The following is a 135397-nucleotide window of genomic DNA, read 5'->3' on the forward strand; positions in this document are numbered from 1 at the left end:
CAAAATACAGAAAGATGTCCTAATGAGCAAAGCACACACAAAAACCTCCTGCTGCCTAGTAAAGCTCTGACTTATGCCAACAAGTCACTTCGGAGGCAGAAGGTTTTGGCCTGCCTAGCCTGACACAGACACAGGGCCCGACACTGAGGGTGGCAGTGTGCTGCTGGGAATGCCCTTTACTTGAAAACTCCAAGAGCTTCAAGGAAGACTTAACTGTAAAAGGCACAAGTTCCCTGCTCGCATCCTAGCTCAATGCCAGGTCTCCCAAAAGCCCTCTTCACTACCCAAAACAACAAAAAACCCCCCCACCAGCTGATAGATGGCACTACTTGGCAAGGAAATTTCTATCCTGCAGCGTGGCTGGATTAAGGTGATGGCCTCAAGGTTCCAAAGCAAATTTCCTTTGGACTTCTGTGCAACTTGCTCTTACACGAGACAACTCTGGAATTAAAAGCTCAAAATACTAAGACAGGACATGATTTAAGGTGTAGCTAAAAACCTCACTCCAGAGATCCATTCCTCATGCTGGATGGACACCCCACCGCTGGAAATGTTCAAGGCCAGGTTGGATGGGGCTTTGAGCAGTCTGGTCTAGAGGAAGGTGTCCCTGCCTACGGCAGAGGGGATCGAACGAGATAATCTTTAAGATCCCTTCTAACCCAAACCATTCTGTGATTCCTTAAGAGCTGACATGAATCCAGTAAAATGAACCAAGTTACACTGGTGGAATAGTGTCAAGCCATCACGTGACAGAGCAATTCACAGAAGTTAAAGGTTATTCAGCTCTCAGTCTCTCTTTGAAATTAAAATCCCTACAAATTAGGTCTCCAAGACATGCTGTGTGCACAGATCATCATCTGGTGTGTGAGAAAAAAACGGATACAGTCCAGCCTGTGAACTGCACACTACCATAGCACAAGGACATAACAGTGTCACTGCCACTGGGGGAGCTGGAAATGTCCTGGATTTCAGTGACCCAGGTCCAGGACAAGTGGCCCTTCCCACCACAGAGATGCACAAACTGCAGCCTGGCCACAGTCCAGCCGAGTTTCCAGCCCTGTGCCATGCCTGGCCTAAGAAGAGAGGTGGGAAGCTGGCATGGAGATTTCCTCGTGCCTCCTCACTGAGCCATGGGGCAGCTCTGCTGAAGCTCAGCTACAAGTCCATACCTCCCTGCCCCAAAGGTGGCCACAAGTTGAAAAACTGAGCCAAACACTTTCTCATTCCATGCTATTTAACAGAAACATCAGCCATATCAATACAATTATCATGCCTTGTGTCTGTCTTTTATTTAAAAACAATATAATTTTTCTTATTAGACAAAGAGTAAGAAGAGGTCACACAAACCATTACAGAGCCTAAAAGCCAGACACTAATTTTAAAAGACTGTAATAGCTTTGTGATCCGTGCAAAAAAAAAAAAAAAATCATCATTATTCCAGATGATGTCTTATATGCACTGGCTTCTTTGCAAAATGAATTTACCTTTTCATTACTATTTACTGACGGTGCTTGTATTTCATTTGTATGGATTTTATCCAGCAAAAAAGAGCCTCAGAAAAATTTAATAAAAAATGGAGACAGTGAACAATTATTGGAGTCCGTATCTTGACTCTTGAGGTTACAGTTCTGTTAATTTCAGAGAAACAAAAACCTTTTTTGATGGGAACAAATCAGGATTGGTAATTGCATGGACACATTCTTCAGGCACAGCAGTGCCCAAAAACATGTCTGTGACAAAACCAAAGAATTCACACCCTCACTGTTAGGCCTGAGCAGCCAGTTCGTCCCACAAATAAATATTAAGAATCCCCAAGACTTTTAGCAGCTCTCTAGTCCAGCTGCATATCCTCACACAGCGCTGAGTCAAGCTCTGTTCTGCAGCACATACTGGCCTACATCATGCCCCAGTGGTGTCCCTCAGAGTTAATACTGGGACCAGCATTAACTTTATCCATGACAGACTGGGAACTAGTGCCCCCTCAGCACATTTGCAGATGACACCAAGCTGAGTGGTGCTGTTGACACACCTGGAGGACAGGATACATCCAGAGGGACCTGGACAAGTTCGAAAAGTGGCCCAGGGAGACCCTGTGTTGGGTCTTCAGTATTTGTAGGAGGCTTACATGAAAGATGAGGACAGACTTTTTAGTAGGGTACAGGACAAGGGGCAATGGTTTTACACTATAAGGTAGATTTAGACAGATATAAGGACTAATTTTTATACAATGAGGGTAGAAAAATGCTGACACGGGTTGCCCAGAGAGGTGGCAGAGGCCCCATCTCTGGAAATACTTGATGTCAGGTTGGACAAGGCTCTGAGCAACAGGGTCTAGTTGAAGATGTCCCTATTCACGGCAGGGGGGTTGGACTGGATGGCCTTGAAAGGTCCCTTCCAACCCAAACCATTCTGTGATAACACTGTATTGCACCACAGCTTCAACTAGAGCTTGCAGTGTAAGTTGAGGCACAATTGCATATAAAACCAGGCTTCCTTAGTGCTAGTACTGATAAATATTTGTGTTGATCCAACAGCTACTTTGTGTCCACCATCCACAAAAAAAATCAGAACTAGGAAGCTCCTTCCTGAGCATTAGTACTCTGTGCTTGGAGAAGGCTTCACAGCCAAAGCCTGCTCTTATCTTAGTTGTGTCTCTTGGGGCTTTCTTTGGCCCTTTCCTTAAATATCTCAGTACTGTCTGAAATCATTTCCATTCCTCAAGCAAGAATTTGCAGCCTGGATAATATCAGGACTGTCCAATGCCTGAGAATAAGGAAGAGCAGGAATACATCACATTTGCCAATCTGACACTTGAAGTCTCCTGGGAATTAGACCAGATAAATACTGGGGAAGACCTAAATATTAACTAGAAAACTTTTTATCAATCTGTTCAGTAATGGGTAGGACAAGGACATTTTTAAGTACCTTAAATCTCAGGACTGGCCCAGGAGCTTCCAGAGTCAACACCGAGATTTTTATAAAAAGTTTCCAAGGACTCTCAATTGGATTTTTTTTTCATTAGCCTCCTTCAAGTCAATTAGGAGCAGTCTATAATGACAGCCTGCCTACGTTTAACGTATTAGAGGCAGAGCAGCTTAACAGGACACAAAGGGAACCCTTGACTATATCCACTGTGCTCAAGGTAGAAATAATAGATCTCAGCAGCAGAAAAATAATTTTTAACATTTGAATTGGATTCCATCACCATCTTTAAAACCACCTACCTGTCCAAGGCTTGTAGAGTTTCATCAGAGCTTGAAAGGGGCCAACCCTTCTCTAAACTCAAAGGTCTTTCTCTAAATCCAAACAAAAATATGTACTTAGGTCCTAAAATAAGAATCAGTGCTCTATGTGCCTGGCACTAGAAATTAGAACTTTCAGTTCAATCACTGATTTCTTGAGCTATCTCTACTCATTCAAACCAATAGAGCTGCAGTATTTCCCAGGTGTCTCAGGGGAAAAGGAAAAAAATGTACAAGAAACTTTCCTAAAGGCAGTAGAGAGCGGCCTAACTGGCACTGAGTCAAGTTAACACCTTCTACGTACTGGCCTTCTGCTATTAGTCATCGTGGTGTACATTGCTGCCCTATAAAAATACTCCTCCAAAGTAAAAATTAAACCACCCCAAGAATGTGGATCTCACGTCTGTAACAAATCTGGGATGCAGTCCTGAACGACCTATTAGCTATCACCACTGCCCACACAGCCTCTCTGAATACATTTTCGGAGCTAAGTGAGAAGTCTGGGGATACACCAAAAACCCACCAAGAGTCAAAGAATACACAGGACTTTGCGCTTCATAAAGATATACAAGCTGCTGCAGTTCAAGAAACCTCAGCTTATTCATTCACCTACATATTTTCAATTAAGAACTGACAGCATGATGCCTCTTCTCATGGCCCATGCCACTCATATAGCTAAATCTACACACTTCCTTGATAAATCCCCTCCAAAATAAGGCAGATTTTCTTAAACAGTTCAGTGGAAACTATTTGTAATTAAGTCACAGAATTCCATTGTGCTTGTCAGACAACATTTCATTACAGTGTCATTGTATTACCTTGTCATTATCCTTCAACTTAGCAGGGCTTTTTGCCTTAAAATTCAGTTTTGCCCTAAGCAAGATGCAAACTGCAGCCTTGGGCACTTTTGCCAAAGCTCACAATCCTGTTGCTGTAAACACATGCACCTAACAGAGCATCCCAAAGAGTACAGTCAAGATTCCAAAGCATCACTGCAGTTCAGTTACTGATGATCAACTCCAAGAGCAGGAAGAAAACAAAGGCCCCATAAACTGACTGTGAAGGTTCTCTTAGGAATCATATATTTAAACCTTCAATCAAAACAATTCTTGTTCCATCTACAGAGAAATACATCACAATCTACACCTTAAAAGAAATATTTTATATATATACATACCCCAATATTTAGAGTAGATTTTTAAATGTGTTACCTAAGCTGTATTTTATGTGTGTATGCATATAAGAGGCAGGCATATTTTTTAAAAAGTTGTCCTTACAAAGCTTCCTATTGTGAGTGCAATCCAGGAAAGCTCAAGCTCACAGCTAATATCCATAAATTATGACAAACACATTCATTAACCCAAAGCTTGCATGACCAGTTCATCTTAACAGTAATAACATAACTCAGACCACAGTTGCTCTAGGTTCACCTTAAGCAAAAAGTCTTTGCTGTGTCTCACTTGTCTTACCACTGTAACCCTTTTAACATAAACAATTTCCTTCTTAAATGCCTGCCATGCTAAATCTGAAAACACTTCCCTATGTATTTGTCCTTGTGTAAGTGCATAATGGGAAACAGGAACTGTTTTTCTGGGAGACTACATTCTAACAAGATTTAAGTTTTTGATTTATAGAACAGTAATTTTTTTTCAGCATTAAATTTAATTTCTCCTTGCTGAAAGGAAAAGACTACTTAGAAATGAACTCGGTTAAAAAATCAGGAGCTCAGTTGTTTTCCAGTTAATTACAGATTCACTAATTGAGTCTCCCTGATAAGACTTCATGTTGTACTTTCAAGATGAGCCTGCATGATGAGTCACTCCTACCCTAGAAAGGATAAACACCAAGCCATCTATCTGTCCTAAAGTACAAGGAGAGGATAAAAAAAGGAAAGAAAACCAGGTTAGAAATCTGTAGAACTCAGCTACAATTGGTCCTTTATGTCGGAGACTGGAGTTTCCATGATTCCAACATTAAGTTCTCAGGAAGTATAACTGTTTTAATTACATACATTTAGAGAACAGTAGTAATGCCACATAAGACCCATTAGAAATATAGAATTTATTTCTCATTACATTCAGACAGCAATACACTGCAGATTTGGACATGCCATGTCTCATATCACAGCTGACTTACAGATCCTATGTTTATAGTTGTGATAGCTATTGCTGGCCCAGAAAACACAAAATGTGTTACTGGAGTAGCTCTCTTGAGAACTTCAAGCCATTAGCAATAATTTTTGCAGATGGGTACTCTTGACAATCCACAAAAATTCATCAGTCACAGCCTACATTATCCAACCTTTACTGTACCTTACCTCTACAGCTCCAGAGCTCAAGAAAGCAATTTCAACAACAGCAGTGGACAGGGAAAGTAAGGACTTGCCCCTTGTCTTCCCTCAGGCAGCAGTTCTCAATAAAGGCAATACCATGTTATAAGGCCACCAAATTCCTCATGATCCATGATCTGTGCTTTTGGCAGGGCAGCTCCTTTCCCATCCTATAGGCTCTGTGCAGCCCTTGCTTCCATTCCCTCCTTGCACATCCAGGTGCAAGCTAACAAAAAGAGTCAATCTTACAGTCCTGACAACATCCTAAAACATGTTATTTAAGTCATCTACAACAAAAAGCCTGTGAGCAACAGGAAAAAAACCCGACAAAATTGTGTTATGTTTAAACCTTTCAAGTACCATGAACAAGAGGTATCTTCACAACCAGTGTCCTGACAGCATCTGTTCAGTGTACTTCCCTTCATCCTCACAAATACAGAAAAACTGGGGTGGTTTTTTTCATCTTCTAACTCTGCAGGCATTCAGCTTGAGAATACCAGGAGCTGCAGTGCATCATCACGTGAAGAGGGAGAGGGGCAGGAGAGTGAAAGAGTGAACAGGGAGGAACACAGACACTGCCCTTGGCAGGCTCTGCACCAGCCACACACAGAGAATATGCATACACGCAATGAAGGATTTTGTTTTCTTGCTCTATTTTTTGCCAGGTTGGTTTTTTTTTTTAATTATAAAAACCACATTATTCCTGCTAAGGCTGGTTGTGCAAAGTTAGTTTTCAAGAACCACCACTCAGTCTGACTCAGTTCCTGCAGACAAGCTTCCTATTGATCCATTTCTCACTAGCATCTTGCTGTAGTTTTTCTGCTGTTCTTCTTTGAAAGTATCTTTGACTTTCGCTCGTTTCAGACCTCCATCCCTGGAACAGAGAAAGAGGGAACAGTAAACCATCAGGACTGTTATGGCTATTGCTATCAAACTGTGCATTACAATAACTATCTCAATCAACTGTAGAGTTTTAATCTAAATTATTATCATTAAAGGCTTTTCTTCAGAACTTCTTCAACATCCAATTTTAAGCACACTTACTAAAACCTTTACCTTAAGCCACAATACTTACGCAGTCCAAATTTTAAATTCAGCCCATTAAAACAGCCTATTCATGTTGGGAGCAGGCTGTATCTACAACACAAATCTCTGGCAATCTGGGATGCTACTTCCCCCGATTGTAGAGGCAGCCAATCTTCTGCAACACTACAGTCCTACCTTGCCTTGTATTTTTCAGAGCTGGGTCTCATAGTTAAATCTATTTGCCCATTCTCTTCATCTGAATTTTGCTCTCGAGTCTCTGTCATATGAAATCTAGGCATTATCCTGCTATTTACCGAGGAAGGACATGAGAAAGTCAAAACAATGCTTGAGGCTTTCTGCTCTATTTTTTGTTGTCCATCAGATTTGTCAAGTAACTTCACTTTTGCTACTTAACCACAGCAGAAGTCTCAACATAAGAAATATGAGTGGACCTTCTTCAAAAGCATCAAACCTTTACATGACACACACTGCATGCTACATGCTCCAAAGGCTTTATACATCTTTATTTTTACTTTGACATATGTGCACATGGAGTTACTCCATTGTTTTCTCTGAGTGGAATAAAGTGCTGTTGAATGATATCTGTCACAAAGTAAAGGAGGGAAAGCACCTCTCAGTCAAACTAACCACAAATACCCCATGAATTCTAACAAGGATGTCATCACTCACCAGGGGAGTTCAGTCAGTCCTCCTTGGCGAGCAATGGCTGACCTCACTCTGTTGGCAAACTGAACAGCATCTTCATCTTCCTTCAAGGGTCATAAATCCAACATAATCAAAGCAGAGAGAAGTCAATTGAAGCAGGCTTTCATAATGTTTTTTATCTGCTGCCTCATCAAATTAGCTTACTGCCAAACAAACCATCCCTTATCATGCCAACATCACAATCTGATGTTCCCATGTGATAATAACTCATTTTTCCCCTAGAGTGTTGAAATTAGGAGAAAATTTTGCTTCAACAGGATGGAACATTAACACTACTGCTACTGTGAACAGTACTGCATTTACTGCTATCCTTTGCATATTTGATGCACTGCTGACAGCACCAAGCGGCATCAGGAAAAGCCAAGTCCAATCATACATCAGCCAGCACTGACAAAAATCCAGTATAAAACTCGGATTTGGAGACATGGGGTGGGTAGAGGTTTTGGGGAGGGAAAAAAAGAGTAAAAGCACACTTGCAGACACAGTCAAGCTCTTAAACAGCAATCAAACAGATGCTGGATTACCTTTCTAACCATTGGCGGCAAGTACCACACGTTGCAAACAATGGCCCAGCTGGTCATTATTCGCAGCAGATAGCTCACGATGTTGTATTTGCTGCTGTTCCAGAAGGCATCTCCAAACTGAGGATCATACTGCAAAGGATCACAAAAAAAAAATTATTAAGCCTTTTCCCAGACTATCACAGCCTCTCAGACCTGGGATTACGTGGCAGAACCAGCAGCAGATGCCACCCACTTGCCTGAACAGCCAGAAGAGTTAAGCCTGCTGTGAGCAGGATGCTTCTCTTCCCTTCAGCTCCAGGAAGGACTAGCTGGATTTCTCTTCCTTCCAGCTTTCTGGAGGAAGAAGCTGACCCCATCAGGGCCTACCATCTAGGCTCCATAGGCCGAAGGACTTCACTTTAATTTCAGCCACTTATACTCCAGGAGCCATCCACAGCATGCATACAATTGCCTGAGATACTGTGCTTTCAATAGCAGCTGTATTGAGACAACTTCCTGCCCCTCTGACAAAAACCCATCCCAAACTCCAAAATTCAGCAGCTAGCTATTTCCACTTACTTTGATTGCAACAGGATAGATTGTCCCTCCTATTTCAAAGCTCCCCTTCTTGAACATCATCACAGATGTATTGTTTATACAGGTACCTGTCCATAAGATAAAGTCATTGCTTCACACAGCCATTTCAGTACAACACACCACCAATGTAACAGGTCTTACCCATAAAGGGCCTGCATTTGCTGCTCAGTGAGTTAAGCATCTCTCCCCTGCTTACTTTTATCCTTTGTCTTGTGACTGACTCCCTGAATGAAGCCAGAAGGTGTGCAACACAAAAAGCACAATACTGAGGTTAAATCCGTAGGACAGTGAATTGATAGTCTCAGGGCAAAATAAGCAATCTTCCCGTTCTTCTGCCTGGAGAAGCAACGTCCAGGGACAGTATTGTGCTGTCTTCATATATATTCATCTTATATTAAAGATGAAAAACAAGAATGCCCTAACAAAGTTGAAGCCAGAGGTGAAGATAGATTTGAGCAGCAGAAGCCATGAAAAGAGAACAGGGATGACATCAACACTGAATGGAGATAAGTAGTTCAGCTTCTTACCTTCTGGAAAAATTAAGATCGGGAGCTTGTTTTTATCTGCCACGTGCTCCCTGAGTCTGTGGAAGCAGAAGGAAAGTTTAAAAAACAGCTCCTTTCCACTCTTCTTTCCCCAGGCAGGTGCATTAAAAATATCTTTATGTATTACATATGTTTGAAACCAAAGCCTTTTATCAGACACTAATTTGTACTTGGTTTTCTTTTCTACAAAAACTGAAGCCATCCCTTAGGCCCCTGGAGCATTACACTGAGGCAACATCCTGTTTCCTTTCCTCCGCATTATTTTACTAATGACTGTCAGAGAAGCCAACAATTTTATGCCATTAAGTCAGTCCAACTAACTCTGATCAACTCAACCTTCAAGAAATTGCTTCATAAGAAAAAAAATTATTGATGCAGTGGTCCATCCAGATTCTGTGCACTTAACAGCAGATTTCTTAAAAAGGGGACTCCTAAATGCCTACAGCTCACACTACTTGAATAACACTTGGATAACATGGCAAAGCTGTCCTGCTCTGCAGAGGCCAATAAGCCAGTGAAGAAGTTAACCTGTCAAAATTAACCTAAAAAGTTCTCTACAAATTAGGAAGAATTTTTATCCCTGTACTACAGTATTCATGGGTATGCTTTTGGTGACATTCTGCAGAAAACCACTTTTGTACAGCTTGCTCTTATAACAAGACATTTTGCCTCTCACCCAAACAAAAAAAGCTTTTTATTTCTAGTGGCTCACAATTTCCAGTGAAACTGAGACAGTTTTTGTCACAGAAAGCCCATTTTATCATCAGTATTTCTCTTCAACAGAAAGTACCAGCATTTAAGTATCTTCACATCCTTCCAAAATGCATACCAGAATTCATCAGACATTAGTTATTTTGCTGATGGCTTCTCAGCTGAGATGCTTTTTGAGAGTCTGCAATTCAGACCTCACCAGAACCTTTGGTCTGAACCATGACACCCTGTATAAACGTTTCAGGCCTTCCCTGGTGACATTTTGACCACAGTGTACTGCACCGAAGCTCACACAAGCAAGCACATTCAGGTCGTTCCGAGTGATGCAGTGTGCCGCACACCATCCCTACAACTCGCTCCCAGATCCTCTCATCTGGGTCTTTGACTGCCCGATGCCTCTCCAGGGAGGCAGCCCAGAACACACCTCACCTTTTTGTCACTAGATGGCGGTCCTTGATCTCGGAGCGCTCGAACCAGACGTGAGGACAGGCCTTGACTGTGGCTCGCTGGATAACGCCCATAAGCCCACCGTGAACCTGGCCCACCTGCAAGCCCAGCAAGACACATCAGTATCTGAGACACCTGAAGGGCAGAACTTCCTCCTCTCCACCCCTCCAAAAAAATCCAACAAACCCAAATGCACTGGGAGGCTGCAAACCAGGATTGAGCAGTGACAATAGAAGTGTTAAAATGCATTCACTTGAGAGGATCTAGACACTCACATGGAAGCCTATCTCAAGTACTTCACCAGATGAAGAGCCCGGCATTGACACTCCCAGGACAACTTCCCCAGCACATAATATAGACCAATTTCAACACAATTTACACTTTTCCCCACTGACCAGTGCTCAAGTGAATATCTCTGCTGTGAAAGTTAAGTACTGAAGTCTACAAGCCGTACCCCACAATCTTTCCCTTTCCTGGTCCCTCTCCTGTGGTCACCTTAGAGCTCCTCATACCATTGCATAGCATCCATCATTTGTCAAAATGATCGCATCTATCGGTGATGTGTGGTTGGCAACACAAATTCCTCCTTTCTGAGGTCTGTTTTCCCTGCAATTACATATTTTTTTGTTAGACTGCTAGTGCACTAAGCACCACATTACACACACAACAGTTCCATGAAGCTGTCAGGTGAGTCAGCCTCTAGTGTGACATCAATTTGCACCTCAGGAGAGCAGTCCCCATTTCTAATGGGATGCTCACACACACATACAAGCATAGACACACTTTTGCTCACTCACTTGTTATGGTAATGGATAGTACCAGACAGAGCTCTGACGAGGATGCGGGAGCATGTGAGGTGAACCACTTCACTCAGGTAGTTTTTCACACTGAAAGAAATCAGACACCTGAAGCATCCTGGAAAGCAGTTAGACACACATGCAATATTCTCCAGCCTACTCAACACAACTCAGGGCTGAAATTTTCCTGGTATTCTGGAGCACAGAGGGATATTCCCAGCTCTACCACTCACTCGCTACAGCAGCTCAGCCAAGATATGTCATACCCTTGGTGCCACTACGCTAGGCAAGACTGTCCTCTCTTTGCTGTGTGTTTTTCATCCCAACCCTATTACCTACCCTACAATGCCCCATTTGACTATCTCATGGCAGTAGGAGGAGCCCATCAGAAATCATCAACCTCAGTGCCAAGACTGGCAAGAACCCAACCTCAGCCCAAATTCAAAATGCCGCTAAAAACAAGGTCCCAAGGTCCACAAATTCGTGGGTGAAGTATCAGTAGCCTGTTATAGGTAAAATCTGTTCACTCCTAATCTTCAGCTGTTTTGACTGATGCAACTTGGCAAGTTCATCCCTCACACACAGTACCTACCTGCCATTTGGCAGCTGTCCCACCGCTGTTGTTCCCACAATCATTGACGTAATCCCGATGGCAGCGAGGGTAAAGCTACAGACAAAACAGACATTAAACCAAAATAAGTAGCTTTGCTCATTGTAATAACACTTTGCCCCTTTAAAATGGAAAGGGATTGCAGAAATTCGATTATTCATCAGATACTTGACACATGCAGTTCTCTAACCCAGCAATTCCCGGACCTATTGCTTAAAGTCATGGTGTAGCAAAGGCAGCAGATCCAGATACTCCCATGCACACAGTGTCAGGGAGACTAGAGCTTGCCCACCTTATATTTATTTTGTCAATACATGACTCAGGGGAAGCATTAGTGAAAAAGATGACCACCAGCCCTACTCTACTCTCCACAGTGAATGGGCAATATAAAAGTATTCTGAAGGGCTTCTTAACCTAAAAGAAGCCTTTAAGCAAGTTAATCTTCTGTATCTGCCAATGCTGCTTTTGGGTTAAAGAAAGCTGAGATGACATTTACCAAGAAAACAGAAATATACCCATTCCCAGACTGACAAAATCCCTCGGCACCAGAGCTTACCGTAGGGGCAGCAGGAAGCAGTACCGCACTATCACCCCAACAACCCACACCACAGTCAGCCTCACGCTGATGTAATGGAAGTTGACATTAGTCCTCGTGAGCAGATTCCAGGAGAGCAGCTCTTCTGAGGAGAATCGTTGAGTGACTTCATCTTCCACAATGGCCTCAAACCCTTTTCTGCAGAAGTAGAAAATGTGGGAGAATTCGAAGTCCGCTCGATGCAGACGGGCAATTTCTTTCTCCATAGGCGTTTCATCCCTTTCAATGATACCTTGGGAAGGAAAGGGTAACCACATGAGAAAATAATTCTGTGAAGTAACAGTCACCCTCCACACCACTTGTCACTCTGCATTACTCAAGGAGACAAATCTACTGTCAGAGCCCCTCCTAGGACTGGAGGAGAAGCTGTGCAGTTGAACACAGCATACTCTGCAGGAGGCCAGTTCCAGCTCCCCTTCCTCACACCAACACCCTGAGCAGCAATTATATCAAGTTCTGTTACCTACTGAACACGAAGAAGAAGGCTCTTTTCTTTCCCACCATCTGGCATGTTCTCAACTCAAACTTTATCCAAGATTCTCTTACACTTTCAGAAGAAATCAAGTGAGACTTTGGCCTTTCAATTCCCTTCTGTGCTCTGTGTATTTAAGAGTATTCAATCTCCTTGATGAAGGCTTCCCTATCCCCTACGCCCATCTCTTGCCTAACATTCTGGTGTCCCACAGCCACAACACAGCCAAAGCCCCAGACCACAACACTGTGCATGGATTAGCTTTGAACCAAACACACCTCCCTGCCTTCACAGCACAAATATTTTCTGTAAGTACAGGCACACCACACTATTCTTTTTATTTTACTTAAAATCCACAAAAAAACCCTCCAAAACACCACATCAAAGAAAGTTGTGCCTAGAGGAGCCTTGATTTAGTTCAGCACTAACAACTGTTTTAGTTGAACTCTGACTACATCACACCTGGAAAGAAACCTGGAGAGTTCAGAACTGCAGTGCGAACAGCAAGTATTTCTCCTCCCCCACCCTTTTCATTTTTTAAGCTCATGGTCTGATAAGCACCAATTTCTCATTAGAGCTTTCAAAGGCAAGGACAACTTGTGTAAGCTAAACAAAGCTCAAGTAGCTGCTTGCTGGTAAGCAAGTCTGGCTCCAGAAAGTGATGACCAAAGAAATCTAGAGTAACAGTTAACCAGAACAACCATCCCCTGGGACACTCAACTTGGATTACAGAGGTCCAAGTTCAGGCTGCCACTCTGTCAGACACCCTCTGATAAACTGCATAATCTCTGTGCTTGCACGCTGACATAAAAACGGGAAAGGACATAGCACCCAACTTCTTCAAGCTACTAGGAACTTTCCAAGTTGTAGGATGTATTTTTGTAGGAAATCTGCCTCCCAATGAAGTCTTGCCAGCAGAAAATCTCTCAACAAATTTCCTGTGCCAATAATTGTAACATTTAAATTACAAGTGATATGGAAAATCTTCATATCGCACTGTACCATACATATGGGATAACACAGGAAGCTCCAGGATACAAGTCCCCCAAATCACTGAGGTAAGCACTGAAGAACAGCACTGCAACAAAACCTACTGGCACCTTCAGCTTTGAACTTGACAGCCACGACTTCCAATTGTACCAGCGGGCCACCTCACCACATCATCCTATCACAAGCCTACAAACATAAATCATTAATATGGTATACCCAAAAAGCCACATGCTCTTCAGGATCTAAATTATACAAGCATGCATCACATCAACCATTTACCAAAACGGACTACGCTTATGTCATACATTAAATCCAAATCAGAAATCCAGTTTTTGATTCAATTTTTCTCGCACTTGGAAAAATCTCCAAACTGTGGAGCATCCAGGACTGTAGGCCAGTCAGTCCAACCTGTCTGCTCTGTGCTGCTGGAGACAAGGTTGTAGGCAAGAAACCAGGGGAGCGCTCCAGCACCCATCACACAAGTACCACCCTTCTCTCCAGTTCCCAGAGCTGGGAATGTTTCCTCCTTATCCAGCCCTTATTTTTCCCCCTTCTTCAGCACCAGTCAAGCAGCTGGCCCATCTGGCTCCAGCTTCTCAGCTGAACTCAGCCCAGGGCTCAAGTTTATCACACTGCTAACAAGTTGAGATAGCAGGGCTGTAATGTCTTGCCTCATCAGCCTTTGCTGTCCTTGTCACATGACATCACATACACCAGCTGTCCTGCAGCCTTGGGACAGCTACTCTGAGCCAAGATCTCAGCAGCACATGAATGTATTATGAACAGAATTAAACACACGCTGCTCTGGTGATGTACTTAGCCTTCCTGTAAACACAAGTCACATTTAACGGCCTTTAATCCCTTGGCCATAGGCAGAGATGAGCTTGCCAAAGACAGCACTATGCAGGAGTACAGCAAACATTACTCTGAACCAAAAAAAAAAAAACCCCATAGTCACTGTTTTTCTCAGTGTTGCAGTGCAAGCCCCAAGCCTTCAAGCTCACGTACTCCAGTCAACTAATTATACCAGGCTCAAATTTGACACTATCTACTTACATAGTCAGTAGATCTACTTAGTAGTATCTACTTAGTAGTATCTAGTAATAAGCTCCTTAGTAGTATCTACTTATGTAGTAAGTAGATACTACTAAGATTATTTACATAAGCTTTTCTTTTAGTGGATGTAATTTTCAAAACTTATTAGCATTTTTGTCTTTTTTAAGCCCACCACCTTGAAGCAACACAGTCAGCACCCACACAGAGCTGAGAGCTGGTCATTCAGCTGCAGTGAGACAGACACCTACCTTCCGAGTACCTGCTCAGCGAAGAGCTACCACTGGGTCCAGCACACACTGCCCTCTAACAGAGAAGGGCCTTGAAGCAACAGCACCACATAATTCCCCACATAACCACACCAGCCAACATTTCCCTTGAAACTATTCCTTATCACACCACCAACACAGGGGCACTGGCTGCCCTTTCTGCCAAGAGATGTAAAGCACACTGGATTTGGTACTGCAGAGAAAGGTGGTGTCTCCTCAATTGTGCCCACTTGTCTTTTTGCCTATTTTTTTTTTTTTTTTACTTAGGAACACAATTTCAAAGTGTTTGGGGAGGACCATTTTTGCTCTGCCAGGGAACAGGAAAACTTGCCCTTGCACATACATCTGCAGTGCTCCCTCAAATCCTGACCCACCTCCTAGTGATGGCTGGATGGTCAGGAAAGACGTAAGAAGTGGTACGTCCTTTCAGCACTTACACATAGGTGTACACACACAAAAATTTACCTTTACTCTGTTTTAAATCAACTACTCTGTAATTCATTATCAGCAGGAGTTTCTCCTCCCTCAGTAAATATTGTGTAATGTAATTGGGCCTCTCTGTCTGCTCATGTTCCGTCACCTGAGGGAATGCCAACTTACATAATGTACTGTTAGACCTACACCTGCCCTGGCCCTCAAGTACTTTCTTCCACACCCAGGAACTCTTAATCATAAGTCAGTTACTCCTACGCTTAAAAAATTCCCAAGAGCAAGATATGGAGCACAGCTTGGCACTGCAGAATTCATGTCTCCCCATACTTTCTCAAGTAAGAACAGTTAAGACTCCAGCTTCCTGCAGAAAGAGCCACCTCCAGTGGGGAAAGGTTTTAACTTTTTATTTCAGATATACAAAGGACATTAAAAAGGGCTTCAGCTACCATTGTGATTGTGTATCCCCATCCATAAGACTGCTTGAACATAGCCAGCATGTAACTATCTATATGAATTACCTCAGGCCATTTTTACTATCTCTAATGTTCCTCCAGGCAATGGAGTACACTCAATTCAGCGCAGGTTCTGAACCACTACACACCTCTCAGCTGCACAGATAAGAAATAGCTACTTGTAGCTTTTGAAAGCTCATAGGACGATCTACTAGCTAGGACCTCTCTCCCTTGATATCTCTTTACTAGAGAAGAAATAACTGTGTAAGAATGATCAGATGTCTAGGAGGACAACAGCACCTTCTGTGCAGCTAAGCTGCACAGTAGGGTCTCTTGCACTCTCACTGGCCTGTGATGTGATGGGGCACTGTCAGCCTTACAGGAAGAAAAAGGATATCTTCCTGCATCACTGACAACCTGGGAAGCAGACAATATGGCAGTGACATTGTCCGAAAGGACCTCTAACCTTGACTTTCCCCCTTTCCTCCCAAAAAACCTCACAACTTTCAGGACACTGGTGAGTGATAAAGGATGTTCTTCTTCTCAGCCACTTGAAAGTCAGCAATTAAACAAGGCAAGCTCTAACCTGTTCTCAGAGCTGCTGTGCAGTACCACTTATTACCACAGGTGCTGACAGTTGCATGTGCTGCCATGGAAGCCAGTTCCATGCCTGGCCTGCAGACAGTGAGATGCCAGTGTTCACAGTATTGATAAGGATATCCCTTTGGAGCTGAAACACGCACCCCCAGTTCGGCAATTCAGTCCCCATTGCTGGATCATGTTCACATGAGCTAATCCATAGGCTCAGGTAACAACTGACTTGTTTGCTAACTGGCAAGCTGGGCCTGCTTCCAGCTGTGCTGCTAAGGAGAGAGCACACAGAAAATGCTCACCCTGCTGCCAAATGCTGTCAAAACAGAGCAATTGAATAGCAATACTGAAACATTCAGGAACCAAGAAGAAACCAAGTGCTAGCTGCAATGTCTTGTTCAGCTTTCTCCTGTTTCCTGGGCAAACTCAGACTTCTCTCATGGCTCCAAAGTCTTAAAGCCAACTGTGACCTACTACAGCCTACCACGACTCACACAGTATGGGTTAAGATATAGCAAAAGAACTAATTTCAAAATTGGGCTAAAGGAAGAAATATGAAGCAACTTTTCAGCTGTCTTTCTACAGATAGTGAGTGTAAGAAGTTTGGCAGACACTGATATTAACTCCAGAGGGTAAAAGGTCAGTAGCAGCAGACTGAAAAAAAGACAAGTAGCCCACCACACACTTTCAACTTGCAGTCCTACCACAGAAAAAGCACTAAGTTTGGGAAAGAAAAGTGCTGTCCAACAAACACTCAAATCTCTTCAGAGAATATTTAAGTGCACTCTAATGCTGTTAGCACTGAGATAGCTGGCCAGCAACCCTGCAAGCAGCAAAGACAAATTTCAAGATGAAAATCAACCTCATATTTAAACTTGAAAATTTCCATCAGCTGAGAACAGTCTCCATCTTCAGCTCTACTTTGTTTTGTTAAACTTCATGTTGTTTCATACCCTTCATTTCCTCATGCCCTGATTTTTCAGCTACTCAGTACAAGACAGTAGAAGCAGCATTTTATTCTGCAGGAACTGTTTGCTAGCCAGCAGTATTGCAAAACAATTAGGTACATAAGTCTGCTGACTTTCACTGGGATAGAGTTACTTTTATTCACAGTGGCTGGTACTGGGGTGTGTTTTGGATTTGTGCTGAACACAGGGTTGATAATACAGAGATGTTTCTGTTATTGCCGAGCAGGATTTACAGAGCCAGGGGCTTTCCTGTTTTTTGTGTACAGCCAGGCTGGTGAGGAACTTGGGGGTGCTTGGGAGGGTGGGAAGAGACACAGCCCGGACAAGTAACCCAAAGTGACCAAAGGGATCTTCCGGACCATATGGCATCATGCTCAGGATATAAAGTAGGAAGAAGGAGGAGGAAAGCAGGACATTTGGAGTGATGACGTGTTAAAATAAGTCATCATGTTACCCATGATGGGGCCCTGCTCTCTTGGAGAAGGCTGAGCACCTGCCTGCCCATGGGAAGCAGTGAATTAATTCCTTGCTTCACTTTGCTTCTGTGTGTCGCTTTTGCTTTCCCTGTTAAACTGTCTTTATCTCAGCCCACAGGTTTTCAGGCTTTTACTCTTTGTGATTCTCTCCCCAGTCCCGCTGGGGCAGTGAGTGAGCAGCTGCCTGAGGATAAGCCATGACTTTCAGTGAGCATGTAACACCCCACCTCTTTTCCAGTTCTCTCATGCACACATCTAACTGCTTCATTTGAGAAGGCCTCAGCACTCCCAACATTAGAACATTAGTCTTATCAATGTGACTTTACCCCAAGCTCTCACCATTAGCAGTAGGAGTCTGTGGCACCTGCGGCTGCGGCTTTCTGACACCTTTTTGTAACCGGATAGTGGCCCACTGTTGAACAGAAAGAAAACATTAATTCACAAATGCAGTATTCACTTAAGAAAAAAAGTTACCAAAAAAACCAACAGTTAGTCAAAGACATGTTGTGATTTTCAAAGAATATCTTCGCCAGGTAATCATCACTCACCTTCTTCAGATGTGTCTACAAACCCAAACCTATACACAGTTCTTATGAAGAAACTCAGAGTAATTCACAGTAATTAAAAAAACCAAACCAATACAACACTCAGTGCTAGTCAGTACTTCACCACCCTGGTTTCAGTCTTCAGAGAGCCAACTCAGCACTCCACAGCTGCTTCAGTTCTAGTTCAGATACACGGCCACCAAGAGCCTGAACGGCCTCTGTCAGCCTTGCTACTGGCACAGCAACCACTGACTCCAGGCTGCATGGAAAGCCCCAGAAGCCAAGCTAGACACAGGACACACAGCACGTGTTCACAAAGCTGACAGACACATCACAACCCAGCCTGCCTTCTTTCAGAGTAGTCTCATCATACTGAAGCAAAAAAACAGAAGTCCTAACTGTGTTAAGTGAAACTCAAGCCTGCATATAGCTGATTTCACTAAAACCAAAACCAGCATTTGCAGTCATGGGAAGTTTCAACTAAATTCAAACTCAATCCAAAAAGGATTGCACCCAAGAATTTGCCAAGCTGAACAAACCTGGCATTTCCCTTGACTGTGCAACTGCTCATTTCTTGGCATCTTCACAGAATCACAGAATGGTTTGGGTTGGAAGGGATCTTAGAGGTCACCTAGTCCCAACCCACTGCCATGGACAGGAACACCTTCAACCAGATCAGGTTGCTCAGAGTCCCATCCAGCCTGGTCTTGAACACCTCCAGGGATGGAGAACCCACAGCTTTTCTGGGCAACGTGTTCCAGTTGCCTTCTCTTCTTCAGGCTGAACAGCCCCAACTCTCTCAGCTCTCACTTCGAAGCTCTGAGCAGCAGAAAAACAGGCCAAATCACCAGCTTTAGGGTGAGCTAAAGAGAGCCCCTTCTCCCCTGCCCTTGGGAAGGGCTGCCAGCTCACAGGGGCTAACCTGCTCTTTGCCAGTGGGCGGTCTGAGAGAATGAGATTGAAATAGGGAATAAAGTAAGCTTTGCTCTCCAATGAGTGTCAAAGCTTCCCAGCTGCCCTGGTTCCCGCAAAAGCCTCTGGCAGAACCACATCAGAGTCAGGAGACTTCCTCTCATTTCAAGCCCTGATGAGGCTGGAGCCAGTTTAACCTGTTCTCAGGGCAGAAGGCTTTCTTGACCTCCATCTGACTCAGTTCCAGAGAGCTTTCATATAGCCCTCTATCTCAGGCTTCATTTTTACTGAGTTAACAATTATAATACTTTTTCCACCCCAAAGCCTGTGATGTCAGAGTAGCCCTTCTGGCCTGAATCACAGCTGCCTACATGGCAGCTTTGTTAAGGGATGGAAAGCTCAGTCCATGAAGGCTGATTCGGTGGTTACCCATTATCCACATCAATTCCTCCTCCACAAAACTCCTTTCTATTTCTAGGAACATCGTTATTATGGGCATTTTCAAGACAGACAGGTGACCTGGTAGAAATGAGCTCATATCAAGAGATCAGGATATTATCCTGTTCAAATCATAATAGCTTAATCAGTATCAAAGGCATATTTTTTAAGAGCATACAGATGATGCTCAGTCTGCACAGGAAGGACCCAGCCGCATGTTAAACCACGCATTTTCCACCTTCCCCCTCCAAATGAGCTGTGGGACATAGGGAGATGCAGTTCCCTTTTGAAAGGTCAGCATCCTGACTCATGGCATTATCTCCACCAAGTAACTTCCCAGTATGAGCCAGTACTGCTTACTGTATCAGATTTTGCTGAATCACAACCTACCCTGCCAATACAGTCACTCATTTTCTCAGTTCTGCTGCTGCTAAGGCAATAGCTCTCCTAGAAATTAACTGTAGAAATAACTCAGTACTTTCTGTAGTACTCAAGTACTCTCAGTAACTTTCTGGCTACACATCAGTCTTAGCAGTACTGTGACCATAGAAGTTCTGGGAAATACCAAACCAAAACACTGCTCAAGGAAAAACCCATTCACACCACTGCCATTTTACATTTTGTCTATGAAATGGATTTGGGGGTGCACCGGGACCAGCAAATACATTTACACAGTAATTTCTGACCAGATTTGAACCACTACATTCAACGAATTAAAATCTCCACAAACAGCTAAGTCACTCAGCACACAGAAGAACAAGAACATATTTGGCTAATGGTCTCCGCCATACACACTAGCAGAAAAAATAAGTTTTCATCTTTCAAATCCTCTCAAAGGGGTAATCAAACCGTGGAATAACATTGTTTGGTGCTCAGAAAGAGCATGCAACACTCCCTTCAGAAAGCTCTTGCTACAGAAATCCTGCAGTTACTGGTTCATACTAGACTGTATCAAGGCCTGATCCTCAGCACAAACCATGAGGACACAGGTTATTGAGACATGCCTTTGTAGTGCCCAAGAGCTTGCAACACCCTCCTGTACTGCAGTATCTTTTGACATTTTGCTACGCAAAGGAAACAGTGGAATCTTCCCAAAGCAGAGAAACTGCAGGGCCATGTAACTCCAGTCAGTTTCTAATGCTCAGACACATTTATCAACCCTATTCAGAAAACCACATTCCTTCTTCCTACGTGGTCTGACCTTTGCTCCTGTTGGGGTTTTAGTTTAGTCTTAGTTTTTTTCCTGTTAAAGGAATTTTCTCCCATATGCATGTTGCTAGGGGACAAATAGCTGTACTTAAGAAAGACAAAAAGGGGAGTGGGGCGGGCCTGGCTACTCCTTTGTCTACACCTGGGTGTGGGGTCAGTTTGCTCTGAGCGTCCGGAGAGAGAAGCTGCAGAGAAAGGAGCTGCTGCTTCTTTCTTTTTGGCCGTTCTTTCTTCCTGCTGGAAACAACGCCGGGACCCCAAAAGCCGCTTTCCCTGCCCTGCTGGAGGCCGAGCTGTGGCTGCCCTGCCCCGCTGCTGCTTCGAGCTTTCGCTACGCTGTAGCCCTGCTCGCCCTGCCTGCCTGGGCCTCCGTGGGGTTCTCCCATCTGGATACATCTCGCCTGCCACCCGGGATTTGCGTCCGTCCCTGCCGTTCCAGCCTGCCGTTTCAGCCTGCTGTTCCTGAGAGCCCGGGATCGGCTGCCCAGGGGTTTGTGAAGCCTTTGTTCCATCCTTCCCGGGATCCCAGGGCACCAGAGCCGCGGGTTTCCCGAGCTCGCTCCGGAGCGCCCCCTGCAGCCGCGGGGGAACCATCGCACCTGCCCTGCTCACCGGGAGCCGCCAGCGCCCCTGCCGGCTGCGAGCGGAACTGCACCCGAGGGGAAAGGGCCTGACAGCCGAGAAGGCTGGGACTGGGTTTGTGTTTGCTGTTACTGCCAGAGTTGTTGTTGTTTTGTTTGACTGGTTATATACATATATATATATAGTAAAGAACTGTTATTCCTATTTCCCACATCTTCGCCTAAAGGCTCTTGATTTCAAAATATAATAACTTGGAGGGAAAAGGGGTTATATCTGCCACTTCAAGGGGGGCCTCTGCCTTCCTTAGCAGACACCTGTCTTTCAAAACCGAGACAGATCTTGGCGCCCAATGTGGGGCCTGAGGGCATTAAGAGATAGAGGTGAAAAAGGAATAACAGTTCCTCGATAACTTTATTTTGTGTGCTGGATATTGGAACCTTGTTAGGCAGCACTATGTGGTCTAGTTTACCCTGGTTTGGGTGGCATGTAGCCGTGGCTATATTCTTCCCCTTTGCAGCTCCTTACTTGAATATGGGTCCTCTGACTAAGGCTACCATTGCTGTTATCTAGCTTGCGTTATGGGTCAAGAAGGTGAGGAATTCATGGGTTTTTAACTTCCTCCGGAATGTGGGCACATGGATAAACAGCTATCACACACTGAGCACATGTTTTTGGGGTTATGTTAACAATGGTACCTTCTGTGAGGAAATGACACCAGGGGAAGTTTTCTCCCAACCCCTCAACCAGTTCTTTGGGCCCACCTCATCAATTTTCGAAGGGTTTAAATTCCCTCTGAATACTAACCATCTGCTGCTGATAGGCCTACTCTATTTAGCATTCAAGGATAAGTTGAGATTGGCTTGGATATCTACCCGGACACCAGCCCCAGAGACTAGAGATCCTGCCCCAGAACCTGACATGGCCCCAGAGAGTAGAGTTCCTACCCCAGAGCCTGATCCTGCCCCAGAGCCTGACACGGCCCCAGACACTAGAGATCCTACCCCAGAACCTGACACGGCCCCAGACACTAGAGATCCTACCCCAGAGCCAGAGCCTGCCACAGCCCCAGACACTAGAGATCCCGCCCCACAGACTGATACTGCCCAACAGTCCACCTCAGAAATGGACTACCCAAACTGGGTGGGGGTACTGGCAAAAGAGATGCAGGAGATGTGCCAAGAGATGGGTCAGGTGCGCCAGGGGATATGCCAGGAGATGGGCCAGGTGCGCAAGGAGATGTGCCAGGAGATGGGCCAGGTGCGCCAGGAGATAAGCCAATTGCTAAGGGAATACACCTCCTCAGCTAGTGAAAAACCCTCTCCCTGCCCCAAAGAGGGTGAGTCCGATGGTGCAGCAGTGGAACCCACGGATGTTACAACCGTCCAGGCTTCAGCTGAACCACAAGGACAACCACAGCCAGCAGCAGTCGCCTCTGTGCAAAGGAGGAAGTATAAGACCAAATCAGTACGACCAGTTAATGATGATGGGCAACCAGGGCCCTCACAACCAGCAGGAGAGCCAGAGCCAGAAGTCATCACTGAGTCCCTGTCGCACGACAGTCTCCGTGCTATGCGAAACGACATTGTGCGAAGGGGGCGTGAGCCTTATACCACCTGGCTGCTTCGGGTTTGGGACCTTATGGGCACAAGTGTGCAACTGGATAGTGGTGAGGCAAGGTATCTGGGATCGTTGACCCAGGACCCAGGTGTGGACCAGATATTTGTGAGGGAGCCAGGGCCTCTCTCTCTTTGGGAGCGGCTCTTAATGAGTGTGAGAGAAAGGTTCATTCACAAAGAAAGAATGCAGGAGTATCATCATAGAATGCAGTGGAAGACACTCGAGCAAGGGATCCAACAGCTAAGAGAGGTGGCAATATTAGAGGTACTCTTTGGGAAGGATGGACAGCATGATAATGACCCCGATAAGGTCAGGTGCACAGGACAGATGATGTGGAACCTGGCAAGGCTAGGGCCATCGCAATACACCACCTTCATTGCAACGATTGATGCTGACAATACCCGAGAAACAGTGGGCTCTGTTGCCAACAGGCTCAGGCATTATGACAGCATGATCAATGGCCCGCTGAAAGCTCATGTCTCTGCTGTGGTCCAGGACCTCAAAGAGGAGATGAAGGAGATGAGGGAGGAGATGAGGGAGGAGATGAGGGAGGAGATGAGGAGGGTCAGTGTGGCACCAGTGCGAGTCACAGGCCCCCAAGTCAGAGCCCGTCGTCCCCTTGCTAGAGAGAGAGGGTACACCCCACGAGCTGAGCTGTGGTTTTTCCTGTGTGAGCATGGGGAAGACATGAGAAGGTGGGATGGGAAACCCACCTCTGTCCTGGCAGCGTGGGTGCGTGAACTCAAGGAGGGAGGCACTAACCGAGGGGGTTCCGCTAAGGTGAAGGTAGCCTCAGCCTCCCGTGACCGAGCTGCCAGGCATTACAGAAGGGAGGATGATATGTCGGATCCCCTTGAAGGTACCTCGAGCATGTACGCCCAGGGAAAGAATGATAACCAGGGCTAGAGGGGCCCTGCCTCTAGCCAGGAAGAGGCACGGGAGAACCGAGTTTTCTGGACGGTGTGGATCCGATGGCCTGGCACATCAGAGCCACAAAAATATGATGCATTGGTTGATACTGGGGCACAGTGTACTTTAATGCCATCGGGACATATGGGGGCAGAACCTGTATCCATCGCTGGGGTGACCGGGGGATCACAGCAGTTGACCCTTTTGGAAGCTGAGGTGAGCCTGACTGGGAAGGAGTGGCAAAAGCATCCGATTGTGACCGGCCCAGAGGCCCCGTGTATTCTGGGCATAGACTTCCTCCGGAATGGCTACTACAAAGACCCAAAAGGACTCAGGTGGGCATTTGGGATTGCTGCTGTGGAGGCAGAGGGCATTAGGCAATTGAACACCCTGCCTGGACTATCTGAGAATCCTTCTGCAGTTGGGCTCCTGAAAGTGGAAGAGCAACGAGTGCCAATTGCCACCTCGACAGTGCACCGCCGGCAGTACCGGACAAATCGAGATGCTGTGATCCCCATCCACAAGATGATCCGCGAGCTGGAGAGTCAAGGGGTGGTCAGCAAGACCCACTCACCCTTCAACAGCCCCATCTGGCCTGTGCGCAAGTCTGACGGGGAATGGAGATTGACTGTGGACTATCGTGCCCTGAATGAAGTGACTCCACCGCTGAGCGCTGCCGTGCCAGACATGTTGGAGCTCCAGTACGAGCTGGAGTCCAAAGCAGCAAAGTGGTACGCCACTATTGACATTGCCAATGCATTCTTCTCCATTCCTCTGGCAGCAGAGTGCAGGCCTCAGTTTGCCTTCACCTGGAGGGGCGTGCAGTACACCTGGAACCGACTGCCCCAGGGGTGGAAGCACAGTCCCACCATCTGTCATGGACTGATCCAGACTGCACTAGAAAAGAGTGAGGCTCCAGAACATCTGCAGTACATTGATGACATCATTGTGTGGGGGAACACCGCAACAGAAGTGTTTGAGAAAGGAGAGAGAATAATTCAAATTCTCCTGCAAGCTGGTTTTGCCATCAAGAAGAGCAAGGTCAAGGGACCTGCCCGAGAGATCCAGTTCCTGGGAGTAAAGTGGCAAGATGGACGACGTCAGATTCCCACTGAGGTCATCAATAAGATCACAGCAATGTCTCCACCGACCAACAAGAAGGAAACACAAGCTTTCCTAGGCGCTATAGGTTTCTGGAGGATGCACATTCCCGAGTACAGCCAGATCGTGAGTCCTCTCTACCTGGTTACCCGCAAGAAGAATGATTTCCACTGGGGCCCTGAACAGCAGCAAGCCTTCACTCAGATCAAACAGGAAATTGCTCACGCCGTAGCCCTTGGCCCAGTCAGGACAGGACCAGAGGTGAAGAACGTGCTCTACTCTGCAGCCGGGAACAATGGTCTGTCCTGGAGCCTCTGGCAGAAGGTGCCTGGTGAGACTCGGGGCTGACCACTGGGATTCTGGAGCCGAAGCTACAGAGGATCTGAAGCCAACTACACTCCCACAGAGAAGGAAATCCTGGCAGCTTATGAAGGAGTTCAGGCTGCCTCAGAAGTAATCGGCACAGAGGCACAACTCCTCCTGGCACCCCGACTACCGGTGCTGGGGTGGATGTTCAGAGGAAAGGTTCCCTCCACGCATCACGCCACCGACGCTACTTGGAGCAAATGGATTGCCCTCATCACGCAGCGCGCCCGAATTGGAAACCCAAGTCGCCCTGGGATCTTGGAAATAATTACAAACTGGCCGGAAGGTGAGACTTTTGGGTTATCTTCTGAAGAAGAAGAGGAGCAGGTGACACGTGCCGAAGAAGCCCCACCATATAACGAGCTACCAGAGAGTGAAAGACAATACGCCCTCTTCACTGATGGTTCCTGCCGAATTGTAGGCGCTAGCCGGAAATGGAAAGCCGCTGTATGGAGCCCCACACGACAAGTTGCACAGGCCACTGAAGGAGAAGGTGGATCGAGCCAATTTGCTGAGCTCAAAGCTGTCCAATTAGCTCTGGACATAGCTGAAAGAGAGAAGTGGCCAAAGCTCTACCTCTACACTGATTCATGGATGGTAGCCAATGCTCTGTGGGGTTGGCTGGAAAGGTGGAATAAGGCAAACTGGCAGCGCAGAGGAAAACCAATCTGGGCTGCTGAAGAGTGGAAAGACATTGCCACTCGGGTAGAGAAGCTATCCGTGAAGGTCCGTCATGTAGATGCTCACATCCCCAAGAGCCGGGCTAATGAAGAACATCGTAACAACAAACAGGTAGATCAGGCTGCGAAAATAGAGGTGTCCCAGATAGACTTGGATTGGCAACATAAAGGAGAACTGTTCCTAGCTCGATGGGCCCATGATGCCTCAGGCCATCAGGGCAGAGATGCCACCTATAAGTGGGCACGAGACGGAGGGGTGGATCTAACCATGGACAGTATCTCCCAGGTGATCCATGACTGTGAGACATGCGCTGCGATCAAGCAGGCCAAGCGGGTGAAGCCTCTGTGGTATGGTGGGCGATGGTCCAAATACAAGTATGGGGAGGCCTGGCAGATTGATTACATCACACTGCCTCAAACCCGCCAAGGCAAGCGCTATGTGCTCACAATGGTAGAAGCCACCACTGGGTGGCTGGAGACCTACCCTGTGCCTCATGCTACTGCCCGGAACACCATCCTGGGCCTGGAAAAGCAAGTCCTTTGGAGGCATGGCACTCCTGAGAGAATCGAGTCTGACAATGGGACTCATTTCAAGAACAGCCTTATAAACACCTGGGCTAGAGAACATGGCATAGAGTGGGTGTACCACATCCCTTACCATGCACCAGCAGCTGGGAAGGTTGAGCGGTGTAATGGACTGCTTAAAACCACCTTGAAGGCACTGGGTGGGGGGACTTTCAAAAACTGGGAGATGCATTTAGCAAGAGCCACCTGGTTAGTTAACACTCGAGGTTCCACCAGCCGAGCAGGCCCTGCCCAATCCGAACCCCTACAAACAACAGACGGGGATAAGGTTCCAGTGGTGCACATGAGAGGTATGCTTGGAAAAACTGTTTGGGTAAAGTCTGCCTTGAGCAAAGACAAACCCATCCGTGGGGTTGTTTTTGCTCAGGGACCAGGTTGCACCTGGTGGGTGATGCAAAAGGATGGAGAGACCCGATGCTTACCTCAAGGGGACCTTGTTTTAGGGTGAACTACCCATGGCTCTGTACTTGTATCAGTATCAGCATGTATATTTGTATATAATTTGAGTAATGCATAGATTTATATGGTTAAAAAAGTTAAGTTTCATGTAACATGTTAGTATGGGAAAAAATTCGGGGTGGATAATGTTGGGGTTTTAGTTTAGTCTCAGTTTTTTTTTTCCTGTTAAAGGAATTTTCTCCCATATGCATGTTGCTAGGGGACAAATAGCTGTACTTAAGAAAGACAAAAAGGGGAGTGGGGCGGGCCTGGCTACTCCTTTGTCTACACCTGGGTGTGGGGTCAGTTTGCTCTGAGCGTCCGGAGAGAGAAGCTGCAGAGAAAGGAGCTGCTGCTTCTTTCTTTTTGGCCGTTCTTTCTTCCTGCTGGAAACAACGCCGGGACCCCAAAAGCCGCTTTCCCTGCCCTGCTGGAGGCCGAGCTGTGGCTGCCCTGCTCCGCTGCTGCTTCGAGCTTTTGCTACGCTGTAGCCCTGCTCGCCCTGCCTGCCTGGGCCTCCGTGGGGTTCTCCCATCTGGATACATCTCGCCTGCCACCCGGGATTTGCGTCCGTCCCTGCCGTTCCAGCCTGCCGTTTCAGCCTGCTGTTCCTGAGAGCCCGGGATCGGCTGCCCAGGGGTTTGTGAAGCCTTTGTTCCATCCTTCCCGGGATCCCAGGGCACCAGAGCCGCGGGTTTCCCGAGCTCGCTCCGGAGCGCCCCCTGCAGCCGCGGGGGAACCATCGCACCTGCCCTGCTCACCGGGAGCCGCCAGCGCCCCTGCCGGCTGCGAGCGGAACTGCACCCGAGGGGAAAGGGCCTGACAGCCGAGAAGGCTGGGACTGGGTTTGTGATTGCTGTTACTGCCATAGTTGTTGTTGTTTTGTTTGACTGGTTATATACATATATATATATAGTAAAGAACTGTTATTCCTATTTCCCACATCTTCGCCTAAAGGCTCTTGATTTCAAAATATAATAACTTGGAGGGAAAAGGGGTTATATCTGCCACTTCAAGGGGGGCCTCTGCCTTCCTTAGCAGACACCTGTCTTTCAAAACCGAGACAGCTCCTCAGGTCCATCTAACTCCAGAAAGGTGCAGCAGCCTGCCTGGGGGATGGGGGAACAGTGGCAAAGAGAAAGGCTGGAGAGGACAGTTCCCTTTGCCCTCTACCCGTGCCTTCCCAGGGGATGGGAGCACTGCCATGAGCCTGACATCAGCATAGCATCATGTACAAAGGTTGCACAGAGCGTTCCAAGGGACAGCTGACTTGTCACAAGTCAATGGCTGAGGCAGTTTTACATTCCATGCCAGGTCTCTCAGGGGATTTAAACACACTTAATAAAATAGGCAATGATGAAACCAGCTCTCCCTCTTGGTCAGGAACATTTGGGCATTCCTAAGGACCCACATCTACCAGATGCCACAGCAAACATTTCTTAAATTCTCCATGTGAGCTTTCTTCATACCTCAGTCCATCATATTTCCAAAAACTCTGCATGTTCCAGCAACCAAGGAGCAAGAAGTGAGAAATTTTTACTTAACATCTAATTCTTTCACGTATATTCAGGCACCTGAATTAAAGGCACTACCATCAAAGCCAGAATCTCAATTTTGACCAAGTGAAAAGCCTGTTCATATCCAGGCTGGGAAACAAAAGAGACACCACCTGCAGTAATGTGAGTAATTTCCCTTCCTTCCTGCTAGCCAGGGATATGTGCCATCCATCGCTGTTTCAGCTGAAGGACAACTTTAGGCTACAAAGAACTATCACAATGTGAGCTGATCCATCCCACAGGGGGGAACATAATGTGTTTGTGTATTAGAGATCAAAGCATGAAACAATTATAAGCCATAACCTCCATTCTACTCAGGAAATGAGCAAAAAGCAGACTGGCAAGTCTTTTGGATCTGTCAGTAACACCGGCACAAATCTAAGTAGCTTGTCCCAGCTGGTGCTGAGCTGGCAGTCCCAAGAACCTTGGTGCAGACCTATGTTTTCAGGAGGGATTCTTGAAGCAGCTTTGGAGAATAAGTATAAAACATCAGGCTCCCAAACAGATTAAAAATAGTTCTGCAGTGGGACTACCCACTGGACTGAAAATGTAAGGCCAGAAAACAGCACGATCCCAGAACTATAAACATCACCACAAGTCTGATTTTGAAACTTTAGTATCCTAACTGCTGACAAGAAAGCAGCTTGGATGCTTTAATCACACAACACAGGATCTGAAGATACCACACTTCACTAGGCAAGGAAAACATCAACTTTCCCCGGAAAAATTCTCCCTCTTTCTCCTCCTAGAAAAGGCCTCTAATTTATCAGCACCTTAAAAAAAAATCCAAAATGGCCAAAAGAACAATTTCACTTACAACATCACTAAGCAGCTGCCACACAGAGAGGACCTGTGCAGTACTTGAGAGAGATTGCTGCCTATTTGGCAACTATCTTATCTGGAATTAGGGAGGGCTTTTGATATCTCTTGTAAATAAAGTGTAATTTTTGCCTCTGAGGTCTAACTATCTCCAAAGCCAAGCCTAACATGTCGTTTCATGAAATCACATCTAGACATTCTTTTCTGGGATCAGAAATCAAGTCATTAGGAACACTTCAGAGTGTTGCCCTGTTCCCCTAAGAAATGAGGCTTAGCCTTTCACCTCATTTACCACATTTACATCACCTCTGACTTCACAATGTTTGACGATTTTTCAGAAGGGAGAGATGACTGAAATCTGCAGTCATATGGAGACAGACCACTGGTGTTCCTCTTTTCAAGGCACCGCCGGATCAGAGCCAAAAGTTTATGTGCTAGTTTAGGTGAGCACTCCTCCTTGGAATCTCTCCAAACCTCAGTAACAACAGAAAGATTGCAGAGCACCTCCCACACAACGCCACCTTGTTTAACACAGCAAAATCTGCACGCCAGTTATTGGGTTGTTTTGTGTGAGGCAAGAACACCACCACTACCACGAGGAACAATCATTTCCGAGTGAGGGCAAAAGGCCCTCTCTCACCTCCCATACACTTCTCATTCTGATGGGACACCCTTGGCACTGCCTCCAAGGACCTTCCCAAATTCTTCTGCACACAGGAATTGCATAGCAAGTCCTTCCTGGTGGACAGGTATCCAAAGAGCAACAAAGAGTCCAGCTTGACAGGATAACACCAATGGTATCAGCAAAAGGAATGCCAAGCAGCTTCTTTTACAGCAGCTTCACAAACTCTTACTTCAAGGCAAGCTCTGAATACAGCTGTGGATATTTTTTTAACAGCATTTGCTTATGAACAGTGCTCATTTGCTTGTTGTAAAATTGAGAGCGGTTTCAAACAAGAACTGTTGATCTGGAATATGGTGCATTAATTACTGATGCAACCACAGCAGAGGGCAACCCCCAGCTCTGCCGAACTTACTGATGTGCAAGGACTCTTGATTTTTAAATCTGTGGTAAACATACATAAAGGCCTTCAAAGGACTGGGGTCTATGTTAATACAGGCCAGGGATTTACTTCAAGATTCTGCACAAAAATTACTAAAATACTACTCCAAAAGTCAGTCTGAGCCCTGTAAACGAGGGTGCATCGTTCACGTTAGGCATGTCTCCAAGACATGTTTCTCATTACCATCTGAGCTGGCAGCTTTCAGAGCTGTCGGATTCTCCTCTGCCCAGCAGTCTTTGAAGGATACCAATTACATAGACAGAGGCCTTCATTGACTCTGTGCAATGACATTAGTCAGCAAAGCTTGCTGCCGAGGCCACTGAGTTACACAAGCAGCAGTCAAAGCCCACAATGATTCATCTATTTATCAGCTTCCGTATTCTCCTTTTCCCTTCCCCACCCTCATTCCTGGCACCACACACAACCCTGATGGTGACTCATGGGAAGAAGCTGCAGCCTGGCATACCTAGGACAAGAGTAACAGTCCATCCCAACTGCCCTGCACAGCCACGATCTCCAGTTTGACCAGAGGCACTGAGAGGTCCTCTCTTCCTCACATCTAGGTCCATTCATATTGCCAAGGTCATCTTGCAACACAAGGAACTTGGGCTTAACCTCCAGCTACAGAATAATATTACAATCTTGTCTAGCAAAAGTACATTCCCAGCAGGCAGCACAATAAGGTATCAGAAATTGCTTCTGTTACCAGGGGTTGCTGTTAAACCCCAATGGATCACTTACAGGATGTGAAAAACACCTACAAGTGCAGCATCTGCTGTGCATTACAGCCAGCAAAACCAACCACACAAGAAGCACCCTCTCTGCTCACTGCAAGCCCCCACAAAGAGCCTCAAGAGATTGGGGAGGGAAGTGCATTCAAAGTGCTTGCAGTCATCCTCAAACCACTAGTCCAGAAATAGACAATAATGTGATGTTAGTTAATAGCCAGGTTGCTTGTTTCCTGACACAAATGTGACCTAAAGACCTCACTTCCCTCAGGCTTTCTTATTTCTTAATATTTCACAAGTATTATACACTGCACAGTTTAAAAAAACACAAGAAATGTTTCCCATTAGAAAGGGCGAGCAGGGTAGTCTGTACAAAGTGTTGCTGACAACTCTACTGTCTCAGGCAGCAAGGCACACCCCAAAAAAAAACCCCAGCAGACTGGAAAAAAAACCCGAAAGTATTTAACATGGTGAGCTGTAATCCATCAAGCAGAGACCATCACTCAGGGGGTTCATTGCTACTGCCAAATATATAGACACCAGTCCAAACCAGTCCTCCAGATCTTCTACAATCTGATGGAAATAGAGGAACTGATCCTCTGTGACAGTGGCTGCTCTGTGGGCCTCAATGAAAGACAAAGGACTTTCTGAAAGGCTGGATTCTCCAGTGCTTGGCAAGACAGCTCCAATGGCATGTTTGCAGGGGCCACGACAGTCACAAATCAATTAAGAGTTCATAAGAGGCAATGGATTAAGACAGAGCAAAAACGAGACCAAGAGGTAAAGATGCACTAAATTTAAAATTGGAAGCTATCTGTTCATGTTGAAAAACAAACAGGGAGAAATGCAGCATGCTGCGATGACTGCAAGAGACAGTCCCCAGCATTTCAGCTGTCAGGAATATTTCTGTGGCAAGTGATGTCACAAGCATCAGGATGGCTGGTGACTAGTCCAGACTAGCTCCTCATAGGGGCAAACAGCTGCTGGAGATGTTTTTGCAGCAGTACTCCCACGTTTTAAAAAACATACCAATAAAAATCCTTCTATTAACAGTGAGAGGAAAGCCACAGGCAGAAATGAGCAATTTCCTAAAAGTTTGCTGAGTTTGGTAAGGTAATTCAGAAGCAAGATATGTACTTTCAGGAATACCCACATGATGAGGGAAGCAGGCTTTCTAGTAGCCAGTGGTCTGCCTGCTGTACTTCTTTAGCACAACTTTCTACACTTTTTCCCCTTATCGCACTGAAAAAAATACAATCACATAGGAAAAAATGTATCCATATACTCCATATAAAGCTGGTAATCCCTAGTGCAATACTTAAGGGTCAAATGCAACCCAACAGAAGCACATCCTCATCTGTACATGCTGCATTTTGCTTAGCAGCATGTGCTTGCTGAGGCAGCTTAGCAGAGAGAAAAAGCTATTGTGCACTGACTCATGTCCCTTGTCAGAAACATCAGATGGTCAAAGCACAAAACCACTTTGTTCCTAAAAGGAGCTTTCCCCTCCCTTGTCTCAGATCATGCTTGCAGCACTGGGAACAACCTTCTGCCCTCCTGAAACAAGCAGAAAAAGGTTCTTTTTTTAATTGGCAGGAAAAAATTCAAGTATAAGCCCCCTGTCATCTTCAACTTGCTCCATCCCACAGCCTACACAACTAAGCACCACAGACCCATGCTTGGATGTCTTGTTTTGTCTGACGTGACCTGAAGAGGTATCACAGCAAACTGTAGAACTGTCCCTGAACTATGGACAGACTTGGATGCTCAAAACAGATTAATAAAGCACACGTTGTTACCTGACAACACAGGCCATGTAGGAAACAAACCACCGTCCTTCCACTTCACCGATGTTTGGGATACAAACAGGCAAAGCCAGGGAGCAGCTCAGTATCAGCTAGGATGCACAGCCACCACTTTGCAGACAGTTCCTGTAATCTGGCCCATTAAAGAGGCAACAAAAGCAGCAGCATCCTGACTGAACACTCTGCAGGTCCAAGAGCTCACCCCCCTCCTGGGAAACAGGGGAAAAGGCCTGGGGAGATCCAGGGCTGGGTGGAAGAGGAAGCTTAAGGAAGCTATTAAATTAACACTCTGCTGAAAAAGGTCTCAGCCATCAGAGATTGCAGCATCCTGTGACTTTACAGAGCCAGAAAACTTGTCTCGGGAGAAAACATGCACACTCAATTCAACATCCCAGGAAATCTCACCCAGCTAGCAGCACATTTCACTGTTAACATGATTTTGGCAACATCACATATCTCTAGGTGCTCTTGCAGGCGCTGCTTGGACCTGGCTGGCAGACAATCAGCCTCTGTCAGGCTTCTAACCAAGACAGACCCGTGAGCCAAGGAAGAGGAGACATCCCACAACAAACCACTTCCTTTCAGGGATTATTCCCAAGCAAGTATTCTGAGGACAAAGAATTCACAGGCAAAGCAAGGCCAAATTGAGATAAGCAGAATACCTGGGTGGATTGAGCTTCTTCACTCTCCCACAGCAAGTCCAACTTAGCTGACTCTTCTTCTCAGAACACTTTGCAATTTTTCATTGCCTTTTCTTATATTTACAATATTTTATATCATATCTATGTCCAGTATAATTCTGTATTAATACAATTTTTAATATATAGAGTGGCATGCAATTCCAGAAAGTATTTCATGCAAAAGTAATGGCAACTCTCAAGATAAGTCATTATTTCCTCCCTTAGGCAACAGGAGAGCTCTTGCAATTAACAATCGTCAATATGCCGTCAGACACTTCTCCATAATTTTGCCCAAAACATTTTGAGTCACCTCTTGTTGCAACATTTGGTGACACTAAAAAATAACAACTAATGATCTAGGAATAAAGAATGCAAATTGTGGTTATTCACAGGTGAAGGCAAGTCATCCAAACAAGACTATCTCACTAGGCCATCTGGATTGCTCCCTCAGGCCAGGATGATCTTTAACTCCTCAGCTTCTGCTATTCAAAATCTTTTTTCCACTAACAGCTGCATCTTCTCTCCTTAACAGTTATCCTGATATCATTCACAGTCCCAAAAAGTACTTCGAGCCGATTCATTCTCACCCAAAAGCCTTAAAACATTTTGACTTGAGATGCATTTAATAGATGCTGATTTAATAGGCGAGATTTTTTTAGCCAGGCACTGAAGTACATGAACAAGGCTTGCCTGAAAACCTCGAAGAACAAGATGAAATCAGACAAAATCTACTTTCCACAGTCACACACTGATGTATATTGCATGGCCACTGACTGTGCCGTGAGTCATTTCGCTTTTCCTCCTTACAGCTGTTTCCTTGGTTTGGGTGCCCCTCCTCCTTGGAAAAAGCATAGTAAATATTTAAATCTCATCTTGTCCAGCAGCAATTTAAAAACACTCTTCCTCACCACTACCATGAGCTTCAGAGGGAAGGTTTTCACACACATATTAAATATGCCCCATGCAGAAAGCAGTTCCTCTGCGAGAAACTGGCTATCACGGAGAATTTTGGGGCAGATGGTAACTGAGGTGCTGGACATGCTCAACTTGGATGGGAGTCCGCACCTCTGAGCATCAGCACTCCTGGCACTTCCCTTCGCAGACTTCAGACCTTTACACCGTCCTAGAGCATGACCCAACATCATTTCCCCCAGGTGGGGCACAGCTGCCACCGAGCAGCGACAGCCTCGCCCAGGCCACGGTACAGCCTTAGGTAACAAGGTTTATTCCGCTCTCCTGCGGGTTCAGGGAGAGCACTCCAGAGCCTACACAACCACGAAATTAACAGAGATCTCCAGTTTTGCCCAAGGGCTTTAAGCCCGAAGCTACAGCCAGGCAATGCCAGGCAGGACGTGACCCAGCCGCTCCCCTCTACAGGAGGCGACAGATGGCACCGGAGCGGACAGACGCTTCTCGGGGATACCCACCCCCGCACACCCCCCGGCCGGAGGGAGCCGTGCCCGGCCCGCCAGCTCACCTCGGCCCTGGGGAAGCGAGCGAGGCCCAGCCCGCGGGGGACACGGCGCCGGGGACACCCCCTCCTTCCCCTGGAGCCCCCGCCTACCTCCAGCGTCTTCACTAGCACCCACATATAGGCCTCGGAGATGCCCAGCGAGATGCCCAGCGCCGAGGGCAGCACGATGAGCCCAAGCACCACCGCCATCCACACGGCGCCCACCTGCCCCACGGCCCACACGACCTCCATGGCGGGCAGGGCCGCGCGACGCCAGCGCCGGCAGCGGGGACCGGGCGGCACCGCCTCCCGCCGGCCCTAAAGGCCCGCGGCCGCCCCGGCCCGCCCCCGGCCCGCCCCGCTCCGCCCCGCCTCGGGGCCGGCGGCTGCTCCAGGAGGGCTGGCTCGGTGCAAGTTTGGAAGCTGATGAGCCTCGGGAGACGGGAGGCAGCTAAAAGCGGGTTTAGCGGACGGCACGGAAAGCTCCTGGTGCAGGGAGAAACGGCTCCAGCGGGTGCGGGCGGGAGCGCAGCGGCGCTGCCACGGCGAGCTGGGTGCCTCGAGGCGGGAGCGTGGGCTGGAAAGCCGTAAGGAGCCCGAAAAGAGCGGCTCGGGGAGCAGAAGAGAAAAGGAAACCTGGGGAAAGCTCCTGGGTCTGTGAATATCAAAGAGGACAAGGACAGCTAAAGAAAGGAAAAGGGGCAAGGTCGGCACTGTCCGCCTGTGTTGTCTCATGCCTTGAGCTGGGAAGAGGGGTTCACGAGGGTCCAGCCCCCATCCCGGCGTTAGGCCCACTCCAAGAGAAAGGAAACTTTGTGGCAAGTGCTAGAGGAGGGTTTGCCTGCCCGGGCCTGTGCACAGCCCTCCTACAGCCCTTGGCGTGACACAATCCATACCAAGAAAGCAGTGTTAGCAGAAAAAGGCTGAAGAGGGATGGCAGCCTTGACAAAGCATCCCGGGGAAAGGGAATAACATCCTCTTCCGAGAAAAAGGCAGTCAGCATATTTTCTGCATGCATCTTTCATAACTGCTTCATAGAAATGGGATGTTTAGTTTGCCTCTCCATATTTGAGAGATCAGAAATATATCTGAGAGCCAAGTGCTTAGGATCCAAGGAAAAACCTGAATTAGAGTCCAAGGCCTAAAGAACTATTTCAGGAGAGTCATGTGGATGAGGGCGTTGCTTTTTGGCTCTGGTGTCTCTCCTCCTAGTCTTTGCCTCATCTGGTTAAATAATTTCTCTGAGGCAGAGGCAGGATGATCCCTGATGAAGCCTCTAGACACAACAACCACAGTCCAGCTAGATTTGACATTGCCAAACAGCACTTCAGTGTCTTCATTCTTGTAAGTGTTCAGTTATGATCATGCCCAAAAGGCCCAGTTAGGATGAAGGCAATAACCTGTTGGTGCCGTACACATGGTAATAAAGAGTCCTTACTATTCGCACTATAAGTGATTTTTAAATATTACAAAGATATGTGGATCCAAGTCAATTAATGTTGGCCAAAGCCCAGAACAGAAACAAATCAAAAGTACATTACTTTCCAAACTGTCTGATATTTATAACACACCCATGGGTAACATATTTTAATTTTGTATTTTGTCTGTTGCTTCCCAAGCAGAAAGTGCTTTTTAGTGCTTGCTCATGAATTTTTATCTGGGGTGCAAATGGCAGAGGCCAAAGGCTTTGTTGGTTTGTTTTCATCTGGCATTGAGGAACAAAAGAACAGATGTAGCCCAAGTAGCAACAGTGGATGCTGTCTAGATCCTGGGGAAAACAGTACAGTGTTCATAGCAATGGGTCATACAGCTTTGTATCTCCCTGATGTTTCAGTACCTTCCTTTACATAGCAACATCTAAAATTGCCATCTGAAGCAAGAATTGCAATACAGGTAATCCTGTGCAAGGCAAAGTGTTGCCTTGTGTGTTAGTTGAGAAAACAAACCTTGCAAACTGAAAATAATTTGATTTAGTCCATGTGTTTGTTAATCTCTGCTTTAGTGAAATGGCACAGCGTATGTCAAATTTGATGGTGTGTGGCAAATTCCTGAGTCTCAGAGGGCTGAGATCCATCAGGGTACCTGGAGCAACAAAAGAAGGTTCTGGAGACCTCTCCTTGTAATATTCGTCACATGGAATTAAGGCACTGCTTTTTTTTTGCTGCAATAGCCTGGCTATTGGACCTGCTGGCACTGTCCTCAGGCTCCGTAAACAAAAAGTAAGAAGGAGCAGTCTCTACCAACATTTGTGTTTTAAGAGCAGGGGAGGGTGGCTGGTTTGACCCCTGCTCTTACTACACAGCAGCAGGGAAAAAACACTGGTGAAAATGTATCATGACAGGAAGCAGCTTTAGGCACAGGCAGCCATCCTGTGTGAGCTGAACAGGACCAGGACGGAGGCAAGACTCGCACGTAAACACAAACTCCTATTTATTGCATCCAGGCTTCCCCTCCGGAATTGCATGAATAATTCACAAAGCTATTAATGTTAAATGGGAAGAAAAAAATCAATTCTCTTATTGAGTTGCTTGAAAAACCACCTTCTCTGCCTGGGACAGCAGGGAGGAAACATGCCTGCTCATCCAACAGCCTCCTGGTGACAGAGCTACTGGCAAAGTCCTGTCATGACTGTGCTGAAGTTCAGCCTTTGCACAGATCTTTCACTCCTATCAAAGACTAGCTGGCTGTTAACTGCAAAAACTGTTGACTTATTTAAAAAAAACAACAAACCAACTTGCTTTCTTTACCAACTGGCCTTTGCCTTTTAAAGATAAAGCTGTTATAAACTGTTCATCACCTATCTACTGATAATTTCATTTCAAATTAATTACATCATTACATTTTATTTGTTTGTACTGTAAGCTGTGAAGACATAGAATTTCTCTGCCTCACTTTTACCAGTGAGCCTGTGTTCCTGAGAGGAGGATTTTTTTGGTTCAAGCACTAAGACCATTCTTTCATTATGGGTAAGATAGCATGATTCTGTTGAAGATATACAAAGAGTGCCAGTTCTAACAATTTTCCATGTTTTCATTTTTTCAAGACCTATTTTATGTAGAAAGGCTACAGTTAGTCATGTTTCTAATGGAGTATTTTCCAGAAAGAAACGTCCCATGAGATGTTCCTTTCCTTCCAAGTTTCTATACTTGGAAGAAAATATTTTCATATATCCTTATTTTTTAATTTATTTCACGAAGTACAGTGCATACCAAAAAAGCTTTGGTTGAAATTATATGCTTCAAGTTTACCTAAATCAGGTGCTCCAAATGGATACAAAAAGTTTTGTTGCTTTTTTTTTCTTTAACTTTGTGAGAAGTTTCCGAGATTCTTAATTTTTGCCCCATTAATACCAGCAATAATGTATTTTTATGTCTGTAGCAAGAATACATTTATTGTCCAAATAAACATGACTATGTGATGTAACACATGATTTTAATGGGGGTTGGATTGAATCAAAGACAGAGGAAAAGGATCAGTCTTACTACAATGCTTTTCTAAATTTTTTGTTGGTTTTGTTTGTTTGTTTGTTTGGCCACACTTATTTTATCCCCCCTAATTATCAGCTCCTCTCAAGTTTTGGTGGTATGAACCATGGCTGCAAACTTGTTTTCCAGGATGGGGTAAATCTTTTTAAACCAACCTGGGAAGAGAGCCTGCACCTCATGTGGCAATCCCAGTCTCCCTTTGCTAAGTTATTGCATGTGTTATTGGCTTCTGGTAGGTCAGATCTAATAAAAAGTAGCATTTCATTTGTCTCCTGTCACTGGAGCTGGGCAGCTTCAGAATATCAAACAGTTTCATCTCATGTAAATATCTGTGCTTTATTGGAAGTAAATAGGGCCAGGGTGGCTATCCTAGTGCTCCCTTTTATCTTGTGCTGTTGAGGAATGGCAGGTAGCCAGCAAACCACTCGGGGGAATTCTGCACTCTCTCATCTGCCTTCTGGCTGCAGGCAGGTCATGCTTTCTCTCTACCACTGTATTTGCCATAACTCACTGTAAAAATTGATATCTTTTATACAAGGAGTCAGATGTTTTCAGCTTCACTTTGTATCCTGAGTGGAATTTTACTGTCTGCTGTCATGACTTCCAATTCTTATTGCACTGAAAATAAATAGAAGTAGTTTGACTTCCACTCAGCCTTCGAGCCTGGCAGTGTGCACTGAGAGAGCTGCAGCCTTGTGTGTTGTCTCTAACAAGAACAAGGGCTTATAAGCTCCATGCACTTCATGAACACAGCACCCAGGCATGCCCCACCTCAAACAATTTAATTTCCATCATTTAGAAATTTAGGTTTCTAGGAATTCATCAATCCAGCTGCAATTAAAACCAACCAGCCCAGCAGATGTGCTAGAATTTGTGGCACCAATACAAGGAGCAGGCCACAAGGATGGCACCTCCTTTGGCTGTCCACCATGACCTGGCAGCCTGGATTACTACTGCATTTGGAGAGAGAAAACAGTGAAGGAAAAAATATGTAAGTATTATTCCAGAACTCCATGATCACATTAATGACTGAAACTTCCAGGGTAACTAAATTAACCACTTAAGAAGAAACTGTCTTTTTCCCTTCATGCCAGGATTTTAACGAATGACAAAACATGCTGATAGCTCGTAAATTAATTTACCTTTGCATCTTGGGTTTTTTTTTCTTGAGTGATATGAAAGCTTGCACTTCCCAAAAGAGCATTAGTAAGGTTCTAGTCCTCATGGCAGCTTAGACACACATACAGGGGTGCCACCTCCTGGTCCTGCCGCGCAGTGTAATCCTTGAGCTCGATGCACCCACCAGATCCCCGTGTCACACGGACTCTGCAACATGCAAAGAATAACTTAAAAGCCCAAATATCTTAAGACAGCATCTGGATAGAAATCAGCCTCAGCTCAAACCTAACAAGAATGTAATTTTTATATTGATCTCTCTTCTTCTAATCCCTTTTAGGTGGACTTCAGAAAATTATATTAATAAAACACAAGACAGAGTGGTCATTTGAAGTATAACATACTTCAATTATTATTTCATTGAATGCATGTACATACATCTTATTTAAAGTTATAAATTATATGAGAAAAGGAGACTGCCCATAGCCCATATATGATGAGCATTTTAGAAAAAATAATCTATTATATAATTGATAAATGCAGTACTTAATATATGAACTACATACACTAAATTAAATCACGTGATTTAATGTGTGCTTACAAAATAGGCTGTTTAACAGATGTCTGTATAAACATAAAACATAGTTATTAATAACTATCCCTTGTAAAAAGAAATACACCTTTCCAAATTATCTAATAACCTACTTCTTAGAAGTTTGATATGCAAGGATATAGTACTTTTCGCAATATTACTCTGATTAATAACCACAGTTTAGATATTCCACCTCTTTCACCACATGCATCTTTCATACTGTCAAATAGAAATGCCAGGGGATATCAACTGATGTCAATAATCTACAACAGCACACAAATCATGACTACTGATTAGTAAAGCAATTATCATATTAAAAGAGTTCAACAGGGCTCAACATACTGTAAAATTAGAAATCAGTCAATACCACTGCCATTATATAGAATAGCATTGATTGGATGTAGTAAAGGCAAGACTTGATGACAATTGATCATGATGAACTCTGCTCACAGAGGAGTCTGGTACACTAATTGAGGAGCCATCCCTAAATAGAATAATAAATAGATGAGGAGGGGAAAGGGAAAATGTCTACACAACTAAGGTTCTGCGTGTCTGTGCAACAAAACAATAAAAAAATAAAGAGCCAGGAAGGCCTCTGTCTGCTGGATGTCCACTAACTTCCAAGCCTCCTTTTCCAACACCAAATGAACCTGTGAACTCCTCACAGGTCATCTCCACAATCTATGCCACAGCTGGGAAACCTGCTCAAAGGAGTCTGAACCACACCTCAGCAGAAACATTTCCAAAAACAAATCCCACAAAGAGGCCAGAAACCCCAGAGGTCTCATCTGTGACCCCTGTGACCACTCTCCATTGGTCTGCCTGAAATCAGGCCTCAGACTGCTCATGTAACTGAAATATGTTCCTTAGAGTGAGGAGCTGCCCAGGCTGCTTTTCTTGGTTTTTTTTCAGGGCAAGCTGCACATGGAAGAATTTGAGTGAAATGCTGGGTTGTTAAATTCAACACTAACAGTTTGTAGTTCTCACTACAGCTCAAGGAAATGCATTATCCTGAAAACTTATTCTAAAAGCATCCCCAGCCCTAGATCAAGATCAAACAGAATCAAGATTCTGAAGACACTCATCCCAGCAAATGTAAATGTTGTATTGCCTCCAGGATCATCCCAGTTTTGTCACCTCTACTGAGTTTTAAAATAAAAAAAATAATAATAAAAAAAAAAGCTCAGGGGCTAGACCCCCTAGACCCCTACCTGATTTTGAATGAACTAGAAGGACAGAAGTAGTTCTGATTTTGGTTTGTGACAGGGAAGAGATGGTCTGGAGTAACTCCACACAGCACAGGCTGCTCAAACTTCAAGCAAGCACAAGTTTTGCCGGTAGTAAACCATGACGGATGTTCAAAAATCCGGTGTTCGGGGTATGCAACGTTATTTTTATGTTTTCATTGTTTCCTGGCAATGGGAGAGCAGGCTGTGCAAGGCAGTTTGCTACCAATGACTGGTCGCCAGCAGATGGCCCCCTTTGCACATCTCTTCCTAATGCTCAGCGGTACAGGCACAGGAACGCACCCTGAACAGCCAGCCAGCGGGGAAAAGTCGTAGATGAGCACTTAAATGTTCCCAAATGTAAGACACAGCAGTAGAAAAAGACATTTGGAACCAAGGGAGTAAAGGATTTTAGCTACATCAATCAGTCTTAACACGCAGGTATGTTACAGGGAAAGATTATTATAAAAATGAACACACTACCTGAGTTTTATTAAGGACATAAAGGAGGAGTTTTAAAAATATATCTGGTTTTCCATCCACAGAGCTCTTCAAACAGTGGTGTCTTCAAGAGTTAGAAGCAGCATATGTTTTGTTCTCTGCCTTACCCACATAGCGAGAAGGAGTGATTTTATTAATTCATTCCAACCTACATTTATTTTCAACTCATGGCTCATTTCCTTAGGCAGCTCAAGTTCGAGATGAATGCACCTGGGACTGCTGTGGTTGTTTCATTTTGCTGATGCATTAGTGCCACAGCAACAGGTAGCATCCCTTACATGCTTCATACATAGGTACCAGCCAGCAGCACCAAATTACAAAGCAAGGCTATGTTTTACAATGTAGGTCTTCCCTGCACTGATTCGCTGTATCATATTTAATTTGGACATGAGGTCATCCAGTCAATTCAAAGAACAAGGCTCCTTGAAGCAGAAGGGCAAATACATTAAATGGTGAACAACAGAGGAAATTTGTGCTCTGGAGGTAGACAGAGCTCACAAGCTTGTCCAAGATGATGATACATCTTGTCTATGTTGTTTGCACAGCTATCAGATAAATAAATTAAAACAAACAAACGAACAAAAAGACCACATTACTTACACTGACAGATTCTTTAATTTTTTTTTATTTGCTTTGTTTTGGGCATTGATTGCCTGATCCACCCAAATACTTCAGCCTATCATTTGGCACAAATGAGCATGAGATCATGCTGCATTTGATCCTGCAAAGGTACATGGTAAAAAGAGGAGCTCTAATACTTTAGAAGCCTCGTTCCTGCAAGACCAGTGAAAGATAAGCAAAGAGGAGGAGCAACATGTGTGCAAGATTCTTGATTGCAAAAAATAAGCTGTTTGTCAGCTTCCCACTCAACATGTTGTCATAAGAACATGTTCTTTTTTACTGTTACCAAGGCCTCCTGCTGATATATTCTGTACTTCATTTGCATTTCAAGAGAAAAGAAAGGAGGAGGTGGAAGGTGGGTTGAGAAAATAACACCAAAAATCAGAAACACTTCTTTAAAGCAGGGCAAGACAAAGTAGTCTCTATTTCAAGTCAGATTGGCATTTCTACCAGCAGCTAACAAAGCACACTTCGCTTGTCATTGACAAGTTCATGGCTTCATCACTTGCTTTACACTTCCCCATTCTGTATGTAAGGACCCACTTCACAGAGTTTGCAGCTTCTTTTGCCAAGACAGACAAAAAATGTCTGAGAGAATACTGACAATCCCACCATCCTCTCACAGATGATATGTAATGCTTACACATTCAGAGGTCTGAGCTTTACTTTTACACAACTTGGAGTCATAACCATAATGAGGGTCACACATTCCAAGGCTCCTCTTGATGAGCCAGAGAAGTGTTGCAGGACAGGGAAAAAAGGCACACCATTCTCCTAATTTCTTACAGAAGCAGAAAATTTCTCTTCCAACAGTTGTTCTTTTTATCTCCCCATATTTTTCCATGTCTGGCCCTTCTTTCTGCCTATTCAGTCTCCCATTTTACCTCTGAGCAGGAAAAAAGCACACAGTAGTGCGGGAAGGATGCTCTCAACAATTGTCTTATTGCAGTCTCTGTTCGCAACTCTCAGAAATCAGCCACACAGAAGGAAAATCTCCCAGTTTTAAAATCTGGCACACTGAAGACATTTGAGAGTTATCAGGTTTTTCAAACATTTCTTAAAATTTTTTATACCTAGAAAATAAATCAACAGCTTAAACAGCCATGGAAGCACATCTTATTACAGTTGGGAGCAAGTAGATCTGTTCCATAGCAGAAGAGCCTGAGGCAATTTTCCTTACTGCTGGCACTCTCCCTGCCTGGGTGGCTAAAAGCTGTGCAAAAGGGCAGATTCTCCTACTGCTTACCCATGACGCCAACACTTTGACTGATCCACCAAAGGAATTCACATATCTGTAGCAATACCAGGCCTGGCCACAGAAGAGGAGAGCTCAGGTCCGTGCTACCTCTGTGCCACACAGCCTCAGGGCAATTATCACTTCTGTTAGCCCCTCCCCTGGATATTGTTTTTCTAGACTTTCCAGGGCTAGGCAGAGTTGTATCTGTGCATCTGTCCCTCTGCAGGATGTATTTGTGCTCACCAAGACTGATCCTCTGTCTTCTCTGAGACTTAAGCCAGCAGACAGCTCTCATGTAAACATTATTAACTGTTCTTACCAATGTCTGTGTTAAGAGCACCTTGGCCAAAGCAGCACCTATTTGTGTGTGTTTCATTAGGGACATTCAGACTGTTAAAGAAGCTAGATCTTTCCATAGGGGGCTACTTACCAGGACAGCAAATATTTTATACCAATAAATACTATAAGAGATGGAAATATTCCCATTGCATACTCCTTAAGTATACTTGCTCTGTTCCTGGAGGATGGGCTTGTCAGAGGCTAAATCCTTAGCCTTCCCATCCAGTGGTAACACAAGCAGGGGGCTATCTAGAAATAACAGCAACAGAGGACAGTGGATGTCACATCATAGGTTTTCTTTAATTTGTGTAATGCATACAAACAGACACAGAAAGGGATCTAACAAAACCACAAGATATAATTTAAAAACACAGTATATTTTCTGTTACACCATCCTTGGCTGGTACTAATTTATCTCAGTTTCACACACCCAGGCATCAGGGACATGCTGCCCTGGACACTGTTCTGCTCTTTGTCACAGCAGAAAACTTTCTACAACGCCATCCCTGGTCTTGTGACATGGAGGAGAAAGTCAGCACCTGCTTTTTCCCTCTGACATCCAACACTTCCTCTCCAACATGCAATTCAGAAAACATATTTTGGTGAACTGCTTCATGTCTTCTGACATCAGGAGATCTATCTAGAGCAACATGGTTACTGTGGCTCACAGTAACAATGCTAGTCCGAGTCCCTGAGAGAGTCTAGGAGTACAGAGGTGTTTTATTATGAGTAACCATTTAAATCCTCAAAGTATTGTAAATATTTTTAAATTGTATTTTAATGAACATAACTAACTTTATTGTAGATTCTTTCAGCCTCAGGGAGAATTTAATTAGCATATTTTATGTTTTCCTATTTATAAAATTATAGTATTTTGCTTTAAATAAGGATATCTCTTTATGGTTTCCCTGCTGTGTCACATGCAAAATATCTTACAGGGACAGAAGGAAAACATGTTGGGTTTAATATAAAACCAGTCCATTTTCTGGTAGAGATACGTAATGGAAAAATGAGATAAAATAAATAGCATTTAACAAACATTTCCGTTTCCCACAGATCCATTTTCTATTACTATCTGACAATATTTTTTCTGTTGCTCTTCCTTGAAAGACTCTTTGACCTTTTTCCTTTTCAGTCCCCCGTCCCTGAAAGATACAGAAAAGAAACAGTCTGAAACACACTTCAGGGTCAAGGCAGGAAAACATTACTATATTTAGACTATGTAGTCAAAGCAGTTCCTACTCTTAATGTTGACTTTTGTAAGACAATGCTAAGTGATTTATTACTGCCAACTTACCACACAACAGTGTCCTTCTTTTAACTCAGCATTTGACAGGAAAGTAATTAATTTTCACCTAATACTGCCTGCTGTCTAGATCCACCTGTCAGCTGTTTCTCTCTACCTACTATATTATTCTAATTATTCTAATGGAATTATTCAAGTAATAAAGTAATATTTTCTGAATCAGAGTCAGTAAGGGTGATGGACTACAGTGCAAACAAAGCAAGTTTTAAAGGATTCCATGCTAATGTTTCAGAATACAGAACACCTAAATATGCTTTAAACCCAATTCCAGAGATGTTGCTTCTTACCAAGGAAGCACAGACATTCCTGCCCGAGCAGCGATGACAGCCTTGACTCTGTCAGCAAAGTGAACAGCATCTTCTTCTTCCTGAAAAAAAAATTAATTAATTGCTTTACAACATAGACATTTTCTCTGTGCCTCACCTAAAGAGATAGATTTTGTCAGACAGCAGGCACAGGAGTTTGTACAAGACCCACAGGCCAAATATGACCTGCAGGGCAGTTCCAGCTGATCCTGGTTTGCCACTACTTGGTGGCAAAAAGAACTAAATGGAGGCTCTTTGGTTTCTGGGGCAATCTCAAACAACACACAGCCTGAGGTCCCAGGTCTGGGCAGAGTAGGGGATGCATCCCACATAAATCCATGCTTACTTAAGACTATAGCGTTGCTTCCTGTTCTTTGTCCATTAAGTTATCAACAAAGATTCACAAACACCTTGTGCAGTAACACAGACATCCTTCCAGACACTGCACAAGCACTTTCAAAGCATACAAAAGCGTAAGAACCTCTTTGACCATTGGTGGCAGGTACCACACATTGCAGACGATAGCCCAGCTGGTCAACACATTAAAAGCATAGGTCATCATGGAATGCTTTGTGCTGTTCCAGAAGGCATCTCCAAAGCGGGGGTCATACTGGAAGACAAGAAGAATAAGCTGCCTTGGTTTAAATCACATGAGCTGCTTTTTTTTTTTAGCCACAAAGTCACAGTTCAACTTATTAAATAAGGGGCAAATCTAATCACACCTCCTGAAAGTATCAGTAAATTCAGAGTAAAGTTCCAACATTCATTACAAGTTTCTAACAGTTAACTTTTACAAGCAATGCAGGACCCTAAACTATGAAAGACCTGTTGAAACACAACTATAGCAAAAGATTTATTCAAAAGGTAAAAACTTGTCATCTACAGATACGCTGACCACAAAGGTTTCCTTGAAAATGCTCATACCAGTTTTAACAACTTCGGGCAAAGTTATAGTGCCAGAAAAAGTAACTAATGTTTCCAGATCTGGAGTGACCTGGCTGAAGGTACCAGAAAGACTTGGAAGTGCCAAGAAAACTGCCTTTATCCCCAAAGCACACAAGAGCCAGGAGCCTATGATAGAAATGACGTGTTTCCCATACTGCTTAAAACCACAAAACGTTTCTGTGTCTCAGGGCTTATTCAGTACTTTTTTCACACCGAACATACCCCTTTTCAAAGCTTACACATGAACAGCTTCTCTGACATGAGAAGCTTTTGCAAACAATCCTTCCATGTTTGGAAAACTGCAGTTACAGTACCTTGATTGCTACTGGATGGATGGTTCCTCCTACCTCAAAGCTTCCCTTCTTAAACATCATTACAGATGTGTTGTTAATGCAGGTACCTGGTCAGAATTAAAACAGGTGAAAGGCTTAATCCACTCTGAGAAAAGCATCAGGAAATGAATCCTAAACGGTCTTAAGGAGACTTAGTTGCTAAAGGAGAAAGTAAGCTTTAGTTCTGGAACATAATCCCAGAGTATGTCTTCATTATGTTATACGCTAAAGCAAATAAACTGTCATAAAACTGCTGTAAAATACTAGGACATGTCTTTTAATATCTCACCAGAGCTAATTAATTCTACAAACTAAAAACAAACACCTCACTTGTAAAGGCTGGGTATAATAAACTGCACTCAATGGCAAGAAGTGAGAAGAGCAATAAAATCAATACAGGTGTTTCCTACCTTCTGGGAAAATTAAAATGGGTAACTTGGCCTTATCTGCAATGTGTTCTCTAATTCTGTGGAGAGAAAACAAAATTTCAGTGTATACTTCATATTTATGTTTGTCTAAGAATCTAGACATCCATTACTTCTCACATAGGACAAGTAAAGCCCTTGCCCAATTGCCCTTTGCCAGTCAGTTGCCTCAGCTGGAATATCTGCTGGTTTCAGGCCTTTATCTCAGTATCTCTTGCTAATAGAAAAAGTAGGTTTTCTACAAAGTTGTATGAAGTTTCATTTTACCATTTCAACCAAAGATTACTGGTACTTGAAGCATGTGAAAATAACTTCCCAGATTCCAACTATGAATGCAGTCAAACTTTTCTTTAGACTGAAATACATTCCAAATTTCTAGTTTTCATGCCTTTTAGGTTCACAACATCAGTTTTATGTGCATCTAATGATTCTCCACATTTAATTAAGTGACAGGTCACTATCTTACTACATTTGCTGCATCACTTAAAACCACAAGTATCACCATTAAGCAGATTACTGACACCAAAATCTGTCATTTTCCAGGACAATTGTCTTTCCTACAACTCAAGAGCATGGAGCTCCTCTCCATCTGCATTAAAGAACAAAATCAAAACACCATATATCACAAAAAAAAAAAAAAAATGACAACTGATGACAAAAAATGACAACACTGAGGACAAATTACCAGACCTGACCAGACAATGAAGCAGACACCTCACTACCTTACTTTTTCCTCACCAGGTGACGGTCTTTCATTTCCGAGCGTTCAAACAAGACATGCTGAGAGGTTTGCATGCAGGATTTTTGAATAAGTCCCATAAGCCCTCCATGTACCTGGCCAACCTTGTAAGCCCAAAAGAAACTTGTTACAAAGCAAACACACATACACACTTAAATTATTAAATTCTAAATACAGATGCAACCATTTCTAAGCTTACTGACAAATTATACCAATCCCCTTGGTCATAACTGTGCACACACCTGCCTGCATCTGGTTTTTCGCAGTCCAGAATGAGAGTTTGGATGCTGTTAAATCCCAATCTTTCTAGCAGGAAGTTTATCCTCTTACCCAACACTACATCTATGGGCATCTCAACATTATGGATATTTACCACCTGTCTTGTTCATACCAAGGAATAGCATCCATCACTGGCCAGGATTAGGACATCCAATGGAGACGTGTGGTTGGCTACACAGATGCCTCCTTTCTGTGGTTTGTTTTCCCTGCAATGACAACCATAAAAGTAATTAGTTAATGTTTATCCTCCAGACTTCAGGCCCCATCAGGTGGCAAACACTGAAAAATATCTAAGCGTCTGAAGGCAGTACTACGTCACCTACACACACCCTACCAATGCACAACAGGAAACACAGTAGGCAGACAGAGTCTGGGTGATAATTGTACCACCACCAAGTACCCAGGCTGTAATGGAATAAGAACCCTGCTCCAAAACTTGAGATGTTAAATACTGCAAGAAACAAATTCCAGACTAACAAGCGCAGGGTGGCATCACTCACCTGTTATGGAAATGAACAAGGCCACTCAGACATCGGATACCCAAGGTGGCACATACCATCTGGACCTGGTTGCTCAGCCAGCCTTTAACTCTAAAAGAAATGAAGCCATAGAGAGATTCCTAGTTCTATGGAGTCATACACAGGACAATGCAATATAAACTCTCTGAATTATCCCCAACTGCTGTTACTACAAAGACCATAGTAAGGCTCACACTGCATGTCTGCTTTCAGATGCCATTGCCATGAAACTCTCTCACAGCACTCTGTAAGTTTACAGGAGAGAAAAAGTCACTCCATGACAGTCCACATCAGTCCTCTGGACTCCAGCAAAGTGTTCCAACTACTACTTCAAATGCTTAACGAAATACAGAAGAAATTGAAAGAGCCCTCAGCAAACACCTACCTGCCATTTGGAAACTGTCCCACTACTGTAGTGGCCAACACCAGCAACAGGATGCTGAAAACAGACAAGCAGATGCTGCAAAGTAAAATAATCTTAATTAAACTCCAAGAAGCAAAACTGGAGGAGTAAACAAGAAGGTATTTTTATTTGGCCCACTGATCCACTTCATAATGCTTCCTTCCAGCATTAATAGCATCTAACTAGCAACAAACCACTAGCTAAGTAGCACACAAACCACTTAATCCATCTTTGCTGGATTTTAAAAACAAATTAATTACTAATAAAACATATGGAACATGGGAAATCTACATTTTTTAAGGGATATTTGAGTTTAGATGGCTTCTTGGAAAGGTCATGCCAGGTTGTCCTTCCTGCACTAGCCAATAACATATTATTTCACAACTTCTGTAAAAAGTACCATGAAAAATGATCCCAACCAATGCTGTCTGGCTCACCGGAAAGGCAGCAGGAGGCAATACCGAAATAGGATGCCAGTGACCCACACAGCAGCCAGTTTCCAGCTGGTATGGTGCAGGTTAGCATTGGTTCTGCTGAGCAGGTTCCAGGACAGCAGCTCCTCGGAGGAGAACCGTTGAGTGACTTCATCTTCTGCAACTGCCTCACAGCCCTTCTTGGAGAAGTACATGACATCAGCAAGGCTGAAACATCCTCGGCATCGGCCAGCAACCTCCTCTTCCATGGGGGTCTCATCTCTCTGGATGATCCCTGCATGAGGAAATGAGCCTTCCTTCCACACGGTGAAATGAACAATATGGATTCCAAAGAGAGTAAAATACATGTGCTTTTTAGAAGTAGCTCTCCTCCTACTCAAGCATCATAATGGCATTGCTATGCCTCATCTATGTACTGACAGTTCATTCCACAAGTCACTTCTGTAATCCTACACCATACAACCCCCCCTAAATTGCTGAGGAAGGAGAAAAGGATTCAGATCAAGCCACAAATAAAACCTTGAGTACAACACCTACTTCATTGTTGTTTACCAAACAACAGAGGTACTCACACCTAGAAATGTCACCAATACACTGCCAAGATGGCAGATCCCTCCTGGTGCCCTGACTCAAATTCAGGCAGTGTTTGTATGATTGTTGTTCTGGCTGCTGTTGATTAGTTTTATTGTTTCCCAGCTGTAACAAACACTTTCCTCTGGCATTTTTTTCCTTGAACCTTCTATTTTCCCCCATCCCTTCTTCTTTAAGAGTCACTTCACTACCAAGAGACTTGAAGGTGCCTAGATTTCACCCCCAGACATACACAGCATTACACAGATACATTGTGCAGGAATAATGACAGCACATTCATGCTCTGCTGTTTGTAAAGTTATACCCCATAGGACAGCCACACAGCAAGTCTCACATCTTTGTTGAGGTCACTCTCAGACCAGATTCTTATCTGGCTGGTTACAGTGACTAAAGTTGTCTTGATTCATACCAGCTAACACTTGGCTTTTCTGTTTGCCACCCTGCCTTTGTTGTTGTTTTTGGGTTTGGTGTTTTTTTGGGGTTTTTTTTTGAGGGGGTGTATTGGATGACATTAAATATGCATTGTAAAAATACACTTCATTTATCTGGATCAACCTACTTCCCCCCTAATCAGAATCACAAAACTTTCCTCCATCTGCACTTCAGTAAAACCTTCAACACCCAAGAAATCATCAGACCAGAAAATTATTAGCTGACAAACCAAGCAGTCTATGTGACTAATGACTAAAAATGGCACTACAAGTAAAGGATTACTATGAGAACTTAACCCCCTCCCCTTTGGTCAAAGAAGAAAGGAAAAATAGTTGGGGGAAGAATTTATTTGGATTTTATCCTCATGCCTAGAGAAGAGTGCAAATTGTAACTGTGATCCATGGGATGCTGTAACTCTTCTACTTGAGAGACTCTGGCTTTTTTTGCATGCTAGGAGTTACAAGAAGCAAAAGATAACCATGCAGAGCCATGTCAAGCACAAAGAACACTCATTCCTCCCAATCCTGTAATGAGACAGCTGATGGAGCCACAAAGCACAAACTACTTATGCAAACAGGGACAGCTTCCCACAGGCTTATCAGCAATGTCTTTCTATACCCACACTAGTGTCTAACTCCTTTTATTCACAAGACTCAATCATTCAGAGATTCTCTTGTTTATAACATGCTTTTGTAGGTTTGTAACTTCAACAGATATTTGCCCATCAAACTCCTTTCTAAGTAAGTAATCTAAGTAAGATTGTTAAATAGTTGCCTTTTTACAAGATAAATAGTGCTGTGTCCCCTTCATCCAGAGATCTTACCAGTGGAGATTAAATTTTCAAGTGCCAGCGCCTTCTGCTTTTTTACTCCCTCCTCAATCTGCAGGGTGGCCCACTGTTCCCAAAACAAGAAAAGTAGATGTTGATGGTTTTCATTTCGTCATTTCCAGACATTCTGTAATTACCTCAGGTCTGAGCCTCTTTTACCCCTGCCAGGTCTAAGATTTCCATTTTTCAAATTCAGCCCAAAGGCTGTCCCGCACACCTCCCGTTTCATTTGTTACATGGACTACCTTTTGCCATTTCCAGGAAAAAATGGTTTGGCTCAAACTGCTTTTCAGGACACAGGCAGCTGGTTTTTTCTGCAGGTCCAACAAGTTACTGAGCTACCTATGAGACTCTAAGAGATCCAATGTGCCCAAAACTCTCTCTTCTCCAGTTAGCTTCAGGCAGTAGGATTATGCAAAATAATATCACTGACATTAGAGACATGCCAGAAAAATAGATCTAAAAAATGGATTTGAAAGAATAAAAGAGATTACCTCATTTTGAGGGCATTCAAGTGATCCCTGCTGACAGAAAACAGAGGTGGCAACATTTTGTATCTATAATATTTCAGAAAGTAGCAGCTTTGATAATGAGCTTTCACCCTTCCCTGTATTTATCTTTTTGCTCAACCAAGTTTCTCCTCCTTGTGTAGAGCATCATAAAACTCTCCATTAGCAAAATCAAGTATAACAATATGCCTAATTTTTGAAAATTTCCTAGTTTTGAATGTTTTCATCATACATCCATAGACATACACATAGTAGCTCTCCTAAGTACTAAATCTGCCTGTATTTATGTCAAGGTACCTGCCCCAACAAAGGGCACAGGACGCTTGAGCATAGGCTCTGCTCATTATTACAGGCTCAGTGACCCACTCAGTTTATGCCTTCACCTACTATTAAGGGTTCCCATATACAACAGATAAGGATAATCCATTTGCTTCATATAAACTCTTGCTAAACAGTGTATTTCCCTCTAACTGACGTGCAGCCACACAAGTCACCACAAAGCTGATCTCAAATAGTCTTCGTTCATTACAACATGTCTCATGTGCAAACACCAACCAGTTTTTTGCCACCCTTAGTTTTGCATGCTCTCTACCAGCTCTTTCAGTAGCTATTAAAGTTAATTCAGTAACGAAATGGACACTTTGCCGTGACATAATTGGGATATTTTACTTAACCTTAGCTGACCTTTTTTTTTAACCAGTCATCATAAAAGAAAAGAAAAAAGTGAAAGCAGAATAGGCTTTTATGTGGTATTTTAAACTCCATGCAAACCATCTTTGAAAACACCATAAAGCAAACAACCCCCCCAAAAAAGAAATTTAAAAACCTACACCACAGACCTTCATCTTGTCTATACTTCCCAATTATTCTCCTGAAAAGGTCAACAGGTACATCATCTCTCTCAACCTTTTGCAACACATGGAGAGTCATTCAGAATTGTGGAGCCAGGGGATGTCATGAAAACAGCAGCCCACACACTGAGAAATGAAAGAACATACAGAACAGGTACAGGAATGTTGCAAAATAGAGTAAAGGCAGACATGGCAAATTTAACCTCTTTACAAAATACTGCTGGTCCTCATGCCTTCCCCAACATCCTTTAGGATAGTTGCATGGTATGAGGGAGGAAAAAACATAAAAATTACTAAGACTGACAAATAAAGCCTTCTGCCTTAGTCTCTGCTTTTCTGTCTCCTGCCTACCACCCTTATCTTGCCTATCATTGTCCTCCTACATAAAAAAAGCACCTGTCACCTGGCCCGCACTGCCAGAAATGAGCTTGTTCATACTGTTCTGAAGGATTTGGAAAAGCTCCAGGAGGCTGGCTTTTGATTCCCACATAGAAAAAGGGTGATAATCACGGACCAAGCTGACTCCAAAAATACACGTTAGCTAATCTAAATGAGCAAGACAAGTCAAAACCAACAAAAATTTATAAAGCTTACTAGTAGATTATAAAATCTTGTCTCCTAGCACAAAAAGAGTGAGGCAAAAGTGGCAGACTGTAACTAAATAGTCAAAGCTACAAAGGCAGTGGCCAAGGAAGATGAGGAAGAGTTTTCAAAGTCTGAAGAGTTACACAAGGCTCATTAGCTTGGAAAAGAACTGGCTGAGATGGGTTAAGAGAGACATCTACAAAGCCTGGACTGGCACAGAGCAGGTGTTTAAGGAACAGTTATCCATTTCCCCTTCTACTACTAGAACTGAGATTTACCATGGGAAAGCTCTGGGCAGAGCAAGGAAAAGGCAATATATTTCCACAAACCAACGTGGGACACAAAATTCTCCTAACTTGTGGCTTGTCATGGGAGGCTGAAGCACAAGCAGTGAGGAGGGAATACAGCTGAACAGTCACCCAGGTCTTAGGCTCTCAGTCAAGCCACTGAATTGACACCTGTCAAAGCCATCTCTCTGGGTCAAACGCTGGACTAGTTAACTCTGGAGTAGCTACTGTGTTGTTCTGCATTTGGTAGCATCTGTATGTATAATTTGTTTTCAAAAATGAAATAAGGCTTCGTGATCACCTTTGTATTGCACAGTATTGAGACAGAGCTGTCACGCTGGTCTTTGTTGCAAAACAGTAATGAAAGTATGTTTTAAATACCTTACAAAAAAAACACAGATGTTGCAACTAACCCAGAATTTAAGTATTAAATGTAGCAACTTCATTCCTACATTTGCTGACCGAATGAGAACTCAGGTGTTGTGCTTTCCTCACTCCTGTTTCTGAAGTGATGAGGACACAGGAGTCCAAACATCCAACAGTTGATCCCAGCTGGAATACTGAAGACTTGACAGCATAACTCCAACAATCCATTTGTTTGAGCTTCCTGTAATTACATTCTAAACAAAATAAGGGTGCCCAATACTTCATTATATTAATTATTGTCTTCACAGGACAGGACATGAAATACAATTTGGAATGTTCATTTCTTGCAGTCTCATTTCTTGCAGGATTTTTCCTCCCTTTTCCCCTTTAAGTACAGCTCAGTACTCCATTTTTCCATATTATGCAGTAATTCAGTTTTGCCTCCCTTCCCATATTTTACTACCTCTTCTCCCATATTCTCACAAAAGGTTTTTCTAATCACTCATTACACGAACTTTTCTCAATCTTTTCCTCAAGTGTGACACAGGCTTTGAGGCAATTCTTCTACGCAAAGTCTTCCACTACAATGGCAAAGAGAAGGCTGGTAGGTTTTCAGTACAAACTAAAATCACCATCTAAGATCAAGCACTTGTGACCTCTTCATCCAACAGTCCTTTCTGCCTGGCCTCATTTCCCCTTGCCCATCACAAACATGAACCCAAATCAAACGCTGTGAGTGTTACACTCAGTGTCACACTCGGTGTCTGAGAGGATGTGACTGTCCACCCTCAGACTGTGAAAAGGACTCAAATCTCCTGGCTCCTCTGTAAGGGCTGATTAAATGGGTTGAGAAGGGCTTTTTTTGGGACAAAAGCACAGGTACACTTTGGGTTTTGATGGAGAGGCCAGCTAAGGATAACCATGTATTTAAAAGCACAGCAGTGCAATTTTTCACCAGCTGAAGTGTCTGCAACATCTGCCATACTCCAGTAGGAGTTTACGGCATATGAGCTACCTCCGCGTACAAGTGAGCTCTCAATTCAAAAGCTACTCACAATTTTTAGCTGGGTAATTTCTTCTTCTCAAGAAGCAACAATGCTCCAATTTCATACAGAAGTTCAGATCTCATAAAACTCCAGAATATTTCTTGGCAAGTAGAGCTGCAGCTATTTAACATGTTTCTTTGACTCTTCACAGGGCTGTGACAGCATGGTGTAGATTTCCTCCTAGCAAATGCATTTTCTTTTGCAACAGCTGGAATAACATCCCATGTACAGCTTTGTTACTATTCTCAACAAACCCCAGTATGGACAAAGCTCAGAGAAAAGACATTATTTACAAAAAAAAGTTCACAAGCATATGTGAAAGAACAACGCTCAAAAAACCCAAACCACATTCCCCTTTACCATTTCCAGAAATATTTGAAGGATCAGTTAAGGGTAATAATAATAATTATGGGCTAACAGATATGCAATTGAGAAATTACTGTATTGGAGATCCTTTGCTATTATATTATCCATATGTCCTCAAACCCTCCCCCCCCAAAAAAAAAAAAACCAGCCACAAAAAGTACCTTCAAACAAAAACAGTCACTCCATGTTTTCAAACCTTGAATCTTACTTTTATAAAATGATTTCTTTTCTTTCCAAAATAACAAGAACCTAGATTCCTTGACAGAAAAGCAGCAGAGGGTAAAAATTATTTCCATACATGATTACATCTTTCCCATTTGATCCATTCACAGTGCTAAAACACTTCTGTGAAGTCAAGAGAACAAAGTGACTTATCTCATCATATGCCACCATTACTCTTTGCTTAGTAATAGATCTGAAAACTTGAGTTTTAATCTAAAACACCTTTTTTGCTCCCAAAAAATTCAGTAAGGTCTACAGATGGGCTTTCTTTGAAAACACAACTTTAAAAAATAATTTTTGACTTTGAAGTCCTTGATTTTAGTCTCCACTCTTCTATTTTTCTCAAGTTGCAAAACACAGAGGAAAATAAGACATGCTTTCCCTCTGCTCAGCTGTAAGAAACTGATACAAAGTGTTCCCAGGTGAGAAGTTTTCTATTCATTTTGCTGGTCTACATAACAGACTAAATCAAATGCAACACAGCAGAGAGACCAGTCATAGTGCTCAAGGTCGGATTTTTGCTGAAGCATCAGGCAGTTGTTAGGCACTTCTATATAGTCAGTAATGTGTTAATACATGACTAAGCATCTTCAATATTTCCAGCTCAGCTATCCGGGAAGGCATCGTGTTTCACCATTCCAGATGACAACAGGAACCACGGATGGTCTCTGTGCATTATCCCATTAGCAATATCACAGGAGGACACCACCACAGCTGGAAACCAGTCAACACTTCTCCAGGCTTTCAATATCAGGTTTTTCATACCTCAAACAAGCCTGCTTTAAAGATGACTTAACCCAAGCTGCAATTTTGGCCATATTCTTGTGGATGAGCCTCAGGACGACAAAAATAGGCTCAGCAATTCCATGCTCAAGCTTTAACCCAGCATCTCCCAATCCTACCCTTTCTTCCAAAGAGCCCAGTAGGCAGCCACAACACAAGCAAAGGGGACCTAACTTTCCTTCCATCTTTTCTCCCTCCCATTTCCCCCCCAAGACAGCTCTCAGTTACTCTTGTGGCACAATGAGAAGCACTTAACAATACTTCAAAGAAAACTGTTGGAATTAATTGTAAGATGAAAACAGGGGAAACTCCTTTTTTGCCCACAGGACAATTAGGGAACAACTTTGAAAAAAAGAACAAAACGAGCCAGCCTAAACATCAGTGCATGGAGCTGTACTGTTCCTGTTATTAGCTGCTGTGGCAACAGGGAGCTAGCCACCAAAGGCTGATCACACAACAATTAACTTATCCTCCACATTGTGAGCACAGAATTATCATGCTCATAACCTGTTATGAAAACTGTGGAGAGAAAAACACTTAATGTGCTTTATGAAAGAGAAGTGCCTTCCTACATAAAACACACACTGATCAGGACAAATGTCTCTCGAACTTGGGAAATGCACAGGGAAAAAAATACAGAAATTATTTTGATGCCCACCAACTCCAGCAGCAAAGCTGTTCAAAGACAGGTTTGATATGAGAGTAGCTCTTAATTAGGGTACGAATAAGAATTTAATTAGCATACCACTGGCTGATTAAAATGTTTCACATATAAAGACCAATACTGCATTCAGCCACCACAGGCAGTCATTACCCACTGACATCAGTATCTGAAAAAAATAAGTAATCCCTAATTTTTGCAGTCATGTGCACTATGGTAAATGATGTTCATACAGCTGAAGACAGATACTGCCCAAGAGCTCTTAATTGGTATTAAAACAAATAAAACAGACAACCTCCCCCAAACCCACAATCAATCAAACAAACAAACACCCCCCAAACAACAGCAACAAAAAAGAATTATAAGAAGAATAAAAGAATTGGCAAGGTAAGATGGTCATGATATTAACTGTATCACACTGTTACATATGTTCTACTGCAAAACAGATAACTCCAACAGCTTAATAATAATAGCAACAATAATAGTAACATGTTTTCTGCCACAAGTAGAAAGTATATTCACAGAAAGCAGGTTTATGCCAGAAGCACAAAGTTAATCTACTGGAAAATGGAAATGCTTTACTGTTCAGTATGATGAATTCGCAGCACCTTCTTCTGGCTAATGATGGATATCAAAAGTCAAACTTGAAAAACTAAATGGGATTCTGGCTTATTAAAAGCCCCAGAAACCTTTTACTGATAGAAGCAGGATCAGGATCTTAGCTATGATCTGTTTATCTCTAGAAAAGTTACACTTTTAGAAGGTTGCACACAGATTCCTTTAAGTCTTGTACAGCAGAACTTGTAACTGCTGGATCCCCCAGATCAGATTTGTAAGTGGGAGAAGCAAACACACAGAATCAGTGTTCTTACCTGGAATATTAATCTCATGCAATTAAAACAATCCAAATAAAACCACTGGAACTTATATACATCTAAAATATACGTTTTTATTACTTACCAACTCCCATAAACTACAAGATCTTTTTCTTTATACTTGACTTGTCATGAGTATTCTACTTACATGAAGCATTCTAACCAGCATGAACTAGAAGAAAATATCATGGAATCTCTACTTTAACCCTGAGAAACCTCAAACCAGTAGCAGATTATAAGCCAGGACATGACTTGGTAGCATTACAGACACCCCTCAAAAGATTTTCACAAAAAGTAAAGCTGTGAACAACACATCTAAGTTAATGGATTTTTTTCTGCTTACTTTTATGGCATTTCTATCAAATATACAGATTTTAATTTTTTTATTAAACATGTCCTGTAGCAAACACATACCTTTTGAACCCACTTCTCAACTTACCTCTAACATTTTAATTACAATTTTCACATAGAAATGAGAAATCCCCAGTGACACTCGAAACATCGAAGGCAACAAAACTAATGCCACAAACAAAATCATCCAGATAGACAAAATCTTGCCTTCTGCAAGGCCATGGCCTTTTCTATTTTCTTCCATGTTTGCTCCTCCAAAATGCCAACCAGCTGCCTTTCTGAGAATATATGCTCATCTGTAGTGGAGAATCCAGCAAGCTTCAAGAGACAAAGGCAAATAAAAATTACACATTCTCAGAGCCAAAGCTGTGTCTAGGAGTAAAGGCTGTTGCTCACTGAAGACTGACACTACTGATACTTTCAATGATAAGGTGATTTCTACCCTTTGTCCCGCCCTAACTCCACCCACTTCCTTGTAATTGATAAGCATTTACTCACCAGGGGAGAAGGAAGAAAAAACATGATAAGTAATAATATATGTTAGATAATTAGATGCTGCCAATAAGGAACCCTGTCAATGTGACAACTAGTTTTCACAAGGTGTCCTGCCAATAAATTACAATACAGAACTAGGTGGGTGTGTTTTTCTGACTGCCTAAAATCTTCTCTTCTAAATCTTATTAATACACATGAAGCATTTATCCAGCTGACGTTTGCACAAATTTGTGACTTATTCAGTCAGATTTTCTATTTCATGGTGAGATAACTGTCTTGATTTGGTATTCGAACAAATGAATGAAACTCAAGCTTGAGTTGCAAGTCAGGGCTTATTTTATTTTATTTTATTTAACACATGTGAAATGAAGATGCAAGTTTCAGCAGGCAAGGATTGACAAGACAATAAACCCGCTCCCTCCACTGCTCTATCAGAAATTAGTCAAAAAGCCTGTATTATAGGGTTACAAAATACACTGCGGTGAAGTAACAAGCCACCTATTTTTGCACCTATTCAACTACAGAATTGAAATGCAATAGGTAATCTCGTTTCTCCTTCTACCCTATCAAATTTCTATAATTTAATCCAGTATTTTTTAGAAGAGACCCAGCTCAGCCCCTTGCAGCCACCTCTCTCCTGCCTTTTTGTGTGCATCACAGAAGATACAAAGGTGAGTGACTCTTATCCCTAGAACCTCAGGGGAGGCCACCAGCTTCTCGTTTACAACCTTCCCACAGAATAAGTTAACCAGCCTTGGTGGAATGAGCATTTAGGGCACAACTTCCAAGACAGTGACATGCCAGTCCACAGAAGATCTTCCCTTTGCCAATAATTACATTGGTGTGTTTGTCTGAAGCCGGGGCTGTCCTTTTGAAATATTCCCATCCCCAAGTACCGCTGCTTGGTTCGTGTTGTGAAGCAGTTGGATTCCTTAGAAATGGAAGCAGCCCCAAAGATCCCCTGTAAAATGTGCACCCAACGCTGTCCAGGCAGTAAGAGAAGCAGAGCTGTCAGAGGGGGCTGCACCACCTCTAATTTACACCACGCATCCAGGCAGCAGCATGCAGGCTCCTGACACTCACAAGCCCACGTGAATCCATGGCACGCTTCTTGTGCCACACAGTAAGTCGAATAGCTTCTGTACCTTCAGATTTGCTGCTGCACGAGATCCCTCAGGTCTTTCAAATTAACATTGCAATCTTTTCTAGCAATATAACTTTTCTTTTGCATCTTTTCATTGCTTAGCTTCTTTACCTTCTCTCCCCTTGCTGGCCTCTTTCCAAGCCTTCTGTATCCTCTACAAAACCTCACTGGTTTGTTTTTTAATTGTTTCTGCCTTCCCAATGCTCTTTCTCTCAGGAGCAACCTCAGGCCCCTCATTCTCATCACCCTGCTGCTGCCAGGTACACCATTAACCACTATTTCCCACTGGCCCTTCCAAAATGCTTCTCTAGGAACAATGCTCTGCTGTAAAACAGCTTTGCTCATCCATTTCTCTTTAGCTACCATTCCTTATTCTCATTTCTGATCTCTCCCTCAAATAGCTTGCCCAGCTAACACTCATTCCCTAGCATGGCCTGTGGTGGAGATCTGGAGGAGAGGGCATTGATCCACCTGGCAGCACCTCTGAATAGCTGCCATCAGCCTTGGCACACAGGATCGGTATGCACTTTGTCTGGGTGCTAAAAACCTCGTGGGCGGGAGGGTGGAGGTAATTTCTGGGACCTGATTTGAGGCAGCAAAGGTGGGCAAAATGAAATATTGCAAGGAACAGGAAGATTTGGTGACTTGCTTGGTGGAATGCCTCGGCAGTAAGTTTAGGCACACACAAGACAGATCATTTCTTAAAAGCATAGAGGGAAAGACGGACTTCCCCAGCCTGGATGGGAAGAAGATGGTTCCTCTCCTGGATAAGGGAGAATTGTTGTTCATCCTTGTGAAACCATACAAAGAAAGAATTGAAGAGTTGCTAGTAGCCTCTCTATTGAGGTGGTCAAACTATCCAGCCCAAAGGTACTACAAGATCCATATGGCCAAGGCTCTTCTTACATTTATTCTTTGCTTTATCCACTTTGTACCTCCTGAAATAATGAAAAACATTTCAGTATTTTTACTATACTGTTACCTTTAATGTCACATGGTTTGGAGAGAAAAACAAACAACCAAACATACAAACAACCTGCACCTAAGCCACCCAAATTGGGAATGACACCAAAATCAAGGAGATTCTGCACATCTACCTATTAACAGTATGGAATAAAAATTCTAATTCAATGGAAAATTGTCCTAAAACCCACTAAGGAAGGAACTTGATTACTGGAACTTGTCCAATCATGACCAAGAAGTGCAATCTTGTTAAATTTCTGACAAAAATGGCTGCCAAAGCTTCTAAAGCATCTTTCTGCTCTTGAGATCATGAGCATAAAAACAACTGAGACATGGTGGCCTAAGCATTGTACTTCTTAACTCCAAAGCACTTGAGACTGCTATAGAAGTGAATATGGATTTGAATTTTATCTCTGCCCTGAATGAAGGTAATGAACTTGCTCATGATATGAAGAAGAAAGGAAATTCTTTATTTCTCCAGGCAAATCATAACATAGCTTCCTATTTTTTGGTCAGAAATTTGGCATAGCTTTTCGCAGCCCCGTAACAATAACTGATTTTTTCTTACTATTATTATTTCAGAAGAGCCATGAAATGTCATGTTTGTCAAATTCCAATGTGAATAGATATGCATCCATCATTAAGCTGAGTAACTAGTTATTGATGACGCTACACAAATTTCCTCAGAACAATAATTTCTTTCAGAATTAGTTCTGCCATACACTGACTAAACAGAGCTTCTGCATGTTATTCTTCTGCCCTTTTTGTCCCTCTTACCAACAGCCAGCCTGCTTCAATCATGTCTCTTTTGAAGCTGTGAGAGAGAGACATCATCTAGAAGTGTGAAGGTATTGCAAATAATTCAAATAAACATCCAGCAACAGAATGTAGCACTCATTTGTAAGGTCCAGTAAATGGTAGCTGATGAACTGATATCAAATAACAACAAGCACTTCTTTATGATGAAGTACCCCATATGTCAGGGGTACTTTGCACAGACAATGTGCAGAACTCTCTGTCCATTTGGAAGAATGGAACCCAACTTAGAAGAAAGGGATGCTGATGACACAGGAGGAATCCAAGAGCAAAGCTTCCTCTAGTATAATGAATCTCAAATTGACACCCACAATCATAAGAAATTCACTTGAAACAATTCCTGGTCTCCTAGGGAAATGAAAAGGAGATGGACTGGGCGTCAGCTGCCTGCTCTAGGCCCTAGATCCCTTGAGGTCATTGTACTAATTTCATATTGCAAAACATTGCCTATTGCCTAACTGCCACTTGTCAGAGGGAACTGGAATTATGACCCATTTATTTTTTCAGAGATAGAAGAAGCAAACACAGCACAGACCTGTGTCTGTCTGTAGTGCCTCACACAGAAGGGTTAAATCAGGTATAAACAGCCCTTTCCTGCACCACAGGGGTTATACAGCAGTCGGCTTTCAAGCAGGTTCATATACACTGTGAACAGATAAAAAACTGCAGTGAGATGTGACGGCTTTCAAGAAGTACCGCTATGGTTTTGCCTTCCCTCTGATACACAGAGGGAACACAGCCTGGAAATAACACTTGTCGTGGTCTTCAAAAAGAAGGAATCCCACAGTCACAGAAATTTTGGGAACCACTCTTTCCAGGTGTGCTTCCTTCCTCTCCAATACCAACCATTCTAGTGACTCTGAAGGGATGTCAGGGGAGAGTTTGCAGTCTACCTTTCTTGTAACACCTTTCTTATCAGAGTGCCCGAACATCATGTCTGCAGCAGGTACTGTGCCAAAGCAGCACTGACACATCAGCTTCAGCCAGGTGGTGCTTCAGATGCTGAAGTAACATACTCCCTGAGGGTTAACAAAGAGGTATTTCTACCTGAGGCAAATGACAATGACCATGACTGTCAATCAAGGTCTTCTACCACTGATCCTTTTTATAGGAAATATACAGGGTACAATTTTTACTTGTTTGGAGTAGCACACTGTCAAAAGCTGCTTGCATTCAGTGTACAGAAACACATCCTAACATTGCCATTAGGCACATGAAGGTGTTACTATTGCTAAAGTTATTCTTCTGATTCCAGTTGTAGGGCTCCCTGGTATTTCTCTGTGAGTTTTGCCATGCTACAAAGCAGACTGATCTATTTAGACAAACCTTGTAAGTCAATGACATAGAGTCAGACAGCAAACCTGGGGTGATTTCCCAGTGTCACTTAACATCCAGGGATACCAGGATTATGTTTTGCAGGATAAGAAAGTCTTCAAACAGGACTGGCCAGAGCATTCAGCACTCCAGTAATTCTGATGCATGTACTCAGAATGAAAACTACTAAGAACACCTCTTTTTCAATTAAACTTTAACCAGCTATAACAACAGCAACAACAAGAAGTCTTTTTTAGTTCTGCTTATGTCTTCTCAATGTTTCAAACTCACATTCCTTACCTGATTACTACTCAAGGGTGAAATAATCTCTGATAGTTTTGTTTTGACATTTATCAAGACTGACGGTCATGCTTTACTTGTGGAGAATCCTCCAAAAGGCCAGAATAACCTTAGAGGTCACCTATCGCATGGTAAGCAGTGTCAGGTGCAATATTTATTTATGGAAACCACACTGTCTTCATGCACTGAAGTGCAAGTATCTGCTCCTCTGCATTCTCACTCTAACTGAGCTATGTCTGCTGTTCTTTAGGTCTCCACAGATCCCATCTATGCCACTAAAGGTGTGTGTTTATATCTGACACAGTAAGATTGTGCTAGTTACGCTTAATCTTTGGCCATCAACAGACAAATTATGAAAACACTGAAGAATTATATTTAACAACTTTATCACTCATTAGGATGACTGTAACACATTTAGCTCTGATTACAGAAGCATTATTGTTTCCACACAAGATAAATTCAACAAATACAGAAAGTTATTTATTGTATCCTGTGGCTTACAACAGGCTTGAGTCTTTGTATCTCAAGAGAGGGGAATCCACTATATGTTCTGATTACACTTGTTTGCCTCAGCAATGTATAAATACTCAGAAATGTGCAGGCATTGCACGGCTGTCAATACATATCAATACATATCAATACATATTGTCCATAAAATCTTGTATATGGTTTGTGTATCATTGACACCGAATGCAATAAATTAATTTGTCAATGTCCAACACTTATTGCATTGATTAAATGCATACAATTTTCTCCCAGCTCTGGCTTAGGAGTGACTGCAAGCACAGCACAGGGTCCTTTAGGGCAATTCCTGAAAGATGTCAGCGCTTGTGTCCACTTCCAATGTTTTTTCCACAAACAGCTAGAGACGCTTGTCATATCCATCTGTTCTTATTGCCTTTACAAGAGCAACATGGTCCATATCAGAATCATTTGTTGTAATATATCTGTTTAGATGTGTTGTTCTTGCTACCCATTGGTTTAATACCACATGGCCTGTATTGCAAGGAATGCACGGTAGCTCTTTCTCATCAACCTTGTCCATCATTCCGTACCATCCAGAGTCTTGCCATCCCCTTATTCAGAGATCTAGATCATTTATGAGTGTGTTGAGAAATAAAAGTCTTACCTGGTCCCTCTCTCCACTGTAACAACAGTTAAGAATCACAATAATTTTCCCTTCTAAATACTGGCATCATTCACATACCTTTTACGTAATGCTTAAAGAACTTTATTTAGATGTAAATATGCCAGAAATAACCATTCCCCTTCTACATCTTGCCAACAAATTTTAAGGGAAAAGAAACTGCACTGAAAATATTAATTTTATATGCAACCTAAAAAAAAAGCATGGCAATACCTCTTGAAAGACCCCAGGTCCATACATCCTATTTCAAGGCTCAGGATATTAATGCCTAAGGCTAAGAATGTGCTTACCTATAGTCCTGACAAGGGATTAAATCACACATTTGCTCTCCTGAAGTAAAGGAGTAAAACTCCTGCAGCCTTTAGACCAGATCTCTGATCACATTTCAAAGAATGTTGTCACTTTTAACTCTCTCTTCCTGAAATTGTTTTCTAGGGCTTTCTTCTGCCTAATAGGTCAGGAACATCTGCTAGAACAGGAAAAAAATTATTACTACAAGTATTAAAAAGAAGTAAAATGTGACAACTCAAAAAATACAAAACATGCATTCTGCAAACTCAGTCTATATCTGAGGAAGAAGTAGTATAATTTACTGCTGTCAGATCATTGTTTAGCATTACCATTATCATTTTATTACTTCCTTATCACATTTTATTAGGTTATTAACTCAGAAGGTTCTCCCCACAATCTCAAACAGCGCAGTGCACCTCCAGACATACTCACAGCTGCATGTCCTGTTTCGAAAGGCACAGCCTTGTTATGGACAGCTCAGCCAGTGCCATGCCTTTTGATATTGCAGCCTGGCATGACACAATCCTCCCACTCCGGAGATGGGAGTGCAGCTTGCTCCACCCACACTCCCAGAGGGACAATGTGGGCCAGGCAGCTCGGTTTAAATGCTGATGTTTTGATGAAAGTATCAAACTAAAGCTCACAGTGCAGCTCAGTGATAGTGCAGCACAGATCCTGCCCTTCAGCCCAGAGCCTGCTGGCAGGTGACTGGGAGCAACGGCTGAGGACCGGATAGCTGCATTTGTCCTTGAGACAAACCCTTGAGCTGCCCCTAAATTCTGCATTCTTTGTATCCAGTATCAACGGGAATCCTTCTTCCCAAGATTTGTTAGCCTCCCCCTGGTGAGGCCATTGAAGCATGTCCAGCCCTAAACTTTAGCAGGGCAATTCTATCAACAAGTAATTTGTCTTTCTAGCACCTGGATATCACTCAGAGCTTGCTTGTTAGCTGCTGTCTTACGGTCTTAAGCTGCACTGGGGGAGGTTTATGTTAAACATTAGAAAGAATTTCTTCACAAAAATGGTGATTAGACATTGGAATGAGATGCCCAGGGAGGTACTGTAGTCACTGTCCATGAAGGTGTTTATGGAAAGACTGGACATGGTACTCAGTGCCATAGTACTCAGTGCCACGGTCTGGTTGACATGGTGGTGTTCGGACACGGGCTGGGCTTCATGATCTCAGAGGTCTTTTCCAACCTAATTGATTCTGTGACTGTTTCACGGATTAAATCTTCCTTCTTGTTGATTAGGCTTGAAAGCAGACAAAGATCAAACATCAGAGGACATCCTTTCCTGAGAAAATTTTTCCAAATTCCGCATTTCGCAGCTGAAGAGCGATCCCAGGCCCCGCCGCTGCCGGGCCGCGCTCCGTGTGGGCCGGGATGCGGCTACCCGGGCCCGGGCGCGGCGCTGCCGCCGGCGGCCGCTGGGGGCTCCCGCTCTTCCGCGGCCCATCCCGCCATTGCCGGGCATGGAGGGCGAGAGCACCTCGGCCCTGCTCTCGGGCTTCGTGTTCGGCGCCCTCGCCTTCCAGCACCTCAGCACCGACTCGGACACGGTGGGTGCCGCGGGAGGGCCGGGCCGGGGGGAGACGAGGGAGGGAGAGGCCGCCCCCCCCGCGGAACGCTGCCGCCGGGCCTCCCCTGACCGGCCCCGCCGGGAGAGCGCCCGGGCTCGGGGTTGTCCCGCCCCGCCTGGCCCGGGGGTCGCTTTGTGTGCGAGCGGCGGAAAAACGTGGATGTTCCGTGTTCGAACGAGGCGAGCGGCGGCTGCAGCGCCGTGTCCGCCCCGCGCCGAGCACAGCGCTGGCCAGGCCGCCTGGCCCCAGCCTCGGCGGACAGCACCCGCACGGGAGCCACGGGAAACCGACGAGCACACAGCACTGCGGGACTGGGGATTTTTTCCTAACTGTGGGCTAGTACTGAAAAATGAGCCAGAACCTACTCAGAAAAAAACAAAAACAAAAACAAACAAAAAACCAAACAAACAAAAAAAACCCCCACGTTCATTTTGACAGCATTTTTCCTCTCCTGAAGAAAGCATTTACACTTAATACTAGAGGGGAAATCGTCATAGAATATGCTGAGTTGGAAGGGACCCACAAGGATCATAGAGTCCAACTTTTGGCACCGTACAGGACACTCCAAGAATCCCACCATGTGCCTGTGAGGGTGTTGTCCAAACGCTTCTTGAACTCTGCCAGGCTTTGGTGCTGTGACCACTTCCCTGGGGAGCCTGTTCCAGTGCCCAAATACCCTCTGGGGGAAAAGCCTTTTTCTGATATCCAACCTAAGCCTTCCCCAACTCAGCTTCATGTCGCTCCCTCGGGTCCTGTCATGATCGGTAGAGGAAAGAGATCAGTGTCTGTCACTCCACTTCTTCTCTTGAGGCAGCTGTACACTGCATTGAGGTCTCCCCTCACTCTCCTCCAGGCTGAATGGATCAAGTGACCTCAGCCACTCCTGGTATGGCTCTCCCTCTAGAACCTTCACCATCTTTGCAGCCCTCCTTTGGACACTTTCTAAAAGCTTTGTATTTTTCTTACATTGTGGCACCCTAAACTGCACAAAGGAATGGGGGTGAGGCCACACCAGCACCAAGGAGAGCAGGAGTGTCTGTGCTACTGTTAATGTGATTTTTTTTTTCTCTTCCCCTCTAAAGGAAGGTTTTCTCCTCGGAGATGTGAAAGGTGAAGCCAAGAACAGCATTACAGACTCACAAATGGATGATGTTGAAGTTGTTTATACAATCGGTTAGTGTGTCTGCATTTTTCATACCCTGCTTGGTTTCAGGCAGTAAATGACAGCTTTCAGTTTTGAGAGATAGCAGTCAAAACCCTACTGCAAGACCAAAGCTGCAAGATCCTACGCGCCACACTGATGTAAAAAAAACTTCCAACCAACCAACGAAAAACACATGGGTTATTTTGTAACATTTTTAACTGCTAAAAAAATTACAATTTTACTGCAGAAAACACAGTAATTTAAAAGAAATAATAGTTTTAGTTCTTTGAATGGCTACTCTTTGAGGATTATCTTGTTACATTAAACATAATTTAGGCTTCAGACTCCTTGTCTTGGCTACATCACAAACTCCTGGACTACAGTTGCCCTGGAAAAGCTTGGTCTATTCAGTGATGTGAATTGTAGTGCATTAGCATGCATTACCGCATTTGGAGCTTATAAAATTCTGGGTGTGAAGGCTGCAAACTCTTTAATAATTTCACTAAGCAGATGCCAGATGTATTTTTATTTATCATCTTGATGTTGATTGGAGTGGATGTGCACTGAGTAACTCAATGAAATCTTTCATACTACAAGCTCCTACACTCAGCAGAAGGGAGAGAAAAATAAAGTACCTAACTTGATTTTTCAGTTGACCGAGTAGAATAATATACAAAAACTACAGTTTACGTAAGTGGTTCCCTTTACCTTTGACAAAATTAATTAGAATATATTTTTAAAATATTTCCTTTCTTCACCTTATTAATTTAGATGTTAATGCATTTGATTTTAAGAAATACAGAATTATTTCTTGATCCTTCTATCAGTTTAATGCTGATCATAGCATGCAGAAGAATATACATCTTGAGCTGATGAACCCAGAGTAATATTAATTTCTCTTTCCAGATATACAGAAGCATATTCCATGCTACCAGTTGTTCAGGTAAGAATCTTAAGTAAACAGATATGAAAAAGTTAAAATTAACCCTAACTTCAACTCTTCAAGAGTTAAACTTGTATTGCCTGAGAAAATCACCCAGCTATAACTATAGTAGCCATAACAACCTCTTGGAAGTACAGATGAAAAATGCCTTATGTTATTCCTGTTTTGGTTTGGGGTTTGGTTTTTTTTCTTTGGTTTGTTTTGTTGGTGGTTTTGGTTTTTTGGTGTTTTTGTTTGGTTTGGTTATTTTTTGGGGGGGGGGCGTTTGTGTGTGTGTGTGTGTGTGTTTGTCTATGCATATAGAAATGGAGATAAGGCATACTGCACTGGTGAGCTATGATACCATATAAACTACAGAACAATGTCAACACACTAAAAACAAAGCATTCTATACATTCTAACCCCTCACCCTTAATAATATTAATTAAAAATAAATAAATAAAAAAAAAACAAAAAACAAAAGTGAAATGATTCCCAGCATGCTAGAGTTATTTTTACAGTACAATTTCTTGCCCTCTAATTGCCCAAATTTTCTTCCAGCTTTTACAATTCTGCAGGAGAACTGAATGAACTTGCCCTGAAGAAAATACTATCAGGCTGTAAGAAGGTATTTTAGTTTCAAATCTAAACCATACTGAGGAGCTCACTCAAATTGTGGAGGCTGTTCTGGATACCTCTTGTATCAAGGTTTTTTCTTTTTAAACCTTTTATAGTCACTCATGCTGCTGGTCAAGGCAGCTACATCTTTTTCCTCCTTAAAAAACAGTTTAGCTTATCTTTGACTAGAGTTTACTTACATATGTGTCACAATTTTATTTTTAATTGTTAATTTCTCAAGTGAACACTTCAAGTATCCCAAAGGAATTCCACCAATTTCCCCCTTAAGATCAGATGAGGTCAGCTCACAAGTGGTTAAGGACCACTTCATCAAAAAAACTTAAGTCTTTTCCACAGAACAAAGTTTGACAAGGGGAAAGTAGAAGCTGAAAAGAAACAAACAACAAAACAGAAGAAAGTTTGCAGTTTCAGCTTGAACACAAGCTCAGAAACAGGCCAATTCAACACATGGTTTTGAAGGAAATAAGATGGGAATTAAGCTTAGCAACTTTAAGGGTTTCAAGTTAACTAACTGCTTGAACATGTACCTATTAGCAAACAATTCAGACATGACTTTGCACTGAATCAAACTTGCTTCAGTGTGATAATCACATACTGTGGTTCAACAGTAATTGTGAGTTTTCTTCTGCCTGCAGAGTGTAATAGGATGGTACAAATTCAGACGCAACACAGACCAGACCATGACATTCCGGGAAAGACTTCTTCATAAAAACCTGCAGTCACACCTATCAAATCAGGGGCTTGTATTCCTCCTTTTAACCTCTAGTGTGATGACAGAAAGTTGTTCTACTTACAGACTGGAACATGCCCTACATCGGCCTCAGGAAGGGTAATTGGTTTGTTTTCTATAGCATGTGCTAAAACTTGAAAGTTTCTCTACTTTTTTGCAACGGAATCAGTAACACTGTTTATTTTACTCTTGAAACTTACACGTTTAATAAGATTACTCCTTATGTTGCCAGAGCCCAACTGAAGGCTTACCCTGGAACTCTGTTCTGGGATTGCCCTTTTATCTGTAGTGCCAGCATCACCAGGCAGACACTGTCAGTTTATTTACACACAAACTGCTCCTGATCAAATTGTTTTGTGTACAGGACTTCAACTATACATGGTGTGCATCAAAATATTTAAATTGGTGTTAACTTGATCTTCAGAGACATCCTGCCCGCAGGCTAGGCTTACCAAGCGCTGCATTTGTGTGTGCTGTACTCGGAAAGCGTGGAAAATTATGGGCATTGCTCAGCTTCTGGTTGCTCTTGGAGTTTGCCTTTAGCTTCATCTGTATGTGATGTAATACATTTAGCAAGGACCAACTGCACTGCAACCCTCCCCATGGATCCTGAATGGTCAAGAACTTTTAACTCTCAAAGAGAGATCTTTGGATGCTAATAGACCACGTTTTCACACTTCTGCATTTTAAGTCTTTTCCAGAAAGTCCCTTTGGTGGTTACCAACTTGGGCATGGCAGAACAGCAAGGTTACAGAACAGTGTCTGGTTCCTGTGTATCCTCTGGTTTTGTGAGAGCTGTGAGACAACACAGGTACAATACGTCGTATTTACTGATAGCTGTAGCTTCCCATCACCGTAACTACCCTTACCTTTCTATAAATGCATTTAAGTGCTTTTGCAAATGCTACAGCCATAGCTTGCTCACTTGTTGACCAGTTTTCTGCAATTATTTACCATTCCAGCACACTTGGATATTAATTCAGGCCCATACTTTGCCAGGAGCTGTCTGTCTCAACACAGGCACCTGGCATTGAAGTTCAAAATGCTTCTTTACTCATTAAAGCTCCAGCTAAGTGCTGGGATAACTAACTTGCAATTATGCAGTTATACTCTTGGTTCACAGGTCAGAATTCTTCCATGAAGATGGGTCCTTACAAGAGGTTCATAAGATAAATGAAATGTATGCCACCTTGCAGGAGGAACTGAAGGTAAGCCAGGCACACCTGCCTCACCTTCAGCAGTTCTACAAAACCAAGGCAACCAAGGGCTACAACACCTCGCACTGCATGAGAAACAAAGCCATGTTTTGGAAGGACAAATTGAAAGATCAGGGAGTTCTGTTTACTGTGCTGCACACTATATTCTCCAAGTTGAAGGCTTAAGTTCCCATTTGATGAAAGTACAATGTTAAATCTTCAAGTCCACTAATAAGTTCTCACAAGAGGATTATTGTGAGGGAGTACTATCTGTAGTTTGTTAGATCTCCTTTGCCTAAATGGGAACAAATAAAATATCTCGCACCTCATTCAACACAAGGTTTAAGTTCTGTCAAATCCACCTCTGTATCATTACTTAAGCTTTTTACTACCTTGTGTCCAACTTAACCATGAGCACCTTTTAGGATTTTGCAACAATTCTGAAGTCAGCTGCTGTGAATACTGTTAACCTGATCACACGCTCTTCTTCTTGCAGAAAATATGCTTTACAGTAGAAGTCAGTGAACGATCTGTAGAGAAACTCTTAGCAGAGGTGAGCCAATTAAAAGAAGAAATAAAGAGGAAAAAGCAACAAAATTGTTCAGGTAAGTTAACCAAATGTGAAGCAAGTCTTGCCCTTCCAAAGCTGACTCAAGTGGCAGAAGCAGAAAACACTTCTGAACGTGAGGCAGCCAAAACAGCAGTGGTGCAAGACATTCTGCAACTCTGACTTTTTCCCCCCCCCAGGAGAAGACAGAAACCACACAGGAGAGCCAAAGGAGAATGTTCTCCTTTGTCAGGCACTGCAAACATTTTTCCCCAATTCTGGACTTCAGACATGCATTGTTTCCTTCAAAGGCCAACAGATATCCAAGAACTGCTGTAACATAGACCATCATATTAACGTCATGGACAAACTGACTCTCATGGTAGAGGAAAGAGACTTCACTGAAGCTGAAACAAGGCATCTAAACAAGCGTAAATTCAGAGGGACCACAACAGTTACAAAATCATTCAAGAAATCCAGATCATTGCAGCTTCACCAAGAATCACTTCAAGACCAAGAGGACAGTGACCAGGAAAGGAAGTTTACACTGAGTAGCACTGAAACAGATGAGGATTTGTTTGAAAAAAACAGAGATTCAAATGAATACCCACATTCTCCTACTTTCTGATCTGTCAGATGACTTCACACCAAAAGCTACTGCCAGTGTATTCCAGTGATGTATCAATCTATAGCACTGCAGGGATGTATATAACCAGGCATTTTTGCAGGTTGGGGCTTTTTTCCCAGTGCACGAATCCTGTTCAGCATAAAGACAAGTCCAAGATGACATTCCCTCACTTTGCCTTCCAGAGTTCCATCTGTATTCTCTCTCTCAGGGTCCAAAGACTATGCCACAGGATGCTATCAGTCAGATAAGCATGTCACATACTGCCTCAAAGTGATACAAGCTGTTGTTGAAGAAGCAATGCTACCCTCCTGATGCAGGGAGCATCAAATGAACACATAACAGAATTAGCTGTCTACATGAACCGCCACAATTTAAATACATTCATTAGTCCTCGGGAAACCAGTACTTGTTTACTTCCCCCCATCTTACAACCCAGCAAGGGCAAAAACAGCCACCTGAGCTTTAGTAAGACCTGTGAACAGAGAAAGGGGTCCATAAAGCTGCCAGTTTCTATTATTGCTTTAATCTTTCATACTTCTTTCAGACAATAAATTTTAGAGACTTCCTTAAAAATTTTTTTTAAAAGACTGATATCTACCCTCAATCTACCACACATTATACTAGCAAACCACATTTCCAGCAAACAAATATATAAACATGAAACAGTTTTATTGTTTATTTCTTTACAGCATATCACTCCAGATACTTGATATTACATAGCTTGGGGTCTGTGAGAAATTGTGGATTCTTAAACATAACTGGCATAAATCCTGTTAAAAAAAAAAAGATGGAGGTGTTCTTAGTAGAAAAGTAGCCTTGAGTTAGAAAACTCGAAAGCAAAATCATACTTACCAAATACATGAGCTCTTTTAATGGCTTTTGTAATTTCCTTCTGCTTCTTGGTGCACAAGCCTAAAGGGATGAATTATTTTCAAGACTAAGCAAGTCATTAGTCTAAAGGGTGAAAGGGATATTAGTGACAATTCCCTCTAGCTTTGATTAAGTCTTTCTAGAAAAATGCATGTGTGCTTTTACTGTTAAATACAAAATGCATAAAATTAAGGGATATTTTAATTCCTTGATGCAAGCTACTAAGTCACGGGAATACTGTTACAAAATGTATAGAGTTAGGACTGGTTACTTTCAGAAAGACTGCTGATGCACACTTACTTTGACTCACAAAAACATTATTATTATTAACCCGTAAATGATTTAATTTAATACTTCACATACCTGTGATATGTCTGCCATAAATGGAGCCAGTATATGGAGAAACAAACTGGGAAAGAAGCTACTCAAAATTAAGAAAACCAAAGTCAGTTTAAGAACTTTTTTTTTTTAGCTTTATATTACTACTTGCACCCTGTTTTTTATTTTTTCATCTGTTTTTACATAACTCAGTACTACCTGAAGAAAAAAGTACAGCTTGGAACCAGACAGTATTTTCTGTGGAATAGCTGTCATGCTTTGTGGCAGCTGAATTGTAACCAAGGACTCTCATTGTTAAACAACAAAGTTGTCAGACTCATACATGAAGAGTAGATTAAACATCTTGTCATGACCACATTATTTGGTCCTTAATCTGCACACATTCTTACTCTTAAGTTCTAAACCCCTACACATATGAATGGATTTTCTTTTTTTTTAAACCAACTACCTTCATCCAAGGACAGCAATTTTCAAACTCACCTGCACATTCTTATAGTCCACATTTATTCCACATAAGACACATCTCTTTGGAGGGTCTTTATAGGGGTTCTCCATTTGTATAGGCTGAAATTAGAGAAACAGTAACATCTGTAAGCTTCACGAGAAAACAGAGAACATTTATTACTTTTAATCCTTTGATCAATATTTTTCTTGAAACCAAAAGAGATATTTAGTGCACCACTGAAGTTTTTCAATATTTATTAACTCACTGCATGGTACCTTGCAACCTAAAAGACTTCTCACAAGTAAACAGTCTTTCATATTTAGTAACAATGACACTAACAACTCTATTCAATCATTCAGCAAGATAGTGCTGACACCTTCTACTTGGAAGTAAAGATCTATGCAAGCTGGTAGAAAGGTAGCTCTGTCTGATAAGCCACAAGAATTTTTTTTAATAATTTCAAAGCAAATGGTCTCAGGAAGCTCCTGTGTGCTCACACACTTTCTGAAGTGAGAGAGTCACAGTTATGTCCCAAGGACTGAAAGCTTCCTCAAGCTTCAGAATACACCCAGCACCAAATTCTTACAAGATATGAAAGGCAACGTTTCACTTTTCACAGAGTGACAGAATTGTCTGTGTTGGAAGGGACCTCTGGAGATCCAACCCCCTGCCAAGGCAAGGTCACCTGGAGCAGGTCACACAGGAACACATCCAGGTGGGGTTGGAATGTCTCCAGAGAGGGAGACTCCACCACCTCCCCGGGCAGCTGTTCCAGGAGTCTGCCAGCCTCAGTGTAAAGAGGTTTTTCCTCGTGCTGAGGTGAAACTTCCTGCGGTTTTAGTTTATGGCCATTAGTCCCTTGTCCTGTCGCTGGCTCCCCATCCGAGTTACTGAGACAGCAGGTTTAAGAGGCTCTAGCTAAGATATTGGAATACAGACCGGTGGGGCTTTAACTTCCAGCGTCTGGTGACCTCCCTCTGCGCTGCACTCCCCAGAACGGATTCGGGGTTTCGAGGAGACCGAGCTACACAGCGACCACGGCAAAGCGTTTCCAGCCACCGCTGGTGCCTTGCAGAGGGGGAGCAGCGGGACAGCAGGGCGGGGCAGGTCGGGGAAGCCTCACCTGGTCCGAGCGCTCAGACTGCCCCTCATGCTGCAGATAGCGCGGCCGCGCCCACAGCCCCGCTGCAAGGGAGAGAGCGACAGGGTTAGCGGCGGCGCGGCGCGACAGCCGGGACACGCGAACGTCCCCGCGGCCGCTGGGGACAGAGGCGAACAGGGAAACGGGAGGGACGCACCGGGAACCAGGCGCTGCCAGGACCTCCGCGCCGCCAGGGCCTGCGCCGCCATGACACCCACACCCCGCACCGCCACTTCCGCCCTCGCGTCACTGCCGCCGGAGACTCGCTGACCAATAGCAGAGCCGTCTTCCCGACTCTGGGCGGGCGATTGGCCGCGATTTGGTCACGTGTTTTCCCCGGCGGGTTGTTGCCGGAAGTTCCCGCTCCCGCCATGGCGGCCGCGCCTCCCTGGGGCGGTCCGGAGGCCTCTCTCCGTGTCCCGCCGCGGCTGTGACGGCTCCGCGCCGCCTCCGCGCAGCCCCGGCCATGGCGGAGCCCAGGCTCGCCGTGAGGAGGAAGAGCCGCTCCAGCTCGGACCGCAAGCGGAGCCGCGCCCCGGTGCAGCCCATCCCCGCCAGCTCGCCGGTGGCTCGCAAGAGACCGAGCTCTGGTCGCGAGGGGCCCCCGGCGGAGGCCCCGGTAGGGGATGTCGGGATCCTGGGCCTGGTGGCGAGGCGGGGAAATCCGTCTGGGAGGGTGGCGTGTGTCGGGAAGGGCCGTGCTTTGTATGAGAGGGTATGATGCCGTTTGGCTTGCCTTTAAAAAAAATCGTCTCTATCAACTCTCTGCTTATGTATCCTGCCTACTTGTAGGATACCTGTTTCACTGAGTCAAGGCGTTCCTTCAGAACCCAAACTGAGTTCTCCTCACCGACGACATCAGACAAAATACTTTTGTGTTAAGTTGGGGCAGGCTTAGGTGACTTGCCCCTGATGTTTGTTCTCTGCAAGTTATTCTGCCTTCTGTGGTGTTGCTTCAGGGTGCTAATAACTCCTCTTTTGTTTTTGCAGTGCAGTAACGATAGCGAAGAGGATATGTTTGGTGACTATGACAGCTTCTATGGAAACGATTCATTGCTGGCTCAGGTGGATGATGTTGAGCACAAATACCTGCAGGACAAAAATACGGATGTGAAAGCAGCTGGAGAGATCATACTTGGGAACCTTCAGGCAGGAGCTCACCAGAAAGAGCAAGATAGCTTTTCTGCTTCAGAAAATGTGATTGTCCTTAAAAGTGACAGAGAGCGTGCTTGCCAAATGCGTGACAGTGACCCAGCTGATGGTGATCAAGAACTGACTGAGTCTATTTTAGATGACTTGCCATTATCACAACTTGTGTATTTTGAAAAAATGGATGAACTTTCTTCTGCTTTTAGAACATCTCCAGTCTCAAAAGCGGGGGATGAATGTGTGAATTTTTCCTCGGATAAAATTAGGGGCCCATCGTCTTTTTTTGCTGGTGCTGAATGCAGGAACAGACCTACTGACTCTTCCTCACACTCAAAGTGTGTTTTAATTAAAACTGAGAGTCTCAAAGATCACCTGAAAAGTGCTATGACTGGAAATGCCAAAGCCCAGACTCTGCAGGTCTCTAAAACCAAGCAGCTTAAAGAAGCTGTTTTATCTGAAGAGATTTTTGTGGCTAAGAAAACTATTGAATCTTCTTCTGTTGATATAGGCCCTTTTTATGGATTACCTAGCAAGGTTAAAGATTTATTCAGACAACTTCGAGGGATTGAAACACTTTATGGTAGTGTAACTAATGGTCTGTTGGAAAAAAAGAATTGCTAGTGGAGTATTGTTTGTTTCACCCATTATGCTGTAAAAAATATTTAAGCTAATGCTTTGTGTAAACCACACTGGAAAGTAGTTGCTCTGTTTTAGCAGGTGGCTGTTTTGGTGTTTTAGATGGATGGAATTGGTGGATGGTATCCAGCTGGATTATGGAATACCTTGGAAGCCACCATCACTGAACGCTTTAAGTGCTTTATTGGGGAAAAGCTCTCAAACACTGAGCTTAAAGTATTCTATATGAAACACAGGGATTTTGGTATCAACTAACATGCCCCTGGGATTGCTGATAGTCCCTTTTTCATTTTTCAGAGTGGCAGCGCGACTGCTTAATGTTAGAATCCCTGCAGCAAAGAAAGAACTTGATATACTCATTGCCAACCGGTGGTGGAAAAACTCTTGTAGCTGAAATAATAATTCTCCAAGAATTACTCTGCAGGCAGAAGGATGTTCTGATGATCCTGCCGTATGTTGCCATTGTGCAAGAAAAGGTCTGGATACAGTATTTCTGATATGCTTTTTTACTTGCTCACTTGCCTGGTTTTCAGCAAGCTCCCATGGCTTTTATGAATATATGGTGGGAAGTGAGTGACCTCTCCTAAGTGCTGCTCTGAGGGTCAGTAATTTTGTAATGGAACAGACATAAATGATGAGGTGAAGATGTTGAGTTATGAAGTAAAGGGTGCTGAATTTTGAAATAATGGCTTTTTGTGATGTTTTGTGCTGCCCAGCTTCCTAAGGAAATGATCTTGAAATAAAAACTAACATTCTTTGGCATAAAGGGAAAGTTAGTTTCAGAGAACAGATGAAACCCAGTTTGATAATATGTGTAGATGCTTCAGTTTTGTAGCTGGAATAGGTATTCTTAGCTAATATATGTTCACTAATTCAAGCAGCTGATTGTGATGTGGGTTGGTTTTATGTACATTGAGTTCTTGAGGCAGCTCTGAAATCCAAAATGAGCGTGAATTTATTCTCTAATTGATTTTCTCTTATAGGTTAGGGGTTTATCGAGTTTTGGGATAGAATTGGGTTTCCTGGTTGAAGAATATGCAGGAAGTAAAGGAAGATTTCCACCAATCAAAAGGAGAGTAAAAAAATCTCTTTATATTGCTACTATAGAAAAAGGACATGCTCTGGTGAACTCCTTAATCGAAACAGAAAGAATCGATGACCTCGGCCTGGTTGTGGTAGATGAGGTAGGCCACAAGATGTACTCAAGATTTATCAGATGCAAGTTCTTTTAGGTTTCTAATAAGCAATTATATAGGAAGGAGCAGGTTTTTGCTTGATTGGTTTAGCCTAGAGTGTTCATCATGAAATTACTTTTGTTTTTTGTGTTCTGAATTGGTACATGATTCTGTAATTCTGAAAGTTATTTTTCTTTAAATGAAGCATTTATTGCTATTTCAGAGTAATAAATTTTATGTTGAGAGATCTACTGTGGTAGTGGTTGATGGTGAATTCCTGCATAACTTGTCATTTAGAATTCTCTAATGGGTTACAAAAATGCATGAAGAATTTTAATTGTATGGAATGTATTTTATGAATCCCAGAACTTAATTCTTAGAGATGTAACCATGCAACTTTGTGTCTGGTGTTAATAGTGACGCAGTGAAACATTGACAAAAAAAGAAAAATACCAAGTAACATTTGGCTGTGAGAATTGCCCCTTGCTATGCTTTTAAGTGGTGGGGCTGACTTGTGCTACCAAGGGTTAGTTGTGGGGTTGAATAACTTGTATAGCATCTAACAGGGATTTTAATTCATGGAATTCTTCAGGCTGATTGACCATACTTTAGCACTGTAGCTTCTAAACAGAGGGCAGCTGAAGCACTAACTTCTAGTTTTTCTGGAAGCTGGCTGCTAGGAATGCTTTTACTCTAAGGGCTGCTTAAAACATGTTTTGTTTAAAATTGCCTTGGGCTGGTGAATACAAAGATCTCCATGCTGACTGTTTACTGTCAGGAGTTAACTTGTCAGTTGTGCTCTAGTTAAATGGAAGGTAAATCTTGTTTATGGAAGGTAAATCTTGTCATCTACATTTGCCCTTGAGTCTGTTTTTCTGTGATTCTTAAATGCTTTTTAAGTGAGGTTATATATCTGAACGTAGCAATCCAAATTTACAGGAGGGATATCATGAGGAAGTCCAACAAACACAGTTCTGTAGTATTTATTTAGGTCTATATATTTTGGAGGTTGTTTTAGAAATACTGGCAACTCAGTAACATTCTTGCCTTTTCTTTTTCCCTTCTGTGCACAGCTGCATATGCTCGGTGAGGGCAGTCGTGGAGCAATTCTGGAAATTACTCTGGCGAAAATTCTTTACACCAATAGTAAGTCATGGCTGCAATTAATGTCATTAACATTTCATAGTTGTGGCCTCTCTAGAGAGAAGTCATACTCTCTGGATTTGTGCTGTTTTGGCTGCTTTTGAAAAGCACAGCATGACTCCATGTATTAACAGCATTTACTCATTAAGTGTTAATTGACCCGCTAATGTTTTTGAAGCTCTTACAATAGGTCTCTGGAAAATCTTGAGTATTGTCAAAAGTCTTCCATTTCTTTGTAGGAGCCCTTTAGCCATTCCAATTAAATGCTCTGTTTTTACATTTAAGTCTCTGGTAATATTTTGTAACTTAGTATTATTTCTTAGTTAGTTAGTATTTCTTTAGTAGCTGCCTTTCCCTTCAAACCTGCTACTTTGGCACCATGAATGACTAATGATGAAGAAGGAGTCTTATGACTGAAACACTGAGCAGAAGTGTTAAAAAATGGTAATGTGACAACAAATTTACTTTAACTTCTTGTTTGACAGAAAAGACGCAAGTCATTGGAATGAGCGCGACGTTAAATAATGTTGGAGACCTGCAAAAGTTCCTGCAAGCAGAGTACTACACTAATGATTTCAGACCAGTATGTATACAAGTTGCCAGGAACTAGTAAAGAAGATATTTGCCCTTAAATTATAGTAAATCTCTTTAGGATTGTGTCCCAGCTTTTGTGCTGTGTATAATATAAGGCCTGCTATTGCTCTCAATTGCTAACAGTACAATAAATAGTACTGTGCATTTCTAAATACACAAATGCAATACCCTTTATATTGCTGTGCTAAGGCATTTGTTTCATTTTAACTAAAGCAATTCCTAAATTACAGCTACTGTGATGAATCATTGCAGTCCATTTGATTTAACTAGAATCTATGCTGCTCGGGCTTGTATGCTGTCAGGACAGCACGGTTTATGAATAGTTCATGGGATACAATATTTGGCATTCTCCATTACGATTCCATGCTTTATCAAGGCAAATAATTAAAACAATGAACTTCTTTTAAAAATTCTAAACTGTGTGCTTGTGTACAAGTATGTGTATGACCTGTGATGCTTAGAAAAAATCTGTAGCTGTACATCAGCAACAGCTTTAGAGAAAACTGAGTCATTTAACTGAAGTTTCTCTTTGTGGCTTCTATCTTGCTAGGTAGAATTAAAAGAATACATAAAGATACGAGATACCATTTATGCAGTTGACAGCAAAACAGAAAATGGCTTTGCTTTTTCACGTCTCCTTAATTTCAAGGTAAAAACAAAGTGCATATAGCTTCTTTGAACTGTTGTGAAAGATATTATTTTACACTGATTTGCTTACAGACCTTTTACTAGAGAAATTACTTAAACATGATCATTCATTTGTAGTACCCATGAGAAAGAAGTGGTAGGCTTTGGGAAGGAAAAAAGCCCTAAAATACTGAATGCTTAACTTGATTTTCACTTCTTTTTTACTCTTCAAGGTAGAGGTTTCTTCAGTATTTTGACGTGTGGAGAGTAATGTGTTTGAGTATTCCAGATACTCTATGTTTTCTGTTTGGGGGTGGCTTTTCTCAACAGTTGATCACTCTTAGTTCTGAAAGAAGATATCTTTTGGGGAGTTTGCCAGCTTACTACTGCCTTGTAGGGATTCATTTCAACTTTTACAAAGAAAAACGTGTCTTATGGTAGACTGCCAGTATCACAAGTGTTGCTAAAAGAAAATTAAGTATTAAGAGAAAAAGCAAAGAATTTGATTTGTGTATCCATGTATCCCTCAAGTTAGATGTCTTTCAAGTGAGGATTGGGAGAAAACCTTATCCTACAACTTCTTGGAATTGCATCACATTGAATCCAATGGGAGTATTCAAGTGATGGTTGAGAACAAGTATTGAATATTTAGGTTATGACTTAACTTCTAAATTTAAATATTTGTCAATCTATGTTTGTTACAGTATTCTAGTAATCTGGAGAAAGCAGATCCTGACCACATCATTGCACTGGTTACTGAAGTTATTCCTAAATATTCCTGCCTTATCTTTTGTCCCACTAAAAAGAACTGTGAAAATGTGGCCTCAATGGTGTGCAAGTACCTCAAGAAGTAAGTTTCTGTCTTTTTTTTTTTTTTTTAAATTATAGGTGAGATAATTGCTTACAATTTAGGATTTATTGTCATCTAGTTTGCAAATGTCTTTCCGTGGTGATTAGAAGTAAATACTTTGAACATGGAATCATATAAAGTTGCTAACTGCATAAGTGATAGCAAACTGTGAAAGGCTTATGAAACAAAACCTTTTAAAAAATTCTTACTTTTATACCAAAATAGTTGAAAGAAATTATTGTCAGAGGACAAACACTAAAGAAAATAAGGAAACGCATACTAAATTAATCTAACTGGCACTGGTTGCTGGAAGCTTAGAAAACAAACATTTTTCTCTATAACCTGGTATCTGGTCATGTATTTTAGTAGTCAGTTGAATATCTGTGTTCCATACCCACTTTGGAAATCTAAGCTGTAAAATGTAAAGCAGGCTTCATTAACAAGGAAAATAAAGTAAGACATAAGACTGACTTCATTTAAATATGATTCTGTCAACTCATAATGATCTGGCAAAGTGAAATTTATGTAGTAAGAAACTATATTAAAATGAACGATCCCCTCCCTTGCTATCAAAATTGAAACCATTTTAGCTGTACCTATAACCTTCACTACTGGCCCTATATCCTTTGTTTGGTGCACTCAATATCTACACCCAGCCAGTATTTGATCCCTTCTGTTCCTGTGCTTCCAAACAAGAAGGGTTCTATTGCAACTAAATCAGCCTCCTGTGTATTGCTGCTTTAAAGTTACTGGAAATAACTATTTCTCCAATCTAGATGTTAGAGGAATGGATGATGAACAGAAGTAGACAGTAAGCGTGTCTCCTGGTTTTTATTTTCTTTTTAGTTAATGATTGGTCAAAGTCTAAAGAAATGTTTTTCCTCCTCCAAGAGAATTTAGAGCTCACAGGGAGAAAGAGAAACAAGATCTCATCAAGAACCTAAAGAGTATTGGAAATGGAACTGTCTGTCCTCTTTTGAGGCAAACAATTCCTTTTGGTATTGCCTATCACCATGGTGGCCTTACAAATGATGAAAGAAAAAGCATAGAGGAAGCTTATTCTTCAGGTGTCCTGTGTCTGCTTGCTTGCACAGCCACTCTAGCTGCTGGAGTCAACCTGCCAGCTAGAAGGTCAGTAACAGAAACATTTAATTTTTGCATAGACTTTTTGCTTTGTAAAAATAATTGTTTTAATAACTTGGAAATCTCAGTGCTATTTAAAGTGTGTTTCTGCTTTTACCAGGAAATTGGAAGTATAAGGGATTTTGTGTTCAACTTGGGACACAAGACTGTGCAGTATTTATGTAGGAGAAGTGAATCAGTAGGAAGTACGTCAGAGTATGTAACTGAAGAGCACTTATCTAAATGGATTAAGGAAATTTTAATAAATTGAAAAATGCTTCAGTGTTTTTAGTAGGGTTATTCAAGACAACAGTGGTTTCTTTAGATACTGCCCTAAGAACAGTGTTTAAATTGTAAAATAAACCTTTTCCAAGGAGTTACAGTTGGAATATGTTTTAACACAAAAATGTATTATCTTTTCACATACAAGTTCTGATTATGGGGCTGCTGTACCTTGTGTGACCAAAGACTGCTGAGAATCCACTTCTGTGTGCACATTTAATACACCTTAAATAATTTAATGCTTTACAATTGATCTACACATCTGTCCAAAGAGGTGCATTTGATTTTTATTAGTTACTAGGTAAGGGGCACATACAAAGAATGATTTTGAATTTGTAACATTTTATTGCTGCTTTAGTAATTCGAATATAAAGCATAACTTATTAAGGGCTTCTTTGTAGGGTGATTCTCAGGGCTCCTTATGTTGCCAATGACTTCCTGAAGAAGAATCAGTATAAACAAATGATTGGAAGAGCTGGTCGAGCTGGTATTGACAGTGCTGGAGAAAGTATTCTCATAGTGCAAGAAAAAGACAAACACTTGGTAAATTTTAAAAAGCTGTTGGTAATTTAAATTGCTGGGTTAAGATGGTGGAAAAAACAGGAGGAGCTGAGCTGCCTAGCTTAATTTTTGTTCACTTCTTAAAAATGTGAGTATTTGACTTATGTAATAGTATCTTTATGTGGTTTGTTTTCAGATATCAACTGTAAACCTCAGATGTTTACACTTATATACACAATTCAGCTTATAAAGAAAATTGGGGGGGGGTAAGTGTAAAATTAATGTATGAATATTCCTCTGTACTAATATATTCCTTGATCATTTTAGGTTCAGGATTTAGTTCACAGTCCTTTGGAGAATTGCTACAGCAATCTTCTGCTGGAGTTGACCAAGGGAATGCAGAGCCTGTTGTTATCTTTGGTTGGACTGAAGGTATCAATTAAATCTTCTCTGTGAGTAACTTAAGTGCTTGGAAAATGCCAAGAAAATGTCACTTGTTGAGTCTGTAGAAAAAGACAGACTGCTTAAACACTTGGACTTACAAGTTCAGAACAGCTTCTAATCAGATAAGGACAAAAATTTGATTAATCTTTTCATTTAACTCACTTATTAAGTAATCATGTAACACAATTACTTTATGTGTAAAAGCAAAAATTACATCTACTTTATTATACTATACAATATTAATATTTCTATTTTTGATACTTGATTCAGAATACAAATAAAACAGTGGAAACGAGTTAACATGATGCAGTATCTGTAATAATAGAACAGATGGAGAGCAGTCCTATCAGATCCACCACCGAGTATCTATCATTCTATTTGTAGGGATGTATTCTTACAGAAACACAAACTCCTCCTTTATTCGGTATTTTTTTCCTATATCTTATTAAGTGTGTGAAATTATAACTTCAAATATGCTAATCATTTCCCAACTGATGCAGATAGCAGTTACCCATGAGGAAGTGGACAATTTTATGTGCTGTACATTGCTGGGTGTTCAGCAGCAGCTGCTGCCCAAAGAGAAGAGCCTCTCAGAGATAATTAAAGATGGACTGGAAAATCTAAAAGAAAAAGGACTGCTAAAAGGAAGAATATCTGAGAAGGACCACAATTCCAAATGTTCGCTGACAATCACACCCTTGGGTAAAGCTACATATAAGGGTAAGGCTTTTTTTATTCCTCTTATTAAACTGCAATGAAAAATGAGTTGCAGAGAAACAGTTTTACTGCATGATGTACTGGAGTGAAAATGGGAGTGAAGCAGCCCATGACTGAACACAGTGGCAATGACATGTAATAATACTGATCCCAGTGAGAACAAAACCAGAACTATACCCCTTAAAAATGACTTAAAGATTTGATTTAGTTGTTGTAATCATAGTGACTCAGGACCTTGTTTTATAATTCATTGTTATGAACAGGTTATTTTAACCAGAAGGATTTATTGGAAAGCTTAAGAGGGAAAGGGAGTATATGACATGTAGACCAATTGTAATAAAAAAAAAAAATATATATAAATCTCTTTTCCTGTATATCGTAAAGATTTTGGGGTATGGAATGCAATTGAAATAGGATTGATCTGAAGGGTTCCTTCAATCTACAGCATTATTGCAGGATTTCATTAAAGCCAAGGCATTTTGCAAAGCACTCCAAAACCACACAGAATGAACATGCATGGAAATAGGTGAGTGCCTCTCCTCAGTTTGGTTTCACTGCTCATGTTAGGTCAGAACAGTTATTCACATTACAGATACTTCTCTCCAGTTCAGATGGCATAACAAGCTTTTGTGGAAGACAAAGACTGATTCTATGTTAAAACGTACTTCATTTAACTCTGTGTGCCTGTTTATAATTGTACTTACTCTTACCCTCTGTGCTTATTCTAGGCTCTATAGACTTGGCATACTGCAATCTCCTGTACAGAGAATTGAAGAAGGGTTTGGAGGGGCTGATTCTTGAGAGCAATCTTCATCTCCTATACCTGGCAACTCCCTATGATTTGACTTCGAGCTGTAGCCCAGATTGGATGATATACTTGAGACAGGTGAGAATTTGCTAGCAAATTTGCATTGGGGCATTCAGTAATCCTGGGTATTAAATTTGCAGGGGGTTTGTACACACAGGACATGTTGTGGGGTAACAATTTGATGGGAAATATGCTAATTTTTTACTGGGGAAGCACTAAAATCTATTTAATTCTGTTAATATGCGGCATTCAGAGATGGACAGTTACAGATAATTCAAACAAGTAGGCAAAGAAGCCACAGATCTGCCTGTGACTAGTGACTGTAGTACTACTCTACTGATTTTACAGAGATACTGAAAAGTATTGTTTCACTGTAAATAATACACTTGTGTTTCCTATAATATGAAAAGAACTAAATATCTGAAAATTCTTTATAAAATCTTATTTTAGTTCAATCAGCTAAGTGCAGCAGAGCAAAAAGTAGCAGATATTGTGGGAGTACCTGAAAGCTTTATTACAAAAAAGGCTTCTGGTCAAGCCATCAGAAAGGTAGGTTGGAGATTTCTCATACCTAAGATAAAAGTTTAGTCATTTCATTTGATTATTTACAAATTCTAGATTATTTTTCTGCTAGTGTTGTTTATTACTGTTCTGATTGTTAAAGTTCTTTTAACCTCATTGGTTGGTTTTCTTAATGTTTTAATGTCTTTGTGTGTAATATAGAAATGTTTTAAAGCTGTGAAGGGAGTAGCGGTGAAAAGATTTGCCTTGTAGTACCAAGAGAACACCTGCAGTGTGATACTGGCTCTGCATTCTAGCTTGTTTTATTCCTAGAATGTGGACATGGCTGTGGTGAACAGGCTCTACCTGACGTTTGTCCTTTATACCTTACTGAAAGAGACCAATATATGGAGTGTTTCGGAGAAATTTAACATGTCCCGAGGATATGTGCAAAATCTCCTCAATTCTGCTGCCTCCTTTGCATCCTGTCTTCTACATTTCTGTGAGGTACTGTGTTAAAAGAATGGAAATAAATTCTTTGTGGTTTGGTTTTGCAAAATCTGGAGTTTGGCTCTCTTACTTTAGAACTGAATACAGGTGTGGTATTTCACCTTTCCTGTGCAAAAATGTTTCTTCACCTTTCCTGTTCAAAGTTATTTTTCCTACTGAGCAGAGCATGCTCATATAATGACATTTCTGATAGTAAAAGTAAGCTTTATGCACTGAGAATGTGAAAATATACAAATTGTACAGGGCATTGATTACTGTCAGTGCTGTTGGGGAGATAATTGAAATAATGCATTGCTTATCCTTTAGAATTGCCCCAGCTTTGGGATGTTCAGCTGAAGAGTGCTGAATACATCTCTGCAACTGTCTGAAAGGATGACTAGAAATAATTGTGCTTCCCCCATCTGAAAGCCAAATATATGCTTGTTGCCATAGGAGAGTTTTGTCAGTCATATTCCCCAAATACAGAACTTTGGATCTGATTTTTAGCCATCTTTATCTCTGCAGGAATTGGAAGAATTCTGGGTTTATAAAGCCTTGCTGACAGAACTTACCAAGCAGTTGACATACTGTGTTAAGACAGAACTCATCCCTCTGATGGAGGTAGCAGGGGTTCTAGAGGTCAGTAAACGTGGCTTGATGAAACTTTTCAATGTAAACTTGTGTGCTAAATGTTGCTGTGCCTTTCAAGTGTATCTGAAAGACCAAACTAATTTGTTACTGGGACTCCATCATAATGTGGATATTCTACAACAGCCTGGAGGTTGGAGGAAAAGTGAGCTGTTGAGGAAATGGGAGCTGGAGCCAATGTTTTTCTTCTGGCTGCTGCCACAGCAGCTGTGAAAATACTGTGTTTGGACAATAATTTAGCTGTATACTTAGTTGGAAAACAGAGTCCAGGTTTCTTTTGTGGTAAGGATTCTTCAGTTCATGGGAGTAAAGAGGAATAAGAATTTACATATTTAAGTTAGAAGATCCTTACAGAAATATGCAAAGTCCTATTGGGAACTTTGGCAATCATTTGCAGTGCTGCATGCACTTTAAATAAGAAATTTAACCAGTCTCTGAATCAAAGACTCCTATTAAAATAAAAGCTCTTTTGGGGCTTCAGTCCAAGGTTATGCTCTTCGCAAAATGATTTAACTTGCCTATCCAGCCTATTGTAGAATCAGTTTGTCAGAAAACCATTGAATTTAGTGGTAGTAAGGCTTTAATCTGAGAACAAGACAGACACCTCCAAAGAATGTGGGACTGTCGTTCCTGTCAGTGACAGTGAAGGCAGGAAACATGGCAATAAGAGAAGACAGCAGAGTTGGTATCATCTAGGCTCAGAGAAAATAAAGGCAAATGGATTCCTGAGAGCCCAGTTAAGATTGCTGGGGTGGTAAATCTTAGTGGTAAAGCTCTGCTTTTGGGCTATAAAGATTCTCAGTGAGTATTCATGTTAGAAAGAGAAAAAAGGGAGTTGGATTGAGATGCAGAATGAAATCTTTGAGGTTGGTGTAGAGGTTGCCATTTACCAGTAATTCTTATTTCCTGTTCTGATAATCTAACACAGTTTTGTACTTTCAGGCACGAGCAAAACAGCTTTACAACGCAGGGTACAAAACTTTAGCTCACTTGGCTAATGCAAATCCAGATACTCTGGTCAAGATGATTGAGCACTTGTCACGACGTCAAGCCAAACAAATTGTTTCATCTGCAAAGGTGAGTTAGAAACAAAGGTATAAAAACCTGCTTCAGAACTCCCAGTATGTCAAAAGTGGATGTCTGAATGACATTACAAGGGAAGGATTTGGTTTACTGGTGAAGGCACTAGAGTATGTTTGTGATCCAAATACTGATCTGTACTAAGAACAATCTGTTGTATACAGGATAGTGCCAAGTGGTGCTGCTTTTCAGAGGGGCAGCAAAGGGCAAAAATGCTTGACAGCTTGTCTGATGAAATGTGGGAATTGAATGAGTACAGTGGTCTCTGTGCTGGAAATGCTCAGTTCTGCCAATATCTCAGGACTTATCTTACAGAAGTTCTAGTGGTAGTTGTGACACAAGAACAGGACTTCTAGGATTGTAGAAATGGAAACCAGCAAGGTGCACAGTTAACCTCACCTATTTAGGTTGCTTTGTCATGCCCTGTTCTTCTTTCCTTTCTTTTCCATTTTGAATATGCCGGTTCTGTAACAAACACTGAGTTGTGTCTAAACAAAAACATGCAGGAAGTACTTTATCAAGTGATGGTATTCTCTATCTCCGTTCATTATCTGCTGTTGCAATGGCATTGGCTTCACATTTGCACATTTGATTCTACTAAAAGAGCAAGCTCTTGGTGAAGTAAGGGAATGTCCAGAATAAAAGGATGCGTGGTTGGTGTAAAAATAAGGCAGTCAATTAGAAAGTTTTGGTTTGTACATTCTCACAAAGTAAACATGCTAACTTTGGGGGTTATGCACTTAAAAGGTCACATTCGGATAATGTTGCTGTAGGCTTCTTGCTGCTTTTTTATTTTGCTGCTGTGGGAGCCAAAAGAAAGTGATATATGCAGATTCCTTATCTACACCAATGCCAAATCTAGCAATCTAGCCTACTCTCATGGTTAGATATTAAATTCATGGAGTTTTCTCTAACTGGGAAGTTAGAAGAGTGCTTGCATGGGGTCCTGTTCTTCTCCAACTGCCAGCAACAAACTGTCAGGGCAGTGGATTAAACAACTGCTGATATCAGGAGTCCTGTATGTCTGGTGTAAAATGCTGTAGTAAGAAATTTCAAATAAAGGAAGAAGTTGGCAACTCAGCAGGCACAACTTTAAAAATGTTTACTCCAACATGGAAAATAAATATCTGAGGTTAATAATGTTCCTTAATAGTTCCAGACAAAACTGTTTATGTTCTGTAAATTTGGCATATTGTGTGATGGCAGAATCCAGAAAACCAACTGTGTGCTGTATGAATTTTTGCATGACTGCTTTTTATATGGGTGTACTCTAATCAGAAAAAAAATGTTGGTGCAAATGTTAGTCCTTTGAGGCAAAGCTGCTGCAGTCCTGGGAGCAGCAGCAGAAGTCTTTTACAGACCCAGGTGCAAGTTTGGAAAGAAACACTGGTGTTTTAATCTGTCTAAGAGTTATAGCCACTGCTTGTATTTGTTTTCTAATTTTTGTTTCTTTGTTTTTTCTTATTGTAGATGCTGCTGAGTGAAAAAGCTGAGGCTTTACAGGAAGAAGTCGAAGAACTCTTAAAGGTGCCAACAGATATCCCAGGGACCCACTGACTCTCATGAAGAGAAATCATGAATCCATAATCTGGATATTTTAAAGTTTTTTACCTCTCCTGTTTAAAGATGCTGTAATTTAATAAATATTTAATGCCTTTTGTATACCACAATTTTGAGTGAGTTCTGAGTTCAGAATGTTTCCTGGAAAGTGGACTTCATTTGAAGGTTTGGATTATGAACTACTTGAGCAATAGGACAGAATCATAATTCATTCCTGGTTTTAGACATAGCCCTAGGAGTGCTTTGGGGGTTGGACTGACTGCCTGGTGTGTACTTCTGCTGGGAGCTTATGTTCACAGCTCACTTATATAATATCTTTGGATATTCCCTTTAGTACACTTGCACTTGAGTGAGCTACTCCAAAGTTCCTGCTTGCAGGATTCTCTGTACTCTAAGTGTAGCTAATGGAAGGAGAGAAATAGAGCTGCAGTTCATAACAAAGAAGTTGTCCCAGAGTTGTGCAAGAGGTCATAGGTGATGCCTAGTTTAAGCCTTTTTTAAAAATGCAAATATCAAATTTGTACCCAGCCTCTGGCAATTCCCTGAGATAATTCTTTCAAGATGCTTCTGAAGCAGTCTTCCAAACAGAAAGTTTACTTTTTTTTAAGGTTTTTTAATTTCTTGCTTAAATGTGAAGACTAAATAAAGATGAAGTCTTAAAGAACTGACCTTTGAGAAGCCCTGTCAAGTTCTGAAACCCCATGGGCATGTGTCGGTTGCACTAGTCAGGATTTTTAAAGGTATCTGAACCAGATTTTCTCCAGCAAAAGGTTAAGCTTCATGAAAGTAGTTTTGAGGATGCCTGAACCTTCCTCAGTTGAGATTCAGTAAACTTCAAAGCTGGTGTGTAGTACTTGACAATGGCCTGCACATTAAGGCAGACTTGAAAGCTGGGGCAGCCTGGTGCATTAAATTACAGATCCATAGGCTGGTTTGGGTTGGAAGAAACCTTAAAGATCACCTAGTTCCAATCCCCCTGCCATAGGCAGGGACATCTTTCACTGGCCCGGGTTTTTTAGAGCCCCACCCAGCCTGGCCTTGAACACCAGGGATGGGGCATCCACAGCTTCCTTGGGTAACCTCTGCCAGTGCTTCATCACCCTAACAGTAAAGAATTTCTTCCTAATATCCAATCTAAATCTCTTCTTTTAGTTTAAATCCATTTCCCTCTTGTCCTATCACTATCTGCTCCTCTAAAAAGTCTGTCTCCCTCATTTTTTATAAGCGCTGGAGCCTTCTCCATGAAGAACAACCCCAGTTCTCTCAGCCTATGTTCATAGGAGTGGTGCTCCAGCCCTCTGAGCATCTCCATGACCTCTGAATCTGCTCCAACAGGATCCATGGCTTTCTTGTGCTGAGAACCCTAGAGCTGGATGCAGTATTCCAGGTGGGGTCTCATGAGGGTGTGAAATTAGTTTTGAATTATGGTAGCCAGTGTACTGGCACATCTACACCTGGCACATCTGTGTAAAATTGGGTGTCTCTTCTCAGTAAAGGAAAAGTAAGATAAACCTTAGTTAAACTGGGGGCTTGTTACTCAGGTTGATTATGTTGGGGTTCTAGAAATAAACAGGAATGTTTTCAAATCCAGTGGGGGTGTTAGATGTTGAATGGTTGACAGAAAGGGGTTATGGTGAAAAACTGATGAAAAAGCGAGTATTCTACTGCTTATTTTGTTGTGGCATTAGATAAATCATAGGTAGCAATTGAATAAATTCGTTATAAGCCTTTATTTAGCAGAAACATGCCTCTAAACCCATACTTGTGATACTTCATAGTGGCTTACACAGTTTAGATAAATGCAATATTTGACTGCATTATGTATTAAACCAGGTCAAGAATTTAAACCCAGCACTTCCTAGAGGCAGCATGTTTCATTTCCACTGGTACACTGAGTGCCCACAGGGGAATCCCATTACTGATATTTAAGTGCGTAAGGCACAATGGGATTTGGAAACATGAAAAAATGTAACGTTGGCTCTAACAATAGTTGGCCCTCAAGGGCAGAAGCAATACTTGCCACGACTTGAGGCTATGCAAGTCTGTCTCTTAATGCCTTGCCCTTTTAATTAAGGTATATTTTTGAAAAACGAATAGATAATATTAAATTCTCTACTGGTTTATTTGTGTTACATTCAAAAGGCAGACAATGCTTATTCCAGCATAGCTGTGCATACATATCTAAGCAGGTGAGGTAGTACCCACACAAGAAAACCCAGTTGCCCTAAAGGTTTATTTGTGCTTAGTGGTGCTTTTCCAAAGTTTGATAGAGTTTTGTGTGGATTTGGGGGGGGAAAGGAACCCCAGGGAGTTACTATAAAATTATTCACTCTAAGTACTGTGTTATTGCAATAACAGATGTTGTGGAAATAATCCATTAATTGCTACATTTATTACAGAATAGTTGATGAGCCTGTAACCTCTGTTGCAATTCTTTGCATGATACTTGTACTTGCATGCTAACTAAAGTGTACATTTTTATATATTTATATAGCAGAGGGGAACAACAGGAAAATACAATTCCTGCCAGGTGCTAAATGTACCCTCACATTGTACGTGATTGTAACACCTAGCACTGCTGCAAGATCAGGTTTTGATGAGATACACATTTAGGAATAAAGTCAAGCATTGCCTACAAATGCCAGAGCTTCTGTGAAAATGGCAGGAAAAGCTGGTTTGAAACAAGAGAGTGGTTTCAAATCTGCATAAAGCTGGTCTGGAAAGAAAAAGAGGTTGGCATTTCTTGTTTCTGCTGTTCTGTTTACACAGGCTGTGCTCTGCCAGATGGATGAGTGCAACTCCCCCAAGGCTTTCTCTGTGACCTTTGAGAGCATCAGCAGTGAAATGAAGCTGCACTAATTTGCACTGAAATTTTGCTATATGTAGCTTGTCTTATTTTCCTGAAATCAAGCTTTTCAGGCAAGGCAGTACATGTATTTCATATTGCTTTTTCTTTCTGCAGTATTTAGTAATGTGTGATTAAATGCTTTTCACATAAAGCTTTCTTACCTGGGCTTTTCCCCTGGGTGGAGATGGGAGAGGAGGAAAAAACGAATACAAAGGAATACAACAGATGCTGGTCATGGTATTTTTGTGCTGCCAGATGATGCTGAGGTACTTCAGTATCAAGTACAGAACTGGGGTCATAAAATATATATATATATATATTTATATATATATATATATATATAACATGCAAGGTGTTGGAATGGGTATGCATTAGTTTGGTAAATGTCTATTTTGGGGGGATGTGCTATGGGAAAGCTTATGCTAAGGATGGGTTCAAGATGTTTTGGAAAAGCAAGTATTTCTCTCTTGCTTCAAACGGATGTTTGTGTCCTAAGGCCTGTGTTAAAGGGAAAGAAGCAACATTGATGAATTTATCTTATTTCTATGTAAAATAATGGTAGATGCTTCAAAGATAAAGTAGGTCATAAAAACATGGATGTTCCTGCCATGTCTTCACAACCCACAGTAAATTGGATCAGAGCTATTGTGTGTGCAAGTCTGTTCAGGTGCAGAGAGATGTTCTGACCTAAAACCTCAGAGCATGTTTCTCAGTTTTTATTTCCATTCACTCCACTTTCCAACTTGCCCACAGAGACCAGTTCTTGTGTTTGTGTGATTCCCTTCCTTCCCCTGAGCCATAATTCTGTTCTCTCAAGAACCCCTGTACATAACTTACTGAAAACTGTCTCCCTGGAAGGACTGGTAAGAGAGTCAGGCTTAGGGTATTATTTAGCTGATAATTTTCATTGTGTGAATGAGACCTATTGTGTTCCTGTGTTCTGGAAAGCTGTTTCCATTTGAGTTAGTCCTGCCTAGCTCTCACTTTGTCCTTCCTTTTAAAGCTTCATTTAATCTCTATGTGCATTTCAAAGAGAACTGCTAAAATCTAGACCCAAGGTGTCATTTCCATCTCTGAACAAACAGTGTGTGCCATCTCAGACTCCCATAACCAGCTGGCTTCAGAAATAAAACCAGCTGGAAGTGCTGAGAGCTGTGTGCTGTGTCAGGACAAGGTCTGGCTGCAGGCTTGCAGCAGGGAGGAAGGATACCTTACAAAACCACTTTGACAGGCATTTCTGTTTTTACAGTTTCCATGCTTTCTTGGCATCAGCTTAGCCTTAGTTTCCTCTTCCTGAGGCTTCTTACATAGAAACAGAGCAGTACTCTGACACAGGTCAGCTCTGTTCACCTGCCCAAACACTGCTCTGCCACAAGAATTGTTTGCCTTTTGTACAGGCAGCTCCTTCCTTCTGAATTCCCTTAGTATGCACAAGGTAAAGCACTGACATACATATAGATATAAATGTATCAGTTCTTGATGCTTGCCCAGGAACAGCAGTGGTGCCCCTGTTAGCAATAGCCTGGTGCTGCTGCTGTCAGACAGTTGAAATTCCTGGAAGGTTTTATTTTTAGTTCTTTCTAGTTATAAAAACCTAGTCATCACAGGGTGTCTAATGGCATCTGTCACGGGAGAAGCAGGACTGCCTGATAGGAGCTGCAAGACCAAAGAATTTGAATGTCACAATGCAGGGTGTAGGCTTTCTGTGGAGTGAGGAAGTGGGATGGGATGCTTGTTTAGAGCTGATTTCAAGTAACACTCAAGTGGGCTTAAGCCTAGTCCTACTTCTTAAGTGCTCCCCTTGGAGCTCATAGGGCACCACTCAAATTCTGGACTAATTTCCATGAGTCCAAATACATCTGTACTGATCTCCCCTACTCTGCAGTATTTTAAAATGTGTATAAAACCATGTGGAAAATGCCCAGGCAAAAGCTGCCGCTTCTCATTTAGTACTTCAAGCTCTTAAGCTAATGCTGGAGGGCATTGTTTTCCTGATAGAAGGTTTTGCAGGCTGCTAAAAACACAACATGTGCTAGAATTTACATACACACATCTGTACACAGCAACTGAATCCAGACCATAGCCTTGACCATTTGAAATACACCTTGTGCCTTTGCTGTGAGAAATACACCACAGTGGAAAGTGCCTCAAAGTGCCTCTTCTCAAAGAAGAACATGGAAGAAATCAAGGCAGAAGTAGGGTAATTCCAACAGAAAAAATTGTGCACCAGCTGCATCTTGCCTGACTGCTCCTGACCTTTCCTGTACCTGTAGTAACAACCTTAGCTAGGTTTGCAGCAATGATTTCTCACACACTGAACTACATTCTTATATCTTTAGTTCACCCATGGGGCTGGGTAGTTTGTTTGGTACTCCAGTCATCTGCTGATAGATGAGTTACTCCTCTGGCAGATAGTCACCCCAGCCCTTCCTGGGGCGTAGGCACATAATCGGTGCTGCACCCCCAAAATGGGAAGCACTACCCTGACTAAGATACTGGGACAGTCAGAAGTGTCACTGGTGCTTCCTTTTTGGCAGGGCCATGGATGTGTTTATCAGCAACAGAATTAATTTGGTCGAGTTCTTCTAGTTCTGGTAGAGAGTTACTTAATAGTACAAAAATGTAGAGCAAGCAGGAACCGGAAGGGCCAGGCAGGCGAGCACTTGAGCCACGCTGATTAATGCCCAAACTTCGGTGCGTGTGGGAAGTGCTGCACCCAAATAAAGTAACAGATTCGCGGGCTGTTCCAGCAGACAGCTGTTTTCAGAACAAACTTCACACGAAACATGGACACTTCAGGACGAACTGGTGCAGGTGGAAAATGCAACGGCGGTGCTAAGTGGAATTGATTAAAAACTCTGCAAATGTTTCAGCAGTGTGCATAGAAACTTAGAAACATTCTTGCAGTCCAGAAAGCAAACTGTAATCTGGGCTGCATCAAAGGGAGAGTGGGCAGTAGGTCGAGGGAGGTGATTGTCTCCCTCTACTCCAGACTCCATCTGTGGTACTGCATCCAGCTGTGGGTCCCTCAAAATAAGAAGGATGTGGACCTGTTAGGAGGCCACAAAGGTGATCAGAGGGCTGGAGCAACTCTCCTTTGAGGAGAGGCTGAGAGCTGGGGTTGTTCAGTCTGGACAGGAGAATGCTCCAGGGTGACCTTAGAGCACCTTCCAGTAGCTGAAGGGACAACAAGAGAGCTGTAGAGAGACTTTTTGCAAGGGCACGGAGTGATAGGACAAGAGGGGAGCAGCCTAAAGCTGAAGGAGGGTTAGTTTAGACTTGATGTCAGGAAGAAACTATTTACTGTGCGGGTGGTGAGGCATCAGCACAGGCTGCCCAGAGAAGCTGTGGACATCTCATTCCTGGAAGTGTTCAAGGCCAGGCTGGATGGGGCTTTGAGCAACCTGGTCTAGTGGGAGGCATCCCTGCCCATGGTGTGGGGTTTGGAATAACACAAGCCATTCTATGATACTAAGCCATACCTACTCCGTGGCTGCAGCTGGCTCCTTCCCGACAGGCCTCCCGGGCAAGGCCAGCTGTCGCCAAAGGAGGAGTTTCGGTACAGACTGGACTCTTCGAGGAGCACCTGGGGCGCAGGCCCAGAGCCGACCTGAATCTTTTTGTAACAGTAATTCCAAGCTTCCTGCCTCTGTAATTAGGACGCACACTTGTTCCAACAGTGTAGCGGGGAGAGGCAGGTTTCAGCCTGACACGGCTGTGTGCTGCTGGGACTCGGGTTCCCGCAGTGGAGGCGGCAGCTGGGGTGCCAGGCTGACACCTCAGCCCTGGAGCGGCAGCGTTCAGCCTGTAGCCATTTTCCAGCCCGCTGGTTGTACACGGAAACGCCCACGGCCGCTCGGGCAGGCCGGGATGCTGGAGGAGGCGGCTGCAAGGGTGCAAAGGTGCGAGCAGGAAAGGAATCAGCTGGAAACACAGGTTTATTTTGCAATGGTTGAGGCGTTTGGGTAACCCCGGGTTTCGGGCGTCTTGGTGCTGATTTGAGGCTCGAAGATGCTGTTGGAGCCCTTCCAGAGGGTGAGGAAGGTCCTGCTCACGCCAGCGCGGTTCTTCCCGGCGGGGAGCGGAGCGCTGCAGCCCCGGGCCCGCCCTCCGCGGGGGTGGTGCCGGCGGCGGCGGCGCGGGGGGCCGGGAGCGGAGGATGCTGCTGCCGCTCCTGCTGCTGCTGCCGGCGCTGGCCGAGGGGCAGCGGGCGGCGGTGCTGCGGCTGGGGCTCCAGGGCAGCCCCCGAGGGGAGGTGAGCCCGGCTTTCCTCTCCCTCACGCTGGATGCCAGCCTCGCCCGGGACCCGCGCTATGTCGCCTTGCTCAGGTGAGCCGCCTCTCGCCCCTTTGGGCAAAGGAAAAAGGTCTTGGGAGGGTGGGCCATCCCAGCAAACGCGCTGCGGAGCGAGCTGTGGAGAACGGGGAGTCCCCCACCCCTGGAACTGGGGTCGGGAAGAGGCTGCTGGATCCCCTCTGCTTCGCGGTTCACGAATTCCATCCTCCCAGGGCAGAAGGCGGTACCTTCCGCAGGTGCGAGCCTCGCCGGCTCCTTTGTGCTCGGGGAAGGGGTGGCTGGGCTGGGTGAATGCAGGCAAGGGTCAGCTCGGGGATAAGCCTGGGAGAGGAGCTGCTTTGCTAGCAGGACAAAAAAAGAGAAGGAAACTGAGAGAATTGCGGTTGTTCGGCCTCGAGAAATAGAGGCTTCAGGGTGCCCTTATCGCTTCCCGAACTACCGGAAAGAAGGTTGTAGTGAGATGTGGGTCGGTCTCTTCCAGGTAACAAGTGACTGGAGGAGAGGAAACGGCCTCAAGTTGCACCAGGGAGAGTTTAGATTGGATATTAAGAAAAATTTCTTCACTGAGAGGGTAGTCATGCACTGGAACAGGCTGCCCAGGGAAGCAGATGGTGGGATCACCATCTGTGAAGGTATTCAAAAAATATGTGGATCCTCCAGTCCTGATTTCCTTCTTCCCACCACTTGCAAGTTTTCCTCCTTACTGAAGTGGTGAGAAAGGTGTCACCAGCTTTACTGGAAAGTGCTCAAGTCCCCAGCATCCAGCCCCAACCGTACACCTTGCGGTTCAGTCTGGGGCCAGCCCTGCCACCACAAGGAGCAGGAAGTATTTGGTGGCCTCTAATCTGCTGTTTGTCACCAGGAGCAGATAGTGCCTAACGTGCCTGGTGCCCTCTGACGCCTCGCAGTGTCCCCCAGAGAGGGCTGGGTGTCGGTACTGCACATCCTGCACGGGGTGTGAGCACATCACAGTTATGTTCTTTTGTACACCTGCTTTGATAAAGCTAACACTTGTCCCAGCAGGGAGTCCTAATCTCCCTTGGGTACAAAGGCAATTGCTTTGGCTGTTGTCGATGGAAGTTGGGGCTGATGATGTAAAGTCAGTTTTGTGTCCACCTTCTCACAGGACATTTATGTTGGTGTTGCACAAACAAAGCCAAAACATCTGGGGGAGGAGGGTGTTTAGGACCAAAAAAACAAGCCTGTTTTGAAGTTTTGCCTTACTTTGCCCCAAGATTTGACTCCCTGCCCGTGACCATGTTCCCTCAGGCATGTCCTCCCCTTGTTGCCTCATAGACGCTCTCCTGGCTCACTTGGCCATCAGTGTCCGTCTTGTACATCAGACTGTACAGGACAGAGGGCTGGGATGCAGATCCCAGCAAGGTGTCAGGAATGCCCTGAGGCTACTGGGTAGCCCCAGGTCACCTGCTGCAGCATGGTCCTCAAAGTGCTTGCCATGTTTACCCTCAACACAGTCTACATAAATATAGTGGTTTTCTGTTTCTCTGCATTCCTTCCTCAGCAACTCCAAACTGCGTGCCCTGGCAACGGCCCTGTCCCCAGGTTTCCTGAGGTTTGGTGGCACTGAGACAGATTTTCTTATCTTTGATCCCAACAAGGATTCAACTTCAGAAGAAAAAATCCTCTGGGAACTTCAGGCACAGCAAGGTAAAGTGGGCATCAATGTGTTAGACTTGAAACCATCCTGGGTTTTGGAGGGTCTTTGATACAGGCTGAGGATGCTGCAAGAGCACAGCAGCAGCATTGGGGGCCCTCCACAGGGTCAGTATTGCTGTCATCCATGGAGAGGAGATCTGTGGGCTTTCAGCATGGTTTGCGGGAAGAGCTGTGCCAGCCATGGGAAAGTGAGAAAGGATGTGGGGAAACTTGCATCCTCCCTGGCATCTGCTGAGACTCTCCGTTTGCTGTCTTCTGCTTCCTGCAACAGTCTTGGGAGCTCCCCCACTGCCTGGGAGGCAGTCAAAGTCAGCTCAGAAGTTGCAGCTCCATTATGAAAATTAAGTAACATACAGAAGAAATAATCTGAGGAGAACAGTGTTCAATCTCTCTGCCAAAGCCAGAGAGCTGGGCTGGGGGTGCAGCTTTGCCCTCTTGCCACTTTGACAGGGCAAACCTGCTAGACCCCTGCCAACTGCTTGAGCTCGGTATTTTCTTTTTGAACTTAGCAAAAGTGCATAAATTCTTCAAGAGGTGTTTCAGATGAAAAAAATCCTGTCTGTTCCTGTGGCACATAGCACAACAGTGCAATCCTACACTACTGTGCAACCCCGTGATGCTCAGTTTTGAAGTCAAGTGGTACTTTTCCCCTCATAGCACTTTGCTAAGTGGCCACTTCCTGTGACTATGGCTTTTGCCTTCCTCTCTGGTTATGGCTTGTTCCTGGTTTGCATGCCAAGAAAAAACATGAAATTTGAAGGAAATGTGTCTTATGACTCCTGCCAGTGAGCCATGTGGGGAAGTCAGCACTTTCCCCTGCACGAGATGGGCAGTGCAGGAAGCATTGCCCTGTTCCTGCCCACAGCAAGGTGGGTTGTGATCCCAGCCACACCACTGCATGCCAGGTTGGCTTATTTGCCCCTCAGGCATGGCAGTCTACGCTTTGTCAGCTCACTGAAACAAGGGTTCGCTGGCTGTGGAGGTGAGGAGTTAATTCCTATCACCCTTCTGCCCTACAGAGGCTTGTGGCTCGAAACCTGCATTTGCTGCTGTTGAGAAGCTGCTGCTGGCCCAATGGCCTAGCCAGGAGAAGCTGATTCTTGCCGAACAGAACCGGAAAAAGCACAAAAACACCACCATTACAAGTAAGACTTAAACAGGGGGATGCAATTCTCTGCCCCATGGTAAAAGGGTCATAGGCTGTTAGGAGCTGAAATCACTGAAAAAGAAACATTTCACTCACTTAGAAAAATATTCAGAGAACTCTTTTCCCACTGTTTGCCACCTCACGTTTAATAGTATTCAGCTGCAGGAGTTGGGAGGTTCTCAAAACTTGTTAAATGTTGTGTAGTGGGGCCTGACTTCTTCTGTCTGGTTGGGAGAGTTTGGCACATCTGTAGCATCAGGCTAAATAAATACAGGCAGTAAAGATTGTTGCTTGGCCAGAGCTCAACTAGCACACTCTAACCTTGAGATAAATACCCCTCCTTTCTCCTCTGTGCAGGAAATACACTGGATATTCTCTACAGCTTTGCAAACTGCTCAGGGTTTCACCTGATCTTTGGACTCAACGCCTTGCTGCGGAAAGGTGGCTTGCAGTGGGACAGCTCGAATGCCCAGGAATTGTTGGACTACTGTGCTTCCCAGAGGTACAACATCTCCTGGGAGCTTGGGAATGGTAAGTGCTTGTTGGCCAGGCCAGCCGCCACCTGGAAAAGTACCACCACAGGGTATGGTCTGGTAACTTTGGATGATGGCACATAAAGGCAAGGTGATGTTTTATTAAGAGACATTAAGGTCTTAATTTGCAACAAGGGATTTCACAAGAAGACACAATGAATGAGCAAATTGAGATGATTTTGCTGATCCTACTAGGGCTTTGAGATGAGGTGAACGATGTCCCACAAGGTGCAGAATGTCACCTATGGGGACTGGCTGCGACAGAGTGCTGGACAGCAGCATGCTGTATCCCCTGGGCTTTTGGTTTCATGCTCACCTTCCAATATCTCACCCACATCAGGCCAGATCAGGTGAAGCCTTAGGGGACTGGTGCTTCCCATTTGGATGTAACTGCCCTATTCTGTGCCCCAGAAATAGAGTGGAATGTTGATGTGCACGTGTCTTCCCCAGAGCCCAACAGCTTCAGGAAGAAATCTGGCATCCACATCGATGGCTTCCAGCTGGGGCAAGATTTTATTCACTTACGCCAGCTCCTGAATAACTATGCCCTCTACCAGCATGCCAAGCTCTATGGTCCCGATGTTGGGCAGCCCCGAAAGCACACTCAGAGACTGCTGAGAAGGTAGGGGTGTGAGGTGCCAGCAGCACTCCCTGGGGTGGGGCAGGTGTGGAGAATTGTGGCTTGTCTGCCCCTAGATGCAGGAGGCATGAAGAGGCTTCAAGGTAGGGGTTGAACAATTTTTTTTCCCTTGACTGAGGACAACTAAAATCTTACCTGCATGCATGAGTTCAAGGCTTGAATACTCAGCCAGGTGAAACTCAGCTGCTGGCAGTACACCAGTGGTCCACACGTTTTCCCACTGAGCACTGGCTCTAGGGTTGTGCCAACAAGGGCTTTTAGCCTGAGAAACACCCATGTGTTATATAAACATCAGTTCATCTTCCCAGCAACCTGCGGAGGCAGCCCGGCTGCCCAAAGCCTGCATAAAAGCCATGGCAAGCCTGGTCCCCAAGCACTCACCATCAGTACTGCCAGCTGGGGGGGAGGGGGGGCTGCGATTGGCGTTGCACTGGTGGGAGGGCCATGACCCATCACTAGTACTGCTAACCGTCTGCTCTCCGCCATGCCCTCTGGTTGCAGCTTCCTGAAATCGGGAGGGAAGGTCATCGACTCAGTCACATGGCACCAGTAAGTACCGCTTGGATACCACTATCACTCTGATTACTGCCTCGTTTTCTTTACAAAATGTCAATTTGAACAGAACTGTCAATCTCAACAGAAAAGAGGGGTGAAATGTGCCTTTCGACAGTTCCTTGGGGGCCTCTCCACAAATTTCTCTGTTCAGAATAAGAGATGAATTGAGGGAGCACATTACAGAAATGCTGAAGTCTCCAAAGGGTCTACTTGGTGCAGAGACCCAAAAGCTGTGGTGGGGGGTTGTCACATAAGCACAGCAGCAGAAAATGCATTATATGCAAGAGGATCATTTTGCTTGCTCTATTTATATCTACTTGATATAAAGGAAAAGCCCTGCAGGTCTGGCTGACCCTTGTCCATGGAAAAGTGCCAGCAGCTCCTCCTGCTCCCTTGAGTTTGTTCTCTGAGTCATTTTAGTCTCTGTGTGGGTAACTCACCCTCAGATCCCACATGCAGCGCAAGCAGCCCTGGCACGTGGCCCTTTGCTCTTGATTTGTAGGTTTAAAGTGCTCACGAGGGCAGTGGAGTAAGTTGGCCCCAGGGCCATGAACTCCACATGTTTGAACGTCTTTTCCATGTGAAGGCATGTCAAAAGCAGGACATTTACATGCATCAGTGAGGTAACAGTGGGAAAAGAGGCACATACTTATTTTTTATATATATGCATACATACATGAATTATCTCTGTATTTTGAGCTACTAGAAAGGCATGAAATATGTCCTTTCCCCTTCCTGGCCTGTTCTTTACTAATTTAGGATTATCAGGTTTTAGCTTCCTCTTGTGGCTGGAAGGCTTCAGCTACTTCTGGTAGGACTGAGTGATAGGATGAAATGCAAAAACCACAGGGATCCCAATTTATGTGGACAAACCAGACTTAAAAGCTCTTCTGCTCATGGTGGAGGGCAACCTTCATGCCACAAGGATGCCCACATTCTGGCGCCCTCCAAGTGGCCAAAATATTCCAGCAGAGGGACAGATTCTGGGATATTATATTTTTAATATATAACTTGATACAGTAAAGCAAGTAATCACATAGGAGTGTCAGACTCCTCAACAAGAGAAGAGATACAGAAGCTGGCTCTTGGTGATGTTTTCCTTATTCTAAACGAGTAGATGCAAACAAACCTAATACTTCTACTGGTGGAAATTTCTGTGATATCCTGCCTCTATGGAGGTAATTATATCTGATAGTCCCTTAAATACAAGTGACAGACCTACACATCTGGAAAACAAAAACTAAAAAGCACTGGACAGAAAAACCGTGCTGTGGATAAATGTACCAATCAACTGAATACTTTCAGTGGTGTTTTGTACCACTGGTGGTATTTTTCCCTAATTTTGGCTATGTTTTTTCCCCTATTTTCAGTTACTATGTGAATGGACGGAGTGCAACAAGGGGGGATTTCTTGAGCCCTGAAGTGCTGGATTCCTTTGCCGCAGCCATATATGAAGTCCTGGAGGTGCCTTGTCCTGTTCAATCATTCCTAAGTTCAGTTTCCAGGGGGTTAGCAGAGAATCCAGAATAAAGCACCATTTCTTACTAGCAATAAATAGGGATGCTCAAAGCTTGTGTTCTGCTGACGCTGTAAATTTAAAAAAAACCCCATAAGATTAGCAATACTAACAATAAATGATCTCCATCAGTTTGCTATGCAGCAAAAGTGCGTGATGCCATGCATTACACATTTACAGCATTCTCATTTATTGATGTAGTAATTACTCAGGGGTGTAAGTTATGGTTATCCCATTTTCCCGGCTGCATTTTTTTTTGTATTTTGAGATCCTGAGAACAGTATAACTTAGAATATAGCACTACTCAGCACAAGAAGAATTATGGGACCTGGATTTAGTGATGTTTTACATGGGTAGCAAGTTTTTTTTGGGGGGAAGATGTAAATCTACTTCTAGTCCTTTAGATCCAAATTTCTGTGACATCCCATCTCAGGGTGTTATCCCTTAAATGCATACATCCTAAATGAGCCTTTGGCTAAAGCACAAAATGTTGTTTATTTCAGTAGCCAAAGAACTTAACTGTTGTCTCTTTCTCTTCTTCCCTAATGCCACACTGGCCAGATTGTTGGTGGGACTGTTCCAGACAAGAAGGTCTGGCTGGGAGAGACAAGCTCTGCCTATGGAGGAGGAGCTCCCAGACTGTCTAACACTTATGTTGCTGGCTTTATGTGAGTACCATGTCCCAGGTGTGGGGAAATTACATATTTTGCCAGCTGAAGAGGGCTGCCCCACAGGAGGAATGTGGCTTCCTCAGGCTTTCTGGGGAGTGTGGGCAGTTTTTTTCCCTCCTATAAGACATGATGACCTTTTTAGAAGGGCCTGGTGGACCAGCAAGTCAAAGTCTGGTAATGACAGGTGACCTTGTTGTTGGTGTGATGATTTCTCTCAGCCTTCAGACCCTTGGCCAGTTCAGGAGAATCTGCTGCCGCTCCTGGTTTCCACCACCTGCAAACAGGGGAACAGAGCAACTGTTCCCACCAACTTGGACTTCAAGAGGTGGTCTGAAATTACTTTTTCATGTAATCAATGCAAGATCTGAATTGAAATTATTTGTGTGATTTTAAGGAAGTCAGCATCATGCACTAATTTTTGCTTTCATGCTTCCCGAGCTGGTTGGAGAGGGGCAAGAGGGTACAGTTGAGGTCAGCAATTTCATCTGTGTGATATTTGCCTCATTTTTTGGCAGGTGGTTGGACAAACTCGGGCTTTCAGCCAGGCAGGGGATTGATGTGGTGATGAGACAGGTTTTCTTTGGGGCAGGGACCTATCACCTGGTGGATGCCAACTTTGAGCCTTTGCCGGTATGTAAATGACACCCCCTGAATGCACCTCTGCACAGGCAATGCTGGGTGTGGAGGGACAAGTCCGCTATTTTAACACCTTTTTTTGCTTGGATGGTCACAGGTATCCTTGTACCTAAAGTTATCTCATGTTCCACTAGGGGTTAATGTGTTATTACATATATATGTATGCGCACAAGATATTTAGTGCAACTGCAGGGGTGCAGCCAGTCTTCAGCACGGCAGAGACTGATCCGTGGGACACAATGCTCTGGTTTGTACGCAGGTGCTCCTGGAGCTCACAAGGCTTTTCTGGATGGCCTGTTTTGGTTTGGCTACTCCTCAGCTGAGTTTATAAACAGAATTGAAAAGAGGTATTAAAATAAATCATATTCCACACGAAAACCTGGCCAACATGAAGTCAAGACTCAAGCATTATAGGTCATGAGCATATTCATCCTACAGTGGTGTCTGAAGGATAATTAAATTGAAACGTATATTCAGTATAGTTTGATTCATTAGGAAATAACATTTTGCTGTGATAAAACTTTATTATAGGAACTATACATTGTTCTTGCACATATAGCACATTTCTTTGTACTACTAGCACTTAGCTTGGGGTGAGAGGACAGCATCTTTCTTTTTAGCTTCCCTCTCATTTTTCTGCTTCCAAATTGTGATTTTCGTGGGTTGTCTTAGATCCAGCCTGAAAGAAAACCCAGCATATGGGGATTTCCTGTCCTGCTTGCTCAGCTGGTTCCTATGCCAGGGGCTGCATCATCAGGCTCATTGCTTTGGGCTTTTTATTCCCTCATTTAAAATAGATTTAAGTTGGACTGAAACTATGTGCCTTGTTCCTCACCTACAGGCAGTACAGATGTTAATCAAGCCAATAACGCTTCAGAGGCAGGGAAATTCAAACCCAAGTCCATCAGCTGTAGTTAGCACAGAAATTAGGAAGCTCAGCAGCGTCAGAAGGCTGCACCTCCTTGCAGAGGGATTGAGCATGAAGGCTGATAGGAAAAGTACTTTCCCAGGCTTGTGGTGAGTCAGAAGAGAAACACAAAGGTTTTCCTCCTAGAAAAACCTCAAAGACAAACAGATGAGCTGGGAGAAGCTCCCTGAAAGCCTGGAAAGACCTCGAAAAAATGAGTCTGCGCTGGGCATCATCCTGCTCTGAGGCATCATCCTGGTGTGTCAGAGGATGCACTGGTGACTCGGGTTCAGAAATCAATCCTGAGACCTGTTCAAAAGTAAAATGTTAATGAAAGGCGTTAGAGTTTAGGAGTTTCTTTCTGGTGTTGCACCTGTGCCTTAGGCGCAAGCTTTCCTGCAGGAAGGGCAGTTCACACCCCTGCATTCAGCCCTCAGGTTCTCTGTACCCTGCAGAAGGGTGTTTCCAAAATGCAAACAATCTCTCCCTGACAGAGCTCTGAGAGTTGCAAATGAGGGGAGAAATGACTCTAAGGTACCTTAGCTGCTCACAGGCAGGGCTTCCCTTGTAGCTATGGTGTTTGTGTGAATCTAAATAGATAGGGTGAAAAGCTTGGTAAAGCAAAAAGCTGTAGGGGAAAACCTCTTGAAACGAGCTTCTAAATGACGGTTAGATTCACAGCTCTGCTGAGTGGAGCACCTGGCATGTACATAAACTTTTCCATATTTTTTTGTGCCTCCCAGGACTACTGGCTCTCTCTGCTCTACAAGAAGCTGGTGGGTACCAAGGTGCTGCAGGTCGGCCTGGCAGGCGCTGACAAGAGGAAGCTCCGTGTCTACCTCCACTGCACAAACAGCCTCAAGTAAGCCTCCAGAAAGGACAAAATATCCCAAAAACTGAGCCCGCAGCCAACACCGGGCCAACAAATGTCATTTGGGACAGTGCAGGTTCGCACATTTTTTCTGTGAAACCTCTTTGTCTCCTCATCCCCACCATCACCTTCTCTTGCCTTGCAGCCCAAAGTACAGAGAAGGGGATGTGACACTGTTTGCCTTAAACCTCTATAATGTTACCCAACATTTGGAGCTACCGAATTACCTATCGAGCAAGCACGTGGATCAGTACCTCTTATTGCCTCATGGCAAAGAGAACATTCTTTCCAGGTAAGTTACAATTCCTCCGGCCCCTGTGGAAAAGACTGTGAGTAGGCTTAGAAGGTCTTTAAAACCTCACCTTATTCAATTTGCCAGGGGAAAGAAGAGGTTACCATTCAGTCATATGGGTTTTTTTCAGTAAGATCTGACTTCTGTTAAATCAGGTCTCCTAAACTCAGGCTACTGAAAGCTTGCTAAGTTATAAGGACATTCACCTGATGTTAATTTGGAAGTATCTCCTAGCAGGCACAAGCACTCTGGACCAGCAGCTAAAGTCCTTTATTTTTTTTTGCACAAGCACAGGTATATTGCTTTCCCAAGTGCTGGCTCCTGATTTACAGCAATGTGTTTAGGCTTTGTATGTTGATGGGGTGTTTTTGTTGTCATTGTTAATACATCCACAGGGAATGGATCTGCTCTGTGGGCATAGAATAATATGCATATTTTTAAGAGAAAAAAACAATTAAAATTTGTACTTTTCAAAGCCTTTTTTTAGCTGTTGACCTCACTGGAAGAGAAAGAAATGTACTTTTTGATGTGCTAGTGCTACCACTCTGAAGGAGTCCTTGCAGAGGGAGTGCTACAGATGTCTGTGTGTATGTGTGTACACACACACTCAAGGGAAGTTTAGTTTGGCTTTGGGCTGAGTTACTGTTTACACTCAGGCCCAGAGCAGTTTGTACTCAGTGGTAAACAGAGCACAGCTGCCCAAACAGTCTCTCTGTCCCTTCTCCAGGTCTATTGAGCTGAATGGCCATGTGCTACGGATGCTGGATGACGAAACACTGCCAGAGCTTATGGAAAAGCCCCTTGGTCCCGGCACCCTGCTCGGCCTTCCAGCCTTTTCCTATGGCTTTTATGTTATCAAAAATGCCAAAGCTATTGCTTGCATTTAAGTGGTCAATACACACACTCAGGATAAATGAAAAGCACTTAGCTAGTAGGGAATTCTAATCCTAGAAATTCACATTTCTACCACGGGATTTAATTCTGGTAAGGGATGCAAATGTTGTAGCACTAGTATGAACTGAGAGCTGGGGAAGACATAAGATCCCACTGGGTAATTGGTACGTGAAAGATCCCAGGAGAATTATCCAGGTAGAACAAGACCAGGCAGGGACTGGTTTTGCTCTTGATCCAGCCTATCACTGTGTTTGAGCATGGAATCCTCCTCCACACCATGCACAGAGCCACATCAGCTTCTCACACTGCTTGGGGCTCTGGCAGCCCAGGCACTGCAACCTCCCATCTCCCTCTCATTTCTGCAAGCACAGCTCCTAAAGCAGTTTCTTCAAAAGCTTGCCTTTAGAAAGGATGAGCAGGGTTTTCATTTCAGCTGCACAGCTGTGACTTTGCACCATGTGGGGAAGCCTGAGAGGGGGTTATGGTTGCTGAGGGTATCTTGGGGTGGAAAGTGTGGACATGCAAAGCAAACCACGGTCAGGGTGTTTGCACGGGGAAAGGCCACGCAGAGAAACCAGATCCTCTATCAGATTTGGGGTGGCGCCACACATTTTTCTCAAGCCAGGGGAGTTCAGTCACAAGATGGAGCTGTGGCCATGTGCTTTCCAAAGGCGAGTTGTTGGCGCAGGAAATGCAGGCTGTTCCTTTAGGGTGGTCTGCCTCTGCCATCACACACTTCCTCCCTGCAAGGAAAGGAGAGGAGCCTGCCAGCGCCCTGGCAATAACCCTCTGTGCTCAGGGGGCTGCACTGTGAGAGTTTGTGACTCCTTAACCTGCACCGCCCTGCAGGCAGCTCAGCTGGAAAGGACTTCCCTGAACCTATGCACGGGTGAAGCTCTCTCTGCTTTACACTCCCTAACCTCGCGGAAACGGCATAGGAAAGAGGCTGAGCAAACCACTCACCCCTCAACCACCAGAGGGATATCAGTGGCCTTAGAGCATCCTGGGGACAGAACTGCCCAGCCAGGCTCACATCCTTCCTACTGGGAGAACAGCGATTTTGGACAGAAATCTATGTTGGTGGTGGCTTTTCTCCCCAGCTGTGCCTTCACCATTTTTGCAGTTGGCTGTGCCAGCAATAGCTCCCTGTGGCACACAGGCTGCTGGTCCCCAGAGCAACAAAAGGCCTCGGACAGTAGCTGTGGCCACCTGCACATATTTATTTGCATCTACTTTTCTTGAAGGTAACCCACACAACTGTCAATGCCTTATGATATTTTGAGCACAGCAGGGAAGAACAACTCCACATGACTGTACTTCCCTTTTTAAGGTTTAAAAAGATGCTACCAGCTACATGGGACTTAATGTAGGGCAGGGAACCTTTTTTTAATGAGAGTACTTTTGAAACTGATGTACTTTTGTAGCTGTGATGACAACCTGCACACTAAAAAGGTTATACTTGAGTTCAGTGTGTCAAAGGAGTGTGTGCATCCACAGATGCATTCTGTGAAGGGTTATGTATCAGGGGATAACACAGATCAGAAATGAGGAAGGCTGAGTTTGTTTATGTTGTCCAAGTTCCATAAAAGAAGTAAAGAGAGTATAAGACGGAGTGGAAAGTCTTACGTACAGTCAGTATAAAGTTAATAATATCTTATTATTGTTATTAAAATATAAGTTACAACTAAAACATCAAAGTTATTATTTGTCTGGTAGCTTCTTTTTAGAACTCTTCTAAAAATTTTGTTTATTCCAATGCTTGTGGGTTTTGTATTTGAAGATTTTAATTAAAACTATTTATACCAGCTTTTGGCTATTGTTGGGGTTTTAGTTTAGTCTTAGTTTTTTTTCCTGTTGAAGGAATTTTCTCCCATATGCATGTTGCTAGGGGACAAATAGCTGTACTTAAGAAAGACAAAAAGGGGAGTGGGGCGGGCCTGGCTACTCCTTTGTCTACACCTGGGTGTGGGGTCAGTTTGCTCTGAGCGTCCGGAGAGAGAAGCTGCAGAGAAAGGAGCTGCTGCTTCTTTCTTTTTGGCCGTTCTTTCTTCCTGCTGGAAACAACGCCGGGACCCCAAAAGCCGCTTTTCCCTGCCCTGCTGGAGACCGGGCTGTGGCTGCCCTGCTCCGCTGCTGCTTCGAGCTTTCGCTACGCTGTAGCCCTGCTCGCCCTGCCTGCCTGGGCCTCCGTGGGGTTCTCCCATCTGGATACATCTCGCCTGCCACCCGGGATTTGCGTCCGTCCCTGCCGTTCCAGCCTGCCGTTTCAGCCTGCTGTTCCTGAGAGTCCGGGATCGGCTGCCCAGCGGTTTGTGAAGCCTTTGTTCCATCCTTCCCGGGATCCCAGGGCACCAGAGCCGCGGGTTTCCCGAGCTCGCTCCGGAGCGCCCCCTGCAGCCGCGGGGGAACCATCGCACCTGCCCTGCTCACCGGGAGCCGCCAGCGCCCCTGCCGGCTGCGAGCGGAACTGCACCCGAGGGGAAAGGGCCTGACAGCCGAGAAGGCTGGGACTGGGTTTGTGATTGCTGTTACTGCCATAGTTGTTGTTGTTTTGTTTGACTGGTTATATACATATATATATATAGTAAAGAACTGTTATTCCTATTTCCCACATCTTCGCCTAAAGGCTCTTGATTTCAAAATATAATAGCTTGGAGGGAAAAGGGGTTATATCTGCCACTTCAAGGGGGGCCTCTGCCTTCCTTAGCAGACACCTGTCTTTCAAAACCGAGACAGCTATCTTCATTTTTTTTAAGACTCCTTTTTGACATACTGATACCAGGACACTCCCTACTTTTCTTTTGGTCATAACTACCTGTGCTTTTTTTTGGTTATCAACAAGAGTACCCAAGTACACAAAAATGAAAGAAATCCTACACAGGCTGGTGTGTTTCCGTTGTGTTTGCCCACCAGTTCGGAAGCCCTGCACCCAGTCTGACTCAGACCTGATACATATGCTGGTGATTGGCAGACAGGAACTACCAGGAGGGGCCCGGGGATTTTGTGCATGCAAATAGCAGCTGCTGCCAACCACGTCTCGTTCTCTGAGCCCGGTTCTTCACCGTGGGGTGGGGAGGTTTGCTTTATGGCTCAGTAACCACCTTTCTCTTCACAGTACTGCACATCCTAGCTACTACCTACTGTTAGCTCTATGCAAACAGAGGAAGAGGGACATAAGTGCAGGGAATGGGAAAGATGCTGGATCCCAGCACTCCCAGACAGTTATGATAGAGAGACGAACATCACCCTCACAGGACCAATGCCTGCCCCACCCTTATCTCTGGGGCTTTTATTTCTCTGTGAGAGTTGTAAACCTTGGGGGATTGAATATGGGTGTGTACACTTATTTGAGAACAGTAAGAACCATATCTCACACTCATTCCAATTCACTTTTGCTCTTTTGACTCTGGAGGCCAGGTTACTCACGTTGGATTTGCTGTAAATCAGTTCCTGGAAAATGCAGTAAGTCGCATCAGACTTTGGTACAGGAGATCATTTGGTGTATGTGGAAATAAGGAAACTGATAGTCTTCTTAGAGTCAGGGACATTTTGACCATCAACTCAGATTTGAGCCAAACAAGACAGCTGAGTTTTATTAGTCTGAAATGAGCTATTCCCTAGATTATCTTTCAGTGAAGGGCCAGGCCACTTTATTATGAATATAAACACAGTGGCAGTAACTGTAAAAGCTTACTTTTCTGCTTTATTTCCATGAGCTCCTTAAAATTTTTTTGCAGACGGTCCAGGGTTTCCTCGCCACATCAAACATAAAAAAGCCCCAAAGCAGTGTCTGTAGAGGAGCATCCACCTGGTGACAGTCAGAGCATCTGTGTTCCTATGGACACAGCAGGCAGAGAGGCTGTGGGGATTCATTGCCAGGACTCACTATTTAAATACACCTCAGGCACTTGTCTGTATCTGAATAAAGACCATGATGACCTTATCAACGTAATATGGAGACTAGATTATTAGTTACTCCTCATCAGAGTTGAGCAACTACTTCCTTTATGGTCCTGTGCAAATCATTTTACTGCTGTAGAGTACTACTTATTAAAACAATAAATGGCAAAACATTAAAGTCACTTCTCCATCGCATTCGTATGTCACTTTCTCCTGCTAGTCAGGGTCTCGAAAATTAAAGTTCAAAATGGTTTCCATTGTTTTCTACCAGTATGTGAGTCGTTCAAGCTGAAAGAAGTGTGTGATGAAAAAAATTTATACTCTAAAGGGACAATAAACTCCCCAAGGAATCTTTCAGCAGCAGATCTGGGGACATTTTGGCACTGAAACTATGCCATGCAAAGCAAAGGTTTTATGGCTCTGTCCTCTGCTCTCTCGTTTGTGCAATAACTCATAAGTTGGTGTTACGACCAGCCCCCAAAGGTGAGGTAACTGAGGTTCTTGTTAATCGGTCCCTCGGGGTGGATTAGAGTGAAATGACACTTGAATGTCTGGTGTTTATATACATCAGGCTTAGTTTAGAACGATGGAAAGGAGTTATGCAGCTGTTGCGGCTATTATCAACAGAAATACAACAATAGAAAACTATAAAGATATCATTTAAGAAAATACATAAGGAAAAGAAAGAGAAAGGACAAGATAGTGGAAAGACATGAAAGGAATGAGAAGAATGTGTCTTTACAAACAAACTGTAAGTCTGCCTGTAGGAAAAGCCAGATACTGTTAGGTGAAAGAAGCAACAGGAGGAACCATAAATTTCAGAGGAATGTTACTAATTGACACAGACTGTTGCTCATCCAAGGCCGTGTTAAATTCCTGGACTTAGAGAAAAAGAACAGAGACACAGAGAAAAAGAAGTGGGGGAGGGGTGGGCATACAGAAGGGGGTCTGTATTAGGCATTTTGGGAAGTCTGTACCTCTCAAGTACTTCAGCCAATGGGGAAAGGAAGAGGGTGATGCGGCCAGGAAAATAGGATTAAAAGGAGGCTGCGTCCTCCAACAACTTGAGAGACCCCAAGAGAATGCCCCATGGCCTCTCCCTTTATTTGAATAAAGTTACAGGACTCCTCTGTCTCCTTTTTGAACATAAACCTCTAGCACTATGTATTTCTCTGCACAGATATCACCACCTGTGGACCAAGCAATGAGACTTGACTGATACAATTTTGATGTGTGATGGTGGCAGTCTTGATCCATCAGGGGTGGGGGAAGCCCTTGAAACATGAAGTTCATTGGGTTAATATACAATCTGGTTCAGGTGGAAATGCCCAGGTACCTCCCCGAAGGTGGATTTCTTGTGGCCTCTTGGGCTGTTCTTATGCAGGTCCGAGGTTTCCCACCACACACACCAAACCCTCTCCTCCTCCTCCCCTCCGGCTCGGGGGCTGCAAATCCGGCCTCAGCTAAGGGCCGGCTGCTTTTGCAGCTCGCCGATTATTTGAGTCATTCGCCCTCAGCATTTCAGTCCCTCACACAGATGGTGGGAGAACTGAGGGAGCGAGGAGAAGAGGTACAAAGGCCGCAGGGGAAACCCGAAATGTTTTTATTAACTACAGCGAGGAGAGGTCTGGGAGATGACGCGTATGCCAAGAACAACCACTTTACGTTTCGGGGACGAGGATAACCCCCACACCAACCCGCCTCGCTTCAGCCCCGGCGCGGAGCGCCCGAGGGCGGAGCGCCCGAGGGCGGAGCGCCCGCGCAGGGCCGCGTGACCCCGTCCGGTCCGCAACGGGGCGGCGCCAAGATGGCGGCGGCGCTGCTGGCGCGGCTGTGCCGGGGCCCCCCCGGGCTCCGGGGCACCCCTGGGCTCCGCGCCGCCCGCCCGCCCCTCGCCGCCGCCGCCCCGCCGCTGCTGCTCCGCCGCCCCGCCGCGCCCCCGGGGCCGCGCAGCTTCTCGGCGGCCGAGCTGGTGCGCGCCGCGCCGGCCCCGCTGCAGCCGTACCTGCGGCTCATGCGGCTGCACCAGCCCACCGGTGAGCGTGGCGGGGAGGCTCAGGGCCCCGTGCACCCCGTGGGCTCCCGTTCCCCGCTGAGCCCGCCCGCGGGTTTTGTCTCCCCGCAGGGACGTGGCTGCTGTACCTACCGTGTACCTGGAGCATCGGGCTGGCGGCCGCTCCCGGCTGCCTCCCGGACTGGCACATGCTGTCCCTGTTCGGCGCGGGAGCCGTGCTCATGCGAGGGGCCGGCTGCACCATCAATGACATGTGGGACCGCGACTATGACAGACAGGTAGAGAACGATGGAGCAAGGCTGCTGACACGAGCATGTCAGGACAAGGGGGAATGGCTTCAAACTGAAAGAGTAGGTTTAGATTAGATATTGGGAAGAAATTCTTCACTGTGAGGATGGTGAGGCATTGGAACAGGTTGCCCAGAGAAGTTTTAGATGTCCCATCCCTTGAAGTGTTCAAGGCCAAGTTGGATGGGGCTCTGAGTAACTTGGTCTAGTGAAAAGTGTCCCTGCCCACTGCACGAGGGTTGGAACAAGCTGGTCTTACAGCCCTTCTGTGATTCAGTGAACCAAGCATGTGCCCACTCATCTGCATGATCACGGAATAAACATAATTTTTAGGCTTGGGAGGGACCTCGGGAGATGATCTAGTTCAACCCCCTTGCCAAGGCCAACTCACCCGGAGCAGGTTACACAGGAATGCATCCAACTGCGTTTGGAATGTCTCCAGGGAGGGTGACTCCACTTAACAGATGCTATTTTTTCTTAGCCAGGCACAAAGGATCTTGAAGGCACTGAAGTACACGAACATCATCAGTGATTCCTTGCTGAGTACAGGCCTCAGGTTCAGGAATTCCTCCATGTTTCTATCTGAGATGCACACAATTAATCTAAGTTTCCTCCAAAAATAGTAGAAATTACTTTATTTTGTATAACATTTCTCTGTCCAGGACTGTAATAAATCTTCTGGAATACTCACCTCTGTGTCAGATAAAATACATGCTGTTGTCAGCTGTAGGTAGTACTTGAAAAAGTTTATTTCTCGACCTTGTTTTGCATGACAGAACAAAACAAGTAACGCTGTTTTGCTATACTTGCTAGTTACAACCTACCCAAGGACCACTTTTTTTTTTCCCTTAATTTTAGGAGCAGTGTTTCCTTGTATTGTTGTATAATTAATTTTGGCTTTTCAGAGTATCATGCCCAACCCTGAGCTAATCTCCTTTTCTTATGTTGTATTTTTCAATTATCATCTCCCGTTTGTTCAGAAGAGGGAAATAAGCAAAAAGGCAGTGCCCAGTGTCAGATTTTGAAATGTGCACAGGTGCAGGCTTGGAGGGGAATGTCCTGGTGATGTGTCACTGTTTGCTCATCCTGTTTTCTGTTCCTGTATATTGTTCCTCTGGTTTTGGAGTTTGGGTTTTGGCCATGCAAGACACAGAATATCCAATCATATGAAGTTCTTACTACGGCATTTGTATTTGTCCTGTTGGGAAGGCAGGCAATCAGGATGGGATTTGTGGCAGCTTTGGATGGTTTAGGGTTTGGAAGATGTTAACAACTACATATGCTAAACAGATTTGATGTGGGGGTGTGATAAGTAAGAGGGAATTTCAGTATAATGATTTAATTTATGCATTATGTGTGGTTAGATGGAAAGTTTTAAAAATTGCCTTCACAGCTTTTTCTGGAGTACCTTAAAGGGCTGCCTTCAACACAAGTGTCATAGAGTCGAGGCCAGGCCAAGAGCAGGATGTGGGCTGGTGTAGGTGATGGTGGTTTGTGATTTAGATTTCGTGTTACTGATTATTTGGGGGATGTTTTCTTTAAGTGAAACATCCCATGTTTGGTTGCACCGTGCAGTGGAATTGGTCACCGATATATTAAGTGTGTGTTTAAACTGCAAAAGCAGTATTTGGTGTTTAACATAACCGGATGGCAGGGGGGAGAGCAAGCTAAAAGAGTATATTTAAATTCACATTATTAAAGCATAGGCAAGGCACTTTATATGTACATAATATTCTGTAAAAAGTTGGCTTTTGAACCTGTTTGAATGGACTCGACACCATTTTCATTGACATGCACAATTTCACTGAATCATTAGGGTTGAAAGGCTCCTCTGGAGATCATCCAGTCCAACCCCCTGCCAAGGCAGGGTCACCTGGAGCAGGTCACACAGGAACACATCCAGGTGGGGTTGGAATGTCTCCAGAGAGGGAGACTCCACCACCTCCCCAGGCAGCATGTTCCAGGGCTCTGCCACTCTCAGTGTGAAGAAGTTCTTCCTCATGTTGAGGTGAATTTCAGTCATTTGGGGTTTTTCAGCATTGGTCACCTTTGGCAAGTAACTCACCATTCATTTATTTTAACTTTTTTTCTGATATTTGTTTTTTTCTTAGAGTTTACTTATATGATTTCTTGTTCCAGACAGAGTTTCTAAACTCCACTGTATCCCAGATAGGATTAAATTAATTGTCATTTCACAGCTATTAACTCCACATCAATAGGACTGGATTCTGAAAATGCCATTAGAGAGAAACAAAAGTCAGCAACAAAATTAGGGCCCTTTCATTTCTCCTCAGAAAATAGGAAACAAAACATTGTAAAAACAATGTAACAAACAAAAATTGCCCATCACTTGCAGATGTACCTGGTGGTAATACTATTTCCATTTTTTAGGTTGCAAGGACAGCAAGCAGACCCCTGGCAGCTGGAGATATCTCCACTTTTCAGTCCTTGGTTTTTCTCGGGGGACAGCTCAGCCTGGCACTCTGTGTACTTCTGTGTCTGAATTACTATAGGTGATGTATGAGTTATCTTTTTGGTTTTTAAAGGCTGGTTCTGGGTCCTGGGTTAAGCACAGAGATTTTGAGCAGAAAAGGTGTTGGGGTCAGAGGGAGGAGGTTATTAGTCATGGAATTGTAGTTGAAAGGAAAAGAATTAGTTCAGTACCATGTACAGATCCTGTAATGCTGCACTACATCTATCGATCTTTAGCCTGGCAAACAATAATCCTTTTGGTACTTTCCACAGTATCATTCTGGGAGCAGCCTCTTTATCCCTTGTGGTCACCTACCCTCTGATGAAGAGAATAACATACTGGCCACAGCTAGTTTTGGGTGAGATGGAAATATTTTTACTGGTTTTTTTATTTCAGCTGTAGTTTTTGGAGTGTTTTACAAATTAATATTTGAGCTTTAGCAATCAGATTTTTTTAAACTTTATATCAAAATAGAAATAACTTGTACACAAAGCTCTGTTGTGCCACAAGCTTCTTCATTTATATCAGGCATCAGAGTTGATGTGTGGCTTTAGATGGGTTTTTTTTGTTAGAAATCAGTTCCTTGTTTTGATAGAGTGATAGGAGGAAGAAAAGTAGGGAGGAAATAAATATTAGTCATTTGAGAATGAGATATGGTTTTGGGGTTATTTCAAAACCCTTCTTAAATACAGATTTGTCTGTACAGCATTTCAGTCTTCAGCTTCTAAAATAACTCCTGGACAGATACCGATGGTGCTTGTATTTTAGGCTGAGCTACTAAAACATACCTGTGTATATTGGCTTTCATATTCCAGCTGTCTTCTTTTTTAATCAAAATTGTTATTTTCAGCCCAGAAGTACCATAGTTGGCTGCTGTGTACTGTTTTGCAGCCAGTTATGCTGACATCTTTTGTTACACTGACATCTGAGCATTTTACCTTCAGACCTGTCGTTTGAATATTCTGGAATAGTTCTGTGCAAATGTTGCCCTACACTAATGAAGTCAAATTTAAATTAGGGAAAAATGTGTGGTATATGTATTTTTCCTTGTATGTCCAGAGTATTTAATGTCAAATAGCTTATATTTATTACTTGTCTGAAAATAAGCAGTAGAAAAATAGAGATGCCAGTATTATACAAAAAGGTGCTGATACAGTACACCCTCAAATAAATAATATTTAATTGCTGCTGGCATTCTTCTAACTTTTTTTTTTTTTTTTTTAAATTCTCCTGATGTTTTTAGGACTTACATTTAATTGGGGAGCCCTTCTTGGCTGGTCTGCCATCAGAGGGTCGTGTGAGTGGTCTGTGTGTTTGCCCTTGTACTTTGCTGGAGTCATGTGGACACTGGTGTACGACACCATTTATGCACATCAGGTAGGGTAACAGTGAGACATTCCAGATGCCTGTGTTTAAACACACAAGTTTGCATGTGTCATTTACAAGTTCATTGTCAAATAGCAGAACTAACCTCTTGCAGTTCTTCCCCTTCAGCTGAGCTGAAGCAGCACCAAAGAAGTCTCAGCCCTTCAATATTTTATTGCTGTTTGCCAAGGTTTTACAAATGAGGTGGAAAGATGGAAGTAAAATGCCCTTTGTGCTCTCACACTTCCATATTGTGTAAATAACTTTGATGTTGGTATTAACTCTCGGCTGCTAAAGCAGCTCTAAGACCAACCTTCTAGTTTAAATTGTAATGTGGGGACCTACAACTGCTCTTAAATTGGGTTCCTAGTAAGAAGCATTGGAAATTTAAGCAAGTCCCCCATTTTTATTTTTCTTATGAAGTGGCATTGGATTATGGATTTTCTGCTAATTCATCCTTTCATTTCAGGATAAGAGGGATGACATCATGATTGGTGTGAAGTCAACTGCATTGCAGTTCAAGGAGGACACGAAGCAGTGGCTCAGTGGCTTCAGCCTGGCCATGCTCCTGAGTTTGTGTGTGGCAGGGATGAATTGCAATCAAACCTCCCCGTATTACTCGGCTGTAGCTGCCGTAGGGGCTCATCTAGCACACCAGGTTTGATGGATTTATTTATACTTTTTCCATGTGGAAGTTCTTACTAAGAAGTCAGAGCACTCTTCAACCCCCATCAATTCATGAGCTACCCATGCAAAACAGTTCCTGTAATGAGAACTGAAGTCTTCTGACAATAAGCTTGGTCCTCTTAAGTACCTTTTGCAGACCTTTTGGTTGAAGAGCTCTTTGGTCCTGACCACAAACAGCGGAGCACTGCTTTCAGTCTGTTATAACCAACAGAAGTGCACACATTAAGTTGTGACCTCAAGGAAATGCTTTTCTCCTCACTCCCAGCAGCAGCTGCTGCTAGATGCAACTCAGTAACCTACAAAGTACTGTGGTGTTGACTGTTCTGATTCGGCTCTTGCAGTGTCTGGCACATATAATAGCAGATGTTAATATTATAATTTTGTGTTAATTGACAGTTCTAGCTCAGAGTTCTTTTTATAGCAGAGGACAATTAAGTTCAGTCTTGTAGTTGCATTAGTTTAGAAATTTTTATGCATAACAGAAAGAAAGAAATTAGCTTTTTCAGTAAAGGATGCAGATAGGATCTTGTTACCTTGTTCTTTCTTAATCCTAACAGCTGTGTTACACAGTCTTGTAGTAAGTGACAGGTCAGTTCTCTTCAAAAATTAATTGCTGGTCTTGATAGGTAAATGGTGGCAGAGGTTGTGTATTGCAAGTAGTAAAACCATTGCCAGTCTAAAGCAGTTCAATCTGTGGTAATGTGGGACTTTTTAAAACATGTTGGTCATATGTTGCATTTTAATGCTCATGCGTGGATATTAAACATATATCTGAGTAAGTGAATTCTTGTGGTGATGTACTCTGGCACTCAGCTGCTGTTTTCCTAGTGACTGTGCTTGGAAATGTATGAGGGAAAGAATACTACATCCACTGCACGATCATTTACAGTTTGAATTGTTAGTGAGGCTTTATGCCGTGGTTTTGGCATGAGTGGAAACCACTTTTAAGAATCTTTATAAGTGAGGATGCAGACCTAATGAGTGTAATTGATGGAGAATTCACAATTGTGTGGACTGCCAAAGTCACAATAGAAGAACTGTTCTGTGTACCATAGAGTAGCTTCTTTTTGAGTGATTATTTTAATATTAGTCCTGCTTAAATGTTTTCATGTTTACCTTCTTGTTCAGGATTTCTGATCGTGTGCTTAACTGAGTTTAGAAAGCTGAGTAAGATGCTTGAGGACCAGGATTCCTTAACTCACTGAATTTTTGCCTGAGGCAGAGGAATTTGGGTCATGATGATGTCAAATTATATCCCTCTCAAGAAGGGTGCCAACAGAAAAATAGTATCTTTTACTTTCCTTGTGTTTCTGAAAGTATAGCTTGGCTGCTGTTGAGTTCTATGTGTCAGTTCAGTGTTTCAAGTCCCCAGTGTCTGAGGGGCTGACAAGTTCTTAAGGGTGTGGATCACATCATATTTTAGAAGCTTGTGAAGTGTTTTTGATGATTTCGTCAGGACCCAACCCTGATTTCTTTGTACAACCACAAATAAAGCAGGTTTTCTGGGGTAGGTTTCACTTCTTTCAGCCAAATACTTTCTGGTTTAGCTTTTTCAAAGGCTGAAGTGCAAGGTTTGAGGTTTTAGGGGCTCCTTCTCTATTAATCTTTTCACTCATTTTGCTCAACGTTCCCTCTTGTTATCCTTCTCAAGACTTTGGCACCAAAGTTTGGTTTTGGCAATATTTTTCAGTAACTTTGCTCTTGCTATATCTTGTGGGTTTGGTTTTTTTTTGTTTGTTTTACTTTTAGTTGTGACTCACAGCAGGGAGCTGCCATGCTCTCTGGCTGCTGTTGCAGGTGTCCTGGTTCTTGTTTGGAAGGGAATTGCATGAACTTGGCTAAGAGCAACTGGACTGAACCAGCCCTGTGTGGCAAGGCAGGGCCTGGCACTCCCCTGTGCTTTCCAGTTACCCTGGTTCACTGCTGGCTCTCCAGTGCCTTGTCTCTACTGGAACATGGAACACCACCTTGCAGCAGAGATGGAAAAGTGCATGTTCTGGGGGGCTTATTTTTATTTAAAGCTACATCGAAGAATTAGGTGGCAACCAACTGAGGAAAACCTCAAAGAGATTTATTGACATGCCCAGATATTTTTGCACTTTTAAATATCAAACCAGATACACCAGTAACCAGGCTGTTTATATAGTCTTCCATTGAAATGGCCTGGGAACCATGTTCATATGAGATCCTTGACTTCTCTGCTGTATGTTGAATAAATCTGTCAAACACAGATGCCAGTTAGGCAAAAAAAATTTTAAGCACAGAGTATTCCTGTTTCTTGTGGAGGTAAGGGTAGACTTAGGAATTTAAGAATAATTTTTTGAAGTTGCAGATCATTTTGTGATGTATCAGATATTTATGAGTCTGTAGAATAATAATCTTGTTATGTTGCACTGTGCTTTTGCAGATTTACACTTTGGACATGGACAAGCCTGAAGACTGTTGGAAAAAATTTGCTTCAAATCGTACTGTAGGAATTCTGCTCTTCATAGGGATTGTGCTTGGAAATCTGTGGAAGTGAACAGACTTTAAAAATGTAGGGGAGCCTTCAGAAAACAGATAGTTGAAATCACTATACTTATATTTTAGTCTAACTAAAGTGTAAGTATTGTAAGAAGAAAAACACTTTTAATATAAGTATAGCTGCTTTATATTGTTTATTTATAAAAGCTGGTGGGAACATTCTTGTTTCTGGAATCATGCAATTGAGATAATTCTACAATTAAAGTTTTGGTTATATGTCAATAACTTCAATCTGCATAGAAGCTCCAATAAATGAAGCTCCTCTGCTGGTCCTGTGGTATCAGCAAACTTCAGATAAACCAAGCTCTAGTGTGCAGTGCATGCCACCTCTCCCAGGTGACAGGTGATAAACACTTGGTTGCTCAAAGCTCTGGAGACTGTGAACCCAAGATTTTATATGAAGCAGGTGTCTCTTAGTGACAGCAAGTGTAAAAATGCAAAATGATTTCTGGATGTAAATAAAACCTGGCTGTACATGTTTGATGGTCTGGTTTATTACAAAGGTAGTTCTCAGTTTGAGTTGGAGCTTGCTGCATGGAAGAACTGCAATAACTGTTTTTCTCCTGGGATGTCTAGGAGCAGTGAGGACTCTGAGTGTGTGAGGTCCACAATAAGGAGTCCATAGAGAAGTATTTAAGAAGATTTTCTGCTCTTGCTGTGATTGTTGCAGTGGGTGCTTTCCATGTGAAAAGAACAGGCTTCTGCAAAGTTGCCTGCACAGAGTGAGCTGAGCTTGTTTGTCAAGAGTGACTGGAACACAGACTAAGGACTGAAAACAAAAACAGAGCAGCCCAGAGCTGTGTGTGACCAGTGGTTGACCTTGGGCTATAAATTTATCATGCAAACTGTTGACATTTTTTTATTTTTATTTTTAAATTCCACTTGTTTTGACTTATGCCTGCCAGTTTTATTTGTAGTCTTACAGGAAAAACTTGTTTTTAGGGGGATGCCTAGAAACAGTAAAAATAGCAAGTGCAGGCTTACTAAATGGCCTTTACACAGAAGTTGTTCATAAATAGGGTTTATATTTTTTGGGGTGGAGAAAGTATTAAGCTGAAGAAAAGCAGTTTAAAAATGAAAAACAATAAGGTTCTGATGAATTATGTGACATAGCTGCATTTTGTAGAGGGAGAATTTGATGCATCCAACCTAATGTTGAACTTTGTTTATGAGCCATTTACTAGTAATTAAAAAGTCTTGTAATTAGTATGGATCAGTTTCTCAGTACTAGTAGTATTAATTTAGAGAGGTGGTGGCAAAAGTTATTAATCTTTTTTTAACATATTGAAGTGTCTTTAAGTAGCTCAGATTTGGGAAAAGCTCACATTTTGTAGTGCCTTTGAACCTTCTGGTGTCCTTTGTCTGATGACTGCTTGTCACAAGTGTTTGTCTTAAAATGAGAGGAAGAAAAAGGTGTAGCTAAATAGAGTATAAATTAAAGTTTAAAAATAGTCCTCATGACCTGAACTCAAAAATAATTTCTCATTTTCTGTGGGAGTTTTCCAAATTCATCTTAAAATGCATTTTACACAGATAAGATATAGCTGTATTTTAGGTTAATTGCCTGAAAACCAGAAAGATTTAGGTTCCAAGCTGTAATACTGAGGATATTAAATTTGTGAGAATTTTATGATTAATACACAGAAATAAATAATTTTTAAAGTGCAAAAGAGGTAAAGGCTGAGCTGCTTCCTGGCAAAAACCTTCCTGTTTGGATCTGCTGGCAGATACATGTGCATCTCCTCCCTTCATTCCCAAGGTATTCTGTTCCAAATCTTCACAAAGATACTCTGCTGGAATTAGACACAGTTTCTTAAAAAGTACACCTGTCTCTAAGCATCAATTTTTTATTGTGTCCTTTTTCACAAATAAACAATGTCCTCTGGAAGTTTCTTCTCCACTATCAAACTTTGCCATTCTCCCCCACCTCCTTTTCCAAGTATTCCTCCACAGGATGTTGAGATAACAAATGCGTCTTTCAGCCAGCAGGAAGGTCAAATGTGCCTGACAGTGGCAAACTGAAACATTGGCAGTTGCTGAGTGAAACAAAGCTCTGTTGCCAGCACCAACCCTTGCCTTGTGTTGTACTTTGTAGAAGGGTGTATCAAAGCAACACCAGCTCTTTGTCCAGGATTAGCCCTATAAAAGTAAGGGTGCTGCTCCTGCAGGGATAAAGGGACAGGTTGCCAAGGCACTGGAAGCCCTGCAGGGTGGGGCTGGATTTTTGCCTTAGAACCGTGCTTAGCACAGTGGCACACGGGAGGTCTCACACTCCCCTTTCCCAGGGAAAAGGCTTGCCAGAGGAAGATCAGCCAAGGCAAACTGTGCCTGGGTTCTGCTATTTGTATTTCTTGGTAAATATGATGCCGTTAACGTGAGGGAGTCAGGATATTCCCTCCCTCTATTCCCAAGTATGTGCTGCAGAGCCTGTGCCAGCTGGCCTAGCTGCCAGGGAGCCTGGCAACACCAGGGCAGTAGGTCGGGCATCTCTCCCAGCCACTGGTGACATGACCTGGGGAAAAAGGGCACTCCTTTTTTATTTCCATTTTGACAAAACTAGGAGAGGGCCATTAATTGATTTCTAAACACTTCACAGTGCAAATACCAGGAGAGAGGCTCTGAGACTCAAAGCTGCCAAGAAAAAATGTAGCATCAGCCAGCCATGGATAATGCGAAGTTTAGGTACTAGCTGCGTATACTGAAGAGGTGATTTTGATTTTCCTGCAATGCCTCCCTGTATTTTGTGATGAAGGCAAAAGGCCAGAGCAAATTTTAACACAGTGTGCTAGATGCAGTACCAGAATTACGAAGAAAATAGAAAACAATTCCATTTGTTTTACAGCTTTTTTCTTTTCCTGGATGGTGGTGTTTAAAAAAACCGCCAAAACCCACCATTTCCAGGCAGCTGTACAAAAGTGATTTTGTCTAAACAAAGCAGAAAGAAGTCTAATAGACTTAAAAGAAACCAGAACAAAACCAACAACGAAAGAACAGTGTTCATACCAAGTTCAATGCTTCTAACAATACAGCTGTAATTTCTGGGGTGGAAATTCCCATCCTCATGCAAAAAAAAAAATCCAAAGCCAGCCCTGAATCCTTATGCCTGCAAAACACAGTTCCTCCAAATTGCAGAACTTCTTGTCTGTGACAGGTACAGTAACAAGGAAATATACCTAATACAAAATAAAAAAAATAAATAAAATATACTTAATATAAATTGTATCAATGGCATAAAGAACAGAACAAAGCCTGTAACAGGTTGTGAGGGCAGTGGGGCATGCCCATTCCACAGGACCTTATCTTTTTCCTGCACTGACGTCAAAGTGTTCGGAGAGTTCAGCTCTGAATGAAAAGTATCTCGCCTTCTACAACTCCCTGAAAGGAGCTTGCAGCCGGGTGGGAGTTGGTCTCGTCTCCCAGCTAACAAGTGACAGGAGGAGAGGAAACGGCCTCAAGTTACACCAAGGGAGGTTTAGACTGGATATAAATTCCTTTGCTGAAATGGTGGTCACACATTGGAACAGGCTGCCCAGGGAAGTGGTGGAATTGCCATTCCTGGAAGTGTTCAAAAGGTGTGAGGTTGTGGCACTTGGGGACATGGTTTAGTGGTGAACATGGAAGTGCCCAGTTAATGGTTGGACTCAATGATCTTAGAGGTCTTTTCCAACATAAATGTTTTTCTATGATTCGATATTAAAGGAAAATAATTTTATCTCCAAGTTAACCTTGCAAGCAGCAGCACATACATAGCACCAGGGGACTGCTTTGGGGAGAAACTTCAACGCTGTTAGGTGGAAAAATCTATGTGCATTTTGCTTAGTGAAAAAACCTGTGTTCATTTTGTGTTGCCACTCATGCTGCAGCACAGCCAAGTATTTGTCAAACACATTTTCAGCTTCATTAGAGCTTATTTTCCCCCAAATGCTGTCATGCTATTAACCACTTTTTCAGGGAATACATATAAATGGAAATAAAAGTACTTGAGAGGAAAATGGAGGAAAGCACAGACTTGCATAACACTATAACATGTATTACTGTTGTGCTTTACTTAAGCATTTATTGGAAGGCACTTTGAATTTATTTGCTTAGAGTTGGCGTGATCCCTTTTTTCCCACACTTCCTTGTGTGTGACACCACACAATGGGTGCAGCAAGGCAATAAAAGAAGGATTTGGCAGACCACAGTAAAGTGTCACTCTGACTGTATCTGTTAGATGAGGGGTGGGAGTGTCCTGCCTCCCTCCTCCTTGGGAGGAAAACCCAGGGCAGAAAGCCAAGGCTGTGTAAGCACAGGTTGTCCCTGGAGCTGGTGGGGCTGAGGTTGCTCTTGGCTAAGTAAAGGGCAAGCTGAAGGTCTGGTGTGCAGTGCATGCTGCCTCTCCCAGGTGACAGGTGATAAACACTTGGTTGCTCAAACCCAAGCAGGTCGCTGGCACCTACAATTTCCTGTCTTGTTGTGTCTTTTTCTGATGAATGTGCTCTCCACAGTGGGACTGCTGCCAGCACCACCTGGGGACAACTACTGGTGTTCCGTTTTTTCTCATATGTTGAGTAGGATGAGGGGAAGTGTCCTCTCACTCCTTCCCATATCTCTCAGCCCAGCTGTGAGCTGCTGTGCTGCCAGGGGTCCTCTGAGATCTTGGCACATGCAGACAGGGAAGCCTTCCACATGGAGTGGGTGCAACGGCAATGAGTGTTGTACCTGCTGTCTTCAAGCTTTGCTTGAGAAATCAGTGGCAAAAGGAGAAGCGGAAGGCAAAAAATTTCCTTCAAGAATTCGAGTTGCTCAGTGCTGATTTATTTATGCCACGTTAAGTCAGAAAAATGGAGGTTAAGCAGATGGGGAACCTCCATCAGAGGTTATAACCTACCCTTCCATCAGGATGAGCATGTTGGGTCATGAGACTGCCATGGAACAGCAAATCTCTCCTCTGAAGGGGACCTGTGGTCATGTGCGTGCAGCCTGTGTAGAGCCATACAACTTCCCCGTCTTGCACATCATCTCTCCTGGTTCAACTCTCTCAATACCTGCTCCCATCTGTCTTAAAAAGCATCATTATTATTAAGTAGTAAAGGCCCTTTTTAATCTGCAGTACAACTTATTTGGCTAAATAACATCAATACATTGAAAAAATACTTTTCACCTGTCAAATACTGCTGCAAAGTGTGTTGGATGTCCTTCTGCCAATACCTTGGTTAATGCTGGATTAACTTTATGATGCGTCATGTGTGGCTGTTCACTCAGCTCCTGCACAGGTGCTCCTCGTGAATACTGGGAGCAGCACCATGGGGTTTAAGCAAGGACACCATGTGTGCCAGACACAAGGGATGGGAGAAGGGAAGGTCCATCATCCCCTGCATTGTTCTGGCAGAGGCTGTCAGCTTGGGATAAAACTGCCATAGAGATGGCACAGAGCACATGTCCCAGCTGCAAATTAGCCATGGGTCAACTTACTCCAGAAAGACTCTGGAGCTGACCTGAGAGCAGCTGACTGCCGAGGCTCTCCTGCTTCCCACCACTCTCTGGGGATGGGGATGGGGACGGGGACAGGAGGATCTGCACTTGCATCTTCTGGTGGTTCTGCTTGTGTGCAGGTGCAAGTCAGTGAATTTTTGAGTTAGGCAGTTAATGAAGCAGCAGCCTACAAAAATTTATGAGTTGGACTGGTCTGTTTGTTACAAGAGGGTTGATTTGTTGATTTTAATTTAGTTGGTTTTTACCTTGTGAGCTCCTGAGATAAAGCTTGATTCCTGGAGGGCATTATCCGGTAAGTCTGAGTAATCTGGACAAAGAGTAGCACCACTGAAGCGTAAAAAGGCGGTGAGCCACAGGAAGCAAAAGCTCAGCCAGAAGGAGTGTGATGTCTTTGTCACACAAGATGTGTGAAACATCTTGTGACAAACCATTGCCTGAGCTAGCATGTGATTGTAGAGGGATTTGAAACCACTTCTGCTACTTCTGTTTAGGTCTGACCTGCTGTGGCTAAGAGCTGCTGTGAAGCTGGTGACACCCTTTGTCTGTCTGTGAGCTCTACACTGTGTGCTGTACCTTATGTTCAGGTGCCTGTGGCACAGGGGGTTCAGGCATCTTGCTCAGATGGCACTGCACGCTCCCAGCCACAGCATCATTTTCTGATCAGCCACCCAAGCAGACCCTCTTCATTGTGTGCAGTGTCCCTGGCGTGGGAAGGATGAGGGATGTGCAGACATGGGAGCATGTCTGTCTCTCCTTGTACCAACTGCAATGGCTTCAGTTTTGATGAGATGTGCACCTGACCCTCAGTTGTATTTCCAAGGGCTGTGAAAATTTCCCCTTGCACTTGCTCAGCTCCATTCTCCTATGGCTTTTACAGCTGCAGGAAGTTCCCTTTTGCCTGAGCCATTTCAAGCTGTGGGACGGAAACAAGGTTTGTGGGTAACATGTTCTTCCATTGAAGCTGCTGAGATACCTGAAAAGAAAGGTGAAGTTTCTGATTCAGAAGCCCTTCTCCATGTCTGAAATGAAACCCTGAGGCTGTTACTCTGCCTCTGGAAAGGGCTGGTGGGACCAGAGCTTTGGAGACAGGCCCCCAGGCACCCTTCTGTGCCAGGCAGCCCCCCTGACCTGCACACCAATGGGATTCAAAGACTCTCTTGAATGAACACACCTCTCACCACTCGAAACACCAGTGTTTGTGTAAATAGCACGAGGCAGCGTGCTGGGGAAGGTGGCTTTGCTTATTTGTGGTAGTGTTTGAAGTTGCAGGTTGGTCTTAAGTGGTACAGAGAACAGGCATGAACATTTATGTGTGAGCGGCCCAAATTGGAATAAACGAGTTTCTGGCTGTAACTGCTTCATAAAATACAATGGTAGACTGCGTAATTCATACTTTGTTCTTTGCAGAGAAAGCAAAAAGATGTTAGGGGAGATCTTTTTAATCTGTGCTCCTGAATCTTCATCAGTATTGCATTTACTGCAGTACATGTTAAATTGGTGAATATTTATTCCAGCTGAATTTTTCCACTGTCTTCTTGGAAATAATGATGGAAGGGTTTGGAAGGGACTTTAAAGATCATCTGGTTTCAAACCCCATACTGTGGGCAGGGATGCTTTCCACTAGACCAGGTTGCTCTAAGCCCCATCCAACCTGGCCTTGAACACTTCCAGGGATGGGACATCCATAGCTTCTCTGGGCAACCTGTGCCAGTGCCTCATGACCCTAACAATGAAGAATTTCTTTGTAATATCTAATCTAAATCTATCCTCCTTCAGTTTAATTAACTCCTCCTTGCCCTGTCACTAAATACCCTTGTGAAAATTCCCTCTCCAGCTCTCTTGTAGCTCCCTTTAGGTACTGGGAGATACTCCAGGGTCTCTCTGGAGCCTTTTCTTCTTACCACCTAAAAACTCTTGACTACATTTCAGCTTCCCATTTCCCTCCTTCCCAGCAGATTCCTAGGCCATGAGCATCATTCAGCCAGCCGGTGGGATGTCAGGCGTCTTCTCTTCTAGGGAGAATCTTCTGATTTACAACTTTTTGCAAACCTCAATTTCCACAGCCTATTGCAATGTTCTCAGACGAAACACCAACTGTGTATGATCCAGCCAGGGAGTGGCCAGGCAGCCCCATTGTAAAAGCAGGGACAGCCACAGTTAAACTTTGGAGCTGCTGGAAGCCAGGGGAAGCATTTCAGGGCACAGCTCCCTGTTTTCTCAGCAGCGCTACTAGTAAAAGGCTTCATTTAAAGCACCATGAATTCCAGCCTGTTGACAAAGCTGCTACATTGAAGTTTAGCCCCAACTTTCCCTTTCCCCATTCTCGACGAGGGCGAGAGAGCAGGGAACCTCACCATCAGCACTTCCCATGGGACACACTGAACTTGACTTGCTCCTGAGAAAGCAGTCACCCAGACCCTCTCTGGGATCTCTACACACTCTACGCATCCTGCTGGGAAACAAGAAGTGCTGTCCTGGGGCCACAGGTTCTCTACAAAATGTGGAAGTACATTCAAAACTGTCCTGACTTGCACAGAGCATGAGCGGTTACATATTTGGGGCATGTTAGTGCAGAAACTGTAAATATTAGTATCTCATAAAGGGACATTTATGTGTGTATAGTAAATGCTCGGTTAATTTTATGGTAGCTGGGCTACGTGGCTTGTGACAAGCACTTAGGGAATCAGCTAATTTTTACAGAAAGCCTCCATGGGGTGTATTTTGTAAGAAATGAAAACCTAAATGTCTGTCCCAATGAAAGCACATCATTCAGAGCTGTTGTCCCCCAAACGGCTGAGTCAAGATTATGAAGAGTTAAACTTTACCTAGGAGTTAGAAGCAATTTGTACTGATTGAACCAAAGGATAAGTTAATGAAGAGTTAGAAATTTAGCCAAGGAGTATAGTGCTATTCACTATTATGTACCTGTCTGAAACTTTGCTTATAGTAAATGAACTGTCATAAGGATAAAAGAAGCTGATAGAATTATAGCTAGCACCTAGATTGCATGATCAAATACAGGGGGGAGGTATGGACCATCTCCAGAAGGCTTGCCAAGGCTTGCCACAATAGAAGGTAGGAAGTTCATGGTGATAAAGAGATCCCTGACTTCATCTTTCAAGACCACCGACCCAAATCAAGAAAAGAATTGTGCATGTGCAAAGGACTAGTAACCTCATTTTAACAGGAAGCGGCAATGGGAGGTGCTGGAGGTACGTATATGATTAATATGTAGCACTTTGTGAAATAAACAGTGGGCAAATAACCGTGTAAGGGGCTGGCACATCTCTAGGAGGCGACTCCCAAGCTGCCCACCTGCATAATAAACATACCACTTTCTGACTTCAATTAGTTAGAGTTTTTGTCCGTGAATACCCCGTTTTTTAACGACTCACAGCAACAACATGTGGGCAAAGTTAAGGGAATAAGACAATAAACATGCAACCTTTTTTTTTCAAAGAAGACTCCTGGGAAAAGGAAAAATAAATCATTGTGTTCTGCATGTGTTAAGTCTGTGGTTGTAAGGACAGGGCACAGCTCCTGACTTCCGCCTTCAAGTTACCTCCCACCTGTTATACTTTTTTTACTGCTGGCTGCCAGTAAGAACATCTGAGGGAGCACGTTTAGTTTCATCTTCGCCAGAGTCTCTTTGTGCAGGATCCCAGCTGGAGAGGAAGCTTGCACTGACCAAGGCTGCTCACCAGGTTAGTTCTCTAAAAGCATGGAAATACTAGTAACTTGTTAGCCTGTGAAGAGTGGGATAATAGTGTCAAAGTAGGGATTTTTTTCTTTTTTCCTGCTTAACACATAATATGAAGGAAACTATCTGGCAAATCTTACTTGGGGAAGTTGGGGGGGGGGGAGCTTGGGGAAGCTTTTTTAAAAAGCTGTGCACAAAAGCTGGATTATGGGTTCACCTTTGCTTGCTGCTTTCTGCTGCTAACACAATTGTATAAATGTGTTGAAGGAATCTGACTGGTACTTCACTCTCTGTTTAAACTGGGCCGTCCTGCCAGAAGCTCGGCTATTGATGGCTTTTGATGGCTGGTCTCCCTGTGTGCTTGCTGGTTCTTCAGTGGGGTGCGCTGTTGGTGGCAAGAGCAGCTGTGCTTCAGTCTCCTCATTATTGTTTGCAGCGAGGAGAGGAGAAAATAGGTGAATAATACTCGTGTACAGACCACTGTGCATTTGTAAAAGCGTAGAGGGATTCACCACATATCGGTGGCACTGCTGTGGGTAGGCAGAGACGTTGCACTTCCCTCTGGACACGCACCTGGTACCACCACCTCCAGCTGCATTCCCGCCGGGCTTGCAGGTTGGCATGTGATGCCAGCTGAAGCCAGGAGTAGGACTTCTGGAGAAGCACGTGTTACTCCAACGGATGGAGAAGGAAGGTGCTCCCCCTCCCCCAGCACCACTCCTTCACCTCACTTTCTATTCTGGCTTCTGAACTCAGAAGCAACAGGAGGAGGAGGAGGAGGAAGAGGAGCCTGACCACCCAGCAGGGTGGGTCTGTTTTTGTCAAAGTGCAGTTCCTAAGAAATAAACCAACCCAATGTACAGAAAAAAAGTCTCAGCAAATGTGAGCAGGCAGTTAATCTTATCTCAGAGAACCTCACCCAAGCCCAAAATTTCTTTGAAAAGTTACCTAAGAATAGTCTGTGCTTTTTTCTTGGCTAGGGAAATAGAAGCAGAGAGGAATTGTTCTTGTTGCTATTCTTATTATAATTATCATCATTATTATTATTTCACACCTGAAAAACCTTACTGGTTTTCAAGATATACTTGCTTGCTTAACCACAGGAAGGCAAGGACAGGGTGTCAGACTTCGGACATTGATTTTCTGCCTTTCTGGCTCCCTATGTCAAGAAACCAGAGATAGGAGTTTTCGGTAGTATCTCTCTTGTGTGGGGGCTGGCTTTGCTATGAGGAAATGAGTTCGCAGGTGCTTCCCTGTGGACGCGAACATTGTCGCGTTCCACTGTGGGGAACTGCGAGATTTTTAAAAATGGATGGTCGGGAACGGACTGAGGCCAAACGAGGCAAACATTGTATCCGAGAACCGTTTATTGACAACAAAAGGAGAAGGGAAAGGAGTTGCCCGAGCGAAAGACAGCTAGAAGAGACAAAAAAGAAGAGAGGAAAATGGAAAAGACCGGGAAGAGCAAAGGGACGAGACAGAGAGGAAAAGAAGGCGGTATCCCCAGCGAAGCAGGGCAGCGCTGTCGGTGCCCAGGCGGGAGGTGGGGCGTGTGCGCGCTGCCCGCCCGGGGCCGGGCCGGGTCTGACCGAGCCTGCGCGGCTCCCGGAGGGGCGCGGCTTCACGGGCGCGGCTCCTGCGGCGACGGTAGCTGACACGCGGTGAGTGGGCGCCTCGGACGGGAGGACCAGGACCGTGGGCACGGTCGCGGCGACCGGCTGGATCAGCGCGGCAGGGCGGGCAGTGACGGCTGGATCGGGGCGGCAGGGTTGGAAGCAGGCAGCCCAGGCAGGAACGTAGGGCGAAGCAGCGAGGCGGCGGTCAGGGGCACAGGGAGGCAGGACAGGTGCGAGGGCGAGCCCGCGAGGGCAGGAGAGCCAGAAGGCAGGCTGGGGCCAGGGCAAAGGAGGGAGCGAGCAGGAGCAAACCCCCGGCCCGAGCGAGCAGCAGCGAGCCCTGATGCAGTTGGGTTTTATATCCCCCGGCCCCTCCCGAAGTCTGCCCAAGGACCGGGAACCATTGGCCCTGTCCAGCCTTCCAGTGCCGTCCATTGGTGGAGGCCTCCTCGCGGCCTGATCGGAGCAGCCCCCCGCAGTGTCTCCCGCTGCCTGCCTCCTGGCGGGTGTTGCCAGGCCGGGGCTCCGCAGAGACGAGGCTTCCCCACTCCTGGCTGCCTCCTGTCAGCGGCGGGCGTACGCTCCCTCCCCCCACATGCCTCTGACTACCGGAGTTGAGGCAAACTAAAATGGCTGAATTCAGACTGAATTGGCTCCTCACACATGCTCTGTGCCCATGCCAAAGGCATCTTATGTAAAATATGCCAAGTCCAGCAACCGGAATGCCTGAGTTCACTGCCCAGCCCAGTTCAGCACAAGGGAAATGAGCTGCATCTAAGCACTAGCAGAGCCTTTATGGGGAGGAGTGGGGAACACCAGTGGCTTGATGCTATTTTGAAGGCTGGATAAAATGGCAGAAAATGTGAAAATGCAGGCAAAATATGGTGATGCTTTATCACCTCCAGTAGCTGCAAGGGAGCTGGGCAAAAGGCGGCCTGCTAAGGGTGATAGCCACCAGTTTGGTTGGAGGTTCAGACCGACCACAGGTTTTTCACCGACTATCTTGTTTCCTGTCTCTTTCAGAAGAGGACCTGGGAATGGCTGCCCCAACCGTTGTGACGATCCAGCCGCAGTTTGGTGGGGCCATGTCCTCTGTCTCGAGATGCATGTGGCAGACAAGCCTGATGGACTGCTGCACCGACTGTGGTGTCTGTAAGTGCCTGGGACACACTTTCCTCGCCCCCTCTGCTTGGCTCGGTGGTGCCACTGTGCAGCCATGCTGCCTGGCTCTCCCAGCTGCTCCCCTGATGCTGGTGGTTCTGGGCGGGCGGGCAGAGCCTCAGCCAGTACTGTGTTTCTCCCCCTGCCAGGCTGCTGTGGGATGTTCTGCTTCCCCTGCCTGGCCTGTCAAGTGGCTGGGGACATGAACGAGTGCTGCCTGTGTGGGACCAGCGTGGCCATGAGGACCATGTACCGCACCAGATACAACATCCCGGTCAGTGCTGAGCCTGCCTGCTCACCTGCTGCGAGTCCGAAAGACAAGGTGCCCCCGAGGCCCCTCTCTCCGCACTTAAGGGATGGGCTCAGGGCAGCAGTGATTCCACTCACCCTTTTTCCCCCATTTATATCCACCTCAGCTACTGCTTTCCCCTTTGAGCTTTGAAATGATGCCTGAAAAATAGGCTGGAAATAAATCCCCACAGACCAATGTCTACAGAGCAGGTATTTGTTTATTGCAGTGCTGGTGGTGAGGGGGATTTTCCTCCTAACTCACTCCCCCTTGTCAAGTGCTGTGGTATATTTATACAGTAAATTTTGCTTAATGTTGCTATGTCATTACAGCATCATCACATACGTGCTGGAACTAATTTACATAGCATGATCTCATGGTTATTAGATAATTCTTTGTACTGTGTGTGCACTTCCCCAGTTCGGGGGTCTTGGGAGTCTTTGATGAAGGCTTCTAAAGTCTTCTTTGCACTTGAACTTTTCAACTTCGTTTTCGGGGTATGTGCAGTTACGATGCTCTTCGGTCCGTCCGGTCTTAACCGGCCTAAATTCTTTGTTTTGGCTTTGGCTTGCCAATTTCTCATTAGTACTACACTTTTCTATCTCTAAAACTGTACACATGGTAAGTTTTGGGTTTTTTCCTCCTCCATTCTGCATATAAGCAACTAGTTAACTATATACTAGCCATTGCATTGTATAAAAAGTTATTCATACTAGATTATATGGGCATCAAAAGCTATGATTCAGGCTATATAAGTATAGAAGGCTATGCTTCAGGTTATATTGATATTCTTCAGGTTATATTGATAAAAAGTCATGATTTAGGTTATGTTGATATTAAGGTTACATAGATACCTTATAATCCAAGCTATATAAGCACTTTGTTACTTTGACTTAAGTTACATAGACATCAGAAAGATGGGAAAGACTTGAGATAACTGTGTGCCGACTAAAGAATGGGTGAAGTTGGTTACACAGATAAAGATCCATAATCAGGCTTGGGAGAAAGGTGGATAGTACATATGTGGGTGTGCTTCTTCCTGCGGGGGAGGCCAGTTGGTGCTGTCCCATGAGCAAACCATGGGGGCCCAAGTTCACTTTGCCCAAATTGTCTGTTCCTCTATTCATTTTTCTTCCCAGTCTGAACCTCAGAAGTCAAATGATAAGTAGCTGTCTGCAGCCTGCATAAAGGCTCCCTCCTTCCTTTCCTTGGTGCTTGGTGTTTGCCAGCCCAGGGCTTCAGTGTTTGCTACTCAGGATGCTGCAGCCAGCCAAGAAAAAAAGAGTACTTGACCTGGAATGTGATTATCATCTTCTTGGCCAGAACATGGCTTCTGGGAAGCCTCTGTCCCTAACCAGTGTCTCCCTAACAGGGGTCCATTTGCTCTGACTTCTGTGTTACCCTGTGTTGCCCTGTGTGTTCCATTTGCCAAATCAAGAGAGACATCAACCGCAGGAGGGAGCTTGGCATATTCTGGTAAGCTGGGGGTGCTGGTGCTGGTCCATAAAGCTGCTGTCACAGTGGCTTCCCAGAGCCTCTCCTGCCAACATCTTGACACAGGACAAAGTTTGCCGCAGTGGGTAAATAGCAGTGGACAGGTGATGAGTAACTCATCCTGAAATAAAATGTTCCTGGGAACATTGTGCAGGGTGGAGGGGGAAGGACTGGGAGGATACCGAGTGTGGCAAGGCACAGCCCTGCTCTCTGATGCTCCTCTCCCATTCTGTTGCAGATGCTGCCATCCTCGCTGCATCCTTGGAGCTGCTGCAGGCATGAGTCACTGCTGCCCTGACTGTTGGGAAATGTACCCTGTGAGGCTTGGCTTGATGGCATTTTATTTCCCCTAACTAACTGCAGCAATAAAGTTTTGAGTTTGTCTTCCTACCTCTGTGTACGTGACTCTTGCACCGCCTGAGAGCACCCATCCTTCTCCTGCTCCATCCATCTCAGCAGCCCCTGGTGCAGGTGAGGTTTCCCTGTGCCTGCTGCAGAGAGAGATTTTCACTACTATTTTGGTTTTGGATCAGCTTTTAGAAAGCTGATATTTAATACATTGAAGGATATTTAATACATTGAAGGAGTCGGTGTTGCTCTTCCAAGTTGCAAAATTTGAGAAAATGAGTACTGCTCCAGGGCAGAGCTGGGTCTTCCTGCAGGCAAGTGACTTCTGCAGGCCACCCAGCATTGCCCCTGCTGTGGTGGCCCAGGTGACTGTCCAGGGCTGTTGGTCAGTCCCACCTTTCTGAGTATAAAGGCATGGGGATTTGGGGCTGCCTGGCACCAGCTCACCTCGATGTTGCAGAGACATGGACCCTGAGCATGAATTCCTACCCACCTGCAATAAAAAAACCTGTTGAGTTGTGGGTTATGTGTGTCCTCTCCGTGGACAAACAGTGCCATCTTTCTCCATGGCCTTACAGATCCCATCTGTCGGCACTGCGCTGTGAGCCCTGCATTCCCATCCAGAAGATAGTGGTTGCACTCACCCTCTCTCCATCACTCTCAAGAGAAATGCTAAAGAATTTTTGATCCCTACAAATATCTCCCAGATTCGTTCTTTAAGGAGAGTA

General features: G+C 43.7%; 8 protein-coding genes across 27 annotated transcripts; 5 read left to right on the top strand and 3 right to left on the bottom strand.

Annotated features, from left to right (window-relative positions):
• Positions 1-5284: 5284 nt before the first annotated feature.
• GPAT3 (glycerol-3-phosphate acyltransferase 3) lies at positions 5285-35628 on the bottom strand. Its single transcript, XM_048304479.1, has 12 exons — positions 35430-35628; positions 18171-18243; positions 12090-12360; positions 11516-11590; positions 10924-11013; positions 10639-10732; positions 10109-10224; positions 8951-9006; positions 8406-8491; positions 7848-7976; positions 7288-7367; positions 5285-6445 (listed from the first exon to the last, which is right to left on the bottom strand). Exons 1-12 carry the CDS (start codon positions 35568-35570, stop codon positions 6319-6321), a joined length of 1338 nt encoding a protein of 445 aa, XP_048160436.1. The 5' UTR covers positions 35571-35628; the 3' UTR covers positions 5285-6318.
• A 9088-nt stretch (positions 35629-44716) lies between these two features.
• LOC125326593 (glycerol-3-phosphate acyltransferase 3-like) lies at positions 44717-74506 on the bottom strand. Of its 16 annotated transcripts, none has more exons than XM_048305020.1 (16): positions 74423-74506; positions 73967-74027; positions 73586-73645; positions 65345-65520; positions 58964-59193; positions 51968-52040; positions 50125-50413; positions 49670-49744; positions 49267-49356; positions 48879-48972; positions 48476-48591; positions 47734-47789; positions 47306-47391; positions 46528-46656; positions 46029-46108; positions 44717-45580 (listed from the first exon to the last, which is right to left on the bottom strand). In XM_048305020.1, exons 5-16 carry the CDS (start codon positions 59117-59119, stop codon positions 45466-45468), a joined length of 1359 nt encoding a protein of 452 aa, XP_048160977.1. In that variant the 5' UTR covers positions 59120-59193; positions 65345-65520; positions 73586-73645; positions 73967-74027; positions 74423-74506; the 3' UTR covers positions 44717-45465. The 16 variants fall into 16 exon arrangements, with proteins under 16 accessions (XP_048160977.1, XP_048160986.1, XP_048160978.1 ...); XM_048305029.1 differs by having other exon boundaries at positions 59083-61452; XM_048305021.1 differs by having other exon boundaries at positions 50125-50395; positions 58964-61452.
• ABRAXAS1 (abraxas 1, BRCA1 A complex subunit) lies at positions 66785-73795 on the top strand. Its single transcript, XM_048305037.1, has 9 exons — positions 66785-66906; positions 68010-68100; positions 68978-69014; positions 69555-69621; positions 70268-70461; positions 71054-71173; positions 71486-71570; positions 72055-72163; positions 72306-73795. The coding sequence occupies exons 1-9, from the start codon at positions 66820-66822 to the stop codon at positions 72731-72733; spliced, it is 1218 nt and encodes a 405-aa protein (XP_048160994.1). The 5' UTR covers positions 66785-66819; the 3' UTR covers positions 72734-73795.
• On the bottom strand, positions 73386-75792 carry MRPS18C (mitochondrial ribosomal protein S18C). The gene is made up of 6 exons (XM_048305038.1): positions 75686-75792; positions 75511-75572; positions 74423-74506; positions 73967-74024; positions 73586-73645; positions 73386-73503 (listed from the first exon to the last, which is right to left on the bottom strand). Exons 1-6 carry the CDS (start codon positions 75735-75737, stop codon positions 73427-73429), a joined length of 393 nt encoding a protein of 130 aa, XP_048160995.1. The 5' UTR covers positions 75738-75792; the 3' UTR covers positions 73386-73426.
• An 86-nt stretch (positions 75793-75878) lies between these two features.
• HELQ (helicase, POLQ like) lies at positions 75879-89964 on the top strand. 3 transcript variants are annotated; one of them, XM_048305016.1, is made up of 18 exons: positions 75879-76147; positions 76519-77257; positions 77611-77789; positions 78297-78497; positions 79562-79634; positions 80117-80214; positions 80776-80874; positions 81557-81702; positions 82594-82833; positions 83508-83649; positions 83935-84039; positions 84552-84771; positions 85497-85654; positions 86027-86125; positions 86411-86584; positions 87092-87205; positions 88157-88291; positions 89765-89964. In XM_048305016.1, exons 1-18 carry the CDS (start codon positions 75995-75997, stop codon positions 89849-89851), a joined length of 3162 nt encoding a protein of 1053 aa, XP_048160973.1. In that variant the 5' UTR covers positions 75879-75994; the 3' UTR covers positions 89852-89964. The 3 variants fall into 3 exon arrangements, with proteins under 3 accessions (XP_048160973.1, XP_048160974.1, XP_048160975.1); XM_048305017.1 differs by lacking the exon at positions 75879-76147 and adding an exon at positions 76155-76243 and having other exon boundaries at positions 76524-77257; XM_048305018.1 differs by lacking the exons at positions 75879-76147; positions 77611-77789 and having other exon boundaries at positions 77097-77257.
• Positions 89965-96661: 6697 nt separating this feature from the next.
• Positions 96662-109142, top strand: HPSE (heparanase). Its single transcript, XM_048304966.1, is given in 13 exon segments — positions 96662-96779; positions 96781-97031; positions 98521-98666; positions 99695-99820; positions 100180-100353; positions 100806-100977; positions 101497-101544; positions 102921-103014; positions 103628-103734; positions 104253-104367; positions 106024-106142; positions 106297-106443; positions 107171-109142. Coding segments are annotated over 13 exon segments (1725 nt in total). The 5' UTR covers positions 96662-96713; the 3' UTR covers positions 107331-109142.
• A 3885-nt stretch (positions 109143-113027) lies between these two features.
• Positions 113028-121067, top strand: COQ2 (coenzyme Q2, polyprenyltransferase). Its single transcript, XM_048305055.1, has 7 exons — positions 113028-113273; positions 113363-113529; positions 115930-116051; positions 116284-116369; positions 117255-117388; positions 117846-118034; positions 120471-121067. The coding sequence occupies exons 1-7, from the start codon at positions 113045-113047 to the stop codon at positions 120582-120584; spliced, it is 1041 nt and encodes a 346-aa protein (XP_048161012.1). The 5' UTR covers positions 113028-113044; the 3' UTR covers positions 120585-121067.
• An 8349-nt stretch (positions 121068-129416) lies between these two features.
• LOC125326790 (placenta-specific gene 8 protein-like) lies at positions 129417-134711 on the top strand. 3 transcript variants are annotated; one of them, XM_048305257.1, is made up of 6 exons: positions 129417-129765; positions 130029-130216; positions 132401-132529; positions 132688-132860; positions 134200-134303; positions 134560-134711. In XM_048305257.1, coding segments are annotated over exons 2-6 (522 nt in total). In that variant the 5' UTR covers positions 129417-129765; positions 130029-130101; the 3' UTR covers positions 134561-134711. The 3 variants fall into 3 exon arrangements, with proteins under 3 accessions (XP_048161214.1, XP_048161215.1, XP_048161216.1); XM_048305258.1 differs by having other exon boundaries at positions 130078-130216; XM_048305259.1 differs by lacking the exon at positions 134560-134711 and having other exon boundaries at positions 129560-129765; positions 132688-132812; positions 134200-134307.
• The last annotated feature ends 686 nt before the right edge of the window (positions 134712-135397 follow it).

This window comes from Corvus hawaiiensis, chromosome 5 (genome assembly GCF_020740725.1).
Source record: "Corvus hawaiiensis isolate bCorHaw1 chromosome 5, bCorHaw1.pri.cur, whole genome shotgun sequence".
Classification (NCBI taxonomy): Eukaryota; Metazoa; Chordata; class Aves; order Passeriformes; family Corvidae; genus Corvus; species Corvus hawaiiensis.

Coding starts and splice junctions, on each gene's coding strand:
- GPAT3 (XM_048304479.1), bottom strand. CDS start 35,570: ATGGAGGTCGTGTGGGCCGTGGGGCAGGTGGGCGCCGTGTGGATGGCG. Junction 18,244..35,429: donor TGCTAGTGAAGACGCTGGAG/GTAGGCGGGGGC, acceptor TCTGTTCAACAG/TGGGCCACTATCCGGTTACA. Junction 11,014..11,515: donor GGACAGCTGCCAAATGGCAG/GTAGGTACTGTG, acceptor GATTTCTTTCAG/TGTGAAAAACTACCTGAGTG.
- LOC125326593 (XM_048305020.1), bottom strand. CDS start 59,119: ATGGAAGAAAATAGAAAAGGCCATGGCCTTGCAGAAGGCAAGATTTTG. Junction 49,357..49,669: donor GGACAGTTTCCAAATGGCAG/GTAGGTGTTTGC, acceptor CATTTCTTTTAG/AGTTAAAGGCTGGCTGAGCA. Junction 45,581..46,028: donor GGAATGTCTGTGCTTCCTTG/GTAAGAAGCAAC, acceptor TGTATCTTTCAG/GGACGGGGGACTGAAAAGGA.
- ABRAXAS1 (XM_048305037.1), top strand. CDS start 66,820: ATGGAGGGCGAGAGCACCTCGGCCCTGCTCTCGGGCTTCGTGTTCGGC. Junction 68,101..68,977: donor TGAAGTTGTTTATACAATCG/GTTAGTGTGTCT, acceptor TTCTCTTTCCAG/ATATACAGAAGCATATTCCA. Junction 71,571..72,054: donor CCTTGCAGGAGGAACTGAAG/GTAAGCCAGGCA, acceptor TTCTTCTTGCAG/AAAATATGCTTTACAGTAGA.
- MRPS18C (XM_048305038.1), bottom strand. CDS start 75,737: ATGGCGGCGCAGGCCCTGGCGGCGCGGAGGTCCTGGCAGCGCCTGGTT. Junction 74,507..75,510: donor AGTCTGAGCGCTCGGACCAG/GTGAGGCTTCCC, acceptor CTCTAATTTCAG/CCTATACAAATGGAGAACCC. Junction 73,504..73,585: donor TAAAAGAGCTCATGTATTTG/GTAAGTATGATT, acceptor TTTTTTTAACAG/GATTTATGCCAGTTATGTTT.
- HELQ (XM_048305016.1), top strand. CDS start 75,995: ATGGCGGAGCCCAGGCTCGCCGTGAGGAGGAAGAGCCGCTCCAGCTCG. Junction 80,215..80,775: donor ACACTAATGATTTCAGACCA/GTATGTATACAA, acceptor CTATCTTGCTAG/GTAGAATTAAAAGAATACAT. Junction 84,040..84,551: donor TATCTTTGGTTGGACTGAAG/GTATCAATTAAA, acceptor CAACTGATGCAG/ATAGCAGTTACCCATGAGGA.
- COQ2 (XM_048305055.1), top strand. CDS start 113,045: ATGGCGGCGGCGCTGCTGGCGCGGCTGTGCCGGGGCCCCCCCGGGCTC. Junction 117,389..117,845: donor ACACCATTTATGCACATCAG/GTAGGGTAACAG, acceptor CTTTCATTTCAG/GATAAGAGGGATGACATCAT. Junction 118,035..120,470: donor GGGCTCATCTAGCACACCAG/GTTTGATGGATT, acceptor GTGCTTTTGCAG/ATTTACACTTTGGACATGGA.
- LOC125326790 (XM_048305257.1), top strand. CDS start 130,102: ATGGCTGGTCTCCCTGTGTGCTTGCTGGTTCTTCAGTGGGGTGCGCTG. Junction 132,530..132,687: donor CTGCACCGACTGTGGTGTCT/GTAAGTGCCTGG, acceptor TCCCCCTGCCAG/GCTGCTGTGGGATGTTCTGC. Junction 132,861..134,199: donor CTGCGAGTCCGAAAGACAAG/GTGCCCCCGAGG, acceptor TCTCCCTAACAG/GGGTCCATTTGCTCTGACTT.